The 144179-nt window shown below is 36.5% G+C and overlaps 5 protein-coding genes across 6 annotated transcripts; all 5 read right to left on the reverse strand.

The window, feature by feature from the left end:
* Positions 1-17775: 17775 nt before the first annotated feature.
* LOC142621482 (stress-response A/B barrel domain-containing protein UP3) lies at positions 17776-73487 on the reverse strand. 2 transcript variants are annotated; one of them, XM_075794734.1, is made up of 2 exons: positions 72604-73487; positions 17776-18259 (listed from the first exon to the last, which is right to left on the reverse strand). In XM_075794734.1, the coding sequence occupies exon 1, from the start codon at positions 73413-73415 to the stop codon at positions 72606-72608; it is 810 nt and encodes a 269-aa protein (XP_075650849.1). In that variant the 5' UTR covers positions 73416-73487; the 3' UTR covers positions 17776-18259; positions 72604-72605. The 2 variants fall into 2 exon arrangements, with proteins under 2 accessions (XP_075650849.1, XP_075650848.1); XM_075794733.1 differs by lacking the exon at positions 17776-18259 and adding an exon at positions 69699-69887.
* LOC142629921 (stress-response A/B barrel domain-containing protein UP3-like) lies at positions 20558-21659 on the reverse strand. The gene is made up of 2 exons (XM_075803973.1): positions 21618-21659; positions 20558-21534 (listed from the first exon to the last, which is right to left on the reverse strand). The coding sequence occupies exons 1-2, from the start codon at positions 21657-21659 to the stop codon at positions 21085-21087; spliced, it is 492 nt and encodes a 163-aa protein (XP_075660088.1). The 3' UTR covers positions 20558-21084.
* LOC142622518 (transcription factor MYB1-like) lies at positions 58282-61261 on the reverse strand. Its single transcript, XM_075796004.1, has 3 exons — positions 61132-61261; positions 60902-61031; positions 58282-59158 (listed from the first exon to the last, which is right to left on the reverse strand). Exons 1-3 carry the CDS (start codon positions 61259-61261, stop codon positions 58579-58581), a joined length of 840 nt encoding a protein of 279 aa, XP_075652119.1. The 3' UTR covers positions 58282-58578.
* A 19194-nt stretch (positions 73488-92681) lies between the features above and the next one.
* On the reverse strand, positions 92682-93824 carry LOC142629958 (uncharacterized). The gene has a single exon (XM_075804022.1). It carries the CDS (start codon positions 93822-93824, stop codon positions 92682-92684), a length of 1143 nt encoding a protein of 380 aa, XP_075660137.1.
* A 23497-nt stretch (positions 93825-117321) lies between these two features.
* Positions 117322-126039, reverse strand: LOC142621979 (transcription factor MYB1-like). Its single transcript, XM_075795380.1, has 3 exons — positions 125867-126039; positions 125638-125767; positions 117322-118136 (listed from the first exon to the last, which is right to left on the reverse strand). The coding sequence occupies exons 1-3, from the start codon at positions 125994-125996 to the stop codon at positions 117557-117559; spliced, it is 840 nt and encodes a 279-aa protein (XP_075651495.1). The 5' UTR covers positions 125997-126039; the 3' UTR covers positions 117322-117556.
* Positions 126040-144179: the final 18140 nt, after the last annotated feature.

Raw genomic sequence — 144179 nt, forward strand, 5'->3', positions numbered from 1 at the left:
ATCTCTCTTCAAGTGTTTAAACTATAACTCAATCATGCATCGGTCCTCGGACGAGATGATGTGGGAAAGTTAACACTCCATGACATCTCTCTTCAAATGTTTAAACTATAACTCAATTATGCCTCGATCCTCGGACCAAATGATGTGAGAAAGTTAACACTCCATGACATCTCTCTTCAAGTGTTTAAACTAACTCAATCATACATCGGTCTTCGGACGAGATGATGTGGGAAAGTTAACACTCCATGACATCTCTCTTCAAGTGTTTAAATTATAACTCAATCATGCCTCGGTCTCGGACCAGATGATGTGGGAAAGTTAACACTCCATGACATCTCTCTTCAAGTGTTTAAACTATAACTCAATCATGCCTCGGTCCTCGGACCAGATGATGTGGAAAAGTTAACACTCTATGACATCTCTCTTCAAGTGTTTAAACTATAACTCAATCATGCATCGGTCCTCGGACGAGATGATGTGGCAAAGTTAACACTCTATGACATCTCTCTTCAAGTGTTTAAACTATAACTCAATCATGCCTCGGTCCTCGGACCAGATGATGTGGGAAAGTTAACACTCCATGACATCTCTCTTCAAGTGTTAAACTATAACTCAATCATGCATCGCTCCTCGGACCAGATGATGTGGGAAAGTTAACACTCTATGACATCTCTCTTCAAGTGTTAAACTATAACTCAATCATGCATCGCTCCTCGGACCAGATGATGTGGGAAAGTTAACACTCTATGACATCTCTCTTCAAGTGTTTAAACTATAACTCAATCATGCCTCGGTCCTCGGACCAGATGATGTGGGAAAGTTAACACTCCATGACATCTCTCTTCAAGTGTTTAAACTATAACTCAATTATGCCTCGGCCCTCGGACCAGATGATATGGGAAAGTTAACACTCCATGACAACTTTCAAAGTGTTCAAACGGAACCTTAGCTGTGCATAGCTCCTCAGACCACATACTTTTGGGGAATTAACATTCCATGATATCTATTTGTTTCTCACTAAGTGTCAAGATAGACCCAAGATTATAACCAAATCCTTAGATTGGTAGCTCTAAAAGGAGCAATTTACAGTACAAATATGGGGCGCGTGAAACGGCACTCCCCCGGGTGTAAATTAAAGGATCAAAGCATAATTAAGTCTTAAGACTTCAAAACCCAACTTTTTTCCTTGGATGAGAAGAAAAAACTGGAGTTTTGAGGGGCTATTGTGGGGTCTTGGGCTTCGGCCGAGAGCATGGGGCTTTGGCCGAGATCGTGAGTAGTCTGAGTCCGAGGAAGAATATCTCCTCGGATAAGCTAAATGCAGATTAGATATAGATCCTAATGATCAAAGTGACCTTCCAAGAAGTTCTAATGATAGGGACGAGCATCATGAACATACAAGAGGGATAAGGACTCAAAAATATTTAAGGGAAAGCTGCTACATTGCATTGAATGCCCTGCAGCTAACTTTTTGACTGCATTTATGTGGAAAAGACCCTTGAATAGTGCTACCTCGGCAACCACAACTCACAGAAGGCTAGAAAGGGTGTCTGATGGGACAAGCACTCAAGTGGTGGCTCAAAGGATCAACAAGTGTAAGATTAAGATCATCCAAAAGGAACTATATAATGGAAGAGGCCCTTCATGAAAAGGGGATGAAAAAAGGAGAAGAGAAAGCATTGTAGCAATCTCAACAACTCCTGTAACCATTGTCATCCAATATATATTAGAACAGAGCTCCTCGGACTGTGCCGAGGACAAAATTTCTTGCACAAATCGGGTTTAATTCTTGTTGGCTCGTCATCCAAAACCATATTAACTGTTATCCATGCACTAAAGCCTAGCTCTTTAACTCACTCTCTACAAATTTATTGTACTGAGTTCACTATGCCAAGATCCCTTATATTTTGGGCTTGGTCTGAAAATCGTGTCCCTACAGTGTTTATCAGAAAATTTTTAATTAGAGTGGACAAAAGTATGAAATTAACAATATATATGAACTTCAACCACGAAAATTATAATTAACCCAAACTTAAAGGATATGATTTAGACTTTTGCTTTATCGGATTAATTTTCTCTTGTCTCGTCATAGGTTCCTCTTCTTCTGCAATATCGATTTCAACCCTGCTTATTGAATTATAATTGAATTCTTTTCTCTTTTTTAAGGTAAAAAAAGAATTTCCACTATGCACCAAGAAAGAAAGTAAAAAAAAAAAAAAAGGTTTTAATTTGTACAAACACATGAAAAAGTATCATTGATTATCTCTATTTGAATTGTATCTATTTTTCAAAGAAATGTATCTGTTTTGCTAGATTAGAAATTGTAAGTTCAAAGATATATCAAATATCACATTATATTAACTTTTAAAAAATTTGAGATTTTGCACACTGTAAATCTAAAAAAAAAAAAAAAAAAAATAACCATAAAATTAAGATGACTTTCATTTTTCTCTTTTTGTGAGGATAATGACATTGACAAACAAGTACAACAAGATAATTTCTTTTTTAGGGAAGAAAGAATATTATAACATTTTTTTTTTCACTAAAGATAACTCTTACTATTAAAAACAAAAAAAGTCAAACAACAAATTTTCATGGGCATGTCTCCACTGATAGACCTTTAAGAGATTTAACATTGCGGATTATTTATGTTTTTTGAATGAATAAGAGAGATTTAAAATAAAATAAAATAAACCTTACCTCAAACTATTTGTGATTTTTTTTGTTAGTATTTTCAACATGGAAGATTTTAAAAAATTATTAAGTTAAAAATATTAAAATTGTTAAGAACTTGTGTATGGAGATGATAATGGATGATTTCATGTTTTAAAATATCACCATTAAGCATAACTTTGATGGGACATTTTATTTTATTTTACTTTTGAAATTTTTTTTACATGTTTATGGTAAACTAAACAGCTTATGTATATATATTAATATGATAAGTTCTCTTCAAAATTATAAACATAAATAAATATATAAATAATATTTTCTTCTTCTTCTTTTTTGAGTTTTGAGTTTATCTTAACTAATATCTCAATACCATAATTTCGCCCCAAGCAAAAATTTATGAGTCCAACATTGTCTGTGATCTATATATTGAACAAGTATATCAAAATCAAACTCTTCAATTCAGTGCAAAACAGGTGCAGTGATCACAAACGATGAGGATCAAAACCAAAAGTCTCGAAGGACATCATAAGCTTTGCATTAATGAGTCCATATTTTTTATCCCATTTTTTCTATATCACTCTATGCTCCACAAATTAAAACTTAACACATGATCACTTATTTAATTAAATTTTACTCTTTTGCATTTCTTATTTCAGTTGCTCAAAATAAATATTAAAAAAACAAAAAACCCAAAACATCCCACTCTTGATCCTCCACCACCAAAGTTCGCCGGTGGCACTAACAAAAGATAGCTGGCGACATCAACGCCAGCCATCTACCACCACCACCAAAATTCATTTGGATTCCTATACTCTTGTCTGATCTCCAAGGCTCTCAAGCTTTCAGCTCCTATTTTTTTTTTTTATCTGGATCTGAAAATTCAAGCCACAGAGTGAAAATGGGTCTCTCTGGAAGTTTGGCTCTTTATGGTTTGTTAGGTGGGCTAAAATGTGAGTTGGTCATTTTTCTGGTGGAGATCTTATGTCAACATTAGTGGGTGTTTGGTCTTTTGACTTGCTAAACTTTGTATGGGATTTGAAGAAGACAAGGAGGCAATGTCTAGATATCGTACGAAGGATATCGTGGTCTTATGTCTTCTAGTCCCTCTTTTCTGTCTATCGTACGAAGGATCTAGATATCTTTTATTCCTTTCAGTCAGTAATACTCCTACTTTTATAATCAGGAAGCAAAAAGTTGATAACGTGGTTCACGAGTTGAGGGTTTTAGGGATTCTTTGCTATGCTAACTTATACTCACATTTTCACATTTTAAACAATTTTACATATATTTTCACATTTTTTATTCATACAAATTTTAAAAAATTACAAAAATTTTATCTCAAACTACTCTACCAAACACTCCTTAGTATCCGAAAAAAGCTTTGTTTTTTGTTCAAATTTTATAAAGGTCACTCCCATAAATGCTTAAAACAAAATTATGGACCTACTGAATGACTAAGAGCTCGTTTAGTTTTTTTTTTTTTTTATCACTCATCACTCGTCATTCAATTTTCATCACTCGTCATTCATCACTTATTACCTAAAATACCCAAATTTCCTAATCCCACCCATTTGGCACATATTTTCAACTTTTCATCACTCAAATTTTTTTTTTTACTTTTTGTGGGACCCACACCTGAGCAATGGTCAGCAACTGCTATTAGCCTACCCGCCTCACCCTCATCTCCCACCATTTTCTTCACTGCACATTTCATTTTGCCACCACCACAATCACAGTTTAACACAAAAACTCCATTCACAGTTTAACCAAATAAGTGCAAACAATAAAAACTCTCAACAATTTAACACCACCTAAAGCAGCTCATCACCCCAAATTCAAAACTCCATTCATACTTATTTATGATACACCACCAAATATATATAAAGAGCTTCTAGATAAAAAACAAGCTTCCAACAGATTTGTTCCCAACGTCGACAATAGAGCTTCCAGATCGAAGAACGAGCTTCCAGATCGAAGATCTTTTTGGCATGTGATCGAAGATCGAAGATCAGCGTGGAGCTTTTCGACGTGTGATTGAAGATCAACGCCGATGATCTCTCGGCTTGGGTCGGTGTGGGTTGGCATGTGAGTGACTGATGGGAGAAGAAGAAAAAAGAAAGAACAGAAAGAACACTGAATCAGAAGAACAAAAAGAAGAACAAATAAAGAAGAAGAGAAACAGAAAGAAAAGTTGAGAAGAAAGAAAAGAGAGAGTGACCGGTGGGATGTGACAATGCATTGGCTTTTGGGGCTTACAATCTCATCCTATTTATGGACATGCCACTGAGTTTTAGATTCTGAGTTTTGAAAACAGCTGAAACTTGTTTTCATTTCTTGTTACTCGATCTCATCCAATTTTTTGAGTGACTGAGTCATGAAAATGGTGATCCAAAAGTCATCCAAACAAATGCTCATCTGTGGGACCCATACGATTTGGATGATGGAAATAGAAAACTGAGTGATATCACTTAAAACTCATCCCATCCAAACAAGCTTTAAGAGAGTGCCTTTTTTTTGGGGGGGCTAATAAGAAGTAACAAAGAATTCATCACTAAAGAGAGACAAAATTGGAACAAACCTGCCCAAATTAAGCCTAACACCAACTTTACCAAATGATTTATGAAGAAAAATAAAATCTTGTTACATTAAAATTTCACAACATTTTCATAACACTTTTATTTTGAGTTGTATGAATCTCAATCTAATTTTTTTCATTTAATTTTATTTCAGCCTATGATAGACTGATAACTTATTTTGCCGTGAGATTTTATTATGGCCATAAAAAAAATAAAGGCAGAGCAAACAAATACAGTCCAACAAAATTCAAAAGCTAAATTACCTGACTTACATTTCCAGCACTATAGGTATTCAGAAAAAGAGAGTCACTATTCATGAGAAAAAGTAAACTTCTATTTTAAAGATATTGTTGGACCTTATTTTAAGAGTTTACTCTATATTATAAAGAGAATTTTTGTGTTTGCCTATTCTATTTTGACTAATGGGTGCTAAGGGCCATGGTTTTGAAATACGGATTGCACCGTACGATCAAAACGGGTTAACCAAAAACTGGCCACTAATCCAGTTTTTTAAACTTACAAAACTGAAAATTTTATTTTTGCAGGAAATAGTTCCAACCGCAGTCAAACCGCCCAGTTGTCGGAACTGTGCACGGGTTTGTCAGTTTCTTTCCCTAAAATTTTCTTTTCTAAAAATGCAATGGTTGTCAAGACTCAAAAGCTAAAGTTACCTCTTTTTTGCCGGATTTTTTTGTTTGGGGAGAGATTGACCAGATGGCTTGAAATAGATTAGAGGCTTTTCCAGATCTCCTTGTTTGGAGGTAGGGGTGGCAAATGGGCGGGTTGGGTTATAAATGGGTTGGGTGTGTAATTACCCATTTATCCATTTATGACCCGTTTATATATAAATTAATTATAAATTACCCACCCAACCCATCTAATTAGTAACCCACCAATTTAACCCATATAATTTCAATATTACCACTAACGCATTAGCGCACGTGTTGAAACACTTTTCTAACTCATCATTTAAACTTTCCTTTCTCTCCTAACTTTCTTGGAATCCAAACAAAGCGTAAATTTTTAATAAAAAGAAGAAAACATGAAGATGTGTGAGCTCACCTTAAACAAAAAGAAAGGGATTTGAAGACTCTCTTGGAGATTGAGCTGCAACTGCTTCAAACCCCGCAACATAAACCCTAGTTGCCGAGCCTTTGCACCAAGAAACTGGTCGAAGAGATTGACCGCCACCGCCATGGGTACACCGGCCTTGTTGGCCTCATCAACGGTGTGGATCAAAGCCTAGTTGTCTCTGATCTGTTGATCCCTCAACATCCAGTGCTCAACGGGACCATCCTCTGACGGTCCAGGTCGTTCCTTCAAAACCCTCATTCGTCCTGGTGGTTGTACGAACGACAATAACTTGTTCGTCGGAGAAGAAACAAAAGCCATTGACGATGAAGGAATAGTGGCGAAAAGGACGGGTTTGCTAACGTGCGCCGAGAGTGTAGGGAAGTGCAGGTGTTTAGATTTAGATTTGGATTTGGATTTTTTGTTTTTGCTTTTTTAATATTTTGTTATTAGTTTGGATGAGTGATTTTCTGATTTTCAAGGTCATCGGCAGTGTTCTGTAGTGTATGTTTGGTTGCTGAGAATGTGATCGTGTGCTATTTTTGGTTTTGTGTTTGTTACGAGTTTGTTTGGATGATGAGAAAATGTAGGAAATGTCGAAGAGTAGGTGGCAAAATGTGTTTGATTTTAGAAGGGTTTAGTGGGTTTATGTAAATTTAAATTTTAGATGAGTTTAGTGATTATTAGTGGATTTATCCATTTAGACCAATCTAATTAAATAACCAAATGGGTCCTTACCTATTTAACCCAAATATTCAAATGGGTTGGGTTAAGATTTATCCAAATAAGGTGGGTAATGAGCGGGTTCATGAATATAGATAAAAATTACTACCTCTATTTTGAGGGATAATAAGTGAAGTAAGAGAGATTAAGGTTGGCTTGGGTTTTGATCGTGAAGTGAGGCGGAGGTAGAAAGAGAGAGATGATTGAGAAGTGAGAACTGAGGGAAGAAAGAGAGAGAGAGAGAGAGAGAGAGAGAGAGAGAGAGGGGGTCAGTGAAAGATAGAGGTAAAGTGGGGTTCTTTTTTGGGAAGAGAGGCAGAATGTACTAGTGGGGTTATTTTATTATAAAACTTAAAAAGCCATGTTGACTATTCAGCAAAAAGGAAAGAACCATTTCACAAAAAAAAAAAGAAAAGAAAGGAAAGAACCATGTGGAATACTTGAATGTTCTTTTTTATTTGTCTTGAATGATTTTTAAATAAGAGAGATACTATATTCACAATATTTTTACAATATTTTTACAATAAATCACAGGTAGTTAGTTGTTATTGGTTCAAATTTGAACCTAATACTAAGATTACTTTTTTGCCCTAACAATAACAACCGGTAAGTAACAACCTGCCACTTAGGAATTGTTGTAAAAATGTTCTGAAAATGTTGTGGACATATCATTTCTCTCTAAATAAATTAGTTTATTAAACCTTTTGAGATATTACCTATTTTGTATAAATTTGTTAAAAATTAATAAGAGAAATTCTACTTGTCTTTACTTTTTATTATTTAATCAAGATATATATATATATATATATATATATATTAAATCTTTATAAACATTGTATTATTTTAATCAATATTGCTAAATTTTGTACATTTAATTTATTTAATTTATATTATTCATTATTAAAATAATTATTACGTCGTTACGGTTCAACCTTGGTTGAACCTCGGTTCAAGCTCAAAAATTTTGAACCCCTCTCTTTTACAGTTTAATAAACGGTCCGAATTTGAAAACCATGCTTAGGGCAATGGTTAACAATCTATTTAGGAAAATTTGGACATGAAATAGAAAATGCTGTCAGAATATTAATTACTTTTTTTCCCCTAAAAAATATCTTTAAATGAATTATTAACCATTTCTCTAAGAGCATCCGTTTGTATTTTCCTTCTATTATATATGCACATCATCCTTCAATGAACCGCAGGATTTACATCTCTCTCTTCTCTCAATAATGAACAACAAGATCTCACCTAACAATCTAGCCCTTTTGTTTTTTTAGCTTTTTATCATACGAACTAAAGGTCAATGCAACGGGACCAGACCACGTTTAATTCATATCAGATAAACATGTTGCCAATGAGAGAACAATGCGACCCTATGGATGTTTTATTCTAATTTTTTTATTATTAAAACTTCAAATTACAATTGACATAATTATTGTCAATGGTAAATTATTCAATACCCTTCTATTGGATATATATTTGATTTACATCTCTCTCTTCTCTCAATAATGAACAACAAGATGTCACCTAACAATCAGTGGCGGCGCCACGTACAACTTAGGGTGTTCCCAGGAACACCTTAACTTGAAAAAAAAATTATATATAATAATTAAAAATTTTTATATTTGATATGTATCAGGAACACCCTTAACAAAATTAGGAACGCCCTCAAATTTTTTTAAAAAAATTTTATTTGTTCTACTTTCAAGCAAAAAAAAAAAAAAAAAAAAACCCCCAAAAAAAAAAATTTAAATAAAATCTGAAAAAAAAAAAAAATTGTAACAAAGACAGAGGCAAGCTCACAGCAAACCCACTGATTCTCAAAAAAAAAAGAAAAAAAAACCCATGGTCACATTGCTCGTAGAGCAAACCAAACCCCAATATAGATAGAGCAGACCAAACCCCAAACCCCAATATAGAGCAAACCAAACCCATGGTCACATCGCTCGCAGCTCGCTCATTGTCGCCGTAGATCATTCGTCTTTGTCGTTGTTGTCGTCGCTCATTGCAGATCGCCCCTTGTCTCAGATCGCGCCTCATCGCAGATCACAGATCGTAGATCAGGATCGTAGAGCTACTCCGGTGCTTGTGCTCTATCCCTCAAGGTATTTCTCTCTCTTTTTCTCTTTGACTCTCTCTCAGTCTTTCACTCTCTCTCTCTCTCTCTAATCTAAAATGAAATGAAATCTATGAAATGAAATAAAATTAATGAATGAGAGTCTATCTCTTTATTCTTTAAGAGTCTAACTCTCTCTTTCTTTTGAAGTGCGAGTCTGTAATTGGTAGCTTTATTAATATTTTGCTTTTTGCCTTTTTTTTTTACTTTTTAAATTTGGCTTTATCTTATTCTTATCCATTGGTGTTGGTCAGTGTGTGTTGGTGTTGGTGTTGGTGAGATATTGATTGTCTTTTAGTGTAATGTGTATTGTGATTTGTAATTGTGAAATTTTCTGATTAGTAGTTGGCTATTGTGATTGGGGGCATCAGGCATGAGGCTTGTACCAATGTGCTTGTCTGTTGAGTGGGGTGGGGGTAGATGGGCACATGGGACTGGGTTACACTGCTTTAATTATTGTGCTGCACATGAGATGTGTAATGGCTGGCTCTTTTAGTGTAATATGCATATGAGACTAAACAAGATAACAAATTAAAGCAGTATAATTAATGACAAACAAATTAAATTAATATAGTTTATTGTTACGCTAAACAACAATAATTAAAGCAATATAATTAACCAATACATTATAAAAGACAAACAAATTAAATTATGTTAGACTAAATAACAATTAATATTTTATAATTAATGAAACAACAATATAACAAATTATAGTCTATAAAAGACAAACAAATTAATGAAACAACTACACAACAATAATTAATAATTTTATTAATATTTCAAATGAACTTATAGTTTATTGTTTATTCTTTTGCTAGAATTATGAACAAATGTTTGATAAGAAAATCACGTACCAAAAAAAAAAAAATTTGGGAAAATTTTTTAGGAACACCCTGGAAAAATTCCTGGAGCTGCCATTGTTAACAATGTAGCCCTTTTGTTTTTTTAGTTTTTTATCCATGAACTAGAGGTCAACGTAATAGGACCAGACCACGTTTAATTCATGTAAGATAAACATGTCGCCAATAAGAGAGCAATGCAACCCATAAAGGTTTTATTCTAATTTTTTATTATTAAAACTTCAAATTACAGTTGACATAATTATTGTTAATGGTAAATTATTCAATAATCTTCTATTGGATATATATATATATAGATAAATTCATCGTTAGATTACATTTTCTTCTTATATCTATGATTGTCCACAAGTCGAATTTGTGCCCAACCCAAACTTGAACCAATCTAAACCCATCGTTCATCAGAAAGAATAGTTGAATTTGGCGAGTCGGGTCTCCTTGAGTAGTAGCCAGTTGTCAGTCAGAGTTGGAGAAGAGACATCTAGCCAAAACTAGCCGGATTTGGCCAAACTTTTGCCGAATCTAGTGAGATCTTGTAGGATCTCATCAGATTTGACCAAATTTGACCAAAGAACAGCTCGTACCAATGAAGAACGGTGAGATCTTGATGTGGAGATCGGTCAAGTTGATTGAAATCAAGTTTTCACACAAAGATCCATTGGTATTAGTTTTTGGAGGGTGGAGACCTACTACAACAAACATGACCTATGGTGACAAAAAAATTTCTTCACTAAAACCCTTGATTTTGTCGCCTATGACATATGGTGATGAAATTGCTTTCTTCGTATAATCTTGGTCACCAAAAGTGCTAGTGACGAAAATTTTTGTCACCGAATCATTTGATTATTTGTAAACAAATAATCATAAGTGACGAAATTCACTTAATATTTTCTTCACTAAATACTGTATTTGGTGAAGAAACAATTTCATCACCAATTTTTTTCTTCTATTTTTTATTTCACCCTATCCACTAGTTGTGTTTTTCTTTTTCTAATTTTTTTCTTTCAATAGAATGGGTGACAAAATTTTTCGTCACCAATTGTTTTTTATTTTTAATATTATTATGATTTTTTCTTCATTGCATCAACTTGTTCATTTTCAACAACACATATATAAACAAATTATCCATAAAATCAAAAAATAAATAAATTGTTAGGGCCATATTTTTTATGTAATTGGCTAATTATTTGACAAAATGCATTTTACTTGTAATTTGGTAGATCTAAGTTGGGTTTAATGTATCAAGAAGTATGTTGTTCAAACATATCAAATGGTATCATTAAAGACATGAAGTTTGATCCAAGAAACAAGTGAAGAAAAGTTGTTTCATTAAAACTCGACACTAGCTGCTATCGAGGATTAATGGAGAAGCTCAACACAAGCTCGATCTATCGAGAATTACAATTTCAAATTTTGCAGATCTGAATTTCAGCCCATGATGACTTGAATGATTAGGGTTTCTCTCTCTACAACCCTAGTCATATATAAGGCTTATTTTAAAAGTCATCAAGTACAAAAACAGAGACATAGAACTCATATACTTTGTGTGAAGCTGCCGCGTTTGTGCATTATAGGGTTTTGTAACTAAGTGCTTCCTGATCTTCATTATTTATGAAGTGAAGAAATTTGCAGTCAACAACAATCAATCAAGTTGCTGGAGTTAGACACGAACTTGTAATCGCTTCATTATTGATTAGTGGATTCTTGGGACTGATGACCTTAAATTCACTTAGCGGGGTTTTTGCCTTGTGAAATGTTTTCCCCATTTGTCAACAAAATCATCGAGTTATTTTATTTTTTGATGCATATTAGTTATTTTGTGATTTATTTGTGCCTCCATGATTTGCATGTAATTTGACCTAATTAATCAACTTGGGTAATTGAATTAATTAATCGGGGTCAATCTATTATAACCTAACAAGTGGTGTCAGAGCGGACACACTCTAATTAAGTTTTAATCTTTGCTGTGTGATTTGTTGACCCCTTTTGGTATGGATCATGGACAATCCTTGATCGTACCTCCTTTATTTTATGATACTAACTATGAATACTAGAAAGTACACATGATAGTTTTTTTGCAATCCTTAGATGAAAAGCCTGGCTTGCTGTCAAAGTGCCATGACTAACGAGGAGTTTAAGAAGATCTCATCCATTGAGGGTGTTAAGGAAGCATGGACAATCCTTCAAAACACTTCTGGAGATAACAAAACTGTAAAAGATTCCAAGCTTCAATGGCTTACCACTAGCTTTGAAGAAATAAGGATGGATAAAGATAAGATGTTTGATGAATTCTATGTCAAGCTCAATGACATAGTGAATTCTGCCTTCAACTTAAGTGAAAAGATTCCAAAACCTAAGATTGTAAAGAAAATCCTTAGATTACTTCTAAAGCAGTTCCATGCTAAGATCACCACCATAGAAGAGTAAAAGGACATTGACACCATTCCTTTGATAGAGCTGGTTGGAAATCTGCAAACCTATGATATAGGTTTAGTGAGGATGAGCAAGGGGAGTAAGAGCAAGAATATAACTATAAAAGCAAAGAATGATGAAGGAGATGAGTCGTCTAAAGATGAGAACTCAAGGTTTAAATCTTACATCACCAGACAATTCAAGAAGTTCATCAAGAATGCGAATGTCAAGGCAAGAGATAAGGATCGCAAATAGTGTGGATTTTCTCAATCCAGGTCTTAAGATAGAATCAAGAGAGAATCCAAAGAAGTTGGACAAAGTAGCAACACTCCCGGTGGTCCAAAGTGTTATAGGTGTCAAGAATACGGACATATGAAGCAAGGATGTTTCTACCTATCTCAAGTCGATTGGCAAGAGCAAAGCCCTAGCTGCCACTTTGAGTGATACTGAATGAGAAGCAAATTCAGAGGACAGTGATCAAGAAGGAACATTCATGGCCTTCACAGCAACTATTGAATAGCCCAAGGAATTTGAAGAACTTGTTGATGAGGAAGAAGAATTGATGAAGTCAAAATTTGAGAAGATGGATGAAAAAGATGACATCCATACTGCCTACTCAAAACTTTACAAGAATTCTGAGAAACATGAAAAGCTTTATAAGCTAGCTACAAGGAAGTTGAGTAAAGTGGAGTTGGAACGAGAAGAACTCTCTACTAAATTAGATGAAGCAAATCAAACCATTGGAGCACTAAGGTTTGAGAACAACTTCCTGGTAGAGAAGACCAAGAAGTTGTATGCAAAGTTGTTTCAAGTGAGAGCTCAACTAGAAAGAGCTTCAAGTGCTAAGCTGGATGAAATGCTCAACTTTCGAAGGGCTATATCTAATAAAACTAATCTCGGGTATGATCACTCCCTCTCCTCTTGTAGTACTTCCTCTAGTACTTTACATAATGTCATTTTTGTTCCTCCTACTTCAAATGCTAAATCTAAGATAAATGGGCCTAAGATAGAATTAGCTAGTGAGGAGCACCTCCTAAGATTACTAAGAAAGAGACTAAGCAGAATAATCATCACTCTGCTAATAAGAAGTCTCAACCTAAGAAACCACATTTTTGTCACCATTGTGGAGCATCAGGACACACCCGTTCAAATTATTATAAGTGGCTTGCTACTTAACAAAGCAATAGTGTGTCATCCTTTGGAAGTCAAAATCAATTCCAAAATTCTTTGGCTCCTCTTGGAGAACTTCTTAAGGTTGTTCTTTTTCTAACAAACTTCAATGGGTTTAATCCTCCCTCTTATCCACCTAAGCAAAGATCTCAGAAAAAGAAAACTTCTCCTTTCTCAAGATCTCCTGTTTGGAAGGAAAATGACTCATTTAAGTGATTCTTTCACTTATCTTGCATTTCTATTGAACATTTGTTGTTTTGAGTCAGTCTAGTTTTATTGATTTTTAATATGCTTGTTTGTTTTTTTTTTTTAAGGGAAAATTTTGAAAAATACAAAAACAGTGTGTTTGTGTATACTAGTACTTGTGTACCTTTAGATGGTCAAATAAACTAAATGGGTTTAGAAGAGGGTCTGGGCCTTTTTGAGATTATTTGTTGAGTTTTAATACGTGTCGTTGATCATTTAGGTAAAGATTGAGAATATTTCATTATTGGGACCAAGGATCTCAACCAGGGGCGGAGCTAGGGGGGTCGAGAGGGGGCATTTGCCCCCCTGACCTCACCCAAACCCCACCCCCTCAATATATATATCTTTAGATTTATTATTTGCATTGTATATGTTTTTGTTTGCTTTAAGCTTATGGTCTTCAACTTTGCAATTGCATGTAATTGTACTACGGGGCTGTCATTCTTGGCTCCACTTGTAATAAACTTTTCTCGGCCGGTGATTAGTAAGAAGCTCTTTTAACTTTGTACAATAATGACTATATATTAATTGTTTTTTTTAATCTTTTACTTGTTTGAAAAATATATTGTTTGCAAAAATACACTTGTTTTTTTTTTTTTCTTGTGCGTAATGTTAGGCTCCACTTGTAATAAATCTAACGTTACGCACAAGAAAAAAAAAAAACTTAACATTTACATTAAATTTTATATGTTAATCAATTTTTTTTGTTTAATTAGTTAAGTTTTTTTTAATTATACTAATTAAAATAATTGAAATTGATCTTGTCTTCAACTTTTTATTTTCATCTTGCCCCCCCTAAATTAAAATCCTGACTCTGCCACTGACCTCAACTAAAGGCTGAAACAAAATTTGATATCTATGTATATAATTATATCATATAAAATATTGTTTTACCAACTCAGGAATAATAATTGATTTTAAATGAGGCAGTATTACAATTGTGTTTGGGTAAATTATATTTTAGAAAATTATACTCTCACTTGGAAAATTATTGAATATTCTAGGAGTACAATAAATGCGTACTTCATTCTGTCATATAAATTATGAGTCCCATTATGAATTTAATTAGTAAGACTCACAATTATGTGAGAGGGAAGAGTATGCATTTATGATACTCAGGAGTATTTAATAATTACCCCTCTCACTTGAGGTTTGTATAAATGCAGCATGCTCTCTTAAAATGTGAATTCACTAACAAAATATTCCATTTTAAAAAAAGATTCTTCCTCAGACTATGAATGAAATGACACTCCTCATTTAAGGTATGTATAAATTAACAGGAATAATTTTTTAGAATAGAATGTTATGTTATTGTAAAATGGAGTGTCATTTCATCAAGCGTTTGGGTGGAATATCATTTCGTAAAATCTAAAGGGAGGTTAGTGGTCTATGGTAGACTGAAGTTTGGGCTCTTAAATTAGCCTTGATGTTTTTGATGGTGTCAGAGGGATTGGTAGAGGGTGAAAGTTTTCTCAGTTGGTGTTTTCACAAATATTTGCACGTTATTGGTGAGATGGAGTGATGAACAACTCATCAATGATTAAGAGAAGTGGTAAAGGAGGGAAGGCTCTTTAAGTCTAAGAGATCAGGTGCGAAAAAGATAGTGTTCAAGGTTCTTGATCAGATACGGTAGTACAAATTTTTGGTGCACTCCCCATCTTCACCGTTCCCCTTTCACCCAAGAGTCCCACTCCAACAGGCCAACAAATCCATAACCCACTGAATTCCAAACATACAAAATACCAATGACCAAAAATTGTGCGCATACTCAGAATAAGGAAGCAAATGATCCATAGATTCCATGTTAGACATTTAGACCGTTTTTGGATACCGCTTATTTTGCTGAAATTGAATAATTATTGCTAAAAGAACTGTAGATAAAAGTAAAAGTTAGTTGAAATAGTACAATTAGACCCATAAATAGTGCCAAAAAGTGCAGTGAAACCCATAAATAGTAGAAAAAAATAAGCTGAATAGTAAAATAATTTTCATTTTTCATTCTAACCCAAACACACACTTACACATCCAACTATGGTTATCAAAATCGCAATTTGAAACATGAGACCGCATGATTTTATGATTCCACATCACCAAAACGTTTAAGATCGCACTAAGATGGTAAAAATAGTAGGATTGTATGAGATTCTACTGATCCTACCAAAATATCAGGTTTTTATTTTTATTTTTTTATTTTTAAGGATAAATTTTTTGTTTTGATGAAGCTTTAGGGGTTTTTATTTTTCTATGTTGTGATGGTATGACTTTTTATTTTTATTTTTTTTATATAATTATGTTAACCTAAGCAAATGCTTTCTAGTTTCTAGTTCACTTGTAATCAAAATGAAAGAATGTTCATCATTTCTAAATGAAGAATTTATATTGACTTTGCTACCTTTTAAGCAATAATGTTGTTAATTTTTTTTTATCAATATACCAATTTGTGTTCTAATATTACTAAAATGTTTTTCTTATATATAATTTTATTAGCATGCTTGTATTTGTATATAAGATTAATTGATTTTTTTGAGCATGCCCTATAATTGTTGCTGAGTGGTATAATTTAAATAGTTGAGTGTGAAGTTGTATCTTGATATCTTTTGTAATTCTAGTATACAAATATATAATGTCTACCTAGATGATTAACTGAATAATGATGATTAGGATGGTGACTATAAGAATCCTAGAATGAGAATAATTAAATGTTCACTTTACCTTAATATTCATATTGCTTTTAAATTTCATATTTTAGTTAGCTAGTTTCTATTTGATAACTTATTTTGGATTTTAAACTTGGAACTTGGAAAATATTTCCAAATGTGTTGATAAATATTTTGGTTTTTTTTTTTTTTGAGAAACACGCGCGCGCGCACACACACAAATATTTTGGTATTTGGTTATTAATTAAACATTGATTAAAGTTTTTAAATACATTGAGTCAAAACTTAAATATAATCACTGTAACGATGCATGACATGTAAATTACATCATATGATACAAATCTTTATTTTTTTATGGATAAAATCACAATTTATGTAATTATTCAACATACAAAGTCATTATTAATGTGTTTTTTTGCTTTAAATCTAAAAATATATAGGATCTTACGATCCACGATCTGATCATACGATTCATGATCCCAACTATATGCTACGATCCTATGTCAAATCCCAATTTTGACAACTTTGCATCCAACACCATTCAATAATACATGTATGAAGTTTCAATTATTTTTAGAATGACATATATTTATAGGTCCTAGTATGCGAATTCCAGCACCTAGACCGACCAGAACACTGAAATTGTTTTTAAAATAATACCAATACTGACCGCCAGCAAACTTACCCCCGCCTGAAACCACTAGTTTTGATCAGCTTTGGTCAGTTGGGTTGGTTTTACAATGTTTATTTACAGCCACCCGAGTCCTATGTCCCCAAATACCTCCTCATTGGCTCATTCCTGTTTTTCAAATCTCCCTTCAACATTAGAGTGGCAATCTTCCTTGTCATTCACACAAGAAGTTCATGAAAATGCATGGTTATAGAGACTGACATCAATATTCTTCTTTTTATTATTGGTAAGTTACACATGCACTCAATTGGTCTTGAACCCACAACCTCACCCTCCATACCATTATTATGGGAGGAAGTGCCAATTGAGTTATAGCTCATTGACTGGAATTGACATCAATCTTTGAACACATAAATTATGATATGCAGAGTACAAGAAGTTCACAGAAGCACAAAGGCCAACAATTAGATAAAAGGTTTATATTAGTTATGCAGTTCATATATTTCCTAGTTATGCAGTTATCACTGAAAGTTCTATTTCATGTTCTATTCAAATTTATATGTTCTTGATTTAGAATTTTTATGAACAAGTAACTTTATAAATAAAAAACAATTGAACGATAATCTTAAAACAGAGCATGACACCCAGAAACTACAATAACACTTTAAGAAAACAAAACTTAGCATACTCCTCTGCTACAAGCCTATAACAGCTACAGTCAAAGCCCCAACCTACAAAGCCAATAGGGCACCCTACCTTACAACAGTACAAAACAGAGCAACAGTATAAACAGACCTTGCTCTAAGCGCATACAAAATCAATGGAAGATATGTTCCAACCAATTACACAGAGCCCTATCTCATAGAATATTTGGCACTACTTAACAATAACTAATCTTCCATCTTACATCATGCTTAATATTGTCCAACAATAGCTTCCTTTAATAAAATATTGTTATTATATATTCTGGCATTGCGATGCACCCAGATGCGATACATTGCAACAACCTACATTAGCTTGAGCCTTGAATAGAGTAGCTCTAAATTCTCCTATCTTCAAGCTTATGAGCCCCCACTAGGAACACTTACACCAAGAGGAGCCAACTTTCTCTCACACAGTACCAGCAACTGAAACCAAATTCTACTAGTGAAAGAACTTTCAAAACACAGGTGATCTCAAATCTCAATTGTGTTTCTACAAAACAAACACAAACAACACATCACCAACATAATCTGTTTTAAAAGCCTTTCCCAAGCTGATTGCCTAATTAGAAAAGCTAACCAACAAATATGAATATTTGGGAATGAAAGGATTATGCCTTTCCACGAAATTACTTCTTCATGCTTGACTCTAATTTCATTCCAAGCAAAAGAATAAGTGTAGGCACCAGACATAGAAATTACCCATTGCACTAAATCAACATTTCCCATGTATCCTACTTATGCCTGCTTGTAGGAGCCCCATCACTTCAGGTCGAGCATCGGGGCAAATCCAGTGACAATCTTTTAACATACTAGATACTTTGGCATCCAAGGAACTGGCAGCTTTAACAAACAGTCTATGACCAAACTTGGGCTAAAGCACCTTCAGGATGCCAATTGCCGAATGTCCTCTCACCAATACCAAAGGAGTGTTTAACAATGGTCTAGCAATATCCCAAAGCTTAAGAATCTCCTCCAACAACCCCATGAACAGCCTTGCGTAACATACCAGAAATTTCTACTTTTTTTTTTTTGATAGGTAAGAAAAATTGTATTAAGAAAAAACTACTTCATTAAAAAAAAAAAAAAAAAAAAAAGTAGGCAGAGAAACAGCACAAGTGTCAAAAAGAAAACAGAAAATTATGAAAAGAAGAAAGGGAATCGAAAAACAGCGGAATGGATTCCCTAGAGGTAAATCTCCACACGCGAGACCAATCAAACAAAGTTCCTGCAAATACAGCTAGGAGCTTATCCACTGTAAACGTCAAATCTTCAAAAATGCGATTATTTTGCTCCCTCCAAATAATCCACATCACACAATGTAGTACCAAATTCCAAATATTTGAAAAGTGCTTTCCCAACCAGTTTCTCCAACCTGCCAATAACCTTCTTGGGTAAAACCCAAGTAACACCAACCGATCTAAAGGCAAAACTCCATAACCGAGAAACCTCCCCACAATGCAACAGGAGGTGAACAACACTCTCCCGGGTCACTACACTGACAGAGGCCACAACAATCCATAATAGCAAAGCCCTGTCTCCTCAAATAATCATCTATGAGAATCTTCCCCCACGCAGCTTTCCAAATGGAAAAAGACACTCGACGTAGAGCCTTTATACCTCAAATGCTTTTCCAAGGAAAAGTAACAGAGTTAGAACCCCTCAAAGCACCATAAAAGGACTGTATGTCAAAATCCCCCTTCGACCCCAAACACCACCTCGTCCTATCAGAGTCCTCAATAGGAGAATTTTGTGACTCCAAGGTATGAAAATAGGCCCACACCAACTCCATCTTAAGAAGCTTCTAATTTAGATTAGTTCTCTTCATATGTTTTATTTGTCCAATAGTTTACAGGAATGAGATGCACTGCAGCAATGACCAATGACATTTATTTAGTTAGAATGCGAGTCTAGTTGTGGTTTTGGGCCTTTATACCTGGACATAGTTGTCAAAAGCCTGTTCTGCTCGTCAAATTTTCCAAAATTTTATACTCTCCAAAATAAGGAGTCTGTCCCGCTAAGATATGGGCCAACAACTATATAAATAGCATTCAAACTGTCAATTAGTCAAAGTAAAAAATGAGTGTTTACAGCAGCCTTGAAGCCCTTTTGAGTTCAAGAGGGGTGTAATGCTTTCTTCCCATGACTGCTAAGGAAACCTAGGCATGATTGCCAATGTTTCTTCTCATATTTTCTTTTATAGTAGTTAGACCATTGAATTCCATTCCCAAATCCATATTTTATTATGTCCCTTCCATGCCTATGCCTTTCAACAATAACCCACCACCAATAAATATCCAATACGAACTGAATTCTAAACGAACCAACATCATATTTCCTATCAGAGAAACAAACCTGTTCTACATCACATACACAATTATACTTGACTGTGACTTACAACTTACTGATCACAACCTCATCCTAATGAATATAAAAGATACTCAAAAAACCAGTGATCCAAATAATTCTTACCAGACACAGTTCAAAAGGTTCCTAGTATGAATCTTAATATATTTACGGCGAACCCATCTGTAAAAACTCTTCCACCAAAGAAACAATTAGTTCGGCAACCTCCCCACCCCAAGTCTTGGAAGCTCAATCACAGAAGAAATTCTAGTGAACTTTAAATCAAGGGAGGGAGATGAGACAGATTATTTGGATGGAACATACAAAATCCAAAGCAGGCAGAGAAAGTTAAAAAAAAAAAAAGAAAAAAAAAGAAGAAGAAGAAGATGCGAAAAGATTGTCACATCATGGGATCATGCAATATATTGTCCATACACTAACTAAACCAAACAGTACTACCAACTCATTATTGTAGTTCGGCTCACAGAGTGACCTGGTTGAATTCTAAACGCAAGAAAGTCAGACATGAGACATGGTCCCAGACATTTACACACTACCCTTTATTGGGTTCAAATGTAACTTTTATCAATGTCATACCTTTTAATAACTTTCTAATGAACTTATTTTTAGACCAATCCATGGTTGGATTATATCTCTCTCCCTATACCTAAATATCTAATGCTTACAACATATCAAGATGATTAATACAAAATTCGGCGTTCATGTAAGATTTCTGATAAAATAACACTACTGCATAAAACATAGCATTTCATAATTCAAAATTTATCCAATTACGCCATGATTCGAAATAATGGTAAAGCTTATTATTAGTAGTAATTTTGATCAGGCTTTGGGTTTTTTATTTTTTTTATTACTGGTAACATAAATACTACTAGTAAATACCATCAAAGACTCGTAGATTGTGGCGACGGGACTACGTAATCAACGACGACCACACGCTCCAGGTAATCCCTAACCTTATCCTTCTGTGAATTCACAAACTCGTGATTCGAATCCACGGCTTCCAATTCGCTAACTCCAGGATAAACCGCGAGTGAGGCCAGCGAGTACCCCTTTGCTCTGGCGGGCGAGAAGTTTTCTCCATAAGAAATCTGACTAATCTGTGGGAAGCTATCTTTAATTCCTTTTATAGCCCTGAAGATCTCGGATTTCACATCCTCGCCCAAGTTCTCCTTGAGCTTTAACAAAGTGAGTTTTACGGCGGAACCAGAAGGGACCGAGTCCACGTGGCCGTCATCGGAGGAGACCCAATCGACGGCCATGATGTCGTCGATTATGGGGAGGACGTTTTCTTTGACGACGCTGACGTGGCTAGGGTTTGGTGAGGGTGAATCCTCCACCAAGTTAGTGGTTGTTTCAACTTTCAAGTTTCAACTAGAGCTATCCACAAGTCGTTCGGATTGGGTTTGGGCTCAACCGCATCCGACCCAACTTGATTAGATGGAATGACCCTTAACATGTCGCCGACTGAGAGGATGATTGAATTGGGTAGATTGGAGCTTCAACGAATGGCGGGTAGATCGATCACAATTGAAGAATTGGAAATCGACGAGAATTTGGCATGAAAAAGGTGAAAAACAGCCGAAATCCAGCAAGATCTCAACCATTTTCCTTAAGATCTCGGCTAGATCTAGCGAAATCGCTGGATCTAGCCGAGATCTTCCTAAAAATATCCCAAATCTCGTCGGAAAAACCTATGGGGTTGCGATTAGTTTAGGTTACTCGGGTTTTAAAGGAGGAGAACCAACATCCAACCTGTTAATCTTGGTTTTGGAGAAATAAACCTGCTGCCAACCATCGAATAAGTTGGTTCAGTCAACGGTTGGTCAGGTTTCGTTGGTGGTAGCGAGTGCGTTAAGTTCGGCGGGTGGCTAGACAGCCCTAGTTTCAACAATAATTTTTAGCCTATCTTTTATCTCAATATATATATATATATATATATATATATATCCTAATATTTCCATTAGCGCTTTTTTCCCCCTTTTTATTAAATAGTAAAAATGGCATTTTATAAATGTTTATCCATCATTATATATAATTTTTTTTTTCTACTAATGTATTTTATACATAAAACATAATGTAATGTTTTTTCTTTTAGAAAAGTAAGAATATTATTGGTTCATAAATGAGATACATCATGATCCAATACATGAAAAACAAGGAGGTAAATTCTTCATCCATTAAGGCTAATTGGTTTCTTGAAAAACAAAATATAAGGCTAATTGTTGTGCTACCCTATCACAAGACTTTGACACAAACTGAAACTGATATGACTAGGTTGGAAACAAACAACAACTAAAACACATCTTCAACCAGTTGAGCAGCTCTTGAGTTAGTCACTTAGTGCAGGTCCATTGTTGAAAAATACTCATTGAAGTTCTATCCTATTGTGAACTAAGATGATTGGAAGATAGTGTAGTCAATTCGAGATGACTAATCTCCTAAACTTGAGAGAAGAAATAGACATTTTATGATCATTTTTCTGCTTCATTCATTATTCCTAAGTACATAAATATTAGTGAGGAGATAAGCTTCATCGCTACTGATGATGCAATAAATCAACAGTTGAGCTCCTCGTCGTAGCAGATGGACGATCCTGTGAATGAGGTCGTCTCTGTTGATGAGAAACTTGCAAAATGAATTGGATGGAAGAGTAACACACCGGTGTGGCGTCAGCCAAACGCCCCTGATGCTTAAGTCAGTAAGGGAGAAAGATTCAACGGCTAGTGTGTTACAGAATCTTTGTCTAGAGGCCACAGCTCATTCTATGACCATTGCTCTGTCAGTTACGTTTTGTCATCAAATATCGTAATAAATGTGTAACGTTTTCTCTGAGTGAATGACGATCTCCGTATAATGACGATCATAAATTTCTGGTTTATCAACTGCCCCCTTGTTCGTTACCCCGTCTTTTAGACGAGATAAGAACAAATTCGTCTGATGCTTCGTATTTCATGTGCTTTGCATTTATGACGATTTGATGTCTAGGTGGTTAGGCGCCACGTGTACGGCTAGGATGTGTTCAACGTGCAAACATGTCTCGGTTTTCCCGCGTGAGTTTTGGTCACTTGTTTTGCGTTTTTCCCTCCTCTTTCCTTTTTCAGTATTTTTCCTTATTTAGTTCTCTGTTCTAGGGTTTGTTTCTCGTCTGAGCTTCCTTTCTCTGTTCTACGTTTCCTGGTAAGTCCTTCATGCTTCTTCTTCTTTTTTGATTCTTCCATGGTAGATTACTCTGCTATTAGAGCAGATTGTCCTTCCATAGCTTTCTTTTTTGCTCATTTAGGTAGTTTACTTGAGTCCGTTGAGGGGAGAGTCTTAAGACGATCAGTTCCTTCGTAGGGAAGGACTGTCCGTATACTTCTGTCCTTTCTTCCTTGTTTCCTTTAGTTTCCCATCCTGCTGAGGTAGCTAGGTTGTTGAGGATGTCTGAGGTAAGGTCTAGTGACCTGGAGACGGGGTTGTCCTCGTCTGATGATCGTGTGGTCTCGGAGGCCAAATCAGTTTCTACCCCCTATAAGGCCTGGAACATCTCATGTTCTCTCTTTGAGAAGGACGAGAAGCAGATTAGGGATAGATTTGGCTCTATAAAAGTTAGGATCCCGAGTGACGAAGAAAGAGCTTGTCACTCGTATATTGATAAGGTTTGTTTCTATGAGGCCGATTTTACTAGCGGCCTTCGTTTCCCTATTCATCCCTTTGTTAGGGAACTTTTTTCCTATTTGCATCTTACTTTGATGCAGTTGGTGCCTAACTCTTAGTAGATCCTTGTTTCTTGCATAGCGGTATGGATGTTTGTTGATGAGGGTGATGTTATTAAAAGGGACGAATTCCTCCATTTTTATCGTCTGAAGAAGTCTAAAACCCCCGACTATTATGAGTTTAAGTCATGGGATAGGGCTTTTAGGTTAATCCTTGATTACCCCTCATCTCTCCGAAACTGGAAGCCAAATTTCTTTTATATCTCTAGAAGTGGTTGGGAGTTCATCCTTGGTGAGGATTTGGACGACGCCCCCAAGTTTTTTCGTAGCTGGGGAGTTCCCGTGTCTGGTGTGTCTTCCAAGTCTTTTTAGCTATTTTTCCCTTTTTTTAGGAGTGACGGTGATAGGTGACTTACTCATATTCTTGTTTGCAGTTGCCCAGTGTCCTCGTCTGAAGGAGAGGTACCAGCTTCGTGTTAAAAAGGTAAGGGAATATTTGGAGACCGTTAAGGATTTTGACGAGCTTATCTCTCCTCAATCTTTATTTCTTCATTTCTTGGGCCCAAAACCGTCTACTAAGGTTCGGAAAGATTTGGAAGTTGTGAAAAAGAGTAAGTGCTTCTTTTCCTTTTGTCTTCTTCTTATCTCTCCTCTCTTCTTCTTTTTTTTTTAACCTTCTCTTCGTCCTTTTAGGAGTGACTACTAGGTTTTGTAAGTAGAAATTAGCTGAAGTTCAAGAGAAGAAGGCCAAGGGCGGAACCGTCAGTGGCCTTTTGTCCAAGAAGAAGGCTAGTGTTGTTGTTAAGAAAGATCCCACGAAAATGCCTCCCCCTACTAAGTGTCCTGCCTCTCCCACTTTGTCACTAGAGATGATTGCCTCTAATGGAGAGGAGATTAGAAAGAATAAGAAAGCTAGTAGTAAATCTTTCCTTCCTACCTTTTGGGACAATACTGATGCGGCAACTTTGAAGGCCCATGTGGCACTTTTTGTGGATGATCTGACTCCTCTGATGGCGAAGTCATCTAGTGAGGTGATGTCGTCTCACATACAAAAGCTTGTGCAGGTATGTGCCATTGGTTGTCTTTGTTTCTTCTTTTTTCTTTCGCTTTATTTTTACCGAGGGAAGTTTTTGTAGGCTTTGGGGGAGTCTCTTTTTGTTTCTGGAAAACTCTTGGATTTGGAAAAGAAAGTGGCTGCGTCCGAGCCTTTGATCAAGTCTTTGTCCACTAAGAATGATACGTTTAAGAACAAGGTGGCCATCCTTGTTGCTAAAGCTGAGATTGACTAGGAGCGTGTGGCAACCTTGGAGAAGAGTCTACAAGTGGAGGACTTCCGCAAGCTGAAGGACAAGCAGATTGGTGACCTGGAGCTGAAGTTGCAGAATGTTGGGACCACGGCGGTACAAGATTTTAAAGACTCTGATGAGTACTCTAATGAATTATGCAAGTACTATGTGGAGGGCTTTGATCTTCTTCTAAAGTGGATTGCAAAGCATCATCTTGGCTTGGACCTTTCTGACTTGGTTGTTGACGATGTTGAAAAAGAGCTTATGTCTAATCGTCCTTTTGAGGCTACAACGGAGAATGTGACGGAGGAAGCCACAAACATTGCTAAAGGAATGAAGGAGGCCACTGTTGTAACCCCTGCAGACCTAGGCAGTAACCTTTTATTTTTTCTACTTTTATTTTATTTTATTTTATTTTTTTTGCAAGGAAAGAACAATATTTCTCTTTGGGCTCGTTGTTTTGGGCAACTAAACAATTCTTTTGGAATGATTTTCTATTGAGTCATATTTGATTCTGGTTGAGCAACTTTTTTGTGCTAGCTTGTATATGAATAACTCTTTGAATCTGGTTGTGTTGGAATGATTTTCTATTGAGTCATATTTGATTGACGACCTTAGTCGTGTTTGAACAACTTAGTATTTTTTTTAGTTGTGTTTGACTAGCTTTTTATCGAGTCATGTTTGAATGACGATCTTAGTTGTGTTTGAACAATGTAGCATTTTTTAGCTGTGTTTGAATAGCTTTTTGTTAAGTCATGTTTGAATGACGATATTAGTTATGTTTGAACAACTTAATACCTTTTAGCTGTGTTTGAACAGTTTTTTATTGAGTCATGTGTAAATGACGATCTTAGTTGTGTTTGAACAACTTAGCATTTTTCAGCTGTGTTTTAATAGCTTTTTATTGAGTAATGTTTAAATGACGATCTTAGTTGTGTTTGGACAACTTAGTACCTTTTAGCTGTGTTTAAATAGCTTTTTATCGAGTCATGTTTGAATGACGATCCTAGTTGTGTTTGAACAACTTAGCATTTTTTAGTTGTGTTTGAACAGCTTTTTATTGAGTCATGTTTGAATGACGATGTTAGTTGCATTTGAACTACTTAGTATTTTTTAGCTGTGTTTGAACAGCCTTTTGTTGAGTCATGTTTGAATGACGATGTTGCGCTCTACTCATGACTCAGAGTCGTGGTATTGGAGCTTCTTTTAAGTTAACCATTTTTTGTTTTTTCTTGAGTGACGATTATGTTGGTTGTGTTTAAACAACTCTGATTTAGTCGACTTTGGTAGTTGTGTATGAACAACTTCAATGACTATGATGCCGTTGGTTGTATGCAAATTGCTTTTAATTTGAAATTCTAATGACAGAGATCCTTGAGACGTCTCCTAAGGATGACTCCAAAGCATTGCACACATTTTGATAGTGATAAATCATGGATAATCATTGATAAATATGCATGGATAATGCTTTCATGTATTATTGATCTCATGAATGACGAAAGTAATGGTTGTCATACATATTGATATGAAAATTAAGCAACTTGAAAACGTAAAGCATTCCTTACTGGTAGTATTTCTTCAAGTGTTCTATGTTGTTAGGACATATGTGATTTGATGTTAGGAACATATTTCAACAATTTATGTATTGGCTAATCCTTTGACAAAACGCACTTTACTTGTAATTAGGTAGATCTCGGATGTGTTTAATACTTCAAGAAACAAGGTTTCAAGTTCAAGTGTTAAAGCCATGCAATTCTGTCCAAGAAAAAAGTGAAGAAGTGCTGAATTTTAAATCTCGACAGCTAGTATCTAACGAGGTTTTAAAGCTGCTGAAGCCCGTGGCTCAACAGCTAGCTCGATAATTGGCTATTTATCAAGGTTTATGAAACTCAATTTTTCAGGACTGTTTTTCATCCAATCCGTGAGTATGTGTTTGGACTTTCTTTTCTCACAACCCTAAACATATATAAGGATTATTTTAAGGGTCGTATCAGGTTACATAGTTAAGAGCACAGTTGCACAAGAGCATAATTCCACAAGTGTAACCGGAAACCTAGTTTACCCTAATTCTTGAAGAAGTTGTTGTATTTGTACACCATAGGGTTTTGTGACCAAGCAACTTCATGATCTTCATCATGTGATGAACTGAAGAACTTTGCAGCCAACATCCTTCTTAAGTTAGTGATAAAGTCACATATTAGGATCCGCACATCTTTTGGTTAGTCATGTACTGGAAAATGTGTAATACAAGGAGAGATTGTCACTACAGAACAAGGCCAATTGGGTATTGGGATAAGGGTTCAACTGTAGGTTGGTATAAGGTACTGAGATTCCTTTACTTGTAACCGCTTGTTTTAACAATAGTGGATTCTCGGGAGTAGTGACCTTAAAATCACCTGGTGAGGTTATTGCCATATAGGTTTTCCCCATTCGTAAACAAATCACTATGTCATTTTATTCCCGCTGCATATTTAGTTATTTGGTGATTTGTTTGTACTGCCACGCTCATTGCATTTAATTGAACCTAATTAATTCACTTGGCTAATTAATTGGTTAATTTATCACAAGGGGTTAATACATTTTTGGTCTATCATATGTTCTATGATCGAGGCAATTCTTGGCCGTCTAAAGACTTCAGGTAGTAGGAGCCTTCTCTAGAATAACAGATTACTTCGTAGGGTCCTTCCCAAGCTGGCCCTAACTTTCCATGGGATGGGTCCTTTGTTGCTTGTGACACCTTCCTAAGCACGAGGTCTTCTGTGTTGAACCTTTTCACTCTGACCTTTCTGTTGTAGTACCTAGCCATTGCTACTTTATGTTTAGCTATTTCCTTCATAACTTCTTCTCTGACACCATCAATTAGGTCCAGACTGTTGTTAAGCTCCTGCTGATTTTTCTGCTTTTCATATGTTTTGACTTGGAAGCTCGTCAGTCCTACTTCCACAGGTACGACGGCCTCCGTGCCAAACGTTAGTTTGAATAGTGTTTCTCATGTTGGAACTCTTGTAGTCGTCCTATATGCCCAAAGGACATTTTGTAGTTCTTCAAGCAATGCCCCTTCAAGCTTAGTTTTGATAATTTTGAGCAAGCTTCTGTTCGTCACTTCTATCTGGCTGTTGGCCTGAGGGTGTCTTGGAGAAGAGTAGTGATTCTTGACTCCTAAGTCTTGGCAAAATTTTTGAAACTAGGGGTTGTCGAACTGCTTTCCATTGTTTGATATTATGACGTGTGGGACTCCAAACTTGCAAATGATTTTTTTCCATACAAAGCTTGTGACTTTAGCCTCTATTATCGTCATTACTAACTTTGCTTCTACCCATTTTGTGAAATAGTCAATTGTGTTTTTGGAGTTTTGTCAGGAAAGTTTCTTGAGTTCATGGTTTCACATAGGGGAATTGAAGCAAATCCCAATAAAATTCAAGCGATACTGAATATGGAACCACCAAGGAACATCAAAGAAGTCTAATCTCTCATTGGACGAGTTGCCGTTCTCAACAAATTCATCTCTAAAGCTACTGATAAGTGTTTACCATTTTTTAAGGTACTCAAGAAGGCATTCGAATGGATAGACGAGTGTCAAAATGCCTTTCAAGGCCTTAAGGCTTACCTCACAACAGCCCCTCTGTTGAGCCCGTCTATACCATGTGAAGAATTATATTTGTATTTGGTAGTGTCTCCACATGCAGTGAGCTTAACATTAATTAGAGAAGAAGGAAAAATACAGAAGTAGGTTTATTATACGAGCCGAGCACTAAGAAGAGCGGAAGGACGATATCCTATTATGGAAAAGCTAGCCTTTGCTTTGGTCATAGCTTCTAGGAAGTTACAACATTATTTTCAGGCTCATGTCATCAATGTCTTGATAGATTATCCACTCAAGAAGGCAATGAACAAGTTGGCAGTCGCAGGATGACTAATCCAATGGGCTATAGAACTTAGCGAGTTTGATGTCAAGTACCAACTAAGAAGCGCTATAAAGGCTCAAGCATTAGCAGATTTCATTGCTGAGTTCACTCCCAACCAAGGTGGGTTAGATGAGATTGATGAAGCTCAGAGGTGGGTCGCCTATGTAGATGGTTCATCCACATTATATGCAGGAGCAATTAGAGTTGTGCTAAAATCCCCTCAAGGGGACAAGTTGAAATATGCAGCTCGTCTACAGTATCAGACAACTAAAAATGAAACTGAATATGAAGCTCTCTTTAAAGGGTTGGAAATGGCTAAGTACTTAGGGGCAGAGTTAGTAGTTGTCCAAGGAGATTCTCAATTAATCATAAATCAAGTGAATGGAATGTGTGAGGCTGGGGAAAACCGGATGAAGAAGTATCTTAGCAAGGTGAAGCGGCTTGTCAAAAAATTTAAGGAAGCCACTTTTGTTCAAGTCCCAAGAGAGGAAAATATGGAAGCAAATGTTTTGGTAAAAGCAGCTTCGGCAAAGGGGGCTATGGAAAAGTATGACAAAGTTCGGTACATGCCAAGCATAGACTTTCTAGAGGTACAACAAATTAAAGGAGAAGAAAATTGGATGACTATAATAGTACTTTACCTCAAAGATGGAAGGCTTCCTGTGGAAAAGGACGAGGCTAGAAAGTTAAGAATCAAAGCTGCTAAGTATATCCTCATAGACAAGGTATTATATAAAAGAGGCTTCTCTCATCCCTACTTAAGGTGCTTAGTTCTAGACGAGTCAAACTATGTGTTGAGGGAGGTTCATGAAGGAGCATGTGGAAACCACTCAGAGCAAGAGTGCTAGCCCAAAAAGTCGTCCGTGCAGGTTATTACTGGCAAACTATTCAAGCAGATGCCAAGGCTTATGTCAAGGTGTGTGACCAATGTCAACGTTTCAGCAACGTCCCTAAACAACCATCAGAGTATCTCACCCCAATGATGGCCCCGTGGCCCTTTGCGCAATTGGGACTGGATATCTTAGGTCCATTCCCACTTAGAACTAGGCAGATGAGGTTTTTGGTAGTAGGGATCGACTACTTTACTAAATGGGTGGAAGCTGAATCCATAGCCAAGATCACATAGCAGAATGTCAAAAACTTTGTTTGGAAGAGCATCGTATGTAGGTTTGGGGTACCTAGGGTATTAGTGTCTGACAATGGACGATAGTTTGACAACACACCTTTTAAAGAATTTTGCGAGCAATTTGGAATCAAGAATCATTTTTCCTCACTCCCCACCCACAAATACATGGATAAGCAGAAGTTGCAAACCGATCCTTGTTGAAAATCATCAAGACTCAGCTTGAGGGGGCAAAGGGAGTATGGCCAGACAAGCTACCAGGTGTTCTATGGGCTTACAAGACAACCGTGAGCACCCCCACAGGGAAAACTCCTTTCAAACTAGCCTATAGGTGCGAAGCTGTGATACTTGCAGAAGTGCACATGGTGATGAAGTAATAGGACGAGGATAACAAAGAGCAACTTCGTCTAAACCTTGATCTGATAGACGAGGTAAAGATGAATGCGGAGTAAAGGATAGCAAGGTATAAAAACCTCATGGCTAGACAATATGGTGCAATGGTGAAACCCAGGCATTTCAATATTGGGGATTTCGTCCTAAAAAGGGTCTCTTTGGCAACCAGAAACCCAGCCTAAGGGAAACTAGGACCTAATTGGGAAGGACCCTATAGGGTTATTAATTACAAGAGACAAGGATCTTATTGCTTAGAATCCCTAGATAGGAGAAAGCTGGAGCACCCCTGGAATGTTGAGCATTTAAGAAAATATTACTAGTAAGATATCAGCCTGGACGAGATCATCCTAGACGTTGTGTCTATCCTAGACGAGTTGAAGTTATGTGTTACTTTTCATTACTTGTGTTTGTTATTAATAATATATGTTATGCCTTAATTACCTAAAAGTGTATGTTTCTAAACTACGCGTTGTCTATGGACTATGGACGAAGTCATGGACTTGATTTGTTTGTTTGTATCTTTAATTCCCGAAAGGCACCAGCTTCTAAGCATATGCCAAAACTTGCAGACGATGTTTTGTAAGTAGTGTTTACAATGTATAATGTTGTGTGAATTTCCAATTCTCATGATGATGATGCACTCATTAAAACTAATCCACAAGAAGGCTAAAATCCCTAGACGAGTAAAATCTCTGGACGTAGGGATGTGACATCTATATGCTTTCCTTAAAATAATGATAAAGCAGAAAAATAAGCTTAAGGTGTATTCGTCTAACCAATGGACGAGGAAAAACCTAAAGTATATTTGTCCAACCAATGGACGAGACAATGCATGCACGTAAGAGTATTCAAGAATCCATGGATAAATGTAACCAGCCAAAACAGTCCAAATCTTTGGACAAGTAAAAGCTGAAAACGTCTTGCTAAAAGAGGATTGTAAGCCATCTAGGATATAGACAAGCATTAGAACCAACTGTCGAGTCTCTGGACGAATAAATCTGGTGAAGGCAACGCCATTCGTAAGACGAGTTACACTTGTAAAATTTAAAGAAATGTAAAAACATTGAACATGAGGAAACTTAACATGGACGAGCTAAATGCCTTCATAGGTGGATGGACCACATTTAAACCAATGTAATATGGGTGATGTTATTAAAGAAAATTCGTCCATACAATAACATGTTCAATTGTAAATAAAAAATGATGGAAATAAACCTTCATTCATAATAAGTTTAGAAAAGGGTAGGCGACCACCGTCCAAAAACCCTTAAATAGAGTAAAAGCCTAAAAGGCAAATGTTTGGAAGCTCATCCTAAAGATCATAGATGAGTGAAATATACTTGAATAAATTTAAATGGTCCAAAACAATGGACCTCATGCTTAGAAACAAAAAAAATAAGAAGAAACTAAGATGATAAACTTTTGCACTTTTACTGTTGGGGGTTCTCCCTAGTTTTAGGCTCGTCTTGGGCAGGCTGGGTGGTAGCATCGTCCTTAATATTAACGACTTCGGAACTCGTCTAGAAGAGAGAGCTGGTAGCACCAAGCTAGAGTTTGATGGAGCTAAAGTCAACTTCAGGGAAGCATTCAATAGCGTCCATGCAAAAATCTTCAAAACTAGTAGCATAGTTCGTGTCCAGAAGGTCAGTGAACTAGCTGGAAGCTCTGAACTCCTCAACACCGTCCTTTTTGGCTTTCTTGAGAAGGGTGCTTAGCTCGTCATTCTCAACAATGTCAACTTTCAGCTCCTCAACGAGATTTTTCAGCTCTTTGACCTTGTCTTTAGCCTTGCCTGCCACTTTAACCCAACCCCTACTGTCGTCCTTAACTTGTTGGATCCTCGTCTTAAGCTTGATCCTCTCCTTGTCCATCTCTGTGGCCTGCCTGGACGCTACAATGAACTTTGACATTGCCTACATAAGTGGTTAAAAGTTCTGTTAGAAAATAAAAATGTAGAATGACAAGACAAGGTAAAAGTGAAATTACTTACCTTGAAAAGGTCATGAATAGTAGAATGTTCAAACGCTTTCAAAGACATGTCATAGCAAGTAGCCACGTCCTCATCAGTCATAGCCTTTTGGAACCTTTCCTAAGCAAACAAGGTTCATAGGAACTCTTGGAAGAGGTTGAGACGAGGCAGGAGCAGTGGTTGTGGACGGGGTAGCTCCACAAGGTTCAGACGCATCCATATCATGAATTTGGATGGATGACTGTTGGGAGGTAGGAGGGACAATGCCTGGCTTGGACGACCCATGCTTCGCCTTCTTGTTTCCTCGACGACTAGGAAGATTTCCCAAATCAAGCGTCTTGGATAAAGTTTTCCTTTTATCTCCAGCAGAAGGACGAGGCTGAGATTGAGCCTCTGGCTTGGTTACCTCGTCCACTACCTCCTTTCCTTTGTTTTCTCTCATAATTGCCATCCCTGAAAAGAAAAACGTTAGAATCATTTAAAAGGTAGTATTAAAATAAATTCTTTAAGTAAAAAACTCACGTTTACGAATAGTGAGCACGTGAGCTATAGCTCCAGGAGATGGTTTAGGACCAAGTCCCCAAGTGGCAAGACGTTGAAGGGTAACTACTGAATGAAAACTCCTGTCAGCATATAGACGAGCCCTCTGGACGCGTTCAAGATAGAATCTGCTCAAGGATGGTCATCTAACAGCTATAGAAAAAGAGAGAAAAAGAATGGTTAGATGATTATAAACAAGAATAAAAATAATAATAAACATACCTTTAGAACGAAGGCTCCCTAACTCTCTAATATAAGGGGAAAGTGGATTCTTGCCAACCTCAACTGGGTGTCCAGCCTAAAAACCAAAGACGAAGAAAAACTCCGCCTTTCCGTTTCTATCAGAAGTTACAAGTGATTTGATTAATCTACAATCTTTGCCCCTAGCTATGAACTGATAATAGCCAAGGGACTGGTTAATCTCTGAAGGTTTGTAGTAGTAAAGGAACTCATCCACAGTGAAAGGACGATCCCCTTTAAACACTTCCCTCTACAAAACTTTCATAGAGACAACCAGCCTCCATGCATTGGGATTAAACTAACATACTCCTAAACCTAACCTAGTTTGTAACTCCCTAGCAAAGGCATTGAGAGGTAAGCTAAGTCCCCCTAGAAAGTAGGCTTCATAAACAACTATTCCAAGACGAGGGTCACAACACCATTCCCCTTGGATGGCTAACCGAATGTTAAGATCGTCTGGAATTTGATACCAACTCCTAAGGGAAGCAAGTCTTTTCTCATCCGTCCTGGAATGGACGCCTACAGCACAACAAACAATCTCTACCTCATCCAAATTAGTGGATGGGGGAACATTCGTCAAGGTGCCAGCTTATGACCCTGAAGTTGCTTTCATCCTAAGATGTTCCTGAAGAACTTCTAGAGGAACCCCAGGAACACCAAACGTGTATTACTCGTCTATGGTGTTCCCTCCACTACTACTATTACTACTATTACCGCTATTGGAACCACTATAACTAGTAGTGTCATGGTACTCGTCTATCGCCTTATCAACACTATTATTAGATGAGGAAATGAAAATCTCAAACATCTTGAAGAAATATGAAGGAAAACCTAAGAATGAGGATGAAGAGAATACCTGGCTCTAAACGAAGGAGGCTTAAAGACACGAAAATACTTCAAGACGAGGCACTGGACAACGAATGTCAAGGGAGAAAATTTAAGAAATGTGAAGAGTAGGAGAAGAATTCTACTATTTATAGAGAGTGAATTCTGGAATTTAAAACGATGTGACCAACCAAAGAATCCCACGTGACATACTCCTCGAAAAGTTAAATCGATGCTACCAATCACCAATGAGGTCATGACACATGGCACGATATCTAACCATTGACATAAAGACACACGTCCAAAGAACAGCAGTAAAATTTACAGTACTCTGGACGACCCTTGGATAATGGGGCAGCTGATGGTGAACTAAAAATTGAATAAACTCCAATTCATCCATAAAAGTCAACCAGACTAGAAAGATTATCCTAGCATAAAAAGGTCGTCCCTTGTAGGATGGTCATCCATAAGCATGAAGGTAGTCCATGAGGAAAGCTCATGGACGACCCTCAACACTTGGAAAACTTCCAAGTGTAAGATTTATCTACAAGAGCTTATGAATCGGACCACGTGTAACCATTTTGATACATGAGCAAGATCCTGGTTCATCGCTATAACTTCCTACTAAGTACTTAACTTCCAATGGTAGTTGTAGAAGATAAGAGTGAACATTCTAACTTCTATAGCAGTTATGGAAGTTAAGTCTTAACCTTTAAACTTCTATAAATATTGAGGAAGTTATGAGACAAGTAACCACTCCAAAGCACACTATATAAGCACTCATCCTCATAAAATGAAAGTAAGTTTTTACTACTCCTAAAAAATTCTAATTCTTGAGTCCCAAAGGAAAAACTAACTTAAGCATCGGAGGGTACTTGGTTGGTTCAACCCGGTCTCCTTTGATTTTGTATTTTTTTTTTCAGGCTTTCAATACTAGTCCATTAAAGCCCGGAGTATTTAGCCTACTGATTTTCTGTGCATCATCAAAGTTTGCTAGCACCTAGGCTTGGATTGTTGCTCAGGGCTGATATTCAATGTCAAATTGGCCCAACTCAATTTCCCATTGAATGAGTTATTCTGCTGCATCCATCTTGTTCATTGTCTTTCTTATGGGCTGATCTATCATAACGACGATGAAATGTGCTTGAAAATAAGGATTGAGCTTTCTAGAGGCGACCAACAACGCGAAAGCTATCTTTTCCATCCTTGGGTAACTCGCCTCTGCACCTTGAAATGCCTGGCTAGTGTAATAGAAGGGCTACACATTCTCTTCTTCTCTGATTAGTGCCGAACTTACGGCAGTGTTGGATATTGCTAAGTAGAGGTACAGCTTCTCTCCCATCACCGAGGGGCTTAGCAGAGGTGGCTTCATTAGGTACTCCTTTAACTTGGCAAGGGCTTCATCGCATTCATAAGTCCATCAAAAAGCTTTTTGTAATAACTTGAAGAATGACATGCACTTGTCCGTTGCCCTAGAGACGAATCTATTTAGGGCTGTAACCTTTCCTGTCAGGCTCTGCACCTCCTTCACTATCTTTGGTGATTTGACCTTAATTATTGCTTTAACTTTGTTTGGATTTGCCTCTATACCTCGTTGGGACACCATGAATCCCAAGATTTTTCTTGAAGCAACAGCAAAAACACACTTTGCAGGGTTTAATTTCATATTGTACTTACGTAGTGTGCTGAAGGTTTCTTTGAGATCATCCAAGTGGTTGGCTTCGTCCTTGCTTTTCACTAGCATATCACCTATGTACACCTCTACATTCCTTCCAACCTAATGAGAGAACATGTGGTTCACCAATCATTGGTAAGTGGCTCCTGCATTCTTCAGTCCAAAGGGCATAACTTTGTAATAGTACAACCCTTGGTTGGTAACGAACGAGGTCTTCTCTTGATCGTCTTCGTCCATAAGAATTTGGTTGTATCCCGAAAATGCGTCCATGAAACTCAAGAGCTTGTGTTCAGCAGTCGAGTCTACCAATTGGTCAATCCTTGGCAAGAGGAAGTTATCTTTTGGGCATGCCTTATTTAAGTCAGTGAAGTCAATGCACATCCTTCATTTGCCATTGCTCATTTTTACCATAACCACGTTTGCAAGCCAATCAGCTTCTAGTAGTTTTTCTACTTCTTCAGTTATAGTTTTGTTGCGTTCTGGTGCAAACACTCTCTGCTTCTACTGTACAGGTTTGTATTCTGGGTTAACATGAAGACGATGCTGTATGATCTTCCTATCAATCCTAGGCATATCTTCGTGTTTCTAAGTAAAACATCTTGGTTTGCCCTTAAGAAGGAGATCATTTTCTCTTTTGCAGGGGTTGGAAGTGTCATTCCGATCTTTAATATCTTCGTCGAGTCTCCTGGGACGATCTTCACTTCTTGTGGCATTTCTGATGGTTTGGGAATGGGAACTGGTTCATTGATCACCCATGTGTGATTCTTTCTAGATACTAAGGTAGATTGATAGCACTCTCTTGCCAAAAATTGGTCTCCTTTTATTTCTCCTACCTCATGGGCTGTTGGAAACTTTACTTTCAAGTAATATGTTGACGCTGTTGCTCTTAGTACGTTAAGTGCAGGTCTTCCCAAGATGATGTTGTATGTTGAAGGGCAATCAACTATAAGGAAATCAATTTCCTTGGTGACCTGTGCCAGATAAGTTCTTGCAGTTATAGTTAAAGTGACGATGCCTTTAGGGACGATCCTATCCTCTGTGAAGCTTACCAGAGGCGAGGTGAAAGGCCTAATCTTCTTCTTATCCAGCTTCATTTGCTGAAATGTGGGCAAGTAGATGATATCTATTGAGCTTCCAATGTCAATGAGCACTCGTTGGATGTTGAACTCTTCCACTCTGAGCATGATTACAAGTGAATCGTCACGGGGTTACTTAATGCCACGACCGTCTCTCTCTGAGAAGACAATATTGGATTCGTCATTCCTTGCAATCTTCATTGGAGGGAGCCATGAATGGATGCTGTTTATCTCCCTTCTCTCTGCCTTTTTTAGGGATTTCAACGTTTCTTCTGTCGTTACTTCTCCTGAGATCGTCTTTATTTCTGCTGTAGGGGGTTTGGTATCCCCTATATCTAGAGTTCTGACCCGGTCGTCCTTCCGTTGGTATTGGTATGGCTCTGTCTTTCTGACGTATTTCTACAACTTCCCTTGCCGGATTAAAGTTTCCACCTGGTCTTTCAAATGCCTACACTCATCAGTACAATGCCCGTGGTCCTGGTGGAATCTACAATACTTGCTCTTGTCTCTTCTTTCTATTGCAGTGCTAATTGGCTTTGGCCATTGCAGGGAAGGATCATCTCTTATCTGTATGAGGACCTGTTCAATTGGCATTATTAGAGGAGTGAAGTTGGTGAATTTAGGTTTCCTATCTAGAAGCTCCTTCTTTTTCCCTATGGTTTGTCCACCACTTCGTGTCTCCTTCTTTTTATCCTGATTGTTGTTTGTTCCTTCGTCTCTCTTCCTTTTCCCTTTCATTTCCTTTGCGAGCATTGCATTCTCTGCATTCATGTACTTCTAAGCTTTACGAAGCAACTCCGCTACTGTTTTTGGTGGACTTTTAGTGATTGAAAAGAAGAAATCTCCTGGTAGTAATCTTGCTCGGAAGGTTGTTAGGATGACTTGATCTTCAGCTTCATTAATCTGCAACAACTCCTTATTAAACAGAGTAACATACTGCCTTAGTGATTCTCCTTCTGCTTGCTAGATGTTGAGAAGATGACCGGTTGGCTTTTTTTTTGCCCTCTAATGAAATGACGAACAAAACCCTTGTTGAGTTATTCAAAGTCTGCAATGGTTCCTGAGGGTATCTTGCTGAACTATACTCTGGCTGCTCCCTTTAGTGTTGTTGGGAATGCCCTACAAATCACTTCGTCTAGGGTCATCTGCAATAGCATCAGAGTCTTGAATGATTCGATGTGATCCAAGGGATCCTTGGAACCATCATATGAATCCAATTGTGGGAGACAGAATTTTGGTGGGAGGGGACGATTCAACACTTCATTAGTGTATGGTGAGTCCGTCCTTCGAATCATCCCATCCAAGTTCTCTCCGCCTTTGTCCTTCATTGCGCATTTTAGTTTGTCCACCTCTTTTCTCATGTTGCGGAGCTCGTTCTCCACCCTTGTCGAATCTCCTCCTGAAGTCCTATCTCATCTATTGGCTTAAGAATTTGATTCTTCTATATTTTGGTTTTCACCTGCTCGCCAACATTTTGTGTTTTATGACTCCATCGTCTTTCGTAGCTCTTCATTTTGGCGACTTAGCTCTTCCACATTTGCCAAGAGGGCTTGGATTTGTTGTAGTTGTATAGCATTTGGCTGAGGCCCAGTCTCTGCTTTCATCTCGTACTTCAAGGAACCCTTTTGTCACTGGGAATGGCTTGAATGATTAGCGTTTCCCACAAACGGCGCCAAACCGATGATGCAATAAATCAACAGTTGAGCTCCTCGTTGTAGCGGATGGACGATGCTGTGAATGGGGTTGTCTCTATTGATGAGAAACCTATAAAATGAATTGGTGGGAAGAGTAACATGCTAGTGTGGCATCAGCCAAACCATCTCCAATGCTTAAGTCAGTAAGGGAAAAAGATTCTAGAAAGAAAAATGAGTAGAGAGTGATTTTGTAGAGTATTTATGTGTATCTTTAGCTTCCGTTATCTTCTCTTTTATAGTTGTATTCCTTATTAATGGGCAATGATGCACTGCATTTATGCTCAACGGCTAGTGCGTTATAGAATCTTTGTCTGGAGGCCACAGCTCATTCTATGACCGTTATTCTGTCAGTTACGTTTTGTCAGCAATGATCGTAATAAATACGTAACGTCTTCTCTGAGTGAATGAAGATGTTCATATAATGACGATCATAAATTTCTGGTTCATCAACTACCAAGTCCTAAAACATAAGATCCAAATTCTAATCCTTATCCTAATCTATTGCATAATGTTATTAGAATTCTATTCAATTCAAACTTCTTCAACTACTTCAGAATTATTTGCCATTTGGCCTTGGGACACAACCTTCCCTTCCCCTTCTGATGAACCTTGTCCTCAAGATTCTGTAAAATAGAAATTAACCCTTGCTCACATTGATTGGAGAATACTCAGCCTCGAATTTTGAAGTGTTGAAAGAAAATTATGACCATTGAGACTAGCACCAATTCGTTAACCATTTCTGTGAGCACTAGAAACAAAAATATCTTTTGATTCTTCAAAATTTGATGGAATCCTTGATCTTTTGATTGTTCTTTGAGTTCCAAAAGTACATTAGATTGTTTATCTAAGACCTCTATCATTTGATCCCACAAATCTTGCATCCTTGCTATGCTTTTGGACATGTCCTTGACAATCTCTAACATATGCTTAACATGCTCTGACATTATTCGTTGTTCTTCGAGATTGAACCTTTGATATAGACAAGACATGATTTACCTTCAGCTTGATGCAAAAATTGAATTTTCATTTTTTTTTTTTTTTTTGGGTATAGGGTGTGGGGACTAGTGTGTGGGGTTTCCTTTTAGGCTGGGTCAGAAACTATTTGGGGTTTTAAGGCAAGGGAAATAAAAAGCAAGTTAGAGGTGGTATGATTACTGGTTGACAAGTTGGACTCTTGATGGAATGGGTTATTTAGGCTCTGATACCAAATGTTGTGAACTGAGATGATTGAAAGATATTGTAGTCGATTCGAGATGACCAATCTCCTAAACTTAAGAGAGGAAATAGACATTTTTTGGTTATTTTCTGCTTCCTTTATTCATAATTCCTATGTACATAAATACTAGTGAGGAGATAAACTTCATCACTACCAAGCCCTAAAACAGAGGATCTAACTCCTACTTAAATTTAAATACAAATTGAAATTAAATCCTAATCCTCATCCTAATCTACTACATAATTTTATTAGAATTCTATTCAAATTCAAACTTCTTCAACTACTTCAGAATTATTTGCCATTTGGCCTTGGGACACTACTTATCCTCCCATTCAAGTAAGATATCAAGGAGCCCAACATCCAGAGAAAACTGTATCACATCCACTAAAGTGAAGACCTCTAAAAACTTAGAAATTCCAATTTTTAAGAAGAGGTTAGAGAATAGAAACTTTGCAAAATTGCCAATAAATTTTCCTTCCTTGGCTATGATTCTGGAATTAGAAGTTAGAACCCACCATTTCACTTACGTGAATTGGGTTGCAGTAACAGAACCATAGGATTTGTTTATAGAAGATGGTGTACTGGTGGAGACTTTAAAGTAAAAGGATTAAGCTCTTCTCTAAAAAGAAAAAGGGAAAAATATTAAGTGTATGAGGGTTTTAAGGAAAATTAGCTAATTTGGCATTTAATACCTAATAATGGCTGATGATGCGAGAAATTACCGAGTTGAGGACCTCGTCTCACTAAATGGATGATCATGTGGTTGGTTGTGTCTCTGGTGTAAACCTGCAAGAAAGCCTGGGAAAGAAGTGTGATACACAGGTGTGGTGTTTGCCGACAACACTTCAATGCTTAAGTTAGAAAGGAAGAAAATGATCTAGAGAGAAAAATGACTTGGAGTGGTTTTTGGATGAGTATTTGTGTGTACCTTTGGATTATGTTGCTTCTTTCTTTTATAGTTATCCTGTTTTTATGGATAATGAATTCTAGCATTTATGAGCAGCAACTAGTATTTCATCAATGAGAGCCCAGAGGTGCACAACTCACTTGTTACCACTGCTTTGTCTATTTCGTTTTATCACCAATGCACGCAATAAATGTGTAACACTCGTTTGGATTGTCATTAACATTGAATGACAGTCCCACATTATTTTTTGACTCGTCAGCTACCCCCTGTTCGTGTTCTTGTCATTGAGACGAGGTGAGAACAAAACCCTCTATCGCTTTGTGTTCCGTGTTCGGTGCATTTATTGCGAAATGACGTCTTGTCTATTATGCGACACGTGTATGGTTAGGATGTCCTCATCGTGTCAATTTTCCTCGGTTTTCCTACTCACGATCCCCCATTCATTTCATGCTTTTCCCTCCTTTTCTGTTCAATTTTGTTCAGTTTTCTTTTTCCTTTGTGGCGTTTCATCTGCTTCGGAGTTCTCCTTCTTCCTGACTTTTCCTCGTTTCCTCTTTATTTTTCTGGTAAGTTTTTCGTGCTCCCTTCTCTGCTTTTGTCCTTTCATGGTGGATTACTCTTTCGTTTGGTTGGATTGCCCCTTAGTTTCTTTTATCTATGCTCGATTGTGTGGTCTGCTTGGGACTATAGGTAGAAAGCATCCTAGGGATCGCCTAATCTTTGATAATGTCAAGGGAAGGTGAGGTCAGGTCTAGCGAGCTCGAGACGAGTTTGTCTTCTTCCGAGGATCATGGCGTCCTTAAGGTCATGTCTCCTTCTACTCCTCATAAAGCTTGGGGCATATGTTGTTCTCTTAATGAGAAGGACAAGAAGAGGATTAAGGATAGGTTCCAATTCCCCTTTTCTGTAAAAATTAAGATCCCTGATGGTGACGATAGGCTCTGTCACTCTTATGCTGACGAAGTCTGCTTTTATGAGGCTAACTTCATCAGTGGGCTCCGTTTTCCTATCCATCCCTTCATTAGAGAGCTTTTCTTCCTTGTATGGTGGTATGGATGTCTGCCAATGACAAAGACACCATTAGGATAGACGAGTTCCTACACTTCTATTGTCTTCAAAAGTCCAAGGACCCGAGCTATTGGGAGTTCACTCCGGGTGAGGGCCTAGACAATGCCCCTAAGTTGTGTCGTAGTTGGGGAACTCTTGTTTCTGGTGCGTCTTTTAGCTTATTTTACTTGTACACATCTGATTCTCCAAGTGGTCATGATGTTGATATTAATATTTTCAATTTTGCAACTTCCATTCGTCCCCGTCTTAAGAGGAGATATCACGCTCGTGTTGAAAAATTTAGAGACTACCATGAGACAGTTAAAAATTTTGATGAGCTTATCTCTCCCCAATTTCTTTTCCTCCATTTCCTTGGTCTTGTGCCTTCTAAACGCGTTCAAAAGAACATTGACATCGTTAAGAAGAGTGAATTCACCACATCGTCTTTTTCATAAGTGAGTTTGATGCGCTTGTACTTACATCTCTCTTTTTCTTTTTCTTTTTTCTTTTTAGGAATGACGACCAAGTTCAGCAAGGCGAAATTGGCGAAGGTCCAAGAGAAGAAAGCAAAGGTTGGTTTGATAGGTGGCCTTTTGATGAGTGAGCGTCAACGGGACAGTGAGCCATCTAAGGACTGGCTTCGCCTGCTGCGAAGGTTATCCCTCAACGTCCATCCTTGCCTACCTCCTCTTCGAAGCTGATCACTGACGATGCCCTAAAGCTCAAAGGAAAGGATAATGCGTCTAAAGGTTCTTTCTGGGATGATACAGGGGTTGCGGTGTTAAAAGCCCATGAGGCGATATCAGTTGACGATCTTACACCTCTAGGGGTGAGGCCGTCTCATAAGTTGATGTCTTCTCGTGTGCATAAGGTTATGCAGTTATGAACAGCGAATGAGACTTTTCTTCTTCTTTTAGTGTTTTCCCTATTTTAACGGCTCTCTTCGCTCTTTGCAGGTGCTAGGAAAATCTTTGTACATTTCTGGGAAGTACTTAGATTACGAGGAGAAGTATGTGGTGGCGAAGTCCAAGGTGGAGTCCCTTTCTGCAGAGAATGAATCACTCAAGAGCTAGATTTCCACCCTTGCTGAGGAGTCTAGGAAGGACAAGGAACATCTGAAGACTCTAGAGAAGAGCCTTGACACTAAAAAGGCCTTTTCAAAGTTGAAGGACAAGTAGATTGACAAGGCCCTTCTAAAGGTTGAGAAGGCTAGCTCGAAGAGAGTGAAGAAGTTCAAAGTTTTGGATGAGTACTTGGATAAACTTTGCAACTACTACGTGGAAGGTTTTAATCTTTTTTGTAAGTACTTGGCCAAGCACCATCTAGAGTTGGACTTCTCCAAGCTAGACATGGAAGAGGTTTAAAGGGAGATCTTGGCAGATTGTCCTTCAAAGTTGCAACAAAAGTAGCTAACAGCGTCCTAATAGATCTGTCCCCTATTTTTTTTTGTAAGGCAAAAACATTATCACTTTAGGGCTCACTGTTTTAAGCATGCCTATTTTACTTTTCTTCTTTGAACAATCTTTTGGATAATCATTCGGGCTTGTCTGTTTTGAGCATATTTTATGAATATCTTTATCCTTGAATCTGTTTGGCAACTATCTTTATGAATGACAGCATGGCTATGTGCCAAATAATTTTTTGACGAAGTTGTATGTATTGATCACTTCCATTAGGTCATGTGTGAATGACGAACTTGTTTTGTATTAACAACTTCATTTTAAATCATGTGTGAATGATGACTTTGTTATGTATCAATAACTTTGTTAAGTAAGATATTAATGACGATGTTGTTATGTGTAAAAAGCTTTATTAAGTCATGTATGAATGACGATTTTGTTATGTCTCAACAACTTTGCTAAGTCATATGTGAATGAGGACTTTGTTATGTATCAATAAATTTATCAAGTCATGTATGAATGATGATTTTGTTATGTATTAATAACTTTTATTAAGTCATATGTGAATGATGATATTATTATGTATCAATAACTTTATCAAGTCATGTAAGAATGACGATTTTGTTATGTATTTATAATTTTTATTAAGTCATGTATGAATGACAATTTTGTTATGTATTAATAACTTTTATTAGGTCATGTATGAATGAAGATTTTGTTATGTATTAATAACTTTTATTAGGTCATGTATGAATGAAGATTTTGTTATGTATTAATAACTTTTATTAGGTCATGTATGAATGATGATTTTGTTATGTATTAATAACTTTTCTCATGCATGAATGGTGTTTATATTAATACTTTTTCTAAGTAAAGTATCAATAACGATTTGGCCATAAAAAAATCAGCTATGCATAGTTCCTGAATAGTACTTCTGCCATGTTTTATTGATAGAGAGACAAAACATTCCTTCTTCTATTTAAAGCATATGATAATAAAAAGAGAAAAATAGAAGTAAACATTTTGGAATACGAGGGATTATTCTTACTGGTAGTATCTCTTTAAGTGTTCTATGTTCCATGGAAGAGGTAGTTCTTGGCCGTCCAAGGTCTTCAGGTAGTATAATCCTTCTCTAGAGTGGCGAATGACTTGGTAGGGTCCTTCCCATGCTGGGCCTAGCTTCCCTTGGGACGAGTCCTTTGTTGCCGGCAAGACTTTCCTAAGGACGAGATCACCTACATTGAATCTTCTCACCTTCACCTTCTTGTTGTAGTATCTGGCCATTGCTCCCCTATACTTTTCCATCCACTTCGTAGTTTCGTCTCTCACCTCGTCAATTAAATCGAAATTATTTTTGAGTTCTTGGCGGTTCCTCTACTCTTTGTACGCTTTGACCTGGATATGTCAGTCTTACTTCCATTAGTATGATGGCTTTAGTTTCAAATGTTAGTCTGAATAGTGTTTCTCCTGTAGCGCTCTTATGGTCATCCTGTATGCCGATAGAACGTTAGGCAGCTCTTCTGGCCATGCACCCTTTGCCCCCTCAAGACAAGTTTTGATAATTTTTAGCAAGTTTCTGTTCGTCACTTTGGTTTGGCTATTAGGTTGAGGGTGACTTGGAGAGGAGTAATGGTTTTTTATGCCTAAATCTTGGCAAAATTTTCAAAATTTGGGGTTGTTAAACTGCTTCCAGTTCTCTGATATGATTATGTTTGGAATGCCAAATCTGCAGATTATGTTCTTTCATATAAAGCTGGTAATCTTGGTTTCTGTGATCATCGCAGTTGGCTTAGCTTCCACCCACTTCGTGAAGTAATCGATTACGACGATCAAGAAGTTGTACTACTTCCTTCCTATGAGGAGTGGTCCCATTATGTCGATTCCCTATTGAGTGAAAGGCCATAGAGTGGTTATTGGCGTTGATAGGTTCAAACAATATCCGCGTCTAGAGAAAAAGGATATGGACGAAGGTAGCCCTAGTCCTCATCCATGAATACTTCCACCTGACGAAGAGAGGACCATTTTCTCGTAATCAATAGCGAAGCGTTACATAGACAATTATGAGTCTCTTTCCCGTTGGAGAGACTAAAACCTCACCATAACACCTCACACAGGCATTACAGATAACATATTGAAGGCCACCATCAATACACCTCCAACGGCTAGGAGAAGAAAATAGGAATATATACCAGAACCTTTAACTGGAGAAGGTACGAAAAATCTAACTCAGGAACTCTAACATTTTGGTGCTTGGCATTTCTTTCTCTCTCTTAATTACCTGACTTTACCATCGGAGGTTCTGTGGCCTACACCACCCTGGTGTTCTTTGATTTCACATTCCTGCAGGGCTTTGGACGAACTTGGTCAGCTCTTTTCCTAGACGATCATTTAGACTGATGATTTCAGCATCATCAGGCGTCATTGGCTCACATGGTCTCGTTTGGACGTTCGCAATGCGTTGGCACTAGTCACATGCCTTGACTAGGTCATATGCATCCTTTTGTAGCATTGGCTAGCAATAACCTACTCTAAGTGCTTTTTCTACCAAAGATCTTACTCCCACGTGGTTACCACAAATTCCTTTGTGTATCTCTTGAAGTATGTAGTTAGCGTCTTCCTTGTTAACACAACGGAGATAAGGGAGGGAATGTCCTCATCTGTATAAGGCATCATTAATAATGACGAAACGAGCAACTCTGATCTGTACCTTTCATGCTTTATTCTTGTCTTCTAAGAGTTGACCTTCTTTCAAGTAGTGTAAGATGAGAGTCATCCATTCATCTTGTCCTTGTATTTTCATCACCTGTTCTCCCTTAGTGTTGGGCTGTCCCCTTGTTTCCATGCATAACTTTGGAGATATACCGTGTTCATCTGACGAGGCTAGTCATGCTAAGAAATTAGCTTCAGTATTGTTTGCACGAGGGATTTGCTGGAACTCGACATTGTCGAAGTGTTGTTGGAGTTCTTTGACGATCTTTAGATACTTCTACATTCTTTCTTCCTTCACTTCATAATCTCCCTTTACCTGGCCAACTACAAGCGGAGAATCAGTTTAGACGATAAGGGTCTTTGCTTCGAGGACTCTTACAAGAATTTATCCTGTTAGAAGTGCTTTATACTTGACTTCATTGTTGGTTGCTGGGAACTATAGACTGTGTACTTCAGGATTTCTCCTTCTGGTGATATAAGGACCACACTTGCTCCTCTGGCCTTCTTGGTGGCAGACCCATCTGTCTAGCCCGTCCATGTCTTTTTTTAGGGTTCTTCTTCTTCTTGAGGATAAGTGAATTCTGCAATGAAATCAGCAAGGACCTGAGCTTTCATTGCTACCCGAGATCGATATTCTATGTCAAACTAGCCAAGCTCTATAGCCCAGTAGACGAGGCGCCCTACTGCATCTATCTTGTTCATCGTCTTTCTTATTGGTTTGTCTGTCATGACGACGATAGGATGTGCCTTAAAGTAGTGGCGTAGTTTTCTGGAAGCGACTACTAGGGCGAAAGCAATCTTTTCTAACCTTGGGTAATTCACTTTAGTTCCCTATAATGCTTGGCTAGTGTAGCATACCGACCTCAGCACGTCTTCCTCTTCTTTAATCAATGTTGAGCTTACTGTTGTATTGGATACTACCAAATAGAGTTGTAGCTTCTCTCCTATTACTAAAGGTCTTAACAATGGCGGCTGTGTTAGGTACTCTTTTAACTTCGTCAAGGCTTCCTCACATTTGTCTATCCACTGAAAGGCTTTCTTCAAGACCTTGAAGAATGGTAGACACTTATCTGTCGCTCAAGAGATGAATATGTTCAACGCCGTAACTTATCCTATTAAGCTCTGTACTTCCTTTACTATTTTAGGGGACTTTATCTCCATTATTACCCTTATCTTGTCTGGATTAGCATCTATGCCCTGTTGAGATACCATGAATCTCAAGAATTTCCCTAATAAGACAGCAAAGACACACTTTGTGGGGTTTAGTTTCATCTTATACTTGGGTAGCATGTTGAAGGTTTCCCTCAGGTCATCCAAGTGGTTCGCTTTGTCATTGCTCTTCACCAACATATCATCTACACACACTTCCACATTTCTTCCTATCTGATGAGAGAACATGTGGTTCACCAACCTTTGGCATGTGGCCCCAGCATTCTTAAGTTCAAAAGGCATCACCTTATAACAATATAGCCCTTGGCTAGTGATGAATGCCGTCTTCTCTTGATCTTCCTCGTCCATCATTATTTGATTGTAGCCAGAGAAGGTGTCCATGAAGCTTAAAAGCTTATGTTCGGCAAGTGAATCTACTAGTCGGTCGATCTTGGGTAAGGGGAAGCTATCCTTTGGGCATGCCTTGTTGAGATCTGTGAAGTCGACACACATCCTCCACTTGCTGTTGTTTTTCTTTACCATCATTATGTTGTTTAACCACTCAAGGTAGAACACTTTCCTTATGAATTTTGCCTCTAGGAGTTTCTTAACCTCCTCTGCTACTGCCTTATTGCGTTCAGGCACAAATATTCTTCATCTCTGTTGCACTGGTTTGCACTTCGGATTAACATTGAGACAATGCTAGATGACTCCTTTGTTGATTCCTGGCATGTCCTCGCACTTCCAAGCGAAAACGTCTTGGATCTTTATCAAGAAGTTTGTTATCTTCGTCTTCTCTGAGGCTGAAAGTGCTGAACTTATTTTCAAGACTCTGGATGGATCCCTAAGGACAACCTCAATTTCCTGTGGCACTTCTGACGGTTCAAGGATTGGTTTAGGTTTGTCTATCATCCACGTGTAGTTTTCTTTAGATGCTAAGGTAGCTTGATAGCATTCGCTTGCAAGGACTTGGTCTCCTCTGATTTCCCTTATGTCATGGGCTGTAGGGAATTTAACCCTTAGGTAATAGGTTAATGTTACTATTTTCAACTTGTTGAGCGTTGGTCGTCCAAGGATGACGTTATATGGTGATAGGAAATCTACTATGAGGAAATCAATCTCCTTAGAGACTTGTGCTGGATAAGTGTCTGCAATTACGGTTAGCTTAACAACACCTTTGGGAATAACCTTGTCCCTGGTAAAACTTACCAATGGGGAAGTGAATATTCGAAGCCTTTCTTTGTTCAATTTCATTTGTTGGAAGGCTGGCAGATAGATGATGTCTGCTAAGCTTGCATTGTCTACCAGTACCTGATGCATATGGAACTCTTCCATTCTAAGCATTACATTTAGCGGATCTTCATGGGGTTTTCTAACGCCATGAGCATCCTTCTTAGAAAAGATGATGTCCAGTTCTCTGTATCTAAACGTTTTTTAAGGTGGGACCTGTGAGTGTACGCAATTTACTTCTCTTGCATACGCGTACTTCAATGATTTGGAGGATCTTACTGCTACCAATCCTCCCGAGATCATCCTTATTTCTCCTATGGGGGCTTTATTGCCCCCCGTCTCTAGCTCATTTTCCTTCTTGTCCCTCTATTGGCTTCTATACGACTCCGTTCTTCGTACAAATTTCTGCAATTTTCCCTAACGGATTAACATTTCTACTTGGTCCTTCAGATGTCTGCATTCATCAGTGCGATGCCCATGGTCTTAGTAGAATATGCAATACTTGCTTTTGTCTTTTACTTCTGCTAGAGCGTAAATGGGTCTAGGCCATTGGAGAGAAGATTTGATAAGCATCCTAGGGAAGCGAAACTAGTAAACTTAGGTCTTCGATCTGGGAGGTTCTTCTTTTTGTCCAAAGTATGCTCGATCCCCATGTTTCCTTCATTCTATCAGGGTTGTGACTGATTCCTTTGTCTCTTTTCCTTTTAGTCGTCACTCCTTTAGCTATTACGGCATCCTCTACTTTCATATACTTTAGGGCCTTATGAAGTAATTCTGCAACTGTTTTCAACTGACTCTTGGTGATTGAGAAGAAGAAATATCCTGGTAGCAATCCTGCATGGAAGGTCGTCAAGATGACTTGATCTTTCACTTTGTCCACCTGCAGCAATTCTATATTGATGCGCGTCACGTATTACCTCAGCAATTCTCCCTTTGCCTGGCATATGTTGAGAAGATGCCTAGTTGGCTTCTTGTGTCGTTGTTCGCCAATGAAATGACGAACAAAGCCTTTGCTGAGCTAATCAAAATTTGCAATGGTGCCTGAGGGCAGCTTGCCAAACCACACCCTGGTTGCGCCCTTCAACATTGTTGGGAAGGCCATGCATAGTATTTCGTTTGGGTTCATCTATAAAAGCATCAAAGTCTTGAACGACTCAATGTGATCTAAGGGATCTCTTGAGCAGTCAAAGGACTCTAATTGGGTAAGATGAAACTTTGGTGGGAGTGGATGGTTCAACACTTTTGTGGTGAATGGTGAATCCTTCCTACGGATCATTCTGTCTAAGTTCTCCACGGCTCTGTCTTTTACCGCATTCCTAAGTTTGTCCATCTCCCTTATCATGTTACGAAGCTCGCTCTCCATTCTAGAGGAATTTTGTTCTGATGTTCTCAACCTCCTGTTCGCCTGGCTATTCGATCCTTCCTCATTATGGTTTCCTTGAATCCTCTAACTCTCTTCTTCATTCTAGTTCTCCATGATCCGTTGTCATTCCTCATTCTGGGATTCAGCGGCTCTCCTCAGCTCTTCATTTTGGCGAGTCACTTCTTCTAAGCTGGCTGTTAGGGCTTGGATTTGCTGTGCAGCTAGTTCAGCATCCATATCGTGCTACGAGGTTCTCTTTTGTCACTTAGGGAAGATGGATTTGAATGATCAGCGTTTCCCACAAATGGCACCAAACTGATGATGCAAGAAATCACCAAGTTGAGGCCTCGTCTCACTGGATGGACGATCTTGTGGTTGGTCATGTCTCTGGTGCAAACTTGCACGAAAGCTTGGGAAAGAAGTGTAATACACCAGTGTGGTGTTTGCCAAAAACACTCTAATGCTTAAGTTAGAAAGGAAAAAAAAATGATGTAGAGAGAAAAATGACTTGGAATGGTTTTTGGATGAGTATTTGTGTGTGCCTTTGGATTATGTTGTTCCTTTCTTTTATAGTTGTTTTCCTGTCTTTATGGATAATGAATTCTAGCATTTATGAGCAACAACTAGTATGTCATCAATGGGAGTCCTGAGATGCACAGCTCACTTGTGACCGTTGCTCCTTCTATTGCGTTTTATCATCAATGTGTGCAATAAATGTGTAACACTTGTTTGGATCGTCATTAACATTGAATGATGATCCCACATTATTTTCTAACTCATCAATGGCTATAAAGTACAAACTCTCTCTCTGTCTCTCTCTCTCTCTCTTATTATATTCTACAATTGAAGTCCAATTTGTGTCACATGTCTCAAAAGTTTTACTAATTTTGGTGCCAAATGTGGGACCACAGCATAAATATCCATCCAAATATTCATTGTATTTACAATAATGCAGAAACCAATGAGTCCAATTAAAAAACGTTTTAAAAAGTGAAACATTGTTTCATGTTTCATAGATTATGGAGAAACAAACACAAAAAATTCAAATATATGAAGAGAAAAATTTGAAAGCCACCACCACCATAAGGGCCACTACCCACTGTTACACTGGCCTCCGCTCACCCAGATGACAACTTTGCCATGGTTTGACACAGCTTTGTAGGTTTTATTCTCTAAAATTGTTTGGTTCATTTTTTATTTTTTTATATAATTTGGTTAGATTTGATTAGTGGGTTTGATTGTTTGGTAGGTGAAAACAAATCCTAGGCTATGGGGAGTTGAAATCATAAATCTAAGAGTAGAGACAACGAGATAAATATTATTCAAAAAGACATCAATATTATTCAATAAAGATGGTAGGAATAGAGGTTCGAGAATGCACCAATCTTACTGGATCTAACTTTAATTAATTTTTTTCAATGGGTTTTGTGAGGCCATAAACGCATAGTGGTGATACAAAACAAGATATATGCCTATCGTCTGCATTCTCGTCCAGGACAGTTGTAGTAGCTCTTATTTATAAAAATAAATCCCTCTTTCCAAAAAAAAAAAAGTAAAATGCCGTCCATGATCAAACTTCACCTATTTTGATATGTAGTATAGATTGTACTACAATTTGATTTCAAGCTCATGTGATTTTCTTTTTTAATTTATGGTAAAAATAGAAATTATATTGATAAACAAAAGAAAAATGTATACAAAAGAAAAGCACATCATGTAATTAACATAAAGAAGAATAGGACTAATATCAGCAGAGGATCTTCAAACAAAGAGAGCAGTGTCATGAGGACTCGAAGTGTAATCTGGCTGAGCAACAACTGAGCTAAACTTTTCAAACCAAGCTCGAGGAGCCTGCTTAAGGCCACAAAGAGCACAGCAAAAGCGACAAACTCAACGGCCTGAGTGAGTATTTCCAAGGGGTGGTTGCATGTACACTTCTTCTTGGAGGTCTCCATTAACGAAAGTATTCCTCACATCCATTTGATAAAGAGGCCAACAACGAAAAACAACCACAACAATGAGACATTTGACAAATGTAGGCGAGTAACAGGAGCAAATGTTTCCTCATAGTCAATACCATATTCCTGAGTAAAGCCCTTGGTAACTGGGCGAGCCTTGTATCGTTCAACAGATCCATCAACCTTAGTCTTGATCTTGTAAACCCACCTACAACCTACTATAAACTGACCAGGAGGCAAATCAACCAAATCTCAAGTGTGATTTTATGAAGAGTATCTAATTCTTCGGACATAGCTTGCTGCCAAAGAGGGTTAGTATGGACTTCACAATAGGTGTGAGGCTCATATAGGGTGGCAAGAATAAAAGAGCAATGATAATCAGTGAGCTAAGTAAGAGGAATGCGTACTTAAGAAGATTGACGAAGGTTAGGACCAACAGAAGGCTCAGAAGATGATGGTGCCACAAGATCCAAGACAAGCGGGTCATGTGCCAGGGAAAAAATCGGAGATAAGTCTTCTAGAGAGGCAACCAATGTTGGACAATCCTCCACAAGTTCAAGATAAAGAGGGAGGAAAAGATCAGTAAAAATGGGAGACTCTAAGGAAGATGACATAGGAAACTGCTGAAGACTAATGAAAGGACAATAAACCCAAAACTCAACACGACGAGAGACACGAAGGTGATGAGTTATGGGATCATAGCAATGAAATCCCTTTTGGGAGACACCATAGCCAAGGAAGCAACATAAACGAGCACGAGACTGGAGCTTAGTCCGTTCATGAGGAGGAAGAGAGATAAAATAAGCACAGCCAAAAAGCCAAAAAGAGGAGTAGTTTGGGGGGTTGACTATAGAGGAGCTCAAAGGGTGATTTGTTGTATGTGGTCGTGAAGGGATACAATTAATGGTGCAAATAATAGTGAGTGCAGCCGCACCTCAAAAGCACTCAGGAATTGAAGCAGAAATGAGAAGGGTGCTGACAACATCAAGAATGTGATGATATTTTCATTCTACACGACCATTTGTTAAGAGATGTAAGGATAAAACCGGTGAGGGAGAGTACCATTGCTATCTAAAAATGATAGGAAATATTTATCATTATATTCTTAAGCATTATCTAACTGAAGGATCTTAACGATGTGATTGAACTATGTTTCAATCATTTTAAGAAATGTTTGGTAAATAGACACAAATTCAGGCCTATGGTAAAGTAGATAAATCCAGGCATATCGAGAAAAATCATCCACATATATGACAAAATATTAAGATCTCCCCTCAATGGGAACCGATGCAGGACCCCAAATATTAGAATGTATAAGATCAAAAGGTGTAGAAGAAAAAGAGTCACTATTATTAAAGAGCAATTTTGTTTGTTTGCCAAAATGATAGGAAGTACAATCATAATTTGGAAACTGAACTAAACTTAAATGACCTTGAGAAGCTAACAATTAAAGACGAGATAATAATGTATGACCAAGACAAGCATGCCATAAATCAGGTGAAAGGGTGGCAGTAGTAGTAGCAACAAAAACAACTTGTGAAGGAATCTTCAAATCGTGAATCTCAACATACGTTCAACCTTACGGCCTATCCCAAGCACTTGACTCGTCCGAGGATCCTGCACATTCACACCATAATCAGTAAATAGAATATCTACTCCTAATTCACAAAGTTGACCAATAGAAAGCAAATTAAGGGACAACTTTGGAATATAAAAAGTGTCACTAAGGGATAAATTAGGAGAAGAGATTGTTCCTTTCTGACTAACAGGCATAGGAGTTTCATCAGCAATATAAATAAAGATGGGATGTGCTAAGGATGCCTTATCAGAGATTTGTGATTCATTAGGGGTCATATGGTTACAACATGTAGTATCAAAAAACCAAGAATGTTTACCTGAGGCGCGTAAGTTTAGGATAAAACTTGTTGAACTACTACCTCAAGGTTAGCTGTAGTAAGTAAGGAAGCCGAAGATGGACTTGTAGGAACCAACAAATTTGAGGGACACATAGTAGTTGCTCGAGGAAGGGGAGTTTTGTTCTACTCTTGCATGAATTTCTATAGTTTGTGACAAACAGAAATATCTTGGCTTTTGGCACAGAAAAACTCGCAACGAGTACCTTTGGAGGATTGAGAGGTGGGACACCTAAAGTTTATTCGTGGAGGAGAAGTGAAGTAGCAATGGGAGGCTGTAAAGGAGGAGAGAGTGTAGGCAACACATGATCAGATGATGACATGTGATAAGTAGGCCAACGGTTCTTCTCAGAATAGAGCTCCTTGATTGCAGCATCAAGAGAAGGAGTAAGAAACCGACTAAGCAGAGAAGCCCTAGTAGGTTCAAAATCTTCATGTAAACACATCATAAAATGCATAAATTGCAATGATCCCGATATTTGACAAAAAGCTCAATGTCCTCTCGATACAATAGTGGAGGATTTGCAGTAAAGAGTTGCTCCCCACATAGAAGAAGTTTGAGAATAATAATTAGAAATAGACTGACTTGTCCCTTGGCGCATTTAATAAAGCATTGATTCAATATGGAACTCTAGGCTTGAATCATTTGTGCAATTGTAGTGATTGGATAGAAATATCCAAGTAGCCTCAACAGTACCAAGACAAGGAAAAAGACTATGGATGGAAGGTACAGAGATATTGATAAACCAAGATAAGATCTTTCTCTGAATACTCTCTCATTCTTCTAGGCGTGCTTCATAATCATCCTTTGTTATAACAGTAGTCTTGGAAGAATCGGCATCAGTTATGCCTTCAGACTGAGGTATTGGTACTGGCTTGGGAATCGAACCGATTACATACCTCCATAGTTTGCAACCCTTAAGAAAAACAGTCATGTTTTGATATTTTGAGACCATGCATGATAGCTAGTAGGACCATCCAAGATGATGGTGATAGGACGTATAATGTCTCGCTTTTTTGGTTGAGTAATAATGAAGAAAATGACCAAAAAGATGGATTTAGAGACCTCGAACGAGGAAATGAGGTCCAAAACCGGAATCTACACAAAAAAACTGTGCAAGATAAGCCTTGTTAAAAATTTTGACTTTTTAGTAAAAAGTCAATGCCAGGTCAACGATTAATGCTTAAAGTCAATGGTCAATGCTTAGAGTCAACAATCAACAGCAACTGGTTAACAAATGACGTGTGCTGATGCAAGACACTAACGTAGGTTGATGACATGGCAAGATGATGTCACTGATGACACAAAATGATGTTGCAGAGTGATGACGTAACCCTAGGGCTGACATGGCGTTACACAGACTGGTTTGGTGCGTGGTGGCTTAATTGTGACACGTGGGAAGTTATAGTGGAGCGTGGAGGCGCATGAACCACTCCCAAAGAACTTTTGGCAGTGCGTGTAGGTGTGTGAGAAGCCGTCTTGGGATTTTTTTTGGCTGGGTTTTGCTCGGGATAGTCTGATCTATCAATTCGTAGTCATGGTTCAACGATTTGATGGGACAAAAGACTTGATCTGAGGGTTGCATTGGTTGTGGCTTGACGGCGGTAACTCTCTTCTAGCAGTGATTACTAGATGAAGGTGAGGGCAGCTAAAGAACACTGAAGATGACCGTATGTACCAAAAAGTCAGAGAAATCGCTTTGATACCATGTTAAGAATATAAAGTGAGAGAGAGAAAGATTGAATAGTATGTATATTGATGCATATTCTGTATAAATAACACTGCACAATAGAGAGCCTTATATAGATTATATGTATCGTACAAGTAATATGAATATACTACAAGTATAATATACAGAGCTAAGCTCGATTGGATAGGCTAGACTAAACTATGTACTAACACCTTAAAATAGGTGAAGGGGGAGCAAACAGATAAACTAAACAGTTCGGACCAGAGGAAGCAAAAAAATAAGCATAGAGAAAGACTGATAAGAGTCATCTATGGTACTCTTCTGTTGGGGACATTACACAAAGTGATGATGGAAGAATAAGGTTAACACACACACAAAAAAAAAAAAAAAACAAACAAACAAACAAACAAACAAACAACAAAAAATAGATAACTTGGAGGCACATTATCGTTTTCTTTAGACAATATTTGCTCTCCTACACTATTGTTGTTAAAGGGTTATCATAAATTTGTACCCAGGATACAACTAAGATGTTGGGTTCTATAAATAACAATTCTGGAGAATGACCACAGGATTTCAAGTGAACGTAAGCTTCTATTTATACTCATAGGGTTATATTTCATCAAAAGACATGTATAGAGAGTTAAAATGTTTCATAAAACCATTCAGAAGGCTTAAAACCTCTTCAACCTTTCTGAACAGTCACTAGAAAATTCTGCAAAAAATTCTTCAGAAAATCCTATTTCAAGATTTTCGATCGGTCGATAGTTCATTTTCGATCGATTGAGTGCTCTTTTCGATCGATTGAGTGCTCTTTTCAATCGATTGAACAGGAATCGAACAATGATCGAGACATCTAGGAACTCCCGGATTATTTTCTTACCATTTTCGATAGATCAAGCCAACGTTTCGACCGATCGAAAATGCTGAATTTCAAATTTTTATTTAGAAAATTCCAGAATTTGAACTTTCACTTTATGAAACCATATTCTCTAAACTCAAACATCATTATTACAACCTAACCTTGTATACACTTATATATACAACATCTTCAAGATAGCCAACAGCACCATCCAGGATTCTCTTCGGCTGGGCTTGAGTTTTCTCAAGATAGAATTGTTCCGAGCATTTCAAATCGCCCAAGAAGTCACTGCCCATCACTCAAATTCCCGAGTATCCAGCTTTCCTATCATCTGATTGAATAGCAGGAAAAAATCTTAGACATCGTTTCGGCATTTTTGGAGCTTTCCTCTAAACAGAGCCCAGACATTCATCGCAAGAGGACATTTCCTAAAGCAATTAAGTGGCCAATAGTCAATAGATTCGGGTTTGTGGCAGCAAACTCCACAGGAAGGGTCATGTGATTGTTGATTCATATTTCATACCACCACATGACTATTGACCACCACATATATTAATTCATAATAATTTATGATGAAAAAATTATATAAACCTCATAATTACACGGACAAAATGATTTTTTTTTTTTTTTTTTGAGAAACACTCACAAAATGATAGTAAATTCTGTAACATCATTTGTTTTACTCTTGCTATAAGGAATATTATCAAAACGTTTTTTTAATAATAATAATAATAATAATAAGGTTTTAATTTTTAAAAGAAACAAAGTGCAATGAAACCTATGGAGTAACGCAAATAAAATTCCTTGTAATTGTTATTATTTTGCTCTATACCCTACCAATCACAATCGGTCGTACATCACCTTTTCTTTTCAATAAAGTAATCAAAGTTTAAAATAGAAAAATCTAAATACATGACATTCTATAATTAGTGATTAAAAACGAAACACTATTAGAGTGACACAAATAATACAACTATGAACTATTGACGCAATAGTTACTCCACAAATACAAGTTCTTGTGGCAATGGCCGATGTTCAAGTCTTTAAGAATAAGCTTCTCATATATACACACTTGAATTAAGTTATAGTAAAATTTCTAAGCTCAAAAAGCCCTTAAATTTGCAACATGAACCTCATAATAAAACACCCTCATCTGCAAAATAAAAATTGACTTTTATCAATAAATACATCCATTAATATTTTTAAAAAATTTTCATAAAAAATATATTTTTTAAATTAGAGCAGGCCAACTGCGGGGCACATGGCTTTTTGAAGATGTATGATATCTTATCTTCAATACTTGAGTAGTTCTAGAACCACATATTATTCCGAAATTTTTTTGCCACAACTTTGACATGGCAAATTGTGAGCGGTTAATCATCACTTACACATAACTCTACAATTTTTTCTTCAATCACACTCTACCGCGTTACTAGTGTGACAAGAAATTGTGAATATTTTTGCGTTCCTCGCCTCTTTCTTTGATACCGTTTGTACATGACACAAGTCATGGCCAAAATGGGGTTTTACCCCTTTTAGCAAAAACAAGTAGCAAAATGACCATTTTCTAAAACTATTTAGCCATATGCCCTTATTTTAAACTTGATTTTCTAAAAATCGAGTTTCAATGAAAAACTCGATTTTAAAAAAATTGAGTTATAGGCATAAAACTTTTAAAAAATCGAGTTTTGCAAGTAACTCAATTTTCATTAAATTGAGTTTTTTATTGAAACTCGATTTTTAGAAATTTGAGTTTCAAAACAAGGGCATATGGTTTTTTTTTTTTTTTAATACAGAATTTCAACCTATGGCATCCACTCCTGATGATAGCTCTTTATCATCAGACTAAGACACCAATCAGTTTTTGGTGTAGGCGGGGATTGAACCCCAGATCTCTTATATAACCATCAAAGACTTTACCAGTTGAGCTAACTGGAACCCACAACAGGAGCATACGGTTAAATAGTTTCAGAACAGAGCATTTTGCCACTTCTTTTTGCTGAAAGGGGCAAAACCCCCCATTTTCTCCCACAAACCATAAAAGGCAAAACCTTATAGGCTGGACTCATTTATGGGCTGGCGTACTACGTACTAACGAAACAATTGGAGCACTGGCGAATTGTGTCTCAATGAAAATTTTTAGCTTTACCAAAAAAATATGAATAAATAAAAATAAAAATTTTGCTTGATTAAGTCAACAAATAGAAATAAGAAGGCAAAAGAACAATAATATTACTAAAAATCTCCTATCAAACTAGCCCTTAATGTATTGGGTTTTAACTTTTAATGGGTCAAACCAATACATTTGCAACTGAAAAATGTCTAATGTTAACATGCGGAGAGCATTATCCATTATTGGGTTCAACGGATGCCAAGCAAAATACACTCCAACTATTCATGATTTACACATAGATGACTATACTAACCTTCAACATAAGAAAATGCAAACAGCAATGGGCACCGAATTATTCATGAAGATAATGGGCTTAGTTATGCATCTTGTTTACTTTCAGCTAATCCATGTATCTTCTGAATCCAGAAAAGATGCCAATGTGATGAGATCCATAGCTTCATTTGGCTGAAAAGGATTAGTAGCCCTCCAATTCTCAGGCTTCCCTTCATCCATTAAACCTTTAAGCTTGGCATCACATCCAGAAACTGGCAAATCCAACACAATGTCACGTACATTGATTTCATTCGTTTGGTGGCCATCTGAATTTCGCACATCCGATCTCAAAAGGTAATTTATATCCAAATCTATCAGAAAGTCAGAGATATTATTCTCCGGCTGAACTGAAGGAAATAGGTTCTCACTATTCTCATGAGGAACTATATTTTCATTGAACACTTGATTATTATCTGCTTGCCATGGGAGGATAACCTTTGTGCACCGCACTGCTTTTGGTCGAATCACAGGGTGAGCAACCGGTTTTATTCCTGGATTGGAATCTGATGTCAACTTTCTTATCCTTCTACTACTTTGTTCATGAATCTTGTCACCTTGCACCCTCTTGCTTAAAATGGTGTTACAGTAATTCTTTATCTCATTGTCAGTTCGTCCTGGTAATCTCCGAGCAATGAGTGACCAACTGCAACACTCGTTACACGACTTTTAGTTTGTAAGCACATTAATTTATCACTTTATAGTGTGAAATTTGGGAGGAGGGTGGGAAATTTTCCCCGGACCCAAAGGAAAAAAATGCCTTGTAATCTGTGGGATTATTTTTTATAGTTCAATTGATTGACATTTCATAATGTTTTTAATGAAAACATTCAGGGCTCCTTTATAACTTAAAAAAAAAAAAAAAAAAAACTCTTGCATGCAAAATGAGTTTCTTTTACTTGTTTACGATTTGCACATTTGTGGATTTTATAAATTCTTCTCAAAATTAAATATACTGTTACTTATGTTGATCTTTTATTTAATACTTGTTAAAATTATCACTATATATTATCAAATTTGCAATTAATAGCAATGTGTAAGGTGTTGTTTATCATTTCTTTATAAAATTATTATAATAAAAAAAGTGTTGTTTATCATATAATAATAATAATAATAATAATATATTTAATTTTCTTTTTAATCTAAAATACATTTTGGTTTACTCTGAAGAAGTTAATAAAAACTTTATACAATATTTTATAGGCAAAAATACAAAACTGACCCTCTAAGTTTCACATTTTGTCATTTCAGCCTTCTAAATTTTAGTTTTGTCATTTCAGTCTTTTAAATTTCAATTTTTATTAATGTAGTATTCTGTCAAACATCTGTTAAGTGGTGCTGTTAACTCTTTTACCTTAATGTGTCCGTTTTGGATTTTTTTTTTTCCTGACCTGTGACAGCAAGAAAGCACAAAGCAGAAACTTTCTTCAGTTTAGATCTAAGAACTTTAAACATTGATCATACCAAGATCCTGACTGTTAGACAAGTTAAAAAGCAAGCCCACATAGGAGACAACAAAATATAGTCCTCCGTCACCGCCACCAAAGGCCTCGAAGTAGTCAAAGCTGGAGCTCTGGACATCGAAGAAGACCTCAGAGCCTTCTTCGTCGACCACTGGGAGATCCAGGACCGGAATGGAAGTGGTGCGTGAGGCATGGAAGCTCTCGAATATCTCACTATAGTCCTTGGCGCATGGCGAAAGTGTAGCAGCCACTTTGAACCTCAGTGGCCCGCCATAAACATCGTCGTACAAGCTTCAGCCTCTGTCATTGGTATGATCAATTACCTCTACCATGTGGGTAGTGGCTACACGCAACTCAGAACCATCTTTTAAGTTGAGAGTCGGCTTGAATGCCATGCTCGAGGCAGTAAAGCTCCCAGGAAGCATCGTTGCACTCTCTCATTTCAGGGAAGGGGACGGTGTTGTTCCCTCCTTTTTTTTGGTTTAATAACAGATTTTATTTTCTTTTAATTATGAAAATTAAAAAAAAAAAAAAAAAGACTTAACGGCACTACTTAACAGATGTCTAACAAAATATTACATTGACAAAAATTAAAACTTAAAGGACTGAAATGACAAAACTGAAAATTAAAGTACTAAAATGATAAAAGCTAAAAGTTACAAGGTCAATTTTGAATTTTTGCCTATTTTATATGAAGATCATTGTTAGGCATATAACTTTTTGAACAATGTAGTCAACTTTTCATCTCATTAAGTTGTGGAAAAAATTATATCGCTAATATTTAAATAAAATTATTTAATTTATATATTTTTTTATGAATAATTTACTTAATCTATATTTAAATATAAAAACCATTATTTAAATCTATTGTCTCAAATCTCAAATTATATTGAACCGGCTCCGGAGGAGAAGTAGATTTCCCATACCTGTTACCAAGAAGCTTATGTAGTTTGATAATGAGATCTTCTTCGTCCTCAGAAAAGTTGCCTCTCTTGATATCTGGCCTTAGATAATTCAGCCAACGAACCCGGCAACTCTTCCCACATCGCCGCAGCCCTACAAAATAAGAAGTAAGTGTCAGTGTGAATAATCGACAAAAGAGAACCACTTTGAGAGAAGTGAGAATATATAGTGCAATATTGTTAGAAGTTAGAACCAGCTCTTTGAGGCAGGTCTGTCCATTTCCCTTCGCCATGGATTTTAACGTAGTTTTTCAGGATGTTATCTTCCCATGCAGACCATGCTCCTCTGATTACACCTTTCGGACAGCATGGCCTCCTTTCCATTTCTGCTCTCTCACAACACTTTTTTTTTTCTCTCTTTTAGGCTTTTGCTTCCACTACTCTACAAGGAGTTCCAAACCTTCTTGTATAAATTCGCGACATAAAGCATGGCACATCTGAAATTATTATTATTATTATTGTAATATTCATGGCTGTAGCACGTTTTTAGCGTTTAGCACCAAGTTAAAAAATTGCCCGTGATCTCATCATTATTTGAAAAGAAAAAAAACGTACAAAACAGATGTTTTTTCTCTCTTTTCTTGGGGCGGCATACACTTTTTCGTGCAGCTCTCTCTATCTTATTGATTAAAAATATAAAATGAGAGTCATGGCTTAATTGAAAAGACAAGCCATTATATGGGCTTTTATTCCATGTGAATTGGAACACCAAAGGTGCAATGAATTGTGAAAATTCACATGGTATGAAAGTTTAACAATGTTTCTATGAAAAAGAAAAAAAACGTTCAACAATGACTTGTCTTTTCAATCATGCTATGTTTCTTAGGACGAATTGTGAAGATTCACTCGGTATGAAAGTTCATCCAGTGACTCGTTTTTTCAATCATGCTATGTCTCTTGTTTCATATTTTCAATCAATAAGAGAGAGAGCTGCGTGAAAAAGTGTGTGCCGCCCCCAAGAAAAAGATACACAATTTTTTTTTCAAATAACTACAGGATTACAAGTAAATTCACCAGTCGTAATTTGTTTACATGGCAAGTTATATGCAATAAAGTTGTAGATTCACACAGGTTCATCACTTTTTGTAAAGATAATAGTTATCTGATATAATTTGCAAAACCAAACCAATCTGATTTGAGACTTATCATTTATAGAATTGTACAACTGTATGAAATTCAAATACAAGAAGTTCAAAATATAAATAACTCTACCCTATCCTATCTCATCATATCTCAATTTAAAACTCTGTTACAATTCAAATCAAGTGCTGAAACATCTATCTACAGCTGCCACACAGATCAGATTTAAGTTTGAAATTTATGCAGCTACATTACAACTACATGGCAGCATTATGCAGTAGCTATTTTGTAGATGAAGCACACCTACACGGCACCATTATTTTGGCTGGCAAATCTTATCCTTAACACTCCTCCACAAGCTCAACCGTGTTGGAAGGATGTTGAGATTGGTCCGAAGCATAGCAAACCGAGAAGAAGAAAGCGGCTTGGTGAAAATATTAGCTAATTGAAGAAAAGGTGTTTCATTAAAACTTGACACTAGTTGCTATCGAGGATTAATGGAGAAGCTCGACACAAGCTCCATCTATCGAGAATTACAATTTCAAATTTCGCAAATCTGAATTTCAGCCCATGATGACTTGAATGATTAGGGTTTCTCTCTCTACAACCCTAGTCATATATAATGCTTATTTTAAAAGTCATCAAGTACAAAAACAGAGATATAGAACTCATATACTTTGTGTGAAGCTATTGCGTTTGTGCACCATAGGGTTTTGTAACTAAGTGCTTCCTAATCTTCATTATTTATGAAGTGAAGAAATTTGCAGTCAACAACAATCAATCAAGTTGCTGGAGGTAGACACGAACTTGTAACCACTGCATTATTGATTAGTGGATTCTTTGGACTGATGACCTTAAATTCACTCAGGGGTGTTTTTGCCTTGTGAAAGGTTTTCCCTATTTGTCAACAAAATCATCGAGTTATTTTATTTTTTGATGCATATTAGTTATTTTGTGATTTGTTTGTGCCTCCATGATTTGCATGTAATTTGACCTAATTAATCAACTAGGGTAATTAAATTAATTAATCGGGCTCAATCTATTTTAACCTAACAAGTGGTGTCAAAGCGGACACATTCTAATTAAGTTTTAATCTTTGTTGTGTGATTCGTTGACCCCTTTTGGTATGGATCATGGACAATCCCTTATTGTACCTCCTTTATTTTATGGTACTAACTATGAATACTAGAAAGTACACATGATAGTTTTTTTGTAATCCTTAGATGAAAAGCCTGGCTTGCTGTCAAAGTTGGATGGACCAAACCAACTGAACCGCCAACATCATAGGATGATAATAAGATCAAAGCTGCAAATTTCAACAGTCGAGGATTGAATGCATTGTTTAGTGCCATGACTAACGAGGAGTTTAAGAAGATCTCATCCACTGAGGGTGTTAAGGAAGCATGGACAATCCTTCAAAACACTTCTGAGATAACAAAACTGTAAAAGATTCCAAACTTCAAAGGCTTACCACTAGCTTTGAAGAAATAAGGATGGATGAAGATAAGATGTTTGATGAATTCTATGTCAAGCTCAAGGACATAGTGAATTCTGCCTTCAACTTAGGTGAAAAGATTCCAAAACATAAGATTGTAAGGAAAATCCTTAGATTACTTCTAAAGCAGTTCCATGCTAAGATCGCCACCATAGAAGAGTCAAAGGACATTGACACCATTCCTTTGATAGAGCTGGTTGGAAATCTGCAAACCTATGATATATGTTTAGTGAGTATGAGCAAGGGGAGTGAGAGCAAGAATATAACTATAAAAGCAAAGAATGATGAAGGAGATGAGTCGTCTAAAGATGAGAACTCAAGTTTTAAATCTTACATCACCAGACAATTCAAGAAGTTTATCAAGAATGCGAATGTCAAGGCAAGAGATAAGGATTGCAAATAGTGTGGATTTTCTCAATCCAGGTCTTAAGATAGAATCAAGAGAGAATCCAAAGAAGTTGGACAAAGTAGCAACACTCCAAGTGGTCCAAAGTGTTATAGGTGTCAAGGATACAGACATATGAAGCAAGGATGTTCCTACCTATCTCAAGTCGATTGGCAAGAGCAAAGCCCTAGCTGCCACCTTGAGTGATACTGAATGAAAAGCAAATTTGGAGGACAGTGATCAAGAAGGAACATTCATGGCCTTCGCAATAACTATGGAATAGCCCAAGGAATTTGAAGAACTTGTTGATGAGGAAGAAGAATTGATGGAGTCAAATTTTGAGAAGATGGATGAAAAAAATGACATCCATACTGCCTACTCAAAACTTTTCAAGAATTCTGAGAAACATGAAAAGCTTTATAAGCTAGCTACAAGGAAGCTGAGTGAAGTGGAGTTGGAACGAGAAGAACTCTCTACTAAATTAGATGAAGCAAATCAAACCATTGCAGTGCTAAGGTTTGAGAACAACTTCCTGGTAGAGAAGACCAAGAAGTTGGATGCAAAGTTGTTTCAAGTGAGAGCTCAACTAGAAAGAGCTTCAAGTGCTAAGCTGGATGAAATGCTCAACTTTCGAAACGCTATATCTAATAAAACTAATCTCGGGTATGATCACTCCCTCTCCTCTTGTAGTACTTCCTCTAGTACTTTACATAATGTCATTTTTGTTCCTCCTACTTCAAATGCTAAATCTGAGATAAATGGGCCTAAGATAGAATTAGCTAGTGAGGATAAACATGATAAAGGCAAATCCATTCTAGGAGCACCTCCTATGATTGTTAAGAAAGAGACTAAGCAGAATAATCATCACTCTGCTAATAAGAATTCCTAACTTAAGAAACCACATTTTTGTCATCACTATGGAGCATCAGGACACACCCGTCCAAATTATTATAAGTGGCTTGCTACTTAACAAAGCAATATTGTGTCATCCTTTGGAAGTCAAAATCAATTCCAAAATTCTTTGGCTCCTCTTGGAGAACTTCTTAAGGTTGTTCTTTTTCTAACAAACTTCAATGGGTTTAATCCTCCCTCTTATCCACCTAAGCAGAGATCTCAGTAAAAGAAAACTTCTCCTTTCTCAAAATCTCATGTTTTGAAGGAAAATGACTCATTTAAGTGATTCTTTCACTTATCTTGCATTTCTATTGAGCATTTGTTGTTTTGAGTCAGTCTAGTTTTATTGATTTTTAATATGCTTGTTTGTTTGTTGTTTTTTTTTTAAAGGAAAAATTTTGAAAAATACAAAAACAGTGTGTTTGTGTATACTGGTACTGTGTACCTTTAGATGGTCAAATAAACTAAATGGGATTAGAAGAGGGTCTGGGCCTTTTTGAGATTACTTGTTGAGTTTTAACGTGTGGCGTTGATCATTTAGGTAAAGATTGAGAATATTTCATTATTGGGACCAAGGATCTCAACCAGGGGCGGAGCTAGGGGGTCGAGAGGGGGCATTTGCCCCCCCCCCCCCTACCTCACCCAAACCCCACCCCCTAAATATATATATCTTTATATTTATTATTTGCACTGTATATGTTTTTGTTTGCTTTAAGCTTATGGTCTTCAACTTTGCAATTGGATGTAATTGTGCTACGGGGCTGTCATTCTTGGCTCCACTTGTAATAAACTTTTCTCGGCCGGTGATTAGTAAGAAGCTCTTTTAACTTTGTATAATAATGACTATATATTGATTGTTTTTTTTTAATCTTTTACTTGTTTGAAAAATATACTTGTAGTCACCTATGAAGTATCTCAAGTACAACAACATTTATACTAATTCTATCGTTACGCACAAGGAAAAAAAAAACACTTAACACTTGCATTAAATTTTATATGTTAATCAAATTTTTTTGTTTAATTAGTTCAGTATTTTTTTTTAATTATACTAATTAAAATAATTGAAATTGATCTTGTCTTCAACTCTTTATTTTCATCTTGCCCCCCCTAAATTAAAATCCTGACTCTGACATTGACCTCAACTAAAGGCTAAAACAAAATTTGATATCTACGTATATAATTATATCATATAAAATATTGTTTTACCATCTAAGGAATAATTATTGATTTTAAATGAGGCAGTATTACAATTATGTTTGGGTAAATTATATTTTAGAAAATTATACTCTCACTTGGAAAATTATTGAATATTCTAAGAGTACAATAAATGCGTACTTCATTCTATCACATGAATTATGAGTCCCATTATAAATTTAGTTAGTGGGACTCACAATTATGTGAGAGGGAGAAGTATGCATTTATGGTACTCGAGAGTATCCAATAATTACCCCTCTCACTTGAAGTTTGTATAAATGCAACATGCTCTCTTAAAATGTGAATTCACTAACAAAATATTCTATTTTAAAAAAAGATTCTTCCTCAGACTATGAATGAAATGACACCCCTCATTTAAGGTATGTATAAATTAACAGGAATAATTTTTTAGAATAGAATGTTATGTTATTGTAAAATGGAGTGTCATTTCATCAAGCGGTTGGGTGGAATATCATTTCGTAAAATCTAAAGGGAGGTTAGTGGTCTATGGTAGACTGAAGTTTGGGCTCTTAAATTAGCCTTGATGTTTTTGATGGTGTCAGAGGGATTGGTAGAGGGTGAAGGTTTTCTCAGTTGGTGTTTTCACGAATATTTGCATGCTATTGGTGAGATGGAGTGATGAACAACTCATCAATGATTAAGAGAAGTGGTAAAGGAGGGAAGGCTCTTTAAGTCTAAGAGATCAGGTGCCAAAAAGATAGTGTTCAAGGATCTTGATCAGATACGGTAGTACAAATTTTTGGTGCACTCCCCATCTTCAGCGTTCCCCTTTCACCCAAGAGTCCCACTCCAACAGGCCAACAAATCCATAACCCACTGAATTCCAAACATACAAAATACCAATGACCAAAAATTGTGCGCATACTCAGAATAAGGAAGCAAATGATCCATAGATTCCAGATTAGACATTTAGAGTGCGTTTGGATTCAACTTATATTTTCCACGTTTTACGTTTTGCTTTTTTTCTTTTTTTTTTTTTTCTTTTTTTTTTCTTTTGCAGGGGACAAGTGCACAGTGCGCGGGACAAGTGCGCAGTGCGCGCACTGTGCATATACTGTGCACGCACTGTTTATGTATTTTTTTATTAATTTTTTATTAAAAATAGGTCCTGCATTACTATTCACACATTTAAAAATTATTTTACTACAGTGTTTTTAGTTTTTAGTTTTCAGTTTTCAGCAATAAGTTCTATCCCGCATTAAGGTGTTTTTAGATACCGCTTATTTTGCTGAAATTGAAAAATTATTGCTAAAAGTACTGTAGATAAAGATAAAAATTAGTTGAAATAGTACAATTAGGCCCATAAATAGTGCCAAAAAGTGCAGTGAAACCCATAAATATTAGCAAAAAAATAAGCTGAATAATAAAATAATTTTTATTTTTCATTTTAACCCAAACGCATACTTACACATCCAACTATGGTTATCAAAATCGCAGTTTGAAACATAGGACCGCATGATTTTATGATTCCACATCACCAAATGTTTAGGATCACACTAAGATGGTAAAAATAGTAGGATTGTATGTAAGATTGTATGAGATCCTACCAAAATATCAGGTTGTTTTTTTTTTTTTTTTTTATGGGATAAATTTTTTGTTTTGATGAAGCTTTAGGGGATTTTATTTTTCTATGTTGTGATGGTATGACTTTTTATTTTTATTTTATTTTTATATAATTATGTTAACCTAAGCAAATGTTTTCTAGTTTCTAGTTCACTTGTAATCAAAATGAAAAAATGTTCATCATTTCTAAATGAAGAATTTATATTGACTTTGCTACCTTTTAAGCAATAATGTTGTTAAATTTTTTTTATCAATATACCAATTTGTGTTCTAATATTACTAAAATATTTTTCTTATATATAATTTTATTAGCATGCTTGTATTTGTATATAAGATTAATTGATTTTTTTGAGCATGCCCTATAATTGTTGCTGAGTGGTATAATTTAAATAGTTTAGTGTGAAATTGTATCTTGATCTCTTTTGTAATTCTAGTATACAAATATATAATGTCTACATAGACGATGAACTGGACTATGATGATTAGAATGGTGATTATAATAATCCTAGAATGAGAATAATTAAATGTCCACTTTATCTTAATATTCATCTTGCTTTTAAATTTCATATTTTAGTTAGCTAGTTTCTATTTGATAACTTATTTTGGATTTTAAACTTGGAACTTAGAAAATATTTCCAAATGTGTTGATAAATATTTTGGATTTTTTTTTTTTTTGAGAAACACGCGCGCGCGCACACACAAAAATATTTTGATATTTGGTTATTAATTAAACATTTATTAAAGTTTTTACATACATTGGGTCAAAACTTAAATATAATCACCGTAACAATACATGACATGTAAATTACATCATATGATGCAAATCTTTGTTTTTTTATGGATAAAATCACAATTTATGTAATTATTCAACATACAAAGTCATTATTAATGTATTTTTTTTTTTTTTTTGCTTTAAATCTAAAAATATATAAGATCTTACGATCCACGATCTAATCATACGATTCATGATCCCAACTATATACTACTATTCTATGTAGAATCCCAAGTTTGACAACTTTGCATCCTAACACCATTCAATAATACATGTATGAAGTTTCAATATTTTTTAGAATGACATATATTTATAGGTCCCAGTATGCGAATTCCAGCACCTAGACCGACCGGAACACTGAAATTGTTTTTAAAATAATACCAATACTGACCGCCAGCAAACTTACCCCCGGCTGAAACCACTAGTTTTGATCAGCTTTGGTCAGTTGGGTTGGTTTTACAATGTTTATTTACAGCCACCCGAGTCCTATGTCCCCAAATACCTCCTCATTGGCTCATTCCTGTTTTTCAAATCTCCCTTCAACATTAGAGTGGCAATCTTCCTTGTCATTCATACAAGAAGTTCATGAAAATGCATGGTTATAGAGACTGACATCAATATTCTTCTTTTTATTATTGGTAAGTTACACATGCACTCAATTGGTCTTGAACCCACAACCTCACCCTCCATCCCATTATTATGGGAGAAAAGTGTCAATTGAGTTATAGCTCATTGACTGGAATTGGCATCAATCTTTGAACACATAAATCATGGTATGCAGAGTACAAGAAGTTCACAGAAGCACAAAGGCCAACAATTAGATAAAAGGTTTATATTAGGTATGCAGTTCATATATTTCCTAGTTATGCAGTTATCACTGAAAGTTCTATTTCATCTTCTATTCAAATTTATATGTTCTTGATTTAGAATTTTTATGAACAAGTAACTTTATAAATAAAAAACAATTGAACGATAATCTTAAAACAGAGCATGACACCCAGAAACTACAATAACACTTTAAGAAAACAAAACTTAGCATACTCCTCTGCTACAAGCCTATAACAGCTACAGTCAAATCCCCAACCTACAAAGCCAATAGGGCACCCTACCTTACAACAGTACAAAACAGAGCAACAGTATAAACAGACCTTGCTCTAAGCGCATACAAAATCAATGGAAGATATGTTCCAACCAACTACACAGAGCCCTATCTCATAGAATATTTGGCACTATTTAACAATAACTAATCTTCCATCTTACATCATGCTTAATATTGTCCAACAATAGCTTCCTTTAATAAATTATTGTTATTATATATTCTGGCATTGCGTTGCACCCAGATGCGATACATTGCAACAACCTACATTAGCTTGAGCCTTGAATAGAGTAGCTCTAAATTCTCCTATCTTCAAGCTTATGAGCCCCCACTAGGAACACTTACACCAAGAGGAGCCAACTTTGTCTCACGCAGACCAGCAACTGAAACCAAATTCTACTACTGAAAGAACTTTCAAAACACAGGTGATCTCAAATCTCAATTGTGTTTCTACAAAACAAACACAAACAACACATCACCAACAATCTGTTTAAAAAGCCTTTCCCAAGCTGATTGCCTAATTAGAAAATCTAACCAACAAATATGAATATTTGGGAATGAAAGGATTATGCCTTTCCACGAAATTACTTCTTTATGCTTGACTCTAATTTCATTCCAAGCAAAAGAATAAGTGTAGGCACCAGATATAGAAATTACCCATTGCACTAAATCAACATTTCCCATGTATCCTACTTATGCCTGCTTGTAGGAGCCCCATCACTTCAGGTCGATCATGGGGGCAAATCCAGTGACAATCCTTTAACATACTAGATACTTTGGCATCCAAGGAACTGGCAGCTTTAACAAACAGTCTATGACCAAACTTGGGCTAAAGCACCTTCAGGATGCCAATTGCCGAATGTCCTCTCACCAATACCAAAGGAGTGTTTAACAATGGTCTAGCAATATCCCAAAGCTTAAGAATCTCCTCCAACAACCCCATGAACAGCCTTGCGCAACATACCAGAAATTTCTACTTTTTTTTTTTTTGATAGGTAAGAAAAATTGTATTAAGAAAAACTACTTCAGTAAAAAAAAAAAAAAAAAAAAAAGTAGGCAGAGAAACAGCACAAGTGTCAAAAAGAAAACAGAAAATTATGAAAAGAAGAAAGGGAATCTAAAAACAGCGGAATGGATTCCCTAGAGGTAAATCTCCACACGCGAGACCAACCAAACAAAGTTCCGGCAAATACAGCTAGGAGCTTATCCACTGTAAACGCCAAATCTTCAAAAATTCGATTATTTCGCTCCCTCCAAATAATCCACATCACACAATGTAGTACCAAATTCCAAATATTTGAAAAGTGCTTTCCCAACCAGTTTCTCCAACCTGCCAATAACCTTCTTGGGTAAAACCCAAGTAACACCAACCGATCTAAAGGCAAAACTCCATAACTGAGAAACCTCCCCACAATGCAACAGGAGGTGAACAACACTCTCCCCGGCCACTACACTGACAGAGGCCACAACAATCCATAATAGTAACGCCCTGTCTCTTCAAATAATCATCTATGAGAATCTTCCCCCACGCAGCTTTCCAAATGGAAAAAGACACTCGTCGTAGAGCCTTTATACCTCAAATGCTTTTCCAAGGAAAAGTAACAGAGTTAGAACCCCTCAAAGCACCATAAAAGGACTGTATGTCAAAATCCCCCTTCGACCCCAAACACCACCTCATCCTATGAGAGTCCTCAATAGGAGAATTTTGTGACTCCAAGGTATGAAAATAGGCCCACACCAACTCCATCTTAAGAAGCTTCTAATTTAGATTAGTTCTCTTCATATGTTTTATTTGTCCAATAGTTTACAGGAATGAGATGCACTGCAGCAATGACCAATGACATTTATATAGTGAGAATGCGAGTCTAGTTGTGGTCAAAAGCCTGTTCTGCTCATCAAATTTTTCAAAATTTTATACTCTCCAAAATAAGGAGTCTGTCCCGCTAAGATATGGGCCAACGAATATATAAATAGCATTTAAACTGTCAAGTAGTCAAAGTAAAAAATGCGTGTTTACAGCAGCCTTGAAGCCCTTTTGAGTTCAAGAGGGGTGTAATGCTTTCTTCCCATGACTGCTAAGGAAACCTAGGCATGATTGCCAATGTTTCTTCTCATATTTTCTTTTATAGTAGTTAAACCATTGAATTCCATTCCCAAATCCATATTTTATTCTGTCCCGTCCATGCCTATGCCTTTCAACAATAACCCACCACCAATAAATATCCAATATGAACTGAATTCTAAACAAACCAACATCATATTTCGTATCAGAGAAACAAACCTGTTCTACATCACATACACAATTATACTTGACTGTGACTTACAACTTACTGATCACAACCTCATCCTAATGCTTATAAAAGATACTCAAAAAGCCAGTGATCCAAATAATTCTTACCAGACACAGTTCAAAAGTTCCTAGTATGAATCTTAATATATTTACCGTGAACCCATCTGTAAAAACTCTTCCACCAAAGAAACAATTAGTTCGGCAACCTCCCCACCTCAAGTCTTGGAAGCTCAATCACAGTAGAAATTCTAGTGAACTTTAAATCAAGGGAGGGAGATGAGACAGATTATTTGGATGGAACATACAAAATCCAAAGCAGGCAGAGAAAGTTAAAAAAAAAGAAAAAAAAAAAGATGCGAAAAGATTGTCACATCATGGGATCATGCAATATATTGTCCATACTCCATACACTAACTAAACCAAACAGTACTACCAACTCATTATTGTAGTTCGGCTCACAGAGTGACCTGGTTGAATTCTAAACGCAAGAAAGTCAGACATGAGACATGGTCCCAGACATTTTACACACTACCCTTTATTGGGTTCAAATGTAACTTTTATCAATGTCATACCTTTTAATAACTTTCTAATGAACTTATTTTTAGACCAATCCATGGTTGGATTATATCTCTCTCCCTATACCTAAATATCTAATGCTTACAACATATCAAGATGATTAATACAAAATTCGGCGTTCATGTAAGATTTCCGATAAAATAAAACGACTGCATAAAACATAGCATTTCATAATTGAAAATTTATCCAATTACGCCATGATTCGAAATAATGGTAAAGCTAATTATTAGTAGTAATTTTGATCAGGCTTTGGGTTTGTTTTTTTTTTTTACTGGTAACATAAATAGTACTAGTAAATACCATCAAAGACTCGCGGATTGTGGCGACGGGACCACGTAATCAACGACGACCACACTCTCCAGGTAATCCCTAACCTTATCCTTCTGCGAATTCACAAACTCGTGATTCGAATCCACGGCTTCCAATTCGCTAACTCCAGGATAAACCGCGAGTGAGGCCAGCGAGTACCCCTTTGCTCTGGCGGGCGAGAAGTTTTCTCCATAAGAAATCTGACTAATCTGTGGGAAGCTATCTTTAATTCCTTTTATAGCCCTGAAAATCTCGGATTTCACATCCTCGCCCAGGTTCTCCTTGAGCTTTAACAAAGTGAGTTTTACGGCGGAACCAGAAGGGACCGAGTCCACGTGGCCGCCATCGGAGGAGACCCAATCGACGGCCATGATGTCGTCGATTATGGGGAGGACGTTTTCTTTGACGACGCTGACGTGGCTAGGGTGAGCTGAGTAGGCAGCGAGGTCGTCTTTGGATTTGTAACGGCTATGGAGGAGGTGGGTGAAGGTGAGGGGCTGGGATCTGGTGCGGAGGACTGGACCGGCTGTGATGTGGACCACTTGCTCGAGGGAAATCAGGGCGTTCAGGGCGTTGACCATCGCGTTGACCTTGGATGCGTCGGTGTTGTCCTTGACCTTGAAGAGGACCACGTGTTCGATGGTTTCCGACGACATCTTGACGTTGGTGGTGGGTTTGGACGGTGGGGATTGAGTGTAGGGTTTGAAGGAAAATGAGGGTTTGAGGTGGGGGAGGCGTTTGGGAGGTGAGAAAGTGTGGGAAAATGAAGGGGAAAAGAGTGTTCGGGCTTTCAGACACAGCATCCTCTGTGTAGGTGTGTGTTAGTTATCCTTAAAACAGTGTTTACAAAGTATTGGTTGATAGTTTAATTTGACAGTGATAGGAATTTGTTGGTTATATATATATATATATATATAAAGTTAGAAAGTTGGTGGGTGTTTTAATTTTATACAGTAATTTTTTTGAAATTGGAACAAACATTCAGTCTTGGTACAAAGTTTCTACAAATCGTGGGGTTTGGTGAGGGTGAATCCTCCACCAAGTTGGTGGTTGTTTCAACTTTCAAGTTTCAACTAGAGCTATCCGTAGGTCGTTCGGATTGGGTTTGGGCTCAACCGCATCCGACCCAACTTGATTAGATGGAATGACCCTCAACACGTCGCCGACCGAGAGGATGATTGAATTGGGCAAATTGGAGCTTCAACGAATGGCGGGTAGATTAGTCACAATTGAAGAATTGAAAATCGACGAGAATTTGGCATGAAAAAGGTGAAAAACAGTTGAAATCCAGCAAGATCTCAGCCATTTTCCGTAAGATCTCGGCTAGATCTAGCGAAATCGCTGGATCTAGCTGAGATCTTCCTAAAAATATCCCAAATCTCGTCGGAAAAACCTATGGGGTCGCGATTAGTTTAGGTTACTTGGGTTTTAAAGGAGGAGAACCAACATCCAACCTGTTAATCTTGGTTTTGGAGAAATAAACCTGCCGCCAACCATCAAATAAGTCAGTTCAGTCAACGGTTGGTCAGGTTTCGTTGGTGGTGGCGAGTGCATTAAGTTCGGCGGGTGGCTAGATAGCCCTAGTTTCAACAATAATTTTTAGCCTATCTTTTATCTCTCTCTCTCTCTCTCTCTCTCTCTCTCTATATATATATATATATATATATATATATATATATCTAGATATTTCCATTAGCGCTTTTTTTCCCCTTTTTATTAAATAGTAAAAATGGCATTTTATAAATGTTAATCCATCGCATTTATATTATATATAATTTTTTTTTCTACTAATGTATTTTATACATAAAACATAATGTAATGTTTTTTCTTTTAGAAAAGTAAGAATATTATTGGTTCATAAATGAGATACATCATGATCCAATACATGAAAAACAAGGAGGTAAATTCTCCATCCATTAAGGCTAATTGGTTTCTTGAAAAACAAAATATAAGGCTAATTGTTGTGCTACCCTATCACAAGACTTTAACACAAATTGAAACTGATATGACTAGGTTGGAAACAAACAACAACTAAAACACATCTTCAACCAGTTGAGCAACTCTTGAGTTAGTCGCTTAGTACAAGTCCATTGTTGAAAAATACTCACCAAAGTTCTATCCTATTGTGAACTAAGATTATTGAAAGATAGTGTAGTCAATTTGAGATGACCAATCTCCTAAACTTGAGAGAGGAAATAGACATTTTATGATCATTTTTCTGCTTACTTCATTCATAATTCCTAAGTACATAAATATTAGTGAGGAGATAAGCTTCATCACTACTGATGATGCAATAAATCAACAGTTGAGCTCCTCGTCGTAGCAGATGGACGATCCTGTGAATGAGGTCGTCTCTGTTGATGAGATATTTGCAAAATGAATTAGATGGAAGAGTAACACGTCGGTGTGGCGTCAGCCAAACTGCCTCCGATGCTTAAGTCAGTAAGGGAGAAAGATTCAACGGCTAGTGCGTTACAGAATCTTTGTCTGGAGGCCACAGCTCATTCTATGACCATTGCTCTGTCAGTTACGTTTTGTCATCAATGATAGTAGTAAATGCGTAACGTCTTCTCTGAGTGAATGACGATCTCTGTATAATGACGATCATAAATTTCTGGTTCATCAACTGCCCCCTTGTTCGTTACCCCGTCTTTTAGACGAGATAAGAACAAATTCGTCTGATGCTTCGTATTTTGTGTGCTTTGCATTTATGACGATTTGATGTCTAGGTGGTTAGGCGCCACGGGTATGGCTAGGATGTGTTCAACGTGCGAACATGTCTCGGTTTTCCCGCGTGAGTTTTGGTCACTTGTTTTGCGTTTTTCCCTCCTCTTTCCTTTTTTTTGTATTTTTCCTTATTTAGTTCTCTGTTCTAGGGTTTGTTTCTCGTCTGAGCTTCCTTTCTCTGTTCTACATTTCCTGGTAAGTCCTTCATGCTTCTTCTTCTTTTTTGATTCTTCCATGGTAGATTACTCTGCTGTTAGAGCAAATTGTCCTTCTATAGCTTTCTTTTTTGCTCATTTAGGTAGTTTACTTGAGTTCGTTGAGGGAAGAGTCTTGAGACGATCAGTTCCTTCGTAGGGAAGGACTGTTCGTATACTTCAATCCTTTCTTCCTTGTTTCCTTTAGTTTCCCATCCTGCTGAGGTAGCTAGGTTATTGAGGATGTCTGAGGTAAGGTCTAGTGACCTGGAGACGGGGTTGTCCTCATCTGATGATAGTGTGGTCTCGGAGGCCAAATCAGTTTCTACCCCCTATAAGGACTGGAACATCTCATGTTCTCTCTTTGAGAAGGACGAGAAGTAGATCAGGGATAGATTTGGCTATGTAAAAGTTAGGATCCTGAGTGACAAAGAAAGAGCTTGTCACTCGTATATTGATAAGGTTTGTTTCTATGAGGCTGATTTTACTAGCGGCCTTCGTTTCCCTATTCATCCCTTTGTTAGGGAACTTTTTTCCTATTTGCATCTTGCTCCGATGCAGTTGGTGCCTAACTCTTAGCAGATCCTTGTTTCTTGCATAGCGGTATGGATGTCTACTGATGAGGGTGATGTTATTAAGAGGGACGAATTCCTCCATTTTTATCGTCTGAAGAAGTCTAAGGACCCCGGCTATTATGAGTTTAAGTCGTGGGATAGGGCTTCTAGGTTAATCCTTGATTACCCCTCGTCTCTCCGAAACTGGAAGCCAAATTTCTTTTATATCTCTGGAAGTGGTTGGGAGTTCGTCCTTGGTGAGGATTTGGACGACGCCCCCAAGTTTTTTCATAGCTGGGGAGTTACCGTGTCTGGTGTGTCTTCCTAGTCTTTTTAGCTATTTTTCCCTTTTTCTAGGAGTGACGGTGATAGGTGACTTACTCATATTCTTGTTTGCAGTTGCCCAGCATCCTCGTCTAAAGGAGAGGTACCAGCTTTGTGTTGAAAAGGTAAGGGAATATTTGGAGATCGTCAAGGATTTTGACGAGCTCATCTCTCCTCAATCTTTATTTCTTCATTTCTTGGGCCCAGAACCGTCTACTAAGGTTCGGAAAGATTTGGAAGTTGTGAAAAAGAGTAAGTGCTTCTTTTCCTTTTGTCTTCTTCTTATCTCTCCTCTCTTTTTTTTTTTTTACCTTTTCTTCGTCCTTTTAGGAATGACGACTAGGTTTTGTAAGCAGAAATTAGCTGAAGTTCAAGAGAAGAAGGCCAAAGGCGGAACCGTCAGTGGCCTTTTGTCCAAGAAGAAGGCTAGTGATGTTGTTAAGAAAGATCCCACGAAAACGCCTCCCCCTACTAAGTGTCCTGCCTCTCCCACTTTGTCACTGGAGCTGATTGCCTATAATGGAGAGGAGATTAGAAAGAAGAAGAAAGCTAGTGGTAAATCTTTCCTTCCTACCTTTTGGGACAATACTGACACAGTAGCTTTGAAGGCCAATGTGGCACTTTTTGTGGATGATCTAACTCCTCTGATGGCGAAGTCATCTAGTGAGGTGATGTCGTCTCACATACAAAAGCTTGTGCAGGTATGTGCCATTGGTCGTCTTTGTTTCTTCTTTTTTCTTTCGCTTTATTTTTACTGGGGGAAGTTTTTTTAGGCTTTGGGGGAGTCTCTTTTCGTTTCTGGAAAACTCTTGGATTTGGAAAAGAAAGTGGCTGCGTCCGAGCCTTTGATCAAGTCTTTGTCCACTAAGAATGATACGTTTAAGAACAAGGTGGCCATCCTTACTGCTGAAGCTGAGAATGACAAGGAACGTGTGGCAACCTTGGAGAAGAGTCTACAAGCGGAGAAGGACTTCCGCAAGCTGAAGGACAAGCAAATTGGTGACCTGGAGCTGAAGTTGCAGAATGTTGGGACCACGGCGGTACAAGATTTTAAAAACTCTGATGAGTACTCTGATGAATTATACAAGTACTATGTGGAGGGCTTTGATCTTCTTGTGAAGTGGATTGCAAAGCATCATCTTGGCTTGAACCTTTCTGACTTGGTTATTGACGACGTTGAAAAAGAGCTTATGTCTAATCGTCCTTTTGAGGCTACGACGGAGAATGTGACCGAGAAGCCACAGATGTTGCTGAAGGAATGAAGGAGGCCACTGTTGTAACCCCTGCAAACCTTGGCAGTAACCTTTTATTTTTTCTACTCTTTTTTTTAATTATTTATTTATTTTATTATTTTATTATTTTTTGCAAGGAAAGAACAATATTTCTCTTTGGGCCTGTTGTTTTGGGCAACTAAACAATTCTTTTGGAATGATTTTCTATTGAGTCATATTTGATTCTGGTTGAGCAACTTTTTTGTACTAGCTTGTATATGAACAACTCTTTGAATCTGGTTGTGTTGGAATGATTTTCTATTGAGTCATATTTGATTGACGACCTTAGTCGTGTTTGAACAACTAAGTATTTTTTTTAGTTGTGTTTGACTAGCTTTTTATCGAGTCATGTTTGAATGACGATCTTAGTTGTGTTTGAACAACGTAGCATTTTTCAGCTGTGTTTGAATAGCTTTTTGTTAAGTCATGTTTGAATGACGATATTAGTTATGTTTGAACAACTTAGTACCTTTTAGCTGTGTTTGAACAGCTTTTTATTGAGTCATGTTTGAATGACGATCTTAGTTGTGTTTGAACAACTTGTACATTTTAGCTGTGTTTGAATAGTTTTTTATTGAGTCATGCTTGAATGACGATCTTAGTTGTGTTTGAACAACTTAGCAATTTTCAGCTATGTTTTAACAGCTTTTTATTGAGTCATGTTTAAATGACAATCTTAGTTGTGTTTGGACAACTTAGTACCTTTTAGCTGTGTTTAAACAGCTTTTTATCGAGTTATGTTTGAATGACGATCCTAGTTGTGTTTGAACAACTTAAAATTTTTTAGTTGTGTTTGAACAGTTTTTTATTGAGTCATGTTTGAATGACGATGTTAGTTGCATTTGAACAACTTAGTATTTTTTAGCTGTGTTTGAACAGCCTTTTGTTGAGTCATGTTTGAATGACGATGTTGCACTCTAGTCGTGACTTAGAGTCGTGGTATTGGAGCTTCTTTTAAGTTAACCATTTTTTGTTTTTTCTTGAGTGACGATTATGTTGGTTGTGTTTAAACAACTTTGATTTAGTCGACTTTGGTAGTTGTGTATGAACAACTTCAATGGCTATGATGCCATTGGTTGTACGCAAATAGCTTTTAATTCAAAATTTTAATGACGGAGATCCTTGAGACGTCTCCTAAGAATGACTCTAAAGCGTTGCACACGTTTTGATAGTGATAGATCATGGATAATCATTGATAAATACGCATGGATAATGCTTTCATGTATTATTGATCTCATGAATGACGAAAGTAATGGTTATCATACATATTGATATGAAAATTAAGCAACTTGAAAATGTAAAGCATTCCTTACTAGTAGTATTTCTTCAAGTGTTCTATGTTGTTAGGACATATGTGATTTGATGTTAGGAACATATGTCAACAGATTATGTATTGGCTAATCCTTTGACAAAACGCACTTTACTTGTAATTGAGTAGATCTAGGATGTGTTTAATACTTCAAGAAACAAGGTTTCAAGTTCAAGTGTTAAAACCATGCAAGTCTGTCCAAGAAACAAGTGAAGAAGTGCTGAATTTTAAATCTTGACAGCTAGTATCTAACGAGGTTTAAAAGCTGCTGAAGCCCGTGGCTCAACAGCTAGCTCGATAGATGGCTATTTATCAAGGTTTATGAAACTCAGTTTTTCAGGGCTGTTTTTCATCCAATCCGTGAGTATGTGTTTGGACTTTCTTTTCTCACAACCCTAAACATATATAAGGATTATTTTAAGGGCCGTATCAGGTTACACAGTTAAGAGCACAGTTGCACAAGAGCATAATTTCACAAGTGTAACCAGAAACCTAGTTTACCCTAATTCTTGAAGAAGTTGTTGTGTTTGTACACCATAGGGTTTTGTGACCAAGCAACTTCATGATCTTCATCGTGTGATGAACTGAAAAACTTTACAGCCAACATCCTTCTCAAGTTAGTGATAAAGTCACGTATTGGGATCCGCGCATCTTTTGGTTAGTCATGTACTGTGAAATGTGTAATACAAGGAGAGATTGTCACTACAGAACAAGGCCAATTAGGTATTGGGGTAAGGGTTCAACTATAGGTTGGTATAAGGTACTGGGATTCCTTTACTTGTAACCGCTTGTTTTGACAATAGTAGATTCTCGGGAGTGGTGACCTTAAAATCACCTGGTGAGGTTATTGCCGTATAGGTTTTCCCTATTCGTAAACAAATCACCGTGTCATTTTATTCCTGCTGTATATTTAGTTATTTGGTGATTTGTTTGTACTACCACGCTCATTGCATTTAATTGAACCTAATTAATTCACTTGGCTAATTAATTGGTTAATTTATCACAAGGGGTCAATACATTTTTGGTCTATCATATGTTCTATGATCGAGGTAATTCTTGGCCGTCTAAAGACTTCAGGTAGTAGGAGCCTTCTCTAGAATGACAGATTACTTCATAGGGTCCTTCCCAAGCTGGCCCTAACTTTCCATGGGATGGGTCCTTTGTTGCCTGTGACACCTTCCTAAGGACGAGGTCTCCTGTGTTGAACCTTTTCACTCTGACCTTTCTGTTGTAGTACCTGGCCATTGCTTCTTTATGTTTGGCTATTTGCTTTATAGCTTCTTCTCTGACATCATCAATTAGGTCCAGACTGCTGTTAAGCTCCTACTGATTCTTCTGCTCTTCATATGTTTTGACTTGGAAGCTCGTCAGTCCTGGACGACGGCCTCCGTGCCAAACGTTAGTTTGAATAGTGTTTCTCATGTTGGAACTCTTGTAGTCGTCCTATATGCCCAAAGGACATTTTGTAGTTCTTCAAGCAATGCCCCTTCAAGCTTAGTTTTGATAATTTTGAGCAAGCTTCTGTTCGTCACTTCTATCTGGCTGTTGGCCTGAGGGTGTCTTGGAGAAGAGTAGTGATTCTTGACTCCTAAGTCTTGGCAAAATTTTTGAAACTAGGGGTTGTCGAACTGCTTTCCATTGTTTGATATTATGACGTGTGGGACTCCAAACTTGCAAATGATTTTTTTCCATACAAAGCTTGTGACTTTAGCCTCTATTATCGTCGTCACTAACTTGCTTCTACCCATTTTGTGAAATAGTCAATTGTGACGATCAGAAACTTGAATTGCTTCTTCCCTAGAGGGAAGGGACTCATGATATCAATTCCTTATTGGGTGAAGGGCCATGGTGAGGGTATAGGTGTCATCATCTCTCCTGGTCTCGTCTGGACATTTATGAAGCGTTGACACTTGTCGCATGCTCTAACGATGTTGTATATATCTTTCTGTAGGGTTGGCTAGTAATATCCTACTCTGGGCGCCTTTCCTGTTAAGGATCTCGCCCCGGCGTGATTTCCACAGATTCCCTCGTGTATCTCATGGAGCACATAATCTGCTTCTTTAGAACTGGCGCATCTTAGACAAGGGAGCGAATATCCTCGTTTATAAAGCACGTTGTCAATAATGACAAAGCGAGTTGCTCTGATTTGTATCTTCCTTACTTCCATTTTATCTTCAGGGAGCCATCATTCTTTCAAATAACAGATAATGGGAGTCATCCACTCGTCTTGTTCTTTTATCTTCAAAACTTGCCCACCTTCTGTGCTTGGCTGCCCCCTTATCTCTACACATAGTTCAGATGTTGCACCATAGTCATTTGACGAGGCCAATCTTGCTAGGAAATCAGCTTCTACATTTTTGGTTCTTAGGATTTGCACAAATCCTAGGTTGTCAAAGTGTTGTGAGAGTCGTTGGACGATCTTCAAGTACTTCTGCATCATTTCTTCTTTAGCTTCGTAATCTCCCTTCACTTGTCAAAATTTTAGCTGAGAATGAGCTTGGACGATGAGATTCTTTGCTTCTAGAGCTTTTACTAGGCTTAGCCCTGTTAGAAATGCTTCGTATTCTATCTCGTTATTCATTGCTGGGAACTATAATCTGACAGCATACTTCAATGTTTTATTTTCTGGAGATATGAACACTAATCCTGCTCCTCCTACTTTCCTCATTGCAAACCCATCCGTTTGTACCGTCCATGTTTCCATAGGAGGTTCTTCTTCCTTATAGGGGTAAGTAAATTTTGCAATGAAGTCTGATGGTGAACTAAAAATTGAATTAACTCTAATTCATACATAAAAGTCGTCCAGACTAGAAAGATTATCCTAGCATAAAAAGGTCGTCCCTTGTAGGACGGTCGTCCATAAGCATGAAGGTTGTCCATGAGGAAAGCTCATGGACGACCCTCAACACTTGGAAAACTTCCAAGTGTAAGATTTATATACAAGAGCTTATGAATCGGACCACGTGTAACCATTTTGATACATGAGCAAGATCTTGGTTCATCGCTATAACTTCCTACTAAGTACTTAACTTCCAATGGCAGTTGTAGAAGATAAGAGTGAACATTCTAACTTCTATAGTAGTTATGGAAGTTAAGTCTGAACCTTTAGACTTCCACAAATATTGGGAAAGTTACGAGACAAGTAACCACTCCAAAGCACACTATATAAGCACTCATCCTCATCAAATGAAAGTAAGTTTTTACTACTCCTAAAAAATTGGAATTCTTGAGTCCTAAAGGAAAAAGTAACTTAAGCATTGGAGGGTTCTTGGCCCGTTCAACCGGGTCTCCTTTGATCTTGTGTCTTTTTTTTTTTCCAACCCTTCATCACTAGTCCATTGAAGCTCAGAGCATTTAGCCTTCTGATTTTTTGTGCATCATCAGTTGGTGCCATCTATGGGAAGATTAATTTTATGTTTTGCAATTTATCTTCCTTCAACAAAAGGCTGCATGGTTCGGACAAGATCAATGGCCGCTAGTCCAGGCCACCAGGAGAGTGGGAATGCTTCTAGTAACCCCAATCGTGATCGCCAGTCAGCACCTGTCATGCATCCATCTTCCATCCAACACATACAGTCCATGGTAGCCGCCATGGTGGAATTAGAACCAAGAATTGACTAGGGAGATTAGTTTAAGGAGGCAACACCATGAAAGATACATGGAAGGGCAAGCCTAGAGTCAAGAAGTTAGAGAAGGAGAAAATGTTGAGCTTGAGAATCAATCAAAAGGTATTGCCTTATGAAGGGTGCCACACTTGGAATGGGAGATGGATCCAAGGAGGAAGGCCATGGATGAGATGAGGGAGAACATGAGAAAGGCGAATCCCGTAGATGATTTAGTCCATCGGACTAATTCCCCTTTCATGCCTTCCATCAACAGTCATCCCTTGCCTTCTAAGTTCAAGATGCTTTCCTTGGACTTATATGATGGAACGCGCGATCCTTTTGATCATATCGCTACTTTCAAGACTACAATACATCTTCAAGGGGTTCTAGAAGAGATTATGTATAAGGCATTTTCTACCACCCTTAAAGGGCCAGTACGAGTGTGGTTCAGCAAGATACCTCCAAACACTATGAGCTCTTTCGAATAATTGAGTAAGTTGTTTGTCAATAATTTTATTGGAGGACAAAGGCATAAGCATTCCTTGTCTAGCCTGTTAACTATAGAGCAAGGAGAAAATGAAAGCTTGCGGTCCTTCATTACTCGTTTTAATAGGGAAATCTTGACGGTAGACAAGATGGACAGCAAGTTGTTATTGGCAGCCTTCCATAATGGAGTTAATTCCAATTTATTCATCCATAAGCTTTATGAGCAAGAGCCTCAAACCATGGCTGAACTCATCCATTTAGCCCAAAACTTCATGAATGTGGAGGATGCTATCATAACCAAGAAGAGGAAGACGAAGGACCGAATGGAAGCAGATCTTCCACGCCATCCAGAGCAGGGTACTCGTCCAAAGAAGGCTTGGATGGGAGAGAAGAATGATTGAGACAACAAGAAGGCAAGTTCTTCTTCAACAAGGAGTCAGCAATATACGCCCTTGAACATGCCACTCGAACAAGTTCTTATGCAAATAAAAAATGATCCATCCTTGAAGTGGCCAAAAAAAATGAAATGAGATCCCAACAAGCATAATAGGAACAACTATTGCCACTTCCATAGAGACCATGGGCATGACAACGGCGAGTGTTTTGACTTGAAGCAGCAGATAGAGAATTGCATCAGGCAAGAAAAATTGAGAAACTTTCTTGGACGAGATCATAAGGATGAGAAGTTGAAGGGAAAGGTAGAAGAATCGTCACGGCCCCCGCTTGGAGAGATAAGAGTTATTACAGGAGGGACCTAAACAGTGTAATCTTCCATGTCAAGGAAGACGTACTTGAAGGTGGTGCAAAACGTCTAGCTTTCTAGAAGACCTCCAAGGATGAGAAGGGTAGATGAGCACTCCATTACCTTCAAGGATGAGGACACTGAAAGGATGCACCACCCACATAACAACGCGATCGTCATTACATTTATCATTGCTGATTCTATGACTAGAAGGGTGTTAGTAGACAATGGAAGTTCGGAAGACATTTTATATTACCCTGCCTTCTAACAAATGAGGCTTGGACAAGATCAAGTTTGTCTAGTAAATTCGCCATTGGTAGGATTTGGAGGGATGAAAGTGCTATCTGTGGGCACCATTACATTACTTGTGGTGGTAGGAGCATATCCACAGTAGATAACCAAAGAGGTAAACTTCCTGGTTGTGGACTATTCGTCCTTATACAACGCTATCATTGGAAGACTGACTCTAAACAGTTGGAAGGCAGTAATTTCTACCTTCCATTTATCTGTTAAGTTCCCAATAGATCATGGAGTAGGTCAAGTGCAAGGAGACCAATTAGCCACCAGAGAATGCTATCTAGCCATGTTAGCTATGGACGAGCACATGCAGACAATGATCATAGATGAGAGAAGAGTTATTGTAGAGCCCATGGAAATGCTAGAAGACATCCCTCTAGAAGAAGGTAATCCTGAGAAGACGAAGCAAGACCTCGTCCAGTTCTTAAGGAAGAGTATTGATGTTTTCACAGGGAATTGGATACGCTCAAATGATATAACATGAAGTTGAATCCGAGCAAATGTGCTTTTGGAGTTTCATCAGGAAAGTTTCTTGAGTTCATGGTTTCACATAGGGGAATTGAAGCAAATCCCGATAAAATTCAAGTGATACTGAATATGGAACCACCAAAGAACATCAAAGAAGTCTAATCTCTCACTGGGCAAGTTGCCGTTCTCAACAGATTCGTCTCTAAAGCTACTGATAAGTGTTTACCATTTTTTAAGGTACTTAAGAAGGCATTCAAATGGATGGACGAGTGTCAAAAGGCCTTCCAAGACCTTAAGGCTTACCTCACAACAGCCCCTCTGTTGAGCCCGTCTATACCATGTGAAGAATTATATTTGTATTTGGCAGTGTCTCCACATGCAATGAGCTCAACATTAATTAGAGAAGAAGGAAAAATACAGAAGCAGGTTTATTATACGAGTCGAGCGCTAAGAGGAGCAGAAGGATGATATCCTATTATGGAAAAGCTAGCCTTTGCTTTGGTCATAGCTTCTAGGAAGTTACAACATTATTTTTAGGCTCATGTCATCAATGTCTTGACAAATTATCCACTCAAGAAGGCAATGAACAAGTTAGCAGCCATAGGATGACTAATCCAATGGGCCATAGAACTTAGCGAGTTTGATGTCAAACACCAACTAAGAAGCGCTATAAAGGCTCAAGTATTGGCAGATTTCATTGCTGAGTTCACTCCCAACCAAGGTGGGTTATATGAGATTGATGAAGCTCAGAGGTAGGTCGTCTATGTAGTATGTTCATCCACATTATATGCATGAGCAATTGGAGTTGTGCTAAAATCCCCTGAAGGGGACAAGTTGAAATATGCAGCTCGTCTACAGTATCAGACAACTAATAATGAAACTGAATATGAAGCTCTCTTTAAAGGGTTGGAAATGGCTAAGTACTTAGGGGCAGAGTTAGTAGTCGTCCAAGGAGATTCTCAATTAATCATAAATCAAGTGAATGGAATGTGTGAGGCTAGGGAAAACCGGATGAAGAAGTATCTTAGCAAGGTGAAGCGGCTTGTCAAAAAATTTAAAGAAGCCACTTTTGTTCAAATCCCAAGAGAGGAAAATATGGAAGCAAATGTTTTGGTAAAAGCAGCTTCGGCAAAGGGGGCTATGGACAAGTATGACAAAGTTCAGTACATGCCAAGCATAGACTTTCTAGAGGTATAACAAATTAAAGGAGAAGAAAATTGGATGACTCCAATAGTAGTTTACCTCAAAGATGGAAGGCTTCCAGTGGACAAGGACGAGGCTAGAAAGTTAAGGATCAAAGCTACTAAGTATATCCTCATAGACGAGGTATTATATAAAAGAGGCTTCTCTCATCCCTACTTAAGGTGCTTAGTTTTGGACGAGTCAAACTATGTATTAAGGGAGGTTCATGAAGGAGCATGTGGAAACCACTCTGAGCAAGAGTGCTAGCCCATAAAGTCGTCCATGCAGGTTATTACTAGCAAACAATTCAAGCAGATGCTAAGGCTTATGTCAAGGTGTGCGACCAATGTCAACGTTTCAGCAACGTCCTTGAATAGCCATCAGAGTATCTCACCCCAATGATGGCCCCGTGGCCCTTTGCGCAATGGAGACTGGATATCTTAGGTCCATTCCCACTTAGAACCAGGTAGATGAAGTTTTTGGTAGTAGGGATCAACTACTTTACTAAATGGGTGGAAGCTGAATCCATAGCCAAGATCACATAGCAGAATGTCAAAAACTTTGTTTGGAAGAGCATCGTATGCAGGTTTGGGGTACCTAGGGTATTAGTGTCTGAGAATGGACGACAGTTTGACAACACACCTTTTAGAGAATTTTGCGAGCAATTTGGAATAAAAAATCATTATTTCTCACCCCCCACCTACAAGCAAATGGACAAGCAGAAGTTGCAAACCGATCCTTGTTGAAAATCATCAAGACTCAGCTTGAGAGGGCAAAGGGAGTATGGCCAGACAAGCTACCAGGTGTTCTATGGGCTTACAAGACAACCGTGAGGACCCCCATAGGGAAAACTCCTTTCAAACAAGCCTATGGGTGCGAAGCTGTGATACTTGAAGAAGTGCACATGGTGATGAAGTATTAGGACGAGGATAACAAAGAGCAACTTCGTCTAAACCTTGATCTGATAGACGAGGTAAGGATGAATGCGGAGTAAAGGACAGTAAGGTATAAAAACCTCATGGCTAGACAATATAATGCAATGGTGAAACCCAAGCGTTTCAACATAGGGAATTTCGTCCTAAAAAGGGTCTCTTTGGCAACCAGAAACCCAGCCCAAGGGAAACTAGGACCTAATTGGGAAGGACCCTACAGGGTTATTAATTGCAAGAGACAAGGATCTTATTACTTAGAATCCCTAGACAGGAGAAAGCTGGAGCACCCCTGGAATGTTGAGCATTTGAGAAAATATTACTAGTAAGATATCAGCCTGGACGAGATCATCCTAGACGTTGTGTCTATCCTAGACGAGTTGAAGTTATGTGTTACTTTTCATTACTTGTGTTTGTTATTAATAATATATGTTATGCCTTAATTACCTAAAAGTGTATGTTTCTAAACTACGCGTTGTCTACGGACTATGGACGAAGTCATGGACTTGGTTTGTTTGTTTGTATCTTTAATTCCCTAAAGGCACCAGCTTCTAAGCATGTGCCAAAACTTGCGGACGATGTTTTGTAAGTAGTGTTTACAATGTATAATGTTGTGTGAATTTCCAATTCTCATGATGATGATGCACTCATTAAAACTAATCCACAAGAAGGCTAAAAGCCCTGGACGAGTAAAATCTCTAGACGCAGGGATGTGACGTCTATATGCTTTCCTTAAAATAAGGATAAAGCAGAAAAATAAGCTTAAGGTGTATTCGTCTAACCAATGGACGAGGAAAAACCTAAAGTATATCCGTCCAACCAATGGACGAGACAATGCATGCACGTAAGAGTATTCAAGAATCCATGGATAAATGTAACCAACCAAAACAGTCCAAATCTTTGGATGAGTAAAAGCTGAAAACGTCTTGCTAAAAGAGGATTGTAAGCCATCCAGGATATAGACAAGCATTAGAACCAATTGTCGAGTCTTTGGACGAATAAAGCTAGTGAAGGCAACGCCATTCGTAAGACGAGTTACACTTGTAAAATTTAAAGAACGGTAAAAACATTGAACATGAGGAAACTTAACATGGATGAGCTAAATGCCTTCATGGGTGGATGGACCACATTTAAACCAGTGTAATATGGGTGATGTAATTAAAGAAAATTCGTCCATACAATAACATGTTCAATAGTAAATAAAAAATGATGGAAATAAACATTCATTCATAATAAGTTTAGAAAAGGGTAGACGACCACCGTCCAAAAACCCTTAAATAAAATAAAAGCCTAAAAGGCAAATGTTTGGAAGCTCGTCCTAAAGATTATAGATGAGTGAAATATACTTGAATAAATTTAAATGGTCCAAAACAATGGACCTCATGCTTAGAAACAAAAAAAATAAGAAGAAACTAAGATGATAAACTTTTGCACTTTTACTTTGGGGGGTTCTCTCTAGTTTTAGGCTCGTCTTGGGCAGGCCGGGTGGTAGCATCGTCCTCAATATTAACGTCTTCGGAACTCGTCTGGAGGAGAGAGCTGGCAGCACCAAGCTGGAGTTTGATGGAGCTAAAGTGAACTTCAGGGAAGCATTCAATAGCGTCCATGCAAAAATCTTCAAAACTAGTAGCGTAGTTCGTGTCCAGAAGGTCAGTGAATTGGTTGGAAGCTCTGAACTCCTCAACACCGTCCTTTTTGGCTTTCTTGAGAAGGGTGCTCAGCTTGTCATTGTCAACAATGTCAGCCTTCAGTTCCTCAATGAGATTTTTCAACTCTTTGACCTCGTCTTTAGCCTTGCCCGCCACTTCAGCCTTGCCCGCCGCTTCAGCCCAACCCCTACAGTCGTCCTTAACTTGTTGGATCCTCGTCTTAAGCTTGATCCTTTCCTTGTCCATCTCTGTGGCCTGCCTGGACGCTGCAATGAACTTTGACATTGCCTACATAAGTGGTTAAAAGTTCTGTTAATAAAAAAGAAAAAAAAACATAGAATGACAAGACAAGGTAAAAGTGAAATTACTTACCTTGAAAAGGTCATGAATAGCAGAATGTTTAAACGCTTTCAAAGACATGTCATAGCACGCAGCCACGTCCTCATCAGTCATAGCCTTTTGGAACCTTTCCTAAGCCAACAAGGTTCATAGGAACTCTTGGAGGAGGCTAAGACGAGGCAGGAGTAGTGGTTGTGGACGGGGTAGCTCCACAAGGTTCAGACGCATCCATATCATGAATTTGGATGGATGACTGTTGGGAGGTAGGAGGGACAATGCCTGGCTTGGACGACCCATGCTTCGCCTTCTTGTTTCCTCGACGACTAGGAAGATTTCCCAAATCAAGCGTCTTGGATAAAGTTTTCCTTTTATCTCCAGCAGAAGGACGAGGCTGAGATTGAGCCTCTGGCTTGGTTACCTCGTCCACTACCTCCTTTCCTTTGTTTTCTCTCATAATTGCCATCCCTGAAAAGAAAAACGTTAGAATCATTTAAAAGGTAGTATTAAAATAAATTCTTTAAGTAAAAAACTCACGTTTACGAATAGTGAGCTCGTGAGCTATAGCTTCAGGAGATGGTTCAGGACCAAGTCCCCAAGTGGCAAGACGTTGAAGGGTGACTAGTGAATGAAAACTCCTGTCAACGTATAGACGAGCCCTCTGGACGCGTTCAAGATAGAATCTGCTTAAGGATGGTCATCTAACAGCTATAGAAAAAGAGAGAAAAAAGAATGGTTAGATGATTATAAACAAGAATAAAAATAATAAAAAACATACCTTTAGGACGAAGGTTCCCTAACTCTCTAATATAAGGGGAAAATGGATTCTTGCCAACCTCAACAGGGTGTTCAGCCTAAAAACCAAAGACGAAGAAAAACTCCGCCTTCCCGTTTCTATCAAAAGTTACAAGTGATTTTATTAATCTACAATCTTTGCCCCTAGCTGTGAACTGATAATAGCCAAGGGACTGGTTAATCTCTGAGGGTTTGTAGCAGTAAAGGAACTCATCCATAGTGAGAGGACGATCCCCTTCAAACACTTCCCTCCATAAAACTTGTATAGAGACAACCAGCCTCCATGCATTAGGATTAAACTAACATACTCCTAAACCTAACCTAGTTTGTAACTCCCTAGCAAAGGCATTGAGAGGTAAGCTAAGTCCCCCTAGAAAGTAGGCTTCATTAACAACTATTCCAAGACGAGGGTCACAACACCATTCCCCTTGGATGGCTAACCAAAGGTTAAGATCGTCTGGAATTTGATACCAACTCCTAAGGGAAGCAAGTCTTTTCTCATCCGTCCTGGAATGGACGCCTACAGCACAACAAACAATCTCTACCTCATCCAAATTAGTGGATGGGGGAACACTCGTCAAGGTGCCAGCTTATGACCCTGAAGTTGCTCTCGTCCTAAGATGTTCCTGAAGAACTTCTAGAGGAACCCTAGGAACACCAAACGTGTATTGCTCGTCTATGGTGTTCCCTCCACTACTACTATTACCGCTATTGGAACCACTATAACTAGTAGTGTCATGGTACTCGTCTATCGCCTTATCAACACTATTATTAGATGAGGAAATGAAAATCTTAGACATCTTGAAGAAATTTGAAGGAAAACCTAAGAACGAGGATAAAGAGAATACTTGGCTCTAGACGAAGGAGGCTTAAAGATGCGAAAATACTTCAAGACGAGGCACTGGACAACGAATGTCAAGGGAGAAAATTTAAGAAATGTGAAAGGTAGGAGAAGAATTCTACTATTTATAGAGAGTGAAATCTGGAATTTAAAACAATGTGACCAACCAAAGAATCCCACGTGACATACTCCTCGAAAAGTTAAATCGATGCTACCAATCACCAATGAGGTCATGACATATGGTACGATATCTAACCATTGACATAAAGACACACGTCCAAAGAATAGTAGTAAAATTTACAGTACTCTGGACGACCCTTGGATAACGGGGCAACTGATGGTGAACTAAAAATTAAATCAACTCCAATTCGTCCGTAAAAGTCGTCCAGACTAGAAAGATTATCCTAGCATAAAAAGGTCATCCCTTGTAGGATGGTCGTCCATAAGCATGAAGGTAGTCCATGAGGAAAGCTCATGGACGACCCTCAACACTTGGAAAACTTCCAAGTGTAAGATTTATCTACAAGAGCTTATGAATCGGACCACATGTAACCATTTTGATACATGAGCAAGATCCTGGTTCATCGCTATAACTTCCTACTAAGTACTTAACTTCCAATGGTAGTTGTAGAAGATAAGAGTGAACATTCTAACTTCTATAGCAGCTATGGAAGTTAAGTCTGAACCTTCAAACTTCTATAAATATTGAGGAAGTTATGAGACAAGTAACCACTCTAAAGCACACTATATAAGCACTTATCCTCATCAAATGAAAGTAAGTTTTTACTACTTCTAAAAAATTGGAATTCTTGAGTCCCAAAGGAAAAACTAACTTAAGCATCGGAGGGTACTTGGCCGGTTCAACCCGGTCTCCTTTGATCTTGTATCTTTTTATTTTCAGGCCTTCAATACTAGTCCATTAAAGCCCAGAGTATTCAGTCTACTGATTTTCTGTGCATCATCAAAGTTTGCTAGCACCTAGGCTTTGATTGCTGCTCAGGGCCGATATTCAATGTCAAATTGGCCCAACTCAATTTCCCATTGAATGAGTTGTCCTGCTACATCCATCTTGTTCATCTTCTTTCTTATGGGCTGATCTGTCATAACGACGATGGGGTGTGCTTGGAAATAAGGATGGAGCTTTCTGGAGGCGACCAACAATGTGAAAGCTATCTTTTCCATCCTTGGGTAACTCACCTCTACACCTTGAAATGCCTGGCTAGTGTAATAGAAGGGCTTCTGCACATTCTCTTCTTCTCTGATTAGTGCCGAACTTACGGCAGTGTTAGATACTGCTAAGTAGAGGTACAGCTTCTCTCCCATCACCGAGGGGCTTAACAGAGGTGGCTTCGTCAGGTAGTCCTTTGACTTGTCAAGGGCTTCATCGCATTCGTTAGTCCATCGAAAAGCTTTTTGTAATAACTTGAAGAATGGCATGCACTTGTCCGTTGCCCTAAAGACAAATCTATTTAGGGCTGTAACCTTTCCTGTCAAGCTCTGCACCTCCTTCACTGTCTTTGGTGATTTGACCTTGATTATTGCTTTTACTTTGTCTGGATTTGCCTCTATACCTCGTTGGGACACCATGAATCCCAAGAATTTTCCTAAAGCAACAGTAAAAACACACTTTGCAGGGTTTAATTTCATATTGTACTTACGTAGTGTGCTGAAGGTTTCTTTGAGATCATCCAAGTGGTTGGCTTCGTCCTTGATTTTCACTAACGTATCATCTATGTACACCTCCACATTTCTTCCAACCTGATGAGAGAACATGCGGTTCACCAATCTTTGGTAGGTGGCTCCTGCATTCTTCAGTCCAAACGGCATAACTTTGTAACAGTACAACCCTTGGCTGGTAACGAACGAGGTCTTCTCTTGATCGTCTTCGTCCATAAGAATTTGGTTGTATCCATAAAATGCCTCCATGAAACTCAAGAGCTTGTGTTCAACAGTCGAGTCTACCAATTGGTCAATCCTTGGCAAGAGGAAGTTATCATTTGGGCATGCCTTATTTAAGTTAGTGAAGTCAATGCACGTCCTTCATTTGCCATTGCTCTTTTTTACCATAACCACGTTTGCAAGCCAATCAGCTTCTAGTAGTTTCTCTACTTCTTCAGTTACAGTTTTGTTGCGTTCTGGTGCAAACACTCTCCGCTTCTGCTGTATAGGTTTGTATTCTGGGTTGACATTAAGACAATGATGTATGATCTTCCTATCAATCCCAGGCATATCTTCGTGTTTCCAAGTAAAACATCTTGGTTTGCCCTTAAGAAGGAGATCATTTTCTCTTTCGCAGGGGTTGGAAGTGTCGTTCCGATCTTTAATATCTTCGTTGAGTCTCCTAGGACGATCTCCACTTCTTATGGTGTTTCTGATGGTTTGGGAATGGGCTCTAGTTCATTGATCACCCATGTTTGATTCTTTCTAGATGCTAAGGTAGCTTGATAGCACTCTCTTGCCAGAACTTGGTCTCCTTTGATTTCTCCTACCTCATGGGCTGTTGGAAACTTTACTTTCAAGTAATATGTTGACGTTGTTGCTCTTAGTATGTTAAGTGCAGGTCTTCCTAAGATGATGTTGTATGTTGAAGGGCAATCAACTATAAGGAAATCAATTTCCTTGGTGACCTGTGCTAGATAAGTTCTTGCAGTTATAGTTAAAGTGACGATGGCTTTAGGGACGATCCTATCCTCTGTGAAGCTTACCAGAGGCGAGGTGAAAGGCCTAATCTTCTTCTTATCCAGCTTCATTTGCTGAAATGTGGGCAAGTAGATGATATCTGCTGAGCTTCCATTGTTAATGAGCACTCGTTGGATGTTGAACTCTTCCATTTTGAGCATGATTACAAGTGAATCGTCATGGGGTTGCTTGATGCCACGACCGTCTCTCTCTGAGAAGACAATATTGGATTCGTCATTCCTTGCAATCTTCATTGGAGGGAGCCATGAATGGATGCTGTTTATCTCCCTTCTCTGTGCCTTTTTCAGGGATTTCAACATTCTGTCTGTTGTTACTCCTCCTGATATCGTCTTTATTTCTCCTGTAGGGCGTTTGGTATCCCCTATCTCTGGAGTTTTGACCCGGTCGTCCTTCCGTTGGTATTTGTATGGCTCTGTCTTTCTGACGTATTTCTGCAACTTCCCTTGCCGGATTAAAGTTTCCACCCGGTCTTTCAAATTCCTACACTCATCAGTACGATGCCCGTGGTCCTGGTGGAATCTACAGTACTTGCTCTTGTCTCTTCTTTCTATTGGAGTGCTAATTGGCTTCGGCCATTGCAGGGAAGGATCGTCTCTTATCTGTATGAGGACCTGCTCAATTGGCATTATTAGAGGAGTGAAGTTGGTGAATTTGGGTTTCCTATCTAGAAGCTCCTTCTTTTTCCCAATGGTTTGTCCACCACTTCGTGTCTCCTTCTTTTTATCCTGATTGCTGTTTGTTCCTTCGTCTCTCTTCCTTTTCCCTTTCATCTCCTTTGCGAGCATTGCATCCTCTGCATTCATGTACTTCTAAGCTTTACGGAGCAACTCCGCTACTGTTTTTGGTGGACTTTTAGTGATTGAGAAGAAGAAATCTCCTGGTAGTAATCTTGCTCGGAAGGTTGTTAGGATGACTTGATCTTCAGCTTCGTTAACCTGCAGCAACTCCTTATTAAACAAAGTAACGTACTGCGTTAGTGATTCTCCTTCTGCTTGCTGGATGTTGAGAAGATGACCGGTTGGCTTTTTTTTTTGCCCTCTAATGAAATGACGAACAAAACCCTTGTTAAATTGTTCAAAGTCTACAATGGTTCCTAGGGGTATCTTGCTGAACTATACTCTGGCTGCTCCCTTTAGTGTTGTTGGGAATGCCCTACAAATCACTTCATCTAGGGTCATCTCCAATAGCATCAGAGTCTTGAAAGATTCGATGTGATCCAAGGGATCCTTGGAACCATCATATGAATCCAATTATGGGAGACAGAATTTTGGTGGGAGGGGACGATTCAACACTTCATTAGTGAATGGTGAGTCCGTCCTTTGAATCATCCCATCCAAGTTCTCTCCGCCTTTGTCCTTCATTGCGCTTTTTAGTTTGTCCACCTCCTTTCTCATGTTGTGGAGCTCATTCTCCACCCTAGTGGAATCTCCTCCTGAAGTCCTGTCTCTTCTATTGGCTTGAGAATTTGATTCTTCTATATTTTGGTTTTCACCTACTCGCCAACATTTTGTGTTTTAAGACTCCATCTTCTTTCGTAGCTCTTCATTTTGGCGACTTAGCTCTTCCACATTTGCCAAGAGGGCTTGGATTTGTTGTAGTTGCATAGCATCTGGCTGAGGTCCAATCTCTGCTTTCATCTCATTCTTCGAGGAACCCTTTTGTCACTGGGAATGGCTTGAATGATTAGCGTTTCCCACAAACGACGTCAAACCAATGATGCAATAAAGCAACAGTTAAGCTCCTTGTTGTAGCGGATGGACGATGCTGTGAATGGGGTCGTCTCTATTGATGAGAAACCTACAAAATGAATTGGTGGGAAGAGTAACATGCTAGTGTGGCGTCAGCCAAACCACCTCCAATGCTTAAGTCAGTAAGGGAGAAAGATTCTAGAGAGAAAAATGAGTAGAGAATGATTTTGTAGAGTATTTGTGTGTATCTTTAGCTTCCATTATCTTCTCTTTTATAGTTGTATTCCTCATTAATGGGCAATGATGCGCTGCATTTATGCTCAACGGCTAGTGCGTTATAGAATCTTTGTCTGGAAGCCACAGCTCATTCTATGACCGTTACTCTGTCAGTTACGTTTTGTCATCAATGATCGTAATAAATGCGTAACGTCTTCTCTGAGTGAATGAAGATGTTCATATAATGACGATCATAAATTTCTGGTTCATCAACTACCAAGTCCTAAAACATAAGATCCAAATTCTAATCCTTATCCTAATCTATTGCATAATGTTATTAGAATTCTATTCAAATTCAAACTTCTTCAACTACTTCAGAATTATTTGCCATTTGGCCTTGGGACACAACCTTCCCTTCCCCTTCTGATGAACCTTGTCCTCAAGATTCTGTAAAATACTTCTGATGAACCTTGTCCTCAAGATTCTGTAAAATAGAAATTAACCCTTGCTCACATTGATTGGAGAATACTCAGCCTCGAATTTTGAAGTGTTGAAAGAAAATTATGACCATTGAGACTAGCACCAATTCGTTAACCTTTTCTGTGAGCACTAGAAACAAAAATATCTTACTTCTTATACTCTTGAACTCATTGAGAATGACAAATTCAATGTGTGGGATTGAGATCGGCTCATTTGAATTCATGAAAAGATCCCTTTGATCAATCTTTTCCACTTCATTGAACCTTTGATCTTCAAACTCAATTTTTGTAGAAAGTGCACCCTCCAACATATTACTTTCTTGAATTGTTGGAGATGCTTGGAGCATATCACTTTGATTCTTCGAAATTTCATGGAATCCTTGATCTTTCGATTGTTCTTTGAGTTCCAAAAGTACATTAGATTGTTTATCTAAGACCTCTATCATTTGATCCCACAAATCTTGCATCCTTGATATGCTTTTGGACATGTCCTTGACAATCTCTAACATATGGTTAACATGCTCTGACATTATTCGTTGTTCTTCGGGATTGAAGCTTTGATATAGACAAGACATGATTTACCTTCAGCTTGATGCAAAAACTAAATTTTTTTTTTTTGGGTGTGGGTTGTAGGGACTAGTGTGTGGGGTTTCCTTTTAGGCTGGGTCAGAAACTATTTGGGGTTTTAAGGCAAGGGAAATAAAAAGCAAGTTAGAGGTGGTATGATTACTGGTTGACAAGTTGGACTCTTGATGGAATGGGTTATTTAGGCTCTGATACCAAATGTTGTGAACTGAGATGATTGAAAGATAGTGTAGTCGATTCGAGATGACCAATCTCCTAAACTTAAGAGAGGAAATAGACATTTTTTGGTTATTTTCTGCTTCCTTTATTCATAATTCATATGTACATAAATACTAGTGAGGAGATAAACTTCATCACTACCAAGCCCTAAAACATAGGATCTAACTCCTACTTAAATTTAAATACAAATTGAAATTAAATCCTAATCCTCATCCTAATCTACTACATAATTTTATTAGAATTCTATTCAAATTCAAACTTCTTCAACTACTTCAGAATTATTTGCCATTTGGCCTTGGGACACTACTTATCCTCCCATTCAAGGAAGATATCAAGGAGCCCAACATCCAGAGAAAACTGTATCACATCCACCGAAGTGAAGACCTCTAAAAACTTAGAAATTCCAATTTTTAAGAAGAGGTTAGAGAATAGAAACTTTGCAAAATTGCCAATAAATTTTCCTTCCTTGGCTATGATTCTGGAATTAGAAGTTAGAACCCACCATTTCACTTACGTGAATTGGGTTGCAGTAACAGAACCATAGGATTTGTTTATAGAAGATGGTGTACTGGTGGAGACTTTAAAGTAAAAGGATTAAGCTCTTCTCTAAAAAGAAAAAGGGAAAAGTATTAAGTGTATGAAGGTTTTAAGGAAAATTAGCTAATTTGGCATTTAATACCTAATAATGGCTGATGATGCGAGAAATTACCGAGTTGAGGACCTCGTCTCACTAAATGGATGATCATGTGGTTGGTTGTGTCTCTGGTGTAAACCTGCAAGAAAGCCTGGGAAAGAAGTGTGATACACAGGTGTGGTGTTTGCCGAAAACACTTCGATGCTTAAGTCAGAAAGGAAGAAAATGATCTAGAGAGAAAATGACTTGGAGTGGTTTTTGGATGAGTATTTGTGTGTACCTTTGGATTATGTTGCTTCTTTCTTTTATAGTTGTTTTCCTATTTTTATGGATAATGAATTCTAGCATTTATGAGCAACAACTAGTATTTCATCAATGGGAGCCTAGAGGTGCACAATTCACTTGTTACCACTGCTTTGTCTGTTTCGTTTTATCACCAATGCACGCAATAAATGTGTAACGCTCGTTTGGATTGTCATTAACATTGAATGACGGTCCCACATAATTTTCTGACTCGTCAGTTACCCCTTGTTCATGTTCTTGTCGTTGAGACGAGGTGAGAACAAAACCGTTCGTCGCTTTGTGTTCCATGTTCGGTGCATTTATTGTGAAATGACATCTTGTCTATTATGCGCCACATGTATGGTTAGGATGTCCTCATCGTGTCACTTTTCCTCGATTTTTCGACTCACAATCCCCCATTCATTTCGTGCTTTTCCCTCCTTTTCTTTTCATTTTTGTTCAGTTTTCTTTTTCCTTTGTGGCGTTTCATCTGCTTCGGAGTTCTCCTTCTTCCTGACTTTTCCTCGTTTCCTCTTTATTTTTCTGGTAAGTTTTTCGTGCTCCCTTCTCTGCTTTTGTCCTTTCATGGTGGATTACTCTTTCGTTTGGTTGGATTGCCCCTCAGTTTCTTTAATCTTTGCTCGATTATGTGGTCTGCTTGGGACTATAGGTAGAAAGCATCCTAGGGATCACCTAATCTTTGATAATGTCAAGGGAAGGTGAGGTCAGGTCTAGCAAGCTCGAGACGAGTTTGTCTTCTTCCGAGGATCATGGCGTCCTTAAGGTCATGTCTCCTTCTACACCTCATAAAGCTTGGGGTATATGTTGTTCTCTTAATGAGAAGGACAAGAAGAGGATTAGGGATAGGTTCCAATTCCCCTTTTCTGTAAAAATTAAGATCCCTGATGGTGACGATAGGGTCTGTCACTCTTATGCTGACGAAGTCTGCTTTTATGAGGCTGACTTCATCAGTGGGCTCCGTTTCCCAATCCATCCCTTCATTAGAGAGCTTTTCTTCCTTGAATGGTGGTATGGATGTCTGCCAATGACGAAGACACCATTAGGATAGACGAGTTCCTACACTTCTATCGTCTTCAAAAGTCCAAGGACCCAGGCTATTGGGAGTTCGCTCCGGGTGAGGGCCTAGACAATGCCCCTAAGCTGCGTCGTAGTTGGGGAACTCCTGTTTCTGGTGCGTCTTTTAGCTTATTTTACTTGTACACATCTGATTCTCCAAGTGGTCATGATGCTGATATTAATATTTTCGTTTTTGTAACTTTTATTCGTCCGCGTCTTAAGAGGAGATATCACGCTCGTGTTGAAAAATTTAGAGAATACCTTGAGACGGTTAAAAATTTCGATGAGCTTATCTCTCCCCAATTTCTTTTCCTCCATTTCCTTGGTCCTGAGCCTTCCAACCGCGTTCAAAAGAACATTGACATCATTAAGAAGAGTGAATTCACCACATCGTCTTTTTCATAAGTGAGTTTGATGCGCTTGTACTTACATCTCTCTTTTTCTTTTTTTTTCTTTTTTCTTTTTAGGAATGACGACCAAGTTCAACAAGGCAAAATTGTCTAAGATCCAAGAGAAGAAAGCAAAGGTTGGTTTGATAGGTGGCCTTTTGACGAGTGAGCGTCAATGGGACAGTGAGCCACCTAAGGACGACCCTATGATGGCTTCGCCTGTTGCGAAGGTTGTCCCTCAACGTCCATCCTTGCCTACCTCCTCTTCTGAGCTGATCACTAATGATGCCCTAAAGCTCAAAGGAAAGGATAAGGCGTCTAAAGGTTCTTTCTGGGATGATACAGGGGTTGCGGTGTTAAAAGCCCATGAGGCGATATCAGTTGACGATCTTACACCTCTAGGGGTGAGGCCGTCTCATAAGTTGATGTCTTCTTGTGTGCATAAGGTTATGCAGTTATGAACAGCGAATGAGACTTTTCTTCTTCTTTTAGTGTTTTCCCTATTTTAACGGCTCTCTTCGCTCTTTGCAGGTGCTAGGAAAATCTTTGTACATTTCTGGGAAGTACTTAGATTACGAGGAGAAGTATGTGGTGGCGAAGTCCAAGGTGGAGTCCCTTTCTGCAGAGAATGAATCACTCAAGAGCCAGGTTTCCACCCTTGCTGAGGAGTCTAGGAAGGACAAGGAACGTCTGAAGACTCTAGAGAAGAGCCTTGACACTAAAAAGGCCTTTTCAAAGTTGAAGGACAAGTAGATTGACGAGGCCCTTCTAAAGGTTGAGAAGGCTAGCTCGGAGAGAGTGAAGAAGTTCAAAGTTTTGGATGAGTACTTGGATAAACTTTGCAACTACTACGTGGAAGGTTTTGATCTTTTCCGTAAGTACTTGGCCAAGCACCATCCAGAGTTGGACTTCTCCAAGCTAGACATGAAAGAGGTGTAAAGGGAGATCTTGGCAGATTGTCCTTCAAAGTTGCAACAAAAGTAGCTAACAGCGTCCCAATAGATCTGTCCCCTTCTAACCTTCCTTGAAAATTCCCCTATTTTTTTTTGTAAGGCAAAAACAGGGCTCACTGTTTTAAGCATGCCTATTTTACTTTTCTTCTTTGAACAATCTTTTGGATAATCTTTTGGGCTTGTCTGTTTTGAGCATATTTTATGTATATCTTTATCCTTGAAAATGTTTGGCAACTATCTTTATGAATGACAGCATGGCTATGTGCCAAATAATTTTTTGACGAAGTTGTATGTATTAATCACTTCCATTAGGTCATGTGTGAATGACGAACTTGTTTTGTATTAACAACTTTATTTTAAATCATGTGTGAATGATGACTTTGTTATGTATCAATAACTTTGTTAAGTAAGATATTAATGATGACGTTGTTATGTGTAAAAAGCTTTATTAAGTCATGTATGAATGACGATTTTGTTATGTCTCAACAACTTTGCTAAGTCATATATGAATGAGGACTTTGTTATGTATCAATAACTTTATCAAGTCATGTATGAATGATGATTTTGTTATGTATTAATAACTTTTATTAAGTCATATGTGAATGATGATGTTATTATGTATCAATAACTTTATCAAGTCATGTAAGAATGACGATTTTGTTATGTATTTATAACTTTTATTAAGTCATGTATGAATGACGATTTTGTTATGTATTAATAACTTTTATTAGGTCATGTATGAATGAAGATTTCGTTATGTATTAATAACTTTTATTAAGTCATGTATGAATGATGATTTCGTTATATATTAATAACTTTTCTCATGCATGAATGGTGTTTATATTAATACTTTTTCTAAGTATCAATAACATATGGCCATAAAAAAATCAGCTATGCATAGTTCCTGAATAGTACTTCTACCATGTTTTATTGATAGAGAGACAAAACATTCCTTCATCTATTTAAAGCAGATGATAATAAAAAGAGAAAAATAGAAGTAAACATTTTGGAATACGAGGGATTATTCTTACTGGTAGTATCTCTTGGCCGTCCATGGAAGAGGTAGTTCTTGGCCGTCCAAGGTCTTCAAGTAGTATAATCCTTCTCTAGAGTGGTGAATGACTTGGTAGGGTCCTTCCCATGCTGGGCCTAGCTTCCCTTGGGACGAGTCCTTTGTTGCCGGCAAGACTTTCCTAAGGACGAGATCACCTACATTGAATCTTCTCACCTTCACCTTCTTGTTGTAGTATCTGGCCATTGCTCCCCTATACTTTTCCATCCACTTCGTAGTTTCGTCTCTCACCTCGTCAATTAAATCGAAATTATTTTTGAGTTCTTGGCAGTTCCTCTGCTCTTTGTACGCTTTGACCTAGATATGCCAGTCTTACTTCCATTAGTATGATGGCTTTAGTTTCAAATGTTAGTCTGAATGGTGTTTCTCCTGTTAGCGCTCTTATGGTCATCCAGTATGCCGATAGAACGTTAGGCAGCTCTTCTGGCCATGCACCCTTTGCCCCCTCAAGACAAGTTTTGATAATTTTTAGTAAGTTTTTGTTCGTCACTTTGGTTTGGCTACTAGGTTGAGGGTGACTTGGAGAGGAGTAATGGTTTTTTATGCCTAAATCTTGGCAAAATTTTCAAAATTTGGGGTTGTTAAACTGCTTCCAGTTCTCTGATATGATTATGTTTGGAATGCCAAATCTGCAGATTATGTTCTTTCATATAAAGCTGGTAATCTTGGTTTCTATGATCATCGCAGTTGGCTCGGCTTCCACCCACTTTGTGAAGTAATCGATTATGACGATCAAGAAGATGTACTGCTTCCTTCCTATGAGGAGTGGTCCCATTATGTCGATTCCCTATTGAGTGAAAGGCCATAGAATGGTTATTGGCATTGATAGGTTCAAACAATATCCTCGTCTAGAGAAAAAGGCTATGGACGAAGGTAGCCCCAGTCCTCATCCATGAATACTTCCACCTGACGAGGAGAGGACCATTTTCTCGTAATCAATAGCGAAGCGTTACACAGACAATTATGAGTCTCTTTCCCGTTGGAGAGGCTAAAACCTCCCCATAACACCTCAAACAGACGTTACAGATAACACATTGAAGGCCACCATCAATACACCTCCAACGGCTAGGAGAAGAAAATAGGTATATATACCAGAACCTTTAACTGGAGAAGGTACGAAAAATATAACTCAGGAACTCTGACACTTTGGTGCTAGGCATTTCTTTCTCTCTCTCAATTACTTGACTTTACCATCGGAGGTTCCGTGGCCAGCACCACCCCGGTGTTCTTTGATTTCACAGTCCTGCAGGGCTTTGGACGAACTTGGTCAGCTCTCTTCCTAGACGATCATTTAGACTGATGATTTCAGCATCATCAGGCGTCATTGGCTCACTAGGTCTCATTTGGACGTTCGCAAAGCGTTGGCACTAGTCACATGCTTTGAATAGGTCATATGCATCCTTTTGTAGCATTAGCCAGCAATAACTTGCTCTAAGTGATTTTTCTACCAAAGATCTTACTCCCGCGTGGTTACTGCAAATTCCTTCGTGGATCTTTTGAAGTATGTAGTTAGCGTCTTCCTTGTTAACACAATGGAGATAGGGGAGGGAATGTCCTCATCTATATAAGGCATCATCAATAATGACGAAACGAGCAACTCTGATCTGTACCTTTCGTGCTTTATTCTTGTCTTCTAAGAGTTGACCTTCTTTCAAGTAGTGAAAGATGAAAGTCATCCATTCATCTTGTTCTTGTATTTTCATCACCTGTTCTCCCTTAGTGTTGGGCTGTATTCTTGTTTCCATGCATAACTTTGGAGATATGCTGTGTTCATCTGACGAGGCTAGTCATGCTAAGAAATTAGCTTCAGTATTGTTTGCACGAGGGATTTACTGGAACTCGACATTGTCGAAATGTTGTTGGAGTTCTTTGACGATCTTTAGATACTTCTACATTCTTTCTTCCTTTACTTCATAATCTCCTTTTACTTGGCCAACTACAAGCTGAGAATCAGTTTAGACGATAAGGGTCTTTGCTTCGAGGACTCTTGCAAGACTTTATCCTGTTAGAAGTGCTTTATACTTGGCTTCATTGTTGGTTGCTGGGAACTGTAGACCGTGTACTTCAGGATTTCTCCTTCTGGTGATATAAGGACCACACCTGCTCCTCCGGCCTTCTTGGTGGCAGACCCATCTGTCTGGCCCATCCATGTCTTCTTTTAGGGTTCTTCTTCTTCTTGAGGATAAGTGAATTCTGCAATGAAATTAGCAAGGACCTGAGCTTTCATTGCTACCCGAGACCGATATTCTATGTCAAACTAGCCAAGCTCTATAGCCCATTAGACGAGGCGCCCTACTACATCTATCTTTTTCATTGTCTTTCTTATTGGTTGGTCTGTCATGACGACGATAGGATGTGCCTTAAAGTAGTGGCGTAGTTTTCTGGAAGCGACTACTAGGGTGAAAGCAATCCTTTCTAACCTTGGGTAATTCACTTCAGTTCCTTATAATGCTTGGCTAGTGTAGTATACCGGCCTCAACACGTCTTCCTCTTGTCTAATCAATGTTGAGCTTACTGTTGTATTAGATACTACCAAATAGAGTTGTAGCTTCTCTCCTATTACTATAGGGCTTAACAATGGCGGCTATGTTAGGTACTCTTTTAACTTCGTCAAGGCTTCCTCACATTTGTCTATCCACTGAAAGGCTTTCTTCAAGACCTTGAAGAATGGTAGACACTTATCTGTCGCTCAAGAGACGAATATGTTCAACGCCGTAACTTATCCTATTAAGCTCTGTACTTCCTTTACTATTTTAGGGGACTTTATCTCCATTATTACCCTTATCTTGTCTGGATTAGCATCTATGCCCTGTTGAGATACCATGAATCTCAAGAATTTCCCTAATAAGACAGCAAAAACACACTTTGTGGGGTTTAGTTTCATCTTATACTTGGGTAGCATGTTGAAGGTTTCCCTCAGGTCATCCAAGTGGTTCGCTTTGTCATTGCTCTTCACCAACATATCATCTACACACACTTCCACATTTCTTCCTATCTGATGAGAGAACATGTGGTTCACCAACCTTTGGCATGTGGCCCCAGCATTCTTAAGTTCAAAAGGCATCACCTTATAACAATATAGCCCTTGGCTAGTGATGAATGCCGTCTTCTCTTGATCTTCCTCGTCCATCATTATTTGATTGTAGCCAGAGAAGGTGTCCATGAAGCTTAAAAGCTTATGTCCAGCAATTGAATCTACTAGTCGGTCGATCCTAGGTAAGGGGAAGCTATCCTTTGGGCATGCCTTGTTGAGATCTGTGAAGTCGACACACATCCTCCACTTGCTGTTGTTTTTCTTTACCATCATTATGTTGTTTAGCCACTCAAGGTAGAACACTTCCCTTATGAAGTCTGCCTCTAGGAGTTTCTTAACCTCCTCTGCTACTTCCTTATTGCTTTCAGACACAAATATTCTTCATCTCTACTGCACTGGTTTGCACTTCGAATTAACATTGAGACAATGCTGGATGACTCCTCTGTCGATTCCTAGCATGTCCTCGCACTTCCAAGCGAAAACTTCTTGGATCTTTATCAAGAAGTTTGTTATCTTCGTCTTCTCTGAGGCTGAAAGTGCTGAACTTATTTTCAGGACTCTGTATGGATCCCTAAGGACGACCTCAATATCCTGTGGCACTTTTGACTGTTCAAGGATTGGTTCAAGTTTGTCTATCATCCACGTGTGGTTTTCTCTAGATGCTAAGGTAGCTTGATAGTATTCGCTTGTAAGGACTTGGTCTCCTCTGATTTCCCTTATGTCATGGGCTGTAGGGAATTTAACCTTTAGGTAATAGGTTGATGTTACCGCTTTCAACTTGCTGAGCGTTGGTCATCCAAGGATGACGTTATATGGTGATAAGAAATCTACTATGAGGAAATCAATCTCCTTAGAGACTTGTGCTGGATAAGTGTCTGCAATTATGGTTAGCTTAACAACGCCTTTGGGAATAACCCTGTCCCTGGTAAAACTTACCAATGGGGAAGTGAATGGTCGAAGCCTTTTTTTGTTCAATTTCATTTGTTGGAAGGCTGGCAGATAGATGATGTCTGCTAAGCTTCCATTGTCTACCAGTACCTGATGCATATGGAACTCTTCCATTATGAGCATTATATTTAGCGGATCTTCATGGGGCTGTCTAATGCCACGAGCATCCTTCTCAGAAAAGACGATGTCTGGTTCGCTGTATCTAGACTTTTTGAAGGTGGGACCTGTGAGTGTACGATATTTACTTCTCTTGCATACACGTACTTCAGTGATTTGGAGGATCTTACTACTACCAATCCTCCCGAGATCATCCTTATTTCTCTTATGGGGGCTTTATTACCCCCCGTCTCTAGCTCATTTTCCTTCTTGTCCCTCTATTGTCTTCTATACGACTCCGTTCTTCGTACAAATTTCTGCAATTTTCCCTAATGGATTAACATTTCTACTTGGTCCTTCAGATGTCTGCATTCATCAGTGCGATGCCCGTGGTCTTGGTAGAATCTGCAATACTTGCTTTTGTCTCTTACTTCTGCTGGAGCGTAAATGGGTCTAGGCCATTGGAGAGAAGATTTGATAGGCATCCTAGGGAGTGAAACTAGTAAACTTAGGTCTTCGATCTTGGAGGTTCTTCTTTTTGTCCAAAGTATGCTCAATACCCCGTGTTTCCTTCATTCTATCAGGGTTGTGACTGATTCCTTTGTCTCTTTTCCTTTTAGTCGTCACTCCTTTAGCTATTACGGCGTCCTCTACTTTCATATACTTTAGGGCATTGTGAAGTAATTCTGCTACTGTTTTCAACGGACTCTTGGTGATTAAGAAGAAGAAATCTCCTGGTAGCAATCCTGCTTGGAAGGTCATCAGGATGACTTGATCTTTCGCTTTGTCCACCTGCAGCAACTCTTTATTGATGCGCGTCACGTATTGCCTCAGCAATTCTCCCTCTGCCTGGCATATGTTGAGAAGATGCCTAGTTGGCTTCTTGTGTCGTTGTTCACCAATGAAATGACGAACAAAGCCTTTGCTAAGCTAATCGAAATTTGCGATGGTGCTTAAGGGCAACTTGCCAAACCACACCCTGGCTGCGCCCTTCAGCGTTGTTGGGAAGGCCATGCATAGTATTTCGTTTGGGTTCATCTATAAAAGCATCAAAGTCTTGAACGACTCAATGTGATCTAAGGGATCTCTTGAGCCGTCAAAGGACTCTAATTGGGTAAGATGAAACTTTGGTAGAAGTGGATGGTTCAACACTTTTGTGGTGAATGGTGAATCCTTCCTTCGGATCATTCCGTCTAAGTTCTCCACGGCTCTGTCTTTTACCGCATTCCTAAGTTTGTCCATCTCCCTTATCATGTTACGAAGCTCGCTCTCCATTCTAGAGGAGTTTTCTTCTGATGTTCTCATCCTCCTGTTCGCCTGGCTATCTGATCCTTCCTCATTATGGTTTCCTTGAATCCTCTAACGCTCTTCTTCATTCTAGTTCTCCTTGATCCGCTATCATTCCTTATTCTGGGATTCAGTGGCTCTCCTCAACTCTTCATTCTGGTGAGTCACTTCTTCTAAGCTGGCTGTTAGGGCTTGGATTTGCTGTGCAGCTAGTTCAGCATCCATATCGTGCTACGAGGTTCTCTTTTGTCACTTAGGGAAGATGGATTTGAATGATCAGCGTTTCCCACAAATGGCACCAAACTGATGATGCAAGAAATCACCAAGTTGAGGCCTCGTCTCACTGGATGGACGATCTTGTGGTTGGTCATGTCTCTGGTGCAAACTTGCACGAAAGCTTGGGAAAGAAGTGTAATACACCAGTGTGGTTTTTTCCAAAAACACTCTAATGTTTAAGTTAGAAAGGAAAAAAAATGATCTAGAGAGAAAAATGACTTGGAATGGTTTTTGGATGAGTATTTGTGTGTGCCTTTGGATTATGTTGTTCCTTTCTTTTATAGTTGTTTTCCTGTCTTTATGGATAATGAATTCTAGCATTTATGAGCAACAACTAGTATGTCATCAATGGGAGTCCTAAGATGCACAGCTCACTTGTGACCGTTGCTCCGTCTATTGCGTTTTATCATCAATGTGTGCAATAAATGTGTAACGCTCGTTTGGATCGTCATTAACATTGAATGACGATCCCACATTATTTTCTAACTCATCAATGGCTATAAAGTACAAACTCTCTCTCTCTCTCTCTCTCTCTCTCTCTCTCTCTCTTATTAGATTCTACAATTGAAGTCCAATTTGTGTCATATGTCTTAAAAGTTTTATTAATTTTGGTGCCAAATGTGGGACCACACCATAAATATCCATCCAAATATTCATTGTATTTACAATAATGCAGAAACCTATGAGTCCAATTAAAAAACGTTTTACAAAGTGAAACATTGTTTCATGTTTCATAGATGATGGAGAAACAAACACAAAAAACTCAAATTATGAAGAGAAAAATTTGAAAGCCACCACCACCATAAGGGCCACTACCCATTGTTACACTAGCCTCCGCTCACCTAGACGACGACTTTGCCATGGTTTGACACAGCTTTGTAGGTTTTATTCTCTAAAATTGTTTGGTTCATTTTTTATTTTTTATATAATTTGGTTAGATTTGATTAGTGGGTTTGATTGTTTGGTAGGTGAAAACAAATCCTAGGCTACTTGGAGTTGAAATCATAAATCTAAGAGTAGAGACAACGAGATAAATATTATTCAAAAAGACATCAATATTATTCAATAAAGATGGTAGAAATAGAGGTTCGGGAATACACCAATCTTACTGAATCTAACTTTAATTAATTTTTTTCAATGGGTTTTGTGAGGCCATAAACGCATAGTGTGTGATACAAAATAAGATATATGCCTATCGTTTGCCTTCTCGTCCAGGACAGTTGTAGTAGCTCTTATTTATAAAAATAAATCCCTCTTTCCAAAAAAAAAAAGAAGGTAAAATGTTGTCCATGATTAAACTTCACCTATTGTGATATGTAGTATAGATTGTACTACAATTTGATTTCAAGCTCATGTGATTTTTTTTTTTTAAATTATGGTAAAAATAGAAATTATATTGATAAACAAAAGAAAAATGTATACAAAAGAAAAGCACATCATGTAATCAACATAAAGAAGAATAGGAGTAATATCAGCAGAGGATCTTTAAACAAAGAGAGCAGTGTCATGAGGACTCGAAGTGTAATCCGGCTGAGCAACAACTAAGCTAAACTTTTCAAACTAAGCTCGAGGAGCCTGCTTAAGGCCACAAAGAGCACGACAAAAGCGACAAACTCGACGCCCTGAGTGAGTATTTCCAAGGGATGGCATCAATATTATTCAATAAAGATGGTAGGAATAGAGGTTCGGGAATACACCAATCTTATTGAATCTAACTTTAATTAATTTTTTTCAATGAGTTCTGTAAGGCCATAAACGCATAGTGTGTGATACAAAGTAAGATATATGCCTATCGTCTGCATTCTCATCCAGGACAGTTGTAGTAGCTCTTATCTATAAAAATAAATCCCTCTTTCCAAAAAAAAAAAAGGTAAAATGTTGTCCATGATTAAACTTCACCTATTGTGATATGTAGTATAGATTGTACTACAATTTGATTTGAAGCTCATGTGATTTTTTTTTTTAAATTATGGTAAAAATAGAAATTATATTGATAAACAAAAGAAAAATGTATACAAAAGAAAAGCACATCATGTAATCAACATAAAGAAGAATAGGAGTAATATCAGTAGAGGATCTTTAAACAAAGAGAGCAGTGTCATGAGGACTCAAAGTGTAATCCGGCTGAGCAACAACTGAGCTAAACTTTTCAAACTAAGCTCGAGGAGCCTGCTTAAGGCCACAAAGAGCACGACAAAAGCGACAAACTCGACGGCCTGAGTGAGTATTTCCAAGGGGTGGCATCAATATTATTCAATAAAGATGGTAGGAATAGAGGTTCGGGAATACACCAATCTTATTGAATCTAACTTTAATTACTTTTTTTCAACGGGCTTTGTGAGGCCATAAACACATAGTGTGTGATACAAAACAAGATATATGCCTATCGTCTGTATTCTCGTTCAGGACAGTTGTAGTAGCTCTTATTTATAAAAATAAATCCCTCTTTCCAAAAAAAAAAAAAAAAAGTAAAATGTCGTCCATGATTAAACTTCACCTATTGTGATATGTAGTATAGATTGTACTACAATTTGATTTCAAGCTCATGTGATTTTTTTTTAATTTATGGTAAAGATAGAAATTATATTGATAAACAAAAGAAAAATGTATACAAAAGAAAAGCACATCATGTAATTAACATAAAGAAGAATAGGACTAATATCAGCAGAGGATCTTCAAACAAAGAGAGCAGTGTCATGAGGACTCGAAGTGTAATCTGGCTGAGCAACAACTGAGCTAAACTTTTCAAACCAAGCTCGAGGAGCCTGCTTAAGGCCACAAGGAGCACAACAAAAGCGACAAACTCAACGGCCTGAGTGAGTATTTCCAAGGGGTGGTTGCATGTACACTTCTTCTTGGAGGTCTCCATTAACGAAAGTATTCCTCACATCCATCTGATAAAGAGGCCAACGACGAACAACAATCACAACAATGAGACATTTGATAGATGTAGGTGAGTAACAGGAGCAAATGTTTCCTCATAGTCAATACCATATTCTTGAGTAAAGCCCTTGGTAACTGGGCGAGCCTTGTATCGTTCAACAAATCTATCAGCTTTAGTCTTGATCTTGTAAACCCACCTACAACCTACTATAGACTGACCAGGAGGCAAATCAACCAAATCCCAAGTGTAATTTTTATGAAGAGTATCTAATTCTTCGGACATAGCTTGCTGCCAAAGAGGGTCAGTATGGACCTCACAATAGGTGTGAGGCTCATATAGGGTGGCAAGAATAAAAGAGCAGTGATAATTAGTGAGATAAGTAAGAGGAATGCTTACTCAAGAAGATTGACGAAGGTTAGGACCAACAGGAGGCTCAGAAGACGATGGTGCCACAAGATTTAAGACAGGCGGGTCATGTGCCAGGGAAAAAACCGGAGATGAGTCTTCTAAAGAGGTAGCCAATGTTGGAGAATCCTCCACAAGTTCAAGATAAAGAGGGAGGAAAAGATCAGTAAAAATGGGAAACTCTAAGGAAGATGACATAGGAAACTGCTGAAGACTCATGAAAGGACAATAAACCCAAAACTCAACATGACGGGAGACACGAAGGTGATGAGTTATAGGATCATAGTAGCAAAATCCCTTTTGGGAGACACCATAGCCAAGGAAGCAACATAAACGAGCACGAGGCTGGAGCTTAGTCCGTTCATGAGGAGGAAGAGAGATAAAATAAGCACAGCCAAAAAGCCAAAAAGAGGAGTAGTTTGGGGGGTTGACTATAGAGGAGCTCAAAGGGTGATTTGTTGTATGTGGTCGTGAAGGGATACAATTAATGGTGCAAATAATAGTGAGTGCAGCCGCACCTCAAAAGCACTCAGGAATTGAAGCAGAAATGAGAAGGGTGCTGACAACATCAAGAATGTGATGATATTTTCATTCTACACGACCATTTGTTAAGAGATGTAAGGATAAAACCGGTGAGGGAGAGTACCATTGCTATCTAAAAATGATAGGAAATATTTATCATTATATTCTTAAGCATTATCTAACTGAAGGATCTTAACGATGTGATTGAACTATGTTTCAATCCTTTTAAGAAATGTTTGGTAAATAGACACAAATTCAGACCTATGGTAAAGCAGATAAATCCAGGTATATCGAGAAAAATCATCCACATATATGACAAAATATCAAGATCCCCCCTCAGTGGGAACTGATGCAGGAACCCAAATATTAGAATGTATAAGATCAAAAGGTGTCAAAGAAAAAAAGTCACTATTATTAAAGAGCAATTTTGTTTGTTTGCCAAAATGATAGGAAGTACAATCATAATTTGGAAACTGAACTAAACTTAAATGACCTTGAGAAGCTAACAATTAAAGACGAGATAATAATGTATGACCAAGACAAGCATGCCATAAATCAGGTGAAAGGGTGGCAGTAGTAGTAGCAACAAAAACAACTTGTGAAGGAATCTTCAAATCGTGAATCTCAACATACGTTCAGCCTTACGGCCTGTCCCAAGCACTTGACCCGTCCGAGGATCCTGCACATTCACACCATAATCAGTAAATAGAATATCTACTCCTAATTCACAAAGTTGACCAATAGAAAGCAAATTAAGGGACAACTTTGGAATATAAAAAGTGTCACTAAGGGATAAATTAGGAGAAGAGATTGTTCCTTTCTGACTAACAGGCATAGGAGTTTCATCAGCAATATAAATAAAGATGGGATGTGCTAAGGATGCCTTATCAGAGATTTGTGATTCATTAGGGGTCATATGGTTACAACATGCAGTATCAAAAAACCAAGAATGTTAACCTGAGGTGACAGAAAGGGCAGCGTAAGTTTAGGATAAAACTTGTTGAACTACTACCTCAAGGTTAGCTGTAGTAAGTAAGGAAGCCGAAGATGGACTTGTAGGAACCAACAAATTTGAGGGACACATAGTAGTTGCTCGAGGAAGGGGAGTTTTGTTCTACTCTTGCATGAATTTCTATAGTTTGTGACAAACAGAAATATCTTGGCTTTTGGCACAGAAAAACTCGCAATGAGTACCTTTGGAGGATTGAGAGGTGGGACACCTAAAGTTTATTCGTGGAGGAGAAGTGAATGTAGCAATGGGAGGCTGTAAAGGAGGAGAGAGTGTAGGCAACACATGATCAGATGATGACATGTGATAAGTAGGCCAACGGTTCTTCTCAGAATAGAGCTCCTTGATTGCAGCATCAAGAGAAGGAGTAAGAGACCAACTAAGCAGAGAAGCCCTAGTAGGTTCAAAATCTTCATGTAAACTCATCATAAAATGCATAAATTGACAATGATCCCGATATTTGACAAAAAGCTCAATGTCCTCTGGATACAGTAGTGGAGGATTTGCAGTAGAGAGTTGTTCCCCACATAGAAGAAGTTTGAGAATAATAATTAGAAATAGACTAACTTGTCCCTTGGTAGATTTAATAAAGCTTTGATTCAATATGCAACTCTAGGCTTGAATCATTTGTGCAATTGTAGTGATTGGACAGAAATATCCAAGTAGCCTCAACAGTACCAAGACAAGGAAAAAGACTATGGATGGATCGTACAGAGATATTGATAAACCAAGATAAGATCTTTCTCTGAATACTCTATCATTCTTCTAGGCATGCTTCATAATCATCCTTTGTTATAACAGTAGTCTTGGAAGAATCGGCATCAGTTATGCCTTTAGACTGAGGTATTGGTACTGGCTTGGGAATCGAACCGGTTACATACCTCCATAGTTTGCAACCCTTGCGAAAAACAGTCATGTTTTGATATTTTGAGACCATGCATGATAGCTAGTAGGACCATCCAAGATGATGGTGATAGGAAGTATAATGTCTCGCTCGTTTGGTTGAGTAATAATGAAGAAAATGACCAAAAAGATGGATTTAGAGACCTTAAACGAGGAAATGAGGTCCAAAACCGGAATCTACACACAAAAAATTGTGCAAGATAAGCCTTGTTAAAAAATTTGACTTTTTAGTAAAAAGTCAATGCCAGGTCAACGGTTAATGCTTATAGTCAATGGTCAATGCTTAAAGTCAACAGTCAACGGCAACTGGTCAACGGATGACGTGTGCTGATGCAGGACACTAACGTAGGTTGATGACATGGCAAGATGATGTCACTGATGACACAAAATGATGTTGCAGAGTGATGATGTAACCCTAGGGCTGACATGGCGTTACACAGACTGGTTTGGTGCGTGGTGGCTCAATTGCGACGCGTGGGAAGTTCTAGTGGAGCGTGGAGGCGCATGAACCACTCCTAGAGAACTTTTGGCAGTGCGTGTGGGTGTGTGAGAAGCCGTCTTGGGATTTTTTTTGGCTGGGTTTTGCTCGGGATAGTCTGATCTATCAATTCGTAGTCGTGGTTCAACGATTTGATGGGACAAAAGACTTGATCTGAGGGTTGCATTGGTTGTGTCTTGACGGCGGTAACTCTCTTCTAGCAGTGATTACTAGATGAAGGCGAGGGCAGCTAAAGAACACTGAAGATGACCATATGTACCAAAAAGTCAGAGAAATCGCTTTGATACCATGTTAAGAATATAAAATGAGAGAGAGAAAGATTGAATAGTATGTATATTGATGCATATTCTGTATAAATAACACTGCACAATAGAGAGCCTTATATAGGTTATGTGTAACGTACAAGTAATATGAATATACTACAAGTATAGTATACTGAGCTAAGCTCGATGAGCTAGGCTAGACTAAACTATATACTAACACCTTAAAATAGGTGAAGGGGGAGCAAACAGATAAAATAAACAGTTCAGACCAGAGGAAGCAAAAAAATAAGCATAGAGAAAGACTGACAAGAGTCATCTATGGTACTCTTCTGTTTGGGACATTACACAAAGTGATAATGGAAGAATAAGGTTAACACAAAAAAAAACAAACAAAAAATAGATAACTTGGAGGCATATTATCGTTTTCTTTAGACAATATTTGCCCTCCTACACTATTGTTACTAAAGGGTTATCGTAAATTTGTACCCAGGATACAACCAAAATGTTGAGCTCTATAGATAACAATTCTGGAGAATGATCACAGGATTTCAAGTGAACATAAGCTTCTATTTATACTCATAGGGTTATATTTCATCAAAAGACATGTATGGAGAGTTAAAATGTTTCATAAAACCATTCAGAAGGCTTAAAACCTCTTCAACCTTTCTGAACAATCACTAGAAAATTCTGCAAAAAATCCTGTAGAAAATCCTATTTCACGATTTTCGATCGGTCGACAGTTCATTTTCGATCGATTGAGTGCTCTTTTCAATCGATCGAACAGGAATCGAACAATGATCGAGACATCTAGGAACTCCCGGATTATTTTCTTACCATTTTCGATAGATCAAGCCAAAGTTTCGACCGATCGAAAATGGCTAAATTTCAAATTTTTATTTAGAAAATTCCAGAATTTGAACTTTCACTTTATGAAACCATATTCTCTAAACTCAAACATCATTATTACAACCTATCCTTGTATACACTTATATATACAACATCTTCAAGGAAGCCAACAGCACCATCCAGGATTCTCTTCGGCTGGGCTTGAGTTTTCTCAAGATAGAATTTGTTTCGAGCATTTCAAATCGCCCAAGAAGTCACTACCCATCACTCAAATTCCCGAGTATCCAGCTTTCCTATCATCTGATTGAATAGCAGGAAAAAATCTTAGACATCGTTTCGGCATTTTTGGAGCTTTCCTCTAAACAGAGCCCAGACATTCCTCGCAAGAGGACATTCCTAAAGCAATTAAGTGGCCAATAGTCAATAGATTCGGGTTTGTTGCAGCAAATTCCACAGGAAGGGTCATGTGATTGTTGATTCATATTTCATACCACCACATGACTATTGACCACCACATATATTAATTCATAATAATTTATGATGAAAAAATTATATAAACCTCATAATTACACGGACAAAATTGTGGGGGGCAAAAAGATCCTGATGGGAACGTGGGCCTTTTGGGCCGTGTTAAGGAAGGCCGACCTGACCCTAGGTTTGGAAGTTGTTAGTGCTATGGGTCGGCCCATACGCCGAGGATACGAGGATCCAGCCGAGGGTGAACTTACCCTCGGACGAGCACCTAAGAACTCGGGATTTCATAATAAAGGTTAGGGGATGACACAGTTAAGGCCAATAGTTAAAAGGGGTGAACCCTAGAACGCCCCAGAAGCACCGGTGTTGAAGAAATGTCAAAGATAAAGGCTGCTGCCTCCACATTAAAGACCCTGCACCTACCACCCTGGCCGCATTTATGGAGAAGTGACACCTGAACAGTGGAAGAGAAACTTCTGGTTACTATTCAAAGGCACTGAAAAAAGAAATATCTAAACTAAGGGGGAGGTGAAGCAACACGTGTACTAAGCATTCAAAAGAGTAGTATATAAAGAGCAATTTAAGACAGAAAGGGGAAGGACTTTTGTAACCTAAAAAGAAAGATAAAGACTAAGAAAGGGATATAACATAATAACAGCTCTCGGCTTACGTCCGAGGAGGCCAATTTACAATATTCCTTATTGTTTCCAAGTATTCGAAATCCTTAGTTTGTCATTTAATCCCCACATACTTCTAACCTGGGTTTCAAGCCCACACTCTACAAATTCATATTGTTTAAGGCTCATTGGGCCTGAGCCCATAACTGTTCTTGGGTCCAGGTGCAATTGTGCACTTACAAAAATGATAGTTTTTTTTTTTTGAGAAACACTCACAAAATGATAGTAAATTCTGTAACATCATTTGTTTTACTCTTGCTATAAGGAATATTATCAAAACGTTTTTTTAATAATAATAATAATAATAATAATAATAATAATAAGGTTTTAATTTTTAAAAGAAACAAAGTGCAATGAACCCTATGGAGTAACGCAAATAAAAGTCCTTGTAATTGTTATTATTTTGCTCTATACCCTACCAATCACAATCACAATCACAATCACAATCGGTCATACATCACCTTTTCTTTTCAATAAAGTAATCAAAGTTTAAAATAGAAAAATCTAAATACATGACATTCTATAATTAGTGATTAAAAACGAAACACTATTAGAGTGACACAAATAATACAACTATGAACTATTGACGCAATAGTTACTCTACAAGTACAAGTTCTTGTGGCAATGACCGATGTTCAAGTCTTTAAGAATAAGCTTCTCATATATATGCACTTAAATTAAGTTATAGTAAAATTTATAAGCTCAAAAAGCCCTTAAATTTGCAACATGAACCTCATAATAAAACACCCTCATCTGCAAAATAAAAATTGGCTTTTATCAATAAATGCATCCATTAATATTTTTAAAAATTTTCCATAAAAAAAATATTTTTTAAATTAGAGCAGGCCGGCTGCGGGGCACATGGCTTTTTGAAGATGTATGATATCTTATCTTCGGTACTTGAGTAGTTCTAGAACCACATATTATTTCAGAATTTTTTTGTCACAACTTTGACATGGCAAATTGTGAGCGGTTAATCATCACTTACACATAACTCTACAATTTTTTCTTCAATCACACTCTGCCGCGTTACTAGTGTGACAAGAAATTGTGAATATTTTTGCGTTCCTCGCCTCTTTCTTTGATACCGTTTGTACATAACACAAGCCATGGCCAAAATGGGGTTTTACCCCTTTCAGCAAAAACAAGTAGCAAAATGGCCATTTTTTAAAACTATTTAGCCATATGCCCTTGTTTTAAACTTGATTTTCTAAAAATCAAGTTTCAATGAAAAACTCGATTTTAAAAAAATTGAGTTATAGGCAAAAAACTTTTAAAAAATCGAGTTTTTCATTAAATCGACTTTTAAAAAATCAAGTTTTGCAAGTAACTCAATTTTCATTAAATCGAGTTTTTCATTGAAACTCGATTTTTAAAAAATTGAGTTTCAAAACAGAGGCATATGGTTTTTTTTTTTTTTTATAGAGAGTTTCAACCTATGGCATCCACTCCTGATGATAGTCATTTATCATCAGATCAAGACACCAATCAGTTTTTGGTGTAGGCGGGAATTGAACCCCAGATCTCTTATACAACCATTAAAGACTTTACCAGTTGAGCTAACTGGAACCCACAACAGGGGCAGATGGTTAAATAGTTTCAAAACAGAGCATTTTGCTACTTGTTTTTGCTAAAAGGGACAAAACCCCCCATTTTCTCTCACAAACCCTAAAAGGCAAAACCTTTTAGGCTGGACTCATTTATGGGCTGGCGTACTACGTACTAACGAAACAATTGGAGCACTCGCGAATTGTGTCTCAATGAAAATTTTTAGCTTTACCAAAAAAATATGAATAAATAAAAATAAAAATTTTGCTTGATTAAGTCAACAAATAGAAATAAAGAGGCAAAAGAACCCATAGAAGTAGTACTGGCGGTGTTTCTAATGTCTGTATTGATGGTGGCTTATGAAGTTGTTGACATGCATGTAATGGAGTGTGTTAGTGTTAGTAGACGTGTCACTCTATAGCCAAAAGGGTGTCACTCTATATGTTTATTCAATCAATACAATATATACATACAATCCACTACTCATACATGACAACACATGAAGCAATTGTTGAAAGTTTTCAACCAAGATCCACTTACCAAAAAAGCAAAGGAATTAAAACATCCAGAGAACAAAAGGGGGTGAAAACTAAAAACAATTTACCAAACTCTCAAATATCATTAGTATATATTTATTTAAAAAAAAATAGTAGGTAGACATGACACAACTGATGAGAAACTTGCCATGAGAATGAGAGGAAGAAGCCACAAGTTCCTACAATGTCAAGAATGGTCGTGTTTGTGTGAGGAAGGTGAATTACACCTCTTCATTTGCAATCAGCCAATCACAAACACATATTTGGGTATAAATGCTACGAACACAATATATAGTGCATATATGTGAGTGTGTATATATATATATATTTGGTATATGAGAGTATTAGGGGGTGTTTATTATTGTTGTTAAACAACAGTTTTCAGTGTTTAAACAATATTATACGTATTTTTATACATTTTTTCACTCACACGTATTTTCACAAAACAACAATAATATTACTAAAAATCTCCTATCAAACTAGCCCTTAATGTATTGGGTTTTAACTTTTAATGGGTCAAACCAATACATTTGCAACTGAAAAATGTCTAATGTTAACATGCGGAGAGCATTATCCATTATTGGGTTCAACGGATGCCAAGCAAAATACACTCCAACTATTCATGATTTACACATAGATGACTATACTAACCTTCAACATAAGAAAATGCAAACAGCAATGGGCACCGAATTATTCATGAAGATAATGGGCTTAGTTATGCATCTTGTTTACTTTCAGCTAATCCATGTATCTTCTGAATCCAGAAAAGATGCCAATGTGATGAGATCCATAGCTTCATTTGGCTGAAAAGGATTAGTAGCCCTCCAATTCTCAGGCTTCCCTTCATCCATTAAATCTTTAAGCTTGGCATCACATCCAGAAACTGGCAAATCCAACACAATGTCACGTACATTGATTTCATTCGTTTGGTGGCCATCTGAATTTCGCACATCCGATCTCAAAAGGTAATTTATATCCAAATCTATCAGAAAGTCAGAGATATTATTCTCCGGCTGAACTGAAGGAAATAGGTTCTCACTATTCTCATGAGGAACTATATTTTCATTGAACACTTGATTATTATCTGCTTGCCATGGGAGGATAACCTTTGTGCACCGCACTGCTTTTGGTCGAATCACAGGGTGAGCAACCGGTTTTATTCCTGGATTGGAATCTGATGTCAACTTTCTTATCCTTCTACTACTTTGTTCATGAATCTTGTCACCTTGCACCCTCTTGCTTAAAATGGTGTTCCAGTAATTCTTTATCTCATTGTCAGTTCGTCCTGGTAATCTCCGAGCAATGAGTGACCAACTGCAACACTCGTTACACAACGTCTAGTTTGTAAGTACATTAATTTATCACTTTATAGTGTGACATTTGGGAGGACGGAGGGGAATTTTCCCCGGACCCAAAGGAAAATGAGTTTATTTCACTTGCTTATGATTCACTTGCTAATGAATTCACTTGCTAATGAAAATATCTAGGGTTCAAATATTTCATCCTCCTTTATAACTATTGAATTTTTAAATTAAAAAAAAATCTCAAACTCGCATGCAAAATGAGTTTATTTCACTTGCTTATGATTTGCACAATTGTGGATTTTATAAATTTTTTTCTCAAAATTAAATTTACTGTTACTTATGCTGATCTTTTATTTAATATTTGTTAAACTTATCACTATATATTATCAAATTTGCAATTAATAGCAATGTGTAAGGTGTTTTTATCATTTCATCATAAAATTATTATAATAAAAAAATCATAAAATTATTATAATAAAGAAAAGGTGTTTTTTATCATAATAATAATAATAATAATAATAATAATAATGTATTTAGTTTTCTTTTTAATCTAAAATATATTTTGGTTTACTCAGAAGAAGTTAATAAAAACCTTATATAATATTATATATGAAGATTACTGTTAGGCATATAACGTTTTGAACAATTTAGTCAACTTATCATCTCATAAAGTTGTGGAAAAAATCATACCTTTAATATTGTTGAGGTGGTAAGTTGAAATTGTTGAACATTAATTTTAGATGAGCTCGTTGCTAACATTGTTTTAATCACAGTACATGTCATTATATACCAATGACAACATGTTACGAGCGCAAATTGGGTAAAAAGGGTTATTCTTCTTCTTTTCTTTTCTTTTTTCCGAAAAGTTATTTCACTAATCCTACTATGAATAAGGTTGTAGTTCCTAAGTAAAAAATAAGGTTGTAAATCAATCAAAATCTTAGTGGACTCCTAAATGGACAAAACTTAGATACAGTACGTTGAGTGCTGTTTTTTAAATTCCTCTGTTAAGATTCAACTTATAGCTACTTAATTAAAAAATACACTTCTATCATATGAGAAAAAATTCACATAAAAAAATCTTAAAAATGGAATCTAAGGAATAGCTAATTAAGTACTGCACCTAAGTTTTGTTCACCCTAAATATATGTCATCAGTTTGTGAAGACATTAACTTAACACTTCGATGTATTTTTATTTTCCATTCAAACTAACACTTGGGAATTCTTGAAGTGTGAGTATGACTACATTGAATCCAGTAATAATGTATCATTTTTTTAATAGTAAAGCAGTGCTATTTGATTTTTTAAATACCTTATTTCTTATAGCTAACTAAAAATTAGAAGGAAATTGTGGATTCATTGGGAGAGATCCGTGTATCAATTACTATAAAGTTTTCTCAATTGACATAATTTAATCATGTTCTTAGCATTTCTCATGTTTAAAATCATATATCTCCATTCATTCTTGAAGTGTGAGTGTAACCGCATTGAATCCAATAATAATATACAATTTTTTTTTTAATAGTAAAAGCAATGCTATTTGATTTTTTAATAACTTATTTCTGATAGCTAACTAAAACTTAGAAGGAAATGGTGGATTCAATGGGAGAGATCCCTATATCAATTATTTGGACTGTAAAGTTTTTCGAATTGACATCATTTAACCATGTTCTTGGCATTTCTTATGTTTAAAATCATATTTCCCCATTCATTCAGGAAGATTCAGTGACATATGCTCGGTTTCAATTCGCATGCAACATATCAGCATCTAGATTTTCGTAAAATAAATAATTATAAATGTTTGGACCTTAGATACTGCTGGCTTTGTCTTTCAAAAATGGCTTTTCCCACTCATGAAAATAAATATCTTTCTGAAAAAGACCTTGAATAATTGAATACCAAAACTCAGGTGTCAATCTATGAATCTCATAATTTCATTTGTTCGAATTGTTTGAAGGTCAATAAAAATAAAATAAAATTTTACTTCAACATTTTTGTGATGTTTGTGGTTCAAATCCCACATCCCCCATTCCACGCTATTTACCTATGGAGAGAGAGAGAGAGAGAGAGAGAGAGAGAATTTGGATATATGCAAAGGACGAGAATGATTAATACAACGGGATGGAAAAGTTGGTTTCAAGTCGAGGGAACAAAAAAATATAGAGAAAGACTTAAACTAACATTATTAAAAAGAGTAAAAAATAACATCAATTAAAAAGATAATGGATAATATGACTTCAAATAGGGAAAATAAGAAGAAGAAGAAGAAGAAGAAGAAGAAGAACATGTAGCCCTTACTAATCTATTTTAATCTATAACCAACCCTAAAAATTTGAAGGCTGGATGGTTGTTGTGTCAGCATATGGCTTGAATGTAAAGTTATTAAGTTGATTTTTGGTAGAGTTCGAATCAAATTAGCTAGAATCATGTTTTAAACTAGATATCTCTTGTAGCATGCCACTATTAGAATAGGGAGATATCTCTTTGAAGGTTCTGTTGCGACAAACTAGAACTAGAGTAAAATATATATATTATAGACTTTGTTATTTATAAGAGGTCTATGGGTGTATTTGAGGATTTGAGTTTTCTCTTCATCACCTTCAGTGAAGGTAGGCCTAAGGCAGTCTTAGGCCCTGTTTGGTTTTTTTTTTTTTTTTCATTACTCATCACTCTTCACTCAATTTTCGTCACTCATCACTTCTCACTCGTCACTTAAAATACCCCAATTTTCACTGCCCACCCGTTTGGACACTGTTTTCACTTTTTATAACTCGAAGATTTCAACCTTTTTGTGGAACCCATTTCTGATCACCAAGTCAGACCCATACCTGATCACTTAAAGCATACCACTAACAGAAGAAGCAGCAACCTTTTTTCATTATATGTATTTCTCAAAATGGTTGCTGCTTCTTCTTTTTCTTCTTCTTTATCTTCATCTTCCACAGCTTCTTCTTCAGCTTCGTCTCCATTTGCTCCGATGGTGAGCTCGAAGCCGCGGGCACGGTGGGGAAAAGACGATCTTGATCTGTATCCCTAAACCTAGTAAAAATTATGTGGGTTTTGTTTAATTTTGAGTTGATCTTGATGTTAAATTTTGAGTTGGAAAAATAGATCTTGATGTTAAATTTTGAGTTGATCTTGAACTTCATATGTTTAGTTTTCTAAGTTTAATTTTATTGGGTTTTGTTTGTTTCTATTTGGTGGGCTTGTGTGGATGAACATGTTTGTGGGTTTGGTGTTTGTGTGTTAGTGTGTTAGAGAAAAGATTGTGAGAAAAATAAAAAAAATTAAATTAAATTTTAAAAAAAAGGAACCCAAAAACCCAGTGAAAAGGAATGGGGGAAAAAAAATGCAACCAACCCAATGTGAAAGGGAAAAGAATGCAACCAGCAAAAAAAGGGAAAAGAAGGGAAAAGAAAAAAAAAAGCAACCAACGTGAAAGGGAAAAGAAAGAAGGAAGAGGAAGAAGACCAGTGTGAAAGGGAAAAGAAAAGAAGAAGAAGATGAAGATGAAACCAGTGTGAAAGGAAGACCCACCGAACCCAGTGAAAAAAAAAAAAAAAAAAAGTCAAAAGTTACCGCTGTTTCTCTAACAATGAGTCTTTCCATGTGTGTTTAATTACGAAAATACCATTAAAAACTGAGGTTATGTTTGGTAACAGTTTTTGTTGTCTATTTTCAAAAACTTGTTTTTGAGAATATAAAGAAAAAACAATTTTCTTATATTTTTGAAATTAAAAACATGTTTGGTTAGTTGAAATTAAAAAGATAATTTTTTGAAAAAAAAAATAGAAAATATTAAAATATGTTGTTATTAAGATTTGAACTCTAATGATAACTCATTGAATGAGTTAGATTCATTAAATTAAATGCGTATTTTTATTGACTTTTGAAAATTAGAAACTGAAAACAGCCTTTTGCATGTTTTCAGTTTCCTTCACAAATTGAATTTTGAGAATAGTTTTTGTTTTCTGTCCGTTTAGGGTTGCCAAACAAGTTTTTTAGTTTCAAAAATAGAAAATTGTTTTTGAAAACAGAAAATAAGGGAAAAAACAATTACCAAACATACCCTGAGTTTTGGAAACTGAAAACATCTAAAATGTGTTTTCAGTTTTCATAACTCATTACTAAAAAATCAGAGAATTGAGTAATGGAAACAAAAACTAGAAACAAAAATCAAACAGACTTCTCATCACTGGATCCCACCATTTTTGAGTTATGAGTGATGGAAACAGAGTTATGAGCAATGGAAACAACAAATCCAAACAGCCCCTTAGTATTCTTTTTTATGTGTTTGTATCTATTTTTATTTCAAATTATCTTCGTTTTTATATTTATTTTGGAAATCTTTCTAAAGTTAATAATATTTTTCATAATCAATCTTATGTGAGAATGTTTACAGAGGCACTTTCACACAACATGGTGTATATCTCTAAAAGAAATTTTATAATTTTAATATGCTTTTTATTGTACTTTATTGCACATTTACTAAATCTTAACTCCTTCTTGTGGTTAAAATTATTTTCCTTACTAAGATTTTCCTTACTAAATGTCAATTAATCACTACTAAGATTTTCTAACCTAGAATGAGAAAGATGAAAGAAGTAATTTTAATTGAAGGAAGAAGGAGAAGCACAGGACCCACACAAGGCCAAGGCCTAAGGCCCCCACTACAAAACATTTCCACCCTTTCATGAAAAAATGACGCACCCTACATTATAAAAATGCCCAAATCTTATGATGATATTTTTTTTTAAATAGTTGTGCACTATTTCTATCATGAGTGATGCTAGAATTATTACAAATTTTACTTCATAAAACTTACAAAAAAATATGCTACCAATCACAAAAAAAAAAAAAAAAAAAAAAAAGATGATGCAAATTAATATTCATTAATTAAATTGTTAAAGTTCATAATCACATTCATTGTCACATTAATGATTAAACATTTTATAGTATAATTTGTAATAGCTTTGACATTTTCTTTTTCTTATCTCCATCAAAGCCTCCAAAATACTAGACCAAGAAAAGCTTAACCCAATTGAAATCCTATATTGTTTAGAGGGAAAATTGTTGAAAATGTGCTAGTTCATCAATGATGATTAATTTCCTCAAATAGCTTGAGACTTTAATTTTTATAAACCAATATCCTACATAGTAGATTGTCAACATTGGCCACCTAATCTCCTAAATAGTCACACACCGAACAATCTTTATCTTCTTAATACTAAAATATAAAATTAATAATTAGATTACAACTTTATTAAATCATGTGTTACCTTGTTAAATTTTATGCTTAAACTATAATAATTAATTAATTCTCTACATGAAGTTAACTTTAGTTTAGTTAGAGCATTATTATTGGTGGTGCTAAAAAGTCATATTACTATTTTTAGCACCACCAATTACAAAACTTGGGTTGTATTGGTGGAGCCAAAATAAAAAATTTTGACTTCTCAGCTACAGTGCACAACCATAGATGATCGTGCACTGTGGCTCAAAGGTTAAATATATATATATATATATATATTTTTTTTTTTTTTTTTTTTATGTTGTGTTTACACTGGTTAGAATTTTTTTTTTCTCCTCCTTTCCCATTTCTACATGTTGCTCCTCTCTCCTTAGTCCTTACACTCTTCATTTCTTCCCGTTGCAAAGCTCCTATTCCTCCACTCATCACTGCCGACCCAAGCCCCTGCCCAGCACCAAAACTCTCTTCATTTGTGGTGGATGTTTTTATGATTATTCTAATGAGTTATTTATATTATTTTAATCAAATAACTAAGAATATAGATCCACTAATATTAAATGTATGGTAAAGTGAATAGTTAAAATAGATAATGTGACTTTTGTAGGTGCTAAATAGCCCAATTTTTGCCTCCACAAATGTAGATGCTCTTAGTATGCAAATTATATATTTCACTCTTCAAATTAGGGTGAGTTTGGTTGGGCTTTTTGAAAAAGTGCATAATGAAAAAGTTTAGTTTTCAAAAAGTGCATAATGAAAAAGTGTTTTTTCAAAAAGTTGAGTGTTTGGTAAAAGCTGTTAAAAAATGTTTTTTGAAAAAGCTGAGTGTTTGGCTAGCACTTATAAAAGTTGCAATTTGAAGGGTAAATTACCAAAAAGGACAATGTAGATATAAGGAAGTTTATTTCATACTTAAATCAACTACTTCATATACTTAAATCAATTTTTCTCTTTCTAAATTTTTTTTTTCTCATCAATATTAGCTAATAATAATCCACCACTTAAGATTTATTGTGAAAATATTGTGAAATTATTGTGATAATTGATACTGATTTTAATTTGAACGTACTATTGCAATTATTTTTTTCTTTTTCTAAAAAAATTATTTTTTCTCACCAATATTAGCTAATAATAACCTACCACTTAAGATTTATTGTGAAAATATTGTGATAATTGATACTGATTTTAATTTAAATGTACTATTACAATTATTTTTTTCTCTTTCTAAAAAAATTATTTTTTTCTCACCAATATTAGCTAATAATAACCTACCACTTCAAATTTATTGTGAAAATATTGTGATAGCATTTTCTTTTTTTTTTTCCTTTTTCTTTCCCTCCTTTTTTCTCCTCCATACACGTACCCTTCTCTCTCTTTTTTTCTCTTTTTTTTTCTCCTTCTTTTCCTCTTTTTTTCCCCTCCACACGCGTACCCTTCCCTTTTCTATTTTGTCCTTCTTTCCCATTTTCCTCCAGATTGCAGAACTCTTTCCTTTTTTCTTTTTTTCTTTTTTCTTCTCTTCCTTTCTCTCTTTTCATTCCACAGAGTTCTTTCTTTTTTTTTCTTTTTTTTTTTTTCTTTTTTTTTTTCCTTCTTCTTCCTTTCTCTCTTTTCATTCCACAGAGCTCTTTCCTTTTTTCTTTTTTTCTTTTTTTCTCTTACCACTTCGTCTGCAATGAGAGTCACTGTGTGTGAGACTCTAAAGGTGAGAGTCATTGTGCTTGGTGTTTTGTTGATCAAATCTCTACCTTCAAAATTTATTTCTCAGATCAGAAAGTCTCATAAATTTCTCAGATCAAAATTTATTTCTCAGATCAGAAAGTCTCAGAGAGATGAGATGAGAGGAATGAGGGGCAGCTGCACAATGGGTAATTCGGTAATTTTAGGATGAGCCCAACGGATAGCTGAAAACGCCCATGGACTTTTTGTTTATGGAACTTCAGACCTCCATAAGCGTTTTGGGCGTTTTTGCCTTGGTCCAAAACGCAACTTTTACCCAAAAGTTGCGTTTTTGCTTCACCAAACGCTCAAAGAAATTCAGCTTTTAAATAAAGCTGCGTTTCAGCCCCTAAAAGCCCAACCAAACGGGCACTTAATCTTGACTTTATTAATATTAAATAAAATTATTTAATTTATATATTTTATGAATAACTTATTTGATCTATATTTAAATATAAAAACCGTTTTTTAAATTTATGGCCTCAAGTCTCAAATTACATTGAGCCGGCTCCAGAGGAGAAGAAGAAGATCGATTTCCCATACCTGTTACCAAGAAGCTTATGTAGTTTGATAATGAGATCTTCTTCATCCTCAGAAAAGTTGCCTCTCTTGATATCTGGCCTTAGATAATTCAACCAACGAAGCCGGCAACTCTTCCCACATCGCCGCAGCCCTACAAAATAAGAAGTAAGTGTTAGTGTGAATAATCGACAAAAGAGAACCACTTTGAGAGAAGAGAGAATATATAGTGCATATTGTTAGAAGTTAGAACCAGCTCTTTGAGGCAGGTCTGTCCATTTCCCTTCGCCATGGATTTTAATGTAGTTTTTCAGGATGTTATCTTCCCGTGCAGACCATGCTCCCCTGATTACACCTTTCGGACAGTATGGCCTTCCTTCCATTTCTGCTCTCTCACAACATTTTTTTTCTCTCTCTTTTAGGCTTTTGCTTCCACTACTCTACTACTCTACAAGGAGCTCCAAACCTTCTTAATTTATAAACGTGCAACAAAAGCTTGACACAACTGAAATTATTAAACATGTTTAGCAAAAAAACTGAAATTATTAAATATTAATTATAATGATATTATTATATTCAGCAAAAATCAAATGAAATTATTATTATTATAATCATGGCTGGAGCTATCACGTTTTCACCGCGTTTAGCAACAAGTTAAAATATTTCCTGATATCGAATATAGGGACCACCTATATTTGAGACTATATATTGACCTTTGGGTAAATTCCACTAAATCCCTCCTAAGGTTTAAGTTAATACCAATCAGGTCCAAGATAAAAAAACGATCAACTTAATCCTTAAAAGACAATTTTATCCATGACTAGCCAAAACCTTCTCATCTTAGTCACAAACCCTTCTCTCTCTCTCTCTCTCTCTCTCTCTCTCTGACCTCTGGCTCCCTCTCTCTCTCACCCACACCCACAGCGGCTCCCTCTCCCTCACTCATACCCACGGCGGCTGAAGACTCCCTCTTCCATGGCCAAAACCCATTTTTGCCACTACCATCTTCCACTCTTTTCTCAAATCAGTGCCATGGAAACATTTGACTAGGGATTTTCGAGCATCACATCACCACCACTGCTATTGTTCCATGCCAACAGCTCTGATTTGGTGCCAAACGTGCTTGGGTCTTTGTTTTTAGGTTTAGATCTCTATTTTTGGGTTTGGGTATTTGTTTGTGTTTGGATTTGTGTGTCAAATGTCAAGGGAACGTTTGACAAGACCCATGAGCTCCGCCACCACCATCGGTGACGCCACCACCAGTGGCCCTCAATCTCTATCCTCTTTCTCTGTTCTAATTTTTTTTTTTTCTCTTTTGGTTTAGTTCTTTGTTGGTTTGGGTCTTAGTCAATTTACAGATTGGGTTTTCTTATGTGATATAAGGATTTGGTGATTTTTTATTTGGGTTTAGAATGGGGTTTAGGTATTGTCATTTGCAGATTTGTGGGTATTTTTTTATTTAAGGTTTGTCTCAAAATGGCTCTAATATGGTGATTTTGTTAGTGTGTTCATATGAATCTGTGTATGATTAGTAATCTGGGATAATTTTTGGGGGTTTCAGGTTTTGGAATTGTATGGCTATGTGTGTATGTTTGTGTTCTATAAGATGGTGCATCTATGTAGTGTGATTTGTGCTCAAATCCATGCTCATGTTTTTTAATCACAGTAAATAAAGAGAGTGTCTGAATGAGAAAGAGAAGAGTGAATAGTGCTAAATGGAGTTGGGGATAAAATTGCCTTCTAAGAACCAAGTTGATCGTTTTTTAAAAGTCTTGAACTTAATTGGTATAAGCCTAAATCTCAGGGGAGGTTTAGTGGAATTTACCCTTGATCTTTTTATTTTTTTATGAATAAACTATATTGATCAATAAGAGTAATTTTAGTACCACATAAAATGTTATAAATTTTGCCACTATTATTCTATGCGGCAAATTATAATTGGTTGCATATTACTTTTAAATGAACTTACCACTTCTTCTTTACTACTCATAATAAGCCAAATGGACAACGATGACTAGACTTATGGTTTATCAGGTGTTCTTTGAATTTATTATCACTATATAATGTTTCTGAAGAACATTTGACCCAAGCACTCCTCTTTTCAACATTGGGTTGTGCTCTATAATAATTGTACCCTGTGTTGATCATTAATTATTGTCCAAATTCTCTACAACCTTCCATCATTTTTGTCTAACTCAAGCCCTATTCTTTTTAAGAGTAAGGTTAAGGACACATAATTTGAAAATTTTGTACCACAATTTACCATGTTGTAAGTTATAATTGGTAAAAGTGTGTCTTTACATGGCCTATCATCTCACCTTTATTAATCACAACTCACCACATGGCGAATTGTTATACAAAATTATGCTAAATTATGTGTCCCTAATTAATTAGTTTCACCTGATCAGATGTACTTAATTAATTAATTAATTTTATGGGTTTAGCCTGGTTAGATGTACTTAATTGATTGGAGGTGTAATAAAATATAATTTTTTGCTTTAAATGGCTGTGCACTGTAGCAACAAGCATTATTTTGCCAAAAAACTGTTAAAAAACATTATTTCTCCAGAAAACCTCGTTATTCGACACCCATGCAAGCAAGGCTACAAGCACTACTATTTTTGTCAATAGAACAAGTGAATCATGTGATATTTAATTATTTATTACAGTTGCTAGTGCAATTTGATTTAAAATTAAAACCCACGGATCATGTGTTTTTTTCTTTTATAGGCCATCCGCCCATGTAAGCATTTTTTTTATTATTAGGATAAACGGCAGAGTGATCTTGTTAATTCCGAGAAAAGTTAGGACTGCTGTTTCGGAATCACTCGGTTTGATTATAGAACAGAACGAGTGTATCTTCTAAACTTTTTTTTTTAGAATATTAAATATTTTAATACACATAGAGAGAAGGGAGAAGGTCATAAAGAAAATGACAGTAATGTATATCTAAAATGGTCTAATTTTTTAATACATAGCACAGACTTCAAACTTCTTTAACTCACACTCATTTTTCAATATGAGATTAACCTAATGTTTTTTCATTTTAGAATACTAAATATTTAACACCTTCCAAACCATTTCGAAATTACTACTGCATATAAATAATTGTAAATTTTTTATAAGTTTTTAGGTAAGTATAAAAAATATTACAAATATTTATATATTAATATTTAATGAAAGTTGTGATATGAAAAATAAATTGATAATATATATATCAAGTCAGGGGTTCATTTGTCCCCTGAAGAATAGGCAACGCTGTCTTTGCAATTGATAATATTGCATTGATTTTTGAAACACCATAATGAAAGTTGTGGTATGAAAAATGTGTGGGGCAAAAAGATCCTGGTGGGAACGTGGGCCTTTTGGGCCGTGTTAAGGAAGGCCGACCTGACCCTGGGGTTAGAAATTGTTAGTGCTATGGGTCGGCCCATACGCCGAGGATCCGAGGATCCAGCCGAGGATGTTTTTCCCCTCGGACTGACACCAGAGAACCCGGGATTTCATGGTAAAGGTTAGGGAATGACACGGTCAAGACCAATGGTTAAAGGGGGTGAACCCTTGAATGTCCTAGAAGCACCAATGTTGGAAGAATGTCAAAGGTAAAGGCTGCTACCTCCACATTAAAGACCCTGCACCTACCACCCTGGCCGCATTAATGGGGAAGTGACACCTGAACAGTGGAAGAGAAACTTCTGGTCACTATTCAAAAGTACTGAGAAAAGAAATATCTAGTTTAAGGGGGAGGTGAGGCAACACGTGTACAAAGCATTCAAAAGAGTAGTATTTAAAGAGCAATTTAAGACAGAAAAGGGGACGGAACTTTTTGTAACCTAAAAAGAAAAAAAGACAAAGAGAGATATAATATAAGAACAACTCTTGGCTTATGTCCGAGGAGGCTGATTTACTATACTCCTTGTTATTTCCAAGCATTTGCAATCTTTAGTTTGTCATTTAACCCCCACACACACTTCTAACCTAGGTTTCAAGCCCACACTCTACAAATTTGTATTGTTTAAGGCTCATTGGGCCTGAGCCCATAACTGTTCTTGGGTCCAGGTGCAATTGTGCACTTACAAAAAATAAATTTGAAAGATGGCATTTATATTTATTGGATTAATTTTAGTCAAATTTTCTATTTGTACTAATTTAATATATTTATTTATATTTTAAATAATTATTAAATTAATTATGACATCATTAAGGTTCAATCTCAAAGTTCAACCTCAAAAACCTTTTACCTCTTCCTTTGATGGTTCGACGAAAGGTTCGGATTTCAAAACCATACTTCAATCCAACCATGAGATAGACTTTTTTTTTTTAGAGAAAAAGTAAACTGAAAAGATGTTAGTGTGGTACCAAGCAAGAGTTTTTATGCTTTTTTATTGATTTTTTTTTAGAGTTTCAACTTATGGTGTCTGCTTCTAATGATAACTCTTTATTATCAAACCAAGACATCAATCGATTTTTTGTGTAAGTGGGGATTGAACCCTAAATCTCTTATTCAACCATCAAAGACTTTACCAATTGAGCTAACCGGAACCCACCCATGAAATAGACTTAAGAGGTTTATTTGATTTTAAAAGAAAAGAAAAAAGAAAAAACTAGCCCCTAGTTTCCTTCGCTATAACTCTCCCTCTCTGTTTCCCAATTTCTTTGTTCTCCTCTAGACTCTACTACCTCTTCTATCTTCTCCCAAAACAAATCAGATCTACTCCAATCAAAAGTAAATAGTAAGATTTTAGCAACAGCGGAATTGTTAACAACAAAAAAAATGCCAGATCTAGTTCATAGTTTCATTTTGTCAACAAAAAAATTTTCATTTTTTCTCTTTCACCTCCTCTCTCTATTCCAAAATTTCGCTCTCACTCAAAGAACTCTGCGTTTCATACCTGGCAAAATTTGAATTTCAGTTGAAATTACTTGGAATTGACCAGAATGGCCGAAAATCCCGAAATTGGTCGAAATTTAATTTGATGCGGAACATATGGTATTACCATTTTGGTTAGCATGCCATAAGAGAAAGACCAGCTGAATCAGAACGAAATTCATAACATTGATTCCTACCATGACTTGACAACCACCTATATAAAAGAAGGGAAAAAAATGATGGAAGAAAAAGGGAGCATAACTATGTGTTCACATTAAAACCCCCAACCCACTATCACTACTCGAACCCACAATTCTTAGGCTAACAAATGTGATCGATTAGAAGGGCTTTCTAGCAAAAACCACTAAAAAGTTATTGAACACTTTAAACACCAAAATACATGCTATATCAATGGTGCTAAAACTAAAAAAAATTTAGCAACATACTACAATGATTTGCCACTATTAGCAAGTCACTATAGCATACTGCTACTATTATTTAATTAGTTTATTTTCAAAGGTTAGAAGGAAGAGAGAAATTAATATATAGGGTTGTTTATATTATTCTAATAGATTATATTTGTTCGTTTAGACCCCTTAAAACAGGTTGTTTAACCTAATTAACTAACCAAGTTGATTATTAGGTTAATTATTCAGATCTAGGTTAAACAAGAATACATCATATCATGCACAGTAACGGAAAAGTAAATAACACCATGATATGATGACTCAGGAAAACCGATGAAACTAACCGTTTCAAGATAAAAACCTGGGAAAAATTTGACCTAGCAATCCTCAAGGTATAATAAATTCACTATAAGAGAATCGAAGTTTTTATAAAAGATTTAACTCTAAATCTATTGCTACCTCATGTAGTAATTTATTGACATGATCACGTGCAAGTTTCGAATCCACAGACTCCTTCTCTCCTTAGACTTACTGCAACACAAGCACTCACGCTTGTGACTTTGAGATCTCACTTAAACATTTCATATCAGCATCAGTAATAATCTTGTAGCAGCAACTAGGTTCTTAAAACCTAACAAATTATATGTAAAAATAGAAGATTTAATATAAAGTGTTTTGTCAAATAAAGTATTAAAATAAATAAAAATATTTTTTTAAGTTCTAAAAGCTAAATTTGTGTCACGTTTAGCGATTAGACCACATGGAATAAAAGGTCTTACAAATATTAAGGACTCGTTTGGTAAGAGATTTCTAGTAACATTGTGTAAGTTTTGTAAAAATATGTGTGAATGAAAATATATAAAAATACGCGTTGTGATATTTAAATAACAATTTTCATGGTTTAAACACCATTGCCAAAGGGGCAAACTTTTCAATCTTGTCGTATTCTCATGTCTCCCATTTCGTATTTTCAATCAACAAGTGAGAGAGTTAGTGAGCTACGTCAAAAAGTGTGTGCTGTCAAAAAAAAAAGGGGGAGAGAAAAAACATGTTTATCTTGCAAAGAATGATTTTTTTTTTTTTTAGCTGTCGCGCATACATAAAGATAAATTTGGGTTTTTTTTTTTGTTTTTTTGATAATGCTTTTTGGGGGTTACAAACACTAGGTAAAAAAAATATAAAATTGGAATATTTTATATAAAAATATAACATCAAACTCCATCAATAATGCGAATCAATAAGAAAAAGAGCACCAGATCATTTATGCCTTGAAAGTTGAAAGTTGAAACGCAACGGCATCTGCAAATATAAAATCAAAGACAGACAACATTTGGAAGAAAAGGTGTTTGATCTTATTAGGCTTTTGCTTCCACTACTCTACAAGGAGTTCCAAACCTTCTTGTATAAATGCGCGACATAAAGCATGGCACATCTGAAATTATTATTATTATTATTATTATTATTGTTATATTCATGGCTGTAGCACGTTTTCAGCGTTTAGCACCAACTTCAAAAACTGCCTGATATTCTATAAAATAAAATAAAAAAAGAACACCACTTACTTTTTTGAGATTGATTTTTTTAAAATGAATAGACTATACATGTTGATCATTTATGATTACTAACTAAGAAGTACACATAATTCATTTGAGGTGTTGTATCTGGACACACACCAAACACTTTTGCATACATGTCCAGTTGTGTCTCTCTTTTAAAATTATAAAAAAGAAGAAGTATAAGATAGAGCCTGAATACGAGAACAAAACAAATTGAATACCCTTTCACAAAACAAAGATAACTATCATGCTCTAAATAATAATATTGCATTTGAAAATTAATAAATATTTTTATCCTTGATTTATATTCTAATTTATGAACATCTTTAATAGTAATGAATTTGCTTTATTACCCATTATTACTCTTAACTTGATATAAAAATGATTAATGATATATAGAAATAAAAAAAATTTATTATTTTTCTTAAACTGATATATGCATGTTTAATATTATAAGAAAATAAATATTTAACTACATATAAAAACCCCACGTGATCATGTTATTTCCGACCATCACTTCACAACCACTTATATTAATTTTTTAAAAAAATATATCAAATTATGGAAGAAAAAGAGAGTTGGCATGTGTGTTTACAGCTTCCGACTCATTCATGGCATGGGATCACTCGACTAATAGTGAGAAGTAACATTATTCAAACTCTCAAGCCCACAAATGTAATGAGTCATGAAGATTTTCTACCACTAAGCTACACCTTCAAGAGAGATTAAAAAAAAAAAAAAAAAAGTAAAGCCACACTATTAGGTAATTATATAAAAAAATTGGGAAAAAGTTAACAAATGCCTTAAAGATATTGATTTTTAAAATTTTATTAAAATTTTTTATGAAAAAAGAAAATTATTAAAAAATTTTACTGTTTTTTATAATTTTCATAATAATAATATAAAAAAAAAACTTAAATAATTTATTAACAATGGTGTAAAAGACAACCGATAATAAGACTTACATAAGTCCTGGTAACACTCACAAATATTGAGATGCAAGGCCCCTTTGGTGTTCCAATTCACATGGAATAAAAGCCCATATAATGGCTTGTCTTTTCAATCAAGCCATGTCTCTCATTTCATATTTTCAATCAATAAGATAGAGAGAGCTGCACGAAAAAGTGGGCGCCGTCCCAAGAAAAGAGAGAAAAAACATCTGTTTTGTACGGTTTTTTTCTTTTCAAATAATGATGAGATCACAGGTAAATTCAAAATTCACATGGTATGCAAGTTCAACAATGTTTCACCGAAAAAAAAAATAATAATAATGGTATGAAGGTTCATCCAGTGACTTGTTTTTTCAATCATGCTATGTCTCTTGTTTCATATTTTCAATCAATAAGAGAGAGATCTGCATGAAAAAGTGTGTGCCACGTCCAATAAATTTTTTTTTTTTTTTTTAAATACTGACAGGATTACAAGTAAATTCACCTGTCCTAATTTGTTTACGTGGTGAGTTATATGCAATAAAGTTGTAAATTCACATAGGTTCATTACTTTTATTCCATTACTCATAAATTGTCTCGTAGACAAATTGTAGTAAAAGTTATAAATTTAATTGTGATCTTCACAAATTTTTTTTTTTAAATCCTAGGCACATGCAGAAAGATGAATTTGAGATTTTTTTTGGGAGAAAGGTTTTTGGTGCCACAGGGGGTGTTTGACAAGCTAACTTAAACACATTTTAAACAACATTACACATATTTTCACACATTTTAAACAACATTACACACATTTTCACTCACTTTCACACATTTTAAACAACATTACACACATTTTCACACACATTTTCACCCACACGTATATAAAAAACACTTAAACAACGTAACTTAAACTACTCTCTCAAACACCCTCACAATCACTAAAACTTACGGTATTCAAAGTTAGTAAAGATATCTAGTGGATTAATATTAATTCTTAAATAGAAAATATTATAATTGATAGTATCATAATAGTTGATTTATTGGAATTTATCCTGTAATATTTTCTTTAAACGAAAAAATGTTTTTCTCGCAAATATATGTATTTGATATCTTCACTTGATAAGTTTGAAGATTTTTAAAAATTCTTAATTGATTTTTTCAATTCACAAGAGACTAAACTGTGACCCAACAATAATAGGAAACTTTGTAATACGCTCTAGTTGAAAAGAATAATATCACAATTATTTCAAAGATAAGATATTAATTTTGAAAAAAAATATTAAGGCTTATTTTAAATACTAAAAAATATTAAGATTTATTTTAATTAAAAATAAAAAAATTCTAAAAAAAATCAAATTCGATCAATAATACAAATCAATAGAAAAAAAAAAGCACTTGATCATTTATGCCTTGAAACCCGACATCCACTGCAATTTATATAAAATCAAACTCACACAACATTTGGCAAGAAAAGGTGTTTGAGCTTATAGCTAAAAAGATATAAATCAATTCTAACCCCAATCCAAAACGAACTTACACAACATTTGGCAAAACAATATTTGATCTAGTAAGGGAAAAATCCTTTTAAGTAAAAAATGTTAATATCAAACTCACTTACAATCACTTATCTAAGGGTGTGTTTGGTTGGGTTGAAAAAAAAAAGTGAATGGAAAATGGAAAAAAAATGAATAATAATTGTGGTTGGTAGGGAAGGGAGAGAGGGAAAAATGGTGAGACCTAGCAGTTTTCTTTTCAAGCTCATCAAAATTGAATCACCCCAATTTGGAGTGAAAACACCAGTGAAAATGCTTCGCAATATTTTGGACGAAATTGCCCAAGCTAACGTTCAAATTTTTTAAACTTTCCTGTCCTTTTCTTGTTCGCTTCTTTTATCTTTTTTAATAAAAATTTTTTGTCATTCCTTCCGTTTCTTTTTTTTTTTCATTTGTGCTAAATCACTGATGTTTGATCCTTTTTTTGGGAATTTTTTTCCTTCTTTTGTGCTTATCTTCGTTTTTTTTTTTTTTTTTCCTTTTCTTTTTCTTTTGTGTTTATCTTTCAGTTTTTTTTCTTTTCTTTTCTTTTATTATGTGCTTATCCTTTCAGTTCTCGAACAATTAGCTGGGTTTTTTATTATAAAAAAAATTTTGGTGGTTAAACTTCTTGTCTTTATATATTTATTTATAAATAAAGTACCAATTATACACAATTTTTTAATAAAAAAAGTGTTACTTTTTGTTTATTTAATAGGGATATAACTATAAATTTATACCAACTTCATTTTTCATCCCCTCAATTAACTAGGTAAAAAAAATATATAAATCCAATAGTGGCTGTTATAGCGCCCATCAAACTTTCTTCTTTCCATCAAACTTTCTTCTTTTTTGTACTTTTTTTTTTTTTTAGGTTTTATATCTTATATATATATTATTTCTTTTTAATGTGTAATTATCTTATCAAGTGTTATAATAGTTTAGTTTAAGTAAAACTCTATTAGATATATGTTTCAAAAGCTTGAAAATTCTACTTCAACTAAAATTCTATAACAAAAATTTCAACAAATATAAACCGTGAAATTTTGCCTCTCTTTCTATAAATTAATATTCTCATTAGAGTGTGATTATAGAAAATTCCTTTTACAACACCAATTAAGGTATATGCACTATCCTGAACATATGATTATAATCTAATCTCTGTCGTTGTGATACTTCCCAAACAAAACAATACTTTGGGAACTAAAGACTCATATATTTAGTTTTATGGTTGATTTTTTTTGTGATAATTTCCAAATTCAATTTGTATTATTTGCATTACGCTTTATTAAAAATTAAATTAAAAAAATTTATTTATTAATTGCAATGTACAGATGTTCTTGCTGGGGAATGGCTCTTGGAACCACCCTCATGGCTCATGCTCCCCAAATATGTACTGTACATGTAACTTGTTTCATGGTGAAGCACTTTTCAATTTGCCTATTAAATAGCAAATAAGAATATATATTGTGATCATGAGTAGTTCATTGACTAATTATGGTAAACCAATGTGATACACATTTTTATTGGTACTAAGATATTTTATACATCTGCGAATTCAATAAACATGTAATGTAAGTGGAGAGTTTTGATTAGGGATAGAAAATACCGCTTGATAATTAGCCACATTGGTAAGGAATATGTGAGCCATCGTGTGTGTATGTGTGTGTGTGTCTATATATATATATATTGGCATGCAGGAAAAAAAAAAAAAAAAAGACTCGCGTTAGATTAAGAAAAAGAGAGAAAGAGAGAGATAGAGTTGATTTCACATGTGCCTGTGATTTTCTTTCTATCTTATTCTTTTGTTATGTTTAGAATTGATTTTCTTTTGAGTATTTGAGTTAGTCTCTGTGTTTATATTAACATTGTTTTCGTGAGTTTGTTTTTTGGGTTGAAATTTCTACTAATTATTTTTTTTATTGTACATGGGAGAAAAATCAAAGTTGCAACCTATGTCTTCCAGCCTAAGGAACGACAAAATTTTTATTTGGTATTTTATATATAAATTTGTTACCCAATTGTTTTGCAAGTTCGAATTGATTGTATTTAGAAATATAATTTATTTAATTTTATTTCAGTGGGTTAGCTTATTTGTAGGGATAAAAAGTAGTCTTTTGCACAATTATAGGTGTTGAACTCATAATAATAATATCATTTGTGAATGGAGATGGTAAAATGCATAAGATTTCACAAACCTATTCTCTCTATGAATTACGTTTTTTTTTTTTATGATATATATGATCAATTTTTCATTTTTACTAGCTCAGCTAACGCTCTTTTACCTTTCAAATGGTATTTCTTATTCTTTTTTTATGTTTAGATGTTTCAAAATCTATTATTTCCAAATTTCTCTCATTTGTGTGTGTGACGAGGGTTTGTTTTATTTATTGGCTTAAAAGTGTTCAAAAGAATTTTTTTATATATAATAATTTTACTATAACTATTTAAGCCAGATGACTAAATCAACCTTTACTTAATATTTGGTACATTTATTTGTCTTCATTTTCTAACAAAGTCATTTTATTTATTTGAAAGTTGAGAGTATATAACATTATTGGTGTTGGAGTTATCACTATTAGTCTTTGTATTTTTTTTTTTTCTCTTAGGCTGTAACTTTTATAAGTGAAAATTTACAATTTTTGTTCGGCTCTTCCAAGCATTGCCCTGGTCTATGACTAGTTTTATATAATAAAAAAAATATAACATCAAACTCCATCAATAATGCGAATCAAAAAGAAAAAGAGCACGAGATCATTTATGCCTTGAAAGTTGAAACCCAACAGCATCTGCAAATATAAAATCAAAGACAGACAACATTTGGAAGAAAAGGTGTTTGATCTTTTAACTAGGTAAAAAAAAATAGAACAAAGTTTCTCTCCAAACTAGTTTGGAGAGAAACCCTTCAAACTTATCATATATCTTTTTTTTAGGTGTGAATTTTGAAAATCTAACCGTTGAATTTCATGTTCCTTATGTTCTTAACATGCATATCAAATTTCGTTCAAATCGGATTTTATTTACTATTTGATCAAAGAACTTAATTTTTATACACAATTTTAGATTACAAAAACTTGAAATTTTAACATTTGTTTGATGACATAGCAATTGATTTTTTATTTTCTTGAAATTTTGCAAGCATGAATAATATAATAAGAACATGCAATCCAACGATTAGATTTTCAAATTTCACACTCAATATAAAAATATATAATAAATTTGATGAATTTCTCTCCAAACTAATTCGGAGAAAAACTTTTTCCCAAACAATATAAACCCAACAGTGGCCGTTATGGCGCCCATCAAACTTTCTTCTTTCCATCAAACTTTCTTCTTTTTTGTATTGTTATTTTATTATTATTATTATTATTATTATTATTATTTGTTCACGGGTGGTGGTACTGACTTGAGTGTTAGGATCAGGACAAACAGCAATTTTATGTTTTAATAAGGCCACTCCCATAATTGCTGAAAAGAAAATATGGGGACCTACTGAATGATTAATAAAATACTGGGCTATGAGCATCTTTGACAAACTCTCCAAATTTTTATACTATTTAAACAGTAAATAATCACGTTTATTTTTTATCTACTTATTTTTGAACATGTAATTTTCAACGTACTTTTTATATTTTTTTTAATCTATTTAAATATTATTTTTTTATTCTTTCTTTAATATTTGAATTTTTGAGAGATATATTTTTTAATGAAAAATATTATGTTCATAACATTTTCGTAACAAATTTTATGTGGTACTAGTTTTAATTTGAACACATCACTTATGTTTTTTTTTTCTCAACAATAATAGCCAATAACAATCCGCTACTTGAGATTTATCGTGAAAATATAACGGTAACATTTCTCTATTTTATTTTTTCTTCTCTTTTCATTTTTTCCATCCAAACGTTTGTTCTTTTTCTTTTCTTTTTTCTCCTCCACACATATATCCCCATTTCTCCTCTTTATCTTTATTTTTACTTTCCATTTTCTACCTCTTCATTTTTCTGTACCTCTTCTTCTCCTCTTTATCTTCATTTTTGCTTTTCATTTTCTACCTCTTGGTCTACCTCCAGGGACGGAGCTAGAACTTAGAGTTAGGAGGGACGACTCTACTATTGGTTGTGTGCAATGATTTCAACCTTCGACTTTATTGCTACTTAGTCGCTTAGCTGCTAGTTGTTTAAAAATTTTTAAAGGGTTAGATTTTTTGTTTTAAGTAAAATTGGTTGACCAGGCTTAATTTTATATTTTTTTTTAGTTTTACTATTGATAATTTTTGTTGTCGTACTAATTTTTTTGGGCTTGTATATTTCTTTTTAGATTTTAGACATATAAATATTTTTTAATGGTCTTTAAAATGTGGAAAAATATTTGAACTACAAACCTTTTTACAAATTGCTAATAATGTAAGTGGTGAGCCCAAATGTGAACCAATAAAAATTTGTTACCTTAACCGTCTGTAAAAATGTTATAGAAAAATTTGTGACTATAACAATACTCTTAAAAGAATCAATGATATTTTTAAGAGAGTAAAAGTGTAATTTTCTAAAACAAAATTGCTAAAACTAGTACCTAATAATATAATAATAATATTTTTTTTAAAAATGGGGGGGGGGGGGGGATTGCCCCCCAAGTCCAAACATGGCTCCGTCCATGTCTACCTCTATCTCCAAGTGTCTCTCTCTTTCACTTGGACTAAAAACACTAAAACATGTCATTCATCTCCTCATCACATAGAAGAAAAATCACCGATGTGCTCCACCAAGGGAGAGAAAAATAGTCTTCATCCTCTGTCCTCTATCTCTAGATATTGTGGGTAATTTTTTTTTTTAAATAATTGTTTTGATTTTATTAGTTTTATGAGAAAGACTGTGTTTTGTGATGAAGCCAAAATCGTCAGTTGGGTCACTTGTCCAATCTAGAGCTCTTGACGACCTTGTAGGACCTGCAAAATAAAGGAGAACTAATCGAAGAGACCACCAGGTTGTGCCTGGTGGGGGAGCCTCCGATGCTTAAGTTAGTATCAATCCATATCTTTCGTATGTAGATAATGTTTTGTAATAGTTTGTGACGTACCTTCACAAGTGAGATGGACTGTCCTTTTTATAGGTGATTTGGATAGTTGCTGTACATAATTGGAGGTGATTATTACCCATATGTAACCGTTATCGTATTGATGGGCGTTTAAGACCGATGAGTAACGGTTGCTATTAATGTGTTGAATGTGCTTGAGTGGTTACATCTTTTGGCCTACTAATGATGCAAGGTTGTCCATTAAGATAGACAACCTTAGTAATTTCTATGGACTCATCAATTCATATTGTGTTTGTGTCTTTTTAGTTGTTGAGGTTGAGGTTGAGGTTGAGATAAATGTTGAAATTTTAATTTACTGTGCTAAATTTTTTTTTTTCAGATTTATTCAAGTGAGGATTATTTTAAGTGAGAAAAATGGTTTGGAGTTGCTACAATGCTCACTTCTTCAAGAGAGCTACTGTAGCAATTTAAAAAAAATTTGGAAAATTTATTTACTGTTGGAGCTGAATTTTTGGGTTTTCTTTCCAAAAAATGACTTTGACTAGTCTTTTTGGAGATGCTCTAACAAGGAAGAAAAAATTCATCATCAAACAAAGACAAAATTGGAAAAACTTGCCAAAATTAAGCCTAACATCAACTTTGCAAAAAATTGGAAAAAACCTGCCCAATTAAGTCTAAGAGCATTCGCATTATTCCGTTTAAATTTTTTTGTCTATTTTAGTATAAGAACCTACTTTTTCTATTTTACACCACCATTTTTCAAAAACACATACACTAGTCAATCTATTTTACAATCTATTCTATTTAAATAATAATATTTCTTTAATTTTTTATTATTGTTTTATCTTTTTCTTTTATCCTTATCTTTCTAAATTTTTATTTTTATTTTATCCTCTCATCTCTCAAATCAAATGATCTGGAGAATTCCACCCTCCTCTCTCTCTTAATTCTCAAATGATCTGCAGCCTTCCACACACACACACACACTCTCTCTCTCTCTCTCTCTCTCTCTCTCAGATTACCCCTCCACTTCAAGCACCAATCCACAAGCATCAAAACCCACAAGCATCGATCTCTGCCGCCAAAACCGATCTCCGCTTCCATCACCGATCCACAAGCATCAAAACCCATTCCCCTCAACCCACAAATACTGATCTCTGCTGCTAACACCGATCCATAAGTGTATCAAGTTCACAACAGTGCTCTCTCTCTCTCTCTCTCTCTCTCTCTCTCTCTCTCTCTCTCTCTCTCTCTCTCTCTCTTTGTTGGTTTGTCCTTGAGGGTGTGTTTGTGTGTCTCTGCATTAGTTTGTCTGTGTGTATCAAAGGAAGAAGAAGATGATGAGGAAGAGCAGAAGTCTGAGTTGGTTTTGCAGACGGAGAAAGAGAGAGAAAAAAGGAGTGAAATTATGAAATTAATAAAATATTAAGATGCAAATCTACAGTAACCATATACATTTACTTGGTTACTATAGCAAAAATAAAAATCTATTGCTATTTAGAAGGACTGGTGTGTGGGGTGTTTTTGAAGAAAAATGTGTAAAATTGACATTTTTTTGAATTTTTCAAGGACTTGTGTGATTGTTATAACGTCATTGCCAATTTGGGAAGAGTAAGTCTTGGTACAACAAAATTTCGCAATATTTTCTTGACACCTTTTTTATTTTTTTCTTGACACACTTATTTTGAGTTGTGGGTTCTATTATAACTGCTTCTTCTTTTCAACCGCTGATAAACAATAACAAAACTTAGGTACAGTAGTTAGATGTTGTTTGTTAAATTCTTCTCTTAAAATTCAGTTATGTAACTTTTTTCTCATAAAATGAAAGTGTTTTTTTAGTTAAGCATAACCACATAGCTCAATCTCAAAAGGGGAACCTAAGAACAACACCTAAGTACTGTACCTAAGTTTTGTCCAATAAACAAATACTTTTTTTTTTCGGTTGAGAGAGGTTCGATAGACAAATACAAATACAAATCATTTATACCACTTTTTGTATACCAATTTATGTTCCACCAATCACAACTTGCTATATACATGATTTCACTCCAATTTAAACTTTAATTATTTTATGAGGAAAATAAAATCAATACATGACAAGTTATGATTTGTGGAATATAAAGTAGTACACAAAAAGTGATACAGAGGATATGTACTCATGATACGGAGAATTTGTACTCAATCTTAAAAGGAGAACCTAAGGAACAATACCTAAGTATTGTATCTAAGTTTTGTCCGATAGACAAATACTTTTTTTTTAGAGAGGTTTAATAGACAAATACAAATGCAAATCATTTATACAACTTTTCGTATACCAATTTATGTTCCACCAATCACAACTTGCTATAAGCATGATTTCACTCCATTTTAAACTTTAATTATTTTATGAGGAAAATAAAAATCAATACATAACAAATTGTGATTAGTGAAATATAGAGTGATATACAAAAAGTGATATAGATGATTTGTACTCATGATAGACTAATAACTCATTTTGTTCATTGTTGTGACTTGTGAGATTTTATTATGGCCATAAGAAAAAGTTATTTTTTTCATTCACATAGTTACTTTTTCATGCACATAACTACTTTTTTAAATAAACTTTCCAATAAACTATCTATCCTTTCTATATCACATTCAAATATTATTTCTTAACAAAATTTGTTCTCATTCTTTCAAATACACTTTTATTCTTTCTACACTTATTCATCTTTTTGAGACAAAAAAAAATTATAGCTAATGAATGCTGGCTCTTTAGACAAAGAGTCGCCGTTCATGAGTGTCGAGGACTCTTTTTTCAGCCCACATGGCATTACTTCATTGGCAATCCATGCCACATCAACATATTATTGATTTTTTGGGTAAATCTTTTTAAAGCCCAAAATAAGCTCATATCTCATTCAACTACATGGATTGGGCTCACATAGCCCGCGAGATCTTTACTTCAAAAGGTAGATTCATGGTCCACATTTCCTTTTCATCAATTGGGATCATAATCCCACGACATCATCAATATCAACATATGGATCTGGCTTAAGCAATGAATCGAAGCTCACGACACATATTACCTCTCTTACACTCATGGCAAGCGGCTTCTTCAACAAGAGCCCATATTTACACAAACTGACAACAAAACCCGAAGTACGTCATCTCATCTTCGGCTTATGATCCAAGCTCATAAGTCTCTTTAGGGAAACTTTGGGAGTCGTGGTTTGGAGGGCCAAGAGGTATATTCAGTAAAACTCCAACGGTTTAAAGTTGATAAAAGAAATATGTTGCTTGGCGTGTCTTCTCCAACTCCCTGAACTCTGACGAGTCTATGTGTAGCGGGTAACATATGGTAAGCATCTCTTATCACATAACACTTTAGATGATAAAATTTCCCATTACTCTTTTCCTAAAACTTAATATTCATCATGTGACAAATACTCAATATCCCTAGCCATCTAACTGCTAGGAAAATAACTGTTCATTCAATTCCCAGCTGTTGCTATACAAATTTAGAAACTTCATTATATTATTCTACATAAATCTTATTACTACTTTCAGCTAAAATCCAACTCAAACACATGGCTTAATCTGATTAGCTATCTTTAATCTCCAACTATATGCAAAATATTCATGATATCTTTGATACCCAGCTGCTATTTGCCACAATCAAACCATATATTTCTCTGTCAGCTGCTAGAGTAGAGCATTAAATACTCTTCTTGCTCGCCAAGATTCTGTCACAACACAATGAGACCTTGACTAAATTTCTAAAACTTCATTAACTTTCAACCAATCCTTCTATTACTTGCTGAAAATGTGTTGTAATGGAATCTTGCACTAAAAACACAAACACCCAAAAAATGAAACATTTCCAGCAGAACCCCAGCAGTATATTCAGCACTTGACACCTGGCTGGGAGTGATATCATCAGCCATTTAATGTTGAAATCCCAGCTGCCAGCTACTATACCTAAAATAGCAAGATATCCTTAAAAGAGATTTTACCATTTTCAACCAAATTCATAAAATAAATATTAAATGTCCTCTCCAGCAGTCTGAAATCACCCAACTGACCTCATATGCTTCTGCTCAAATCAACAGCTGTCTTGTGACAGTTGTCTAATGATAGCTGTCACAGCTTTTCCTGACAGCTGGGACAGCTTTTTCAGAATAGATGTAGCGGCTGACCCAGCAGCCTGAGCATTACTAATTTTTCCTCATTTGGCTAAAACCAAAACCAACTAAAGTAAC

The sequence above is a fragment of the Castanea sativa genome, chromosome 1 (genome assembly GCF_040712315.1).
Source record: "Castanea sativa cultivar Marrone di Chiusa Pesio chromosome 1, ASM4071231v1".
Taxonomy (NCBI): Eukaryota; Viridiplantae; Streptophyta; class Magnoliopsida; order Fagales; family Fagaceae; genus Castanea; species Castanea sativa.

Coding starts and splice junctions, on each gene's coding strand:
- LOC142621979 (XM_075795380.1), bottom strand. CDS start 125,996: ATGGAAGGAAGGCCATACTGTCCGAAAGGTGTAATCAGGGGAGCATGG. Junction 125,768..125,866: donor AGACCTGCCTCAAAGAGCTG/GTTCTAACTTCT, acceptor CTTATTTTGTAG/GGCTGCGGCGATGTGGGAAG. Junction 118,137..125,637: donor CATAAGCTTCTTGGTAACAG/GTATGGGAAATC, acceptor CGAGTGTTGCAG/TTGGTCACTCATTGCTCGGA.
- LOC142621482 (XM_075794734.1), bottom strand. CDS start 73,415: ATGCTGTGTCTGAAAGCCCGAACACTCTTTTCCCCTTCATTTTCCCAC.
- LOC142629921 (XM_075803973.1), bottom strand. CDS start 21,659: ATGTTAAGGGTCATTCCATCTAATCAAGTTGGGTCGGATGCG. Junction 21,535..21,617: donor ATCAAGTTGGGTCGGATGCG/GTTGAGCCCAAA, acceptor AACTTGGTGGAG/GATTCACCCTCACCAAACCC.
- LOC142622518 (XM_075796004.1), bottom strand. CDS start 61,261: ATGGAAAGGAGGCCATGCTGTCCGAAAGGTGTAATCAGAGGAGCATGG. Junction 61,032..61,131: donor AGACCTGCCTCAAAGAGCTG/GTTCTAACTTCT, acceptor CTTATTTTGTAG/GGCTGCGGCGATGTGGGAAG. Junction 59,159..60,901: donor CATAAGCTTCTTGGTAACAG/GTATGGGAAATC, acceptor CGAGTGTTGCAG/TTGGTCACTCATTGCTCGGA.
- LOC142629958 (XM_075804022.1), bottom strand. CDS start 93,824: ATGAATGCAGAGGATGCAATGCTCGCAAAGGAGATGAAAGGGAAAAGG.